Source organism: Salvelinus fontinalis, chromosome 2 (genome assembly GCF_029448725.1).
Source record: "Salvelinus fontinalis isolate EN_2023a chromosome 2, ASM2944872v1, whole genome shotgun sequence".
NCBI lineage: Eukaryota > Metazoa > Chordata > Actinopteri > Salmoniformes > Salmonidae > Salvelinus > Salvelinus fontinalis.
Window position 1 is genome coordinate 63590147 of NC_074666.1, and position 144179 is coordinate 63734325.

General features: G+C 42.7%; 1 protein-coding gene across 1 annotated transcript; it reads right to left on the reverse strand.

The window, feature by feature from the left end:
• Nucleotides 1-21448: 21448 nt before the first annotated feature.
• LOC129823185 (ATP-sensitive inward rectifier potassium channel 12-like) lies at nucleotides 21449-74328 on the reverse strand. Its single transcript, XM_055882013.1, has 2 exons — nucleotides 73509-74328; nucleotides 21449-28450 (listed from the first exon to the last, which is right to left on the reverse strand). The coding sequence occupies exon 2, from the start codon at nucleotides 28261-28263 to the stop codon at nucleotides 26962-26964; it is 1302 nt and encodes a 433-aa protein (XP_055737988.1). The 5' UTR covers nucleotides 28264-28450; nucleotides 73509-74328; the 3' UTR covers nucleotides 21449-26961.
• Between the last annotated feature and the right edge of the window lie 69851 nt (nucleotides 74329-144179).

Here is a 144179-nt window from a genome sequence, read left to right on the forward strand (position 1 = left end):
GGTACGACATCGCTAATGCACTTTCTAATGAACTCACTCACTGAATCAGCGTATTCGTCAATGTTGTTGTTGGACGCAATGCGGAACATATCCCAATCCACGTGATCGAAGCAGTCTTGAAGCGTGGAATCAGATTGGTCGGACCAGCGTTGAACAGACCTGAGCGCGGGAGCTTCCTGTTTTAGTTTCTGTCTGTAGGCTGGAAGCAACAAAATTGAGTCGTGGTCAGCTTTTCCCGAAAGGAGGGCGGGGGAGGGCCTTATATGCGTCGCAGAAGTTAGAATAACAATGATCCAGGGTTTTATCAGCCCTGGTTGCGCAATCGATATGCTGATAGAATTTAGGGAGTCGTGTTTTCAGATTAGCCTTGTTAAAATCCCCAGCTACAATGAATGCAGCCTCAGGATATGTGGTTTCCAGTGTACATAGAGTCAAATAAAGTTTGTTCAGGGCCATCGATGTGTTTGCTTGGGGGGGAATATATACGGCTGTGATTATAATCGAAGAGAATTCCCTTGGTAGATAATGCGGTCGACAATGGATTGTGAGGAATTCTAAGTCAGGTGAACAGAAGGACTTGAGTTCCTGTATGTTGTTATGATCACACCACGTCTCGTTAATCATAAGGCATACCCCCCCGCCCCTCTTCTTACCAGAAAGATGCTTGTTTCTGTCGGCGCGATGCGTGACAGAGTGGTGTGACAGGGTGCATCAATGTCTTTAGTTATATTAAATCCATGACACCCCTGGGATGCATCACAAATGGCACCCTTTTATAGTGCACTAATGTTGACGAGGGCTCTGGTCAAAAGTAGTGCATTATTTTATGTATTTATGTTTTTGACATTTTGCAGGCTGAAATCTCTTGAGATTGAAGAAGGTTAAACCAAGGCCTTATACCTTTTAAAGGGATAACAAATTATGTTATTATAAACTGCAAGGTCTCCTCTTCAGGAGGAGGTCTCTTCTTCAACCTGTTTTTGAGTGTTGTGACCTTCAGACACTATCAGAAGGCCTCTATGTTCAGACTCCTGTCTGGATCCCACCGTGGTTATCTGGTTTTCCGAGAACACAAGGCTGCCACAGACCTGATGAAACCAGCCACCTGCCAGAAGATGCTTATGCTCGTTCACATTGTTATGACTCTATACTTGTGATGATAGGTGAAGTTTTGGTCAAACCCACTTCTGAATTTTTACTTGCTGATAATATGGTTCCTGCTGTCAGGGGGAGGTTAGATTTATTAAAATGTTGTTGCTAGGGAAAGTTACGTAAGGGGGATTGGGGAGGCTATATAAGTTACAGAATGTCTTAGACATTTTGCAGAACTTGGGGAGAACTATCATATACTGTTATACTGTAGTCTGTATCAACTTCTGTCTACAATTGTATTACTAAAATGAGTATTTTAATACTTAAACAAAGAGTCTGTTTCCTTTCCATTACTAATGTATGTTTGATTATTATATAGACCTCATCATTTGTTGAAGAAATTGACCAACAAGATGCACCATCTAATTTTCAAGAGTGTCCCCAAAAAATACAAGTAATTATAATATGGCACTACTGCAGGGGCGTCAGTTGGGTATGGCAGACTAGCTCAAAAATGTAAAAGTAGGCTATAAAATGAGAGCAAAATCATTCCAATCCCGATTAAAATACAATGGCTGTTTAGCGTGTTGATCGGCTAGCTTAAGCACCATGCAGAACATTGCTCGGAGAGAAGCTGACAACCTGTGTGCCTTTCTCTCAGAAAAGAGCGCAGAGACAGTCCCAATCAGTTTGCTTTGCTGGTCAGCCATTTAGGCAGTGTGCCGGTTACTTTCACATTGATGTCGGCATAGGCGGTGCGTCCAATAGGGTAGGGGAAGATAAGCTTCCCCTAAAGTAAATTGAATTACATTTGCCAAAATTTGCTTTAGAATTGCTGATGCCTATACATAAATAGGCCACACGTTCCCGTGTGGCTCAGTTGGTAGAGCATGGCGCTTGCAACGCCAGGGTTGTGGGTTCGATTCCCACGGGGGACCAGTACAAAAAAAAGTATGAATGTATGTACTTGTAAGTCGCTCTGGATAAGAGCGTCTGCTAAATGACTTAAATCTAAATGTAGTAAATAAATGCAATATTTCAAAATACTACACCAGAGTGCATGATTTGGCTACAGATGATCATTAGCTTCTTTTAAAAATGAGCTGTGGACTGTTTTAAGCAGGCAATTTGGGCAGAGACGCGGAAAATAACCTACCAAATAGCTGAAAAGAGAAGACCAAGAAAAGATTCCAATCTGTTTTTAGTTATACAAATGATCAACTCCCAATTGAGCGAACGGTAGCTCACCGGTATCTTATTGGCACCAGCAGAGAGGATCTGCCATATCCCCAGGCGCATATTCACTGTCTTCATCATTCACATTTTTTGTTGGGGACAATAATTCTCCTCCAGGCTACATGGACGTCATATTGTACAATTTGTGTCTCCACTTTTCATAGGCCTAGATTAGATGATTGCATTCAAGTCAAGGTTATTTTTATTGATCTGTTTGTCTGTGTCAGCAGAGTAAGCTACTAATTTGTGTCATATAAAAAAATATGTTGCTTATGTCTCCAGTCATATAAAGTGTAGTAGAATTGCATGAAATGTGTTTATAAAAGGCACGCGCTCAGGCATGTATTGTTATGATCTGCTTGTTTTGCTGACAGAGATTGAGTTATATTATTAGCCTAAATTATAACTATGCAATATACTCATCACATTAGGAATATTAGATTACTCTGCAAATTTGATGATAGATGTATACAATCCTTTAATGTAAAGGTGGGATTTTAGGATGATAAAATACAGTAGCTTCCCCAAACGTGCCGCCTATGGATGTCAGCATTTGTGATTTGATAGCGTGTATTATGCATCTATTTCACGTTGCACTTTATACAACGGGTGGGTCTAATCCTGAATGCTGATTGGCTGAAACTGCATTCCTGCCGGTGTCTATTCCTAAAGTTGCCACCGGGCTAAATCTATGATGTTAAAATGCCTGTGTGCTCTGTTCCATTTGTTTGTGCAATCCATTGTCTCATCAGCCAAGCAACTTAAAAACTTGATCTCCACTATGAAAAGCATCTAGACATTATCTCACATTTCTTTTTGACTAACATTTTGTTTTCAACAAAATATTCTATATTATTCTATATTCAAAATATTCTAGAGCCAGTCTACCCAACGAGTCAGCACACCAACCCATTCAGCAACTCGCTCAGGTCAGTGATGCCCGTCTATCCTTCTCTGAGAAATATGACGGGACACCATCCATCCAAATGCCGTGGCTTCCTCGTTCAGTGCTTCCTCTATCAGTGCTCCCTCTATTTCACACATCAGATGGGAGCTTCCACCACCAAGAGGTCTAAGGTTGCCACAGTTATTTCTCTGCTGACTGGGCGGACCGTCTGGGAGAGGAGTCTTATGAGGGGTTCATGGCTCTGTTTAAGTGTATTTTCGATCATCCCATGGAGGGCAGAGAGGGAGGTGAGCGTCTGTTTTAGCTCCAGCAGGGGAATCAGACGGCTGCTGAGTATGTGCTTACCTTCCGGACAGTAGCACCTTCCAGTGGATGGAATGAGCCGGCGCTCAGCACATTATTTAGAAGAGGTCTGCGCGAGGAGGCCCAGACAGAACTGGCCTGCCGAGATGACAACGTCACCCTGGACGCACTCATTGCGATGGCCATCCATCTGAATAACCTCCTCCAGGAGGGTCGGCATTTCCATCGCTTCTCTCCCTCCGGCGAGTGTTCGGGATCAGAGCCTGAACCCATAGAGGTAGGGGTCACATGACTTCCCGTGGTGGAACGATGCAGACGGATACAGTTGGGGCTCTGTCTGTACTGTGGCCAGGGAGGGTACAAGCGCTAGTGGTGTCCGTTACTTCAGAATCCGGGATCCACTAGAGCGGAGGGAAGGTCACGTGATGTTACATCCCCTGGACCAGGAGTGAGTATTCCATCTACTGCTCTTCCTGTTAGACTCTTTTTAGTACCCATCACTCTGGCTGACTGTCCCTCATGTCCTGTGTCTACAGCTTTGGTGCATTCTGATGCCGCAGGGAACTTTATGGACCAGACCCTTGCCTTCTCTCTCAATATTACTACCTACCCGCTCTCCTCTCCTTTTCTGGTTTAAGGTCTTGACTGTCAGCCTCTAGGATCCGAAACCATCACACACATCAGCCAACCACTCATCCTCACAGTGGAGCCCAATCACCAGGGAAACATCCCCTTCTTCATCACCAGTGCATCAGTTCACAAGATCATCCTCTGCCTACTTTGGCTTCAGCGCCATAACCCTACCATCTCATGGTTGAGGACGAGAATCCTCGACTGGTCACCTGAATGCCGGAAGACCTGCTTTTCTGTCCCCTGTGGTTCCACGTCGGTTGAGAGTCCTGTGGTTGCGCTCCAGCCCAACATCCCGGAGGAATATCAGGATCTAAGGGAGGTATTCTCCAAGACCCGCACTACCTGTTTCCTTCCTCATCGCCCATGGGACTGTGCCATTGACCTGTTTTCTAATGCTACACCTCCGTGCAGACTGTCGGTGGCTGAGACCCAGGCCATGGAGGACTACATTCAAGAGGCTCTCCAACAGGGTTTCATCCGCAGGTCCATGTCCCCTGCATTGACTGGTTTCTTCTTCGTGGCCAAGAAGGAGGGAGGATTAAGCCCTTGTATCGATTACCGTGGACTCAATGACGTCTCCACGAAGTATCGGTAGACTCTCCTGCTGGTGCCGTCAGCCATCGAGCAGCTCTGCGGGGCCCGGTTCTTCACCAAACTGGACCTGCGGAGTGCCTACAATCGCATTCACATCCGGGAGGGGGGATGAGTGGAAAACGATGTTCAGCACGATGTCTGGTCACTACGAGTACTTGGTTATGCCCTTTGGCTTAGCCAATGCTCCATCAGTGTTCCAGGTATTCGTCAACAAGGTGTTCAGGGACATGCTCGGACGTCAGGGGATTGTGTACATCGATGACATCCTGATCTTCTCGACCAACCTGGAAGATCTTGGCTAACCACCTGTTCGTCAAGGCGGAGAAGTGCCAATTCCACCAGAGGGCTGTCTCCTTCTTGGGCTACCAAGTCAGCCCTCAGGGACTGAGGATGGAAGACAAGAAGGTAGATGCGGTAAGGTCATGGCCAGTCCCAACCACCATGAAGGGGTTACAACGTTTTTTGGGGTTTGCCAACTTTTACCGCCGCTTCATCAGGGACTTCAGCGCCATCGCCGCCCCTCTCACCTCCCTCCTCAAGGGTGGGCCTCGTAGGTTGGTTTGGTCTCCATGAGCCGACGAGGCCTTTCGTCTCCTCAAGGGGCGTTTCACCTCCGCCCCTTTGCTAATACACCAAGATCCCACACTACCTTTTGTGGTTGAGGTAGATGCATCGGAGGTGGCCCCCTAAAATTATATCATTGTGCTTTCTCCTCCAAGAAACTGTCACCCGCAGAGAGGAATTATGACGTTGGCGATTGGGAGCTCTTGGCGGTGAAGTTAGCATTAGAGGAGTGGAGACACTGGCTGGAGGGTGCCAAGGACCCATTCATCATCCTCACCAACCATCGGAACCTTGAGTACATATGGACAGCGAGGAAACTGAATCCGCGCCAAGCCAGCTCGGCCCTCTTCACCAGGTTCGACTTCACGCTGACCCATCGCCCAGGTTCTAAGAACATCAAGGCCAATGCCCTGTCCTGTATCTACGATTCGGGAGAGGCTCCTGTCCAGAGGGCACCCATAATCCCATCCTCCCGAGTCGTGGGTCCAGTGGTTTGGGATGTAGATGTGGACATCCGCCAGGCTCTAGTGAGGGCGCCCGCATCCTGGAATTGTCCTCCTGCACGCATCTATGTTCCCACAGGGATCGGCTGCTGACCTGGACACACACAGCTGTCGTCGCTGGGCATCCAAAACTCTCCAGGTCGCTGAGGCACTCTTCCAGCAGGTCTTCCAGCATTACAGCCTTCCGGAGGACATTGTCTCGGACCGTGGCCCCCAATTCACTTCCCGAGTATGGAGGACCTTCTTGGAGAAGCTTGGGGTCATGGTTAGCTTCACATCCGGGTATCGGCCTCAGTCTAATGGGCAGGTGGAGAGGATGAATCAGGATCTGGGGAGGTTCCTGAGGAGTTACTGTCAGGACCGGCAGGGTGAGTGGGGACCTTTTCCTTCCTTGAGCAGAGTACGCCCAGAACTCTTTACGTCACTCCTCCACTGGGTTGACCCTCCCTTCCAGTGTGTTTTGAGTTTCCAGCTGGCCCTGGCCCCTTGGACCCTGGGCCAGATCGTGGCTCCTGCAATAGATGAGTGGTTCCGGCGTGCGGAAGAGGTGTGGAACAATGCGCACATGAGACTCCAGCTCACTGTCCATCGTCAGAAGGAGCAGGCAGACCGTGACCGCAGCGAGACCCCAGAGTACCATCCTGGGGATCGCATCTGGCTCTCTACTAGGAACCCTCCCACTCCGCCTGCCCTGCAAGAAAGCCCCTGGTTTGTGAGGCCGTTCAAGGTTCTCCGGAAGGTCAATGAGGTGACGTACAGGTAACAATTACCCAGTCACTACCGTATCTCACCCTCTTTTTATCTCCCTTCTCAGACCGGTGGTTCCTGGTCCCCTAGCTGATGCTGTTCTCCACGACACACTACCACCCCCCTCCCCCTGGACATCGAGGGGAGTCCGGTGTAGATCCCGTCGCCGTGAGGGTCGGCTCCAGTATCTGGTGGACTGGGAGGGGTATGGCCCAGAGGAGCGGTGTTGGGTTCAGGTGGAGGACATCATGGACCCCAAAATCATCCGTGATTTCCACCTTCGCCGCCGGACCGACCCGCTCCTCGGGGTCGTCCCTCTGGTTGACGTCGTCCTGCGGCTGGAGCCAGATGTCGGGTTGGGGGGTGGGGGAGGTACTGTCACATCAGCTCCTCCCTCCGGCGTACGACATCGCCAGAGTATTAACCACCGGTCCTGGGATTCATTATTACGCACACCAGGCACTCATTACACGCAACTGTGAATCATTACTTTTTAAAATTTTATTTAACCTTTATTTAACCTCTCGAGGGTACGTGAGACGGTAGCGTCCCACCTCTTCAACAGCCAGTGAAACTGCAGGGTGCCAAATTCAAAACAACAGAAATCCCATAATTAAAATTCCTCAAACATACACGTATTTTACACCATTTTAAAGATACACTTGTGGGAAATCCAGCCACAGTGTCCGATTTCAAAAAGGCTTTACGACGAAAGCAAACCAAACGATTATGTTAGGTCAGTGCCTATTTACAGAATAACACAACCATTTTTCCAGCCAAAGAGAGGATTCACAAAAAGCAGAAATATAGATCAAATTAATCACTAACCTTTGATGATCTTCATCAGATGACACTCATAGGACTTCATGTTACACAATACATGTATGTTTTGTTTGGTAAAGTTCATATTTATATCCAAAAATCTGAGTTTACATTGGCGCCTTACGTTCAGAAGTTCCAAAACATCCTTTGATTTTGCAGAGAGCCACATCAATTTACAGGAATACTCATAATAAACATTGCTAAAAGATACAACTGTTATGCATGGAATTTTAGATGCACTTCTCCTTAATGCAACCGCTATGTCAGATTTCAAAAAAGCTTTACGGAAAAAGCAAACCATTCAATAATCTGAGTCAGCGCTCAGAGACCAATCAAGACACAAATATATCCACCTTATTATGCAGTCAACAGAAGTAACATTATAAACATTCACTTACCTTTGATCTTCCTCAGAATGCACTCCCAGGAATCCCAGTTCCACAATAAACGTTTGTTTTGTTCGATAATGTCCATCATTTATGTCCAAATTCCTCCTTGTTGTTCTAGCGTTCAGTACACTTTCCAAACACACGACGTGCGGGCAGGTCCAGCGGAAAGTACGGACGAAAAGTTAAAAAAGTTATATTACAGTCCGTAAAAACATGACAAACGAAGTATTGAATTTATCTTTAGGATGTTTTTAACATAATTCTTCAATAATGTTCCAACCGGAGTATTCCATTGTCTTCAGAAATGCGATGGAACAGAGCTCGCTCTCTGGTGAACGTGCAAGGTCAGGGCATGTTCCGGTCATGATATACCTGACTCATTCCTCTCTCCTTCGGCCCCACTTCACAGTAGAAGCATCAGACAAGGTTCTAAAGCCTCTTGACATCTAGTGGAAGCCTTAGGAAGTGCAACATTACTAATATCCCACTGTATCTTCAATAGGAGCTGAGTTCAACCAATCTAAGATTTCCCACTTCTTGGTTGGATTTTTTTCTCAGGTTTCTGCCTGCCATATGAGTTCTGTTATACTTACAGACATCATTCAAACAGTTTTAGAAACTTCAGAGTGTTTTCTATCCAAATCCATTAATAATATGCATATGCGTATTCATATTCTATATTCCTTTATGCCTTTGTAGCAGGCCGTTTACTCTGGGCATGCTTTTCATCCGGACGTGAAAATACTGCCCCCTACCCCAAAGAAGTTAACCAGGTAGGCCAGTTGAGAACAAATTCTCATTTACAACTGCGACCTGGCAAGGATAAAGCAAAGCAGTGTGACAAAAACCTGTTACACATAGGATAAACAAACGTACAGTCAATAACACAATAGAAAAAATCTATATACAGTGTGTGCAAATGTAGTAAGATTAGGGAGGTAAGGCAATAAATAGGCCATAGTGGCAAAATAATTACAACTTAGCATTAACACTGGAGTGATAGATGTGCAGATGATGATGTGCAAGTAGAGATACTGGGGTGCAAAGAGCAAAAATAAATAACAATATGGGGATAAGGTAGTTTGGTGGGCTATTTACAGATGGGCTGTGTAAAGGTGCAGTGATTGGTAAGCTGCTCTGACAGCTGATGCTTAAAGTTAGTGAGGGAGACATACGTCTCCAGCTTCAGTGATAAAAAAAAAAAAAAAAAAAAATTTGTTCCAGTCATTGGCAGCAGAGAACTGGAAGGAAAAGTGGCCAAAGAGGAGTTGGCTTTGAGGATGACCAGTGAAATATATTCCAGCTGGAGCACCTGCTACAGGTGGGTGTTGCTATGGTGACCAGTGAGCTGAGATAAGGCGGCGCTTTACCTAGAAAAGACTTATGGATGACCTGGAGCCAGTGGGTTTGGCGACGACTATGAAGTGAGGGCCAGCCAATGAGAGCATACAGGTCGCAGTGGTGGGTAGTATATGGGGCTTTCGTTACAAAACGGGTGGCACTGTGATAGACTACATCTAATTTTCTGAGTAAAGCGTTGGAGGCTATTTTGTGAATGACATCGCCAAAGTCAAGGATCGGTAGGATAGTCAGTTTTACGAGGGTATGTTTAGCAGCGTGAGTGAAGGAGGCTTTGTTGTGAAATAGGAAGCCGATTCTTGATTTAATTTTGAATTGGAGATGCTTAATGTGAGTCTGGAAGGAGAGTTTACAGTCTTACCAGACACCTAGGTATTTGTAGTTGTCCACGTATTTTAACTCCGAACCGTCCAGAGTAGTGACGCTAGTCGGGCGGGTGCGGGCAGCGATCGGTTGAAAATCATGCATTTCGTTTTACGAGCATTTAAGAGCAATTGGAGGCCACGGAAGGAGTGTTGTATGGCATTGAAGCTCATCTGGAGATTTATTAACACAGTGTCCAAAGAAGGGCCAGAAGTATACAGAATGGTGTTGTCTGCATAGAGGTTGATTAGAGAATCACCAGCAGCAAGAGCGACATCATTGATATATACAGAGAAAGGAGTCGGCCCGAGAATTGAACCCTGTGGCACCCCCATAGAGACTACCAGAGGTCCAGACAACAGGCCCTCCAATTTAACACACTGAACTCTATCTGAGAAGTAGTTGGTGAACCAGGCGAGGCAGTCATTTGAGAAACCAAGGCTGTTGAGTCTGCTGATAAGAATGCGGTGATTGACAGAGTCGAAAGCCTTGGCCAGGTCGCTGAAGACGGATGCACAGTACTCTCTTTTATCGATGGCGGTTATGATATCGTTTAGGACCTTGAGCGTGGCTTAGGTGCACCTGTAACCAGCTCGGGAAACCAGATTGCATAGCGGAGAAGGTATGGTGGGATTCGAAATGGTCGGTGATCTGTTTGTTAACTTGGCAGGGTGGATATAGGTTGATAACAGTTTTGGGTCTGGAGTGTCTCCCCCTTTGAAGAAGGCGATGACCGCGGCAGCTTTCCAATCTTTAGGGATCTCAGACGATATAAAAAAGGTTATTATTCACACCTAGACTCCAATACCTTCATAATTTCCTCCCCTTTATATGTCACTCTCCCATGTCATTCACCAGTTGGTATTGTTCTTGTGTGTCAGCCTTATGTTAATGTCGTGTTCTTGGTTTTGTTGCTTTATTAAAATGTTGCACCTGCTTCCGACTCACCGCCCCATCATTACAGATTTGTAGAAACCATGCTGTCTGTCTCTCCGACATTTGCAATGTTGTTTCAATATTCAAATTCGATCTCCTGCTGTTCCAAAAACATGTCGGGAGTCGGAACAAGGCAGAAAGGCAGGCAACGTTTCTCAGCCAGTCGAAATCATGAATCTGCTGGCATAATTTTTATGAATATATACAAAAAAATGACAATTCATAAAAGGTCAAACAAAACGCAGCTAATTTGCAGTCTTTCCAGCTTCAGTTTGAAGTGATTATGTTACTGTAGCTGTGTTGGCTAGCTCCTCTGAACAACAGTGTCCTGACGAGTGAGAACATTTTCTATGCCAGGCGAAATCGTGCCTCATTAGCTTATTGTTATGGATGTATTCAAATAAATGTCACCAGAAAACAGCTTATGCAAATGCAGCTACTTTGCTGTTATTCTGGCTACACTTTTTGACTTGACTAAGTTAGCCGTAGTTGGCTAGCTAGCAAGCAAGGGATAAGAATGTTGCCAGCAAGTATGGCAATGGAACATTTCGAACAAACAACTGGGTCACGTGCATAGATACAGAACAAAAAGACTGAATGACTGGTTCACATCCATCGATACAGAACAAAAAGACTGAATGACTGGGTTGCGTCTATAGATACAGAACAAGACTGAATGACTGGGTCGCATCTCTAGCAACTCTAGATTTGTGTCAGGACTATATCTGGTGGAAGGATGAAATTGTATGAATAAATTAATCCAAATAACGTTTTTAATGAAAATATGTCAATCATTATTTGAATTTATTGGTAACCCGTTGTTTAAAAGTGATAATGCCCTCGAAGCCGGTGTTTGGATGATATATTGGCATGGTTTACTTATGTTGAGGTTGAGTAGTGGTTGACATTGTATTGTATATGTCGATCGACAGACCCTTTAAACCTAATATTGTGGTAACATGGGGTCATTTTTGTTTGTTTTTGCTTTTCTCCAAATAGCATTTGAGTTTTTAAATTCTGTAAAAATGCAGTAAATGAGCTTCAACTTCCAAAAGATTCCTTGGAACCACCCACCCACAACCCACTTTGCCATACCCTAGGTTTAGCTGAACTGACATTACTGCACTGCTGTCTAATAATAATAAAAAAAATTACATTCATAGTATAAAAACTACTACTCGGCCTACAACTAATAAAAACGACTCTAAATTATTATGAAAGGGATAGGATTCCATTTGGGATACAGACCTAGCCTTCTCCATGTGGGGCAGTGAGATTTCTCTGTCTAGACTAGCTGGTCATATTAGAATGAGGACAGCTATTCAGATGTTGACAGAGATTGTTCAGGAGATGTCTGGAGAAGCCTGATGTTATTGGTGGATTCATTTTTTTCTTCCCCTTTCGAAATGTCAGAGAGAAGCAGAGATATCCGAGACTAGTATGAGGGCGCTCACCTGTGTGTCTGTGTATGTGTGTGTTTTGGGGTATGTGTGTGCGTGCCTCATTTTCTCAGGTGTGTGTTTGTCTGTCTGGTATGTGTTCGATGTGAAAAGATGTGTGTGAAGGTGTGTGTGTGTATGTGTGTGCTTGTGTGTGTGTGGCCCACAGGCCCCCGTCAGCACGTCTGGTAATTGAATTGGCCTGTTGGTGTAATTGAATATTTCTGCCGGGCTGGAGGCAGAGGAGGCTTTCATTACTGTATGAGTGATGTGCTCTACTTGGGCTCCATAAGCAAATCAGCCCAAACGAATACATGAATATAGATTAATGGACAAGGACAAGACAGGGTCAGCCTCCCTCAACAGTCTCGGTCACCTGCAGATAAAGTGCATTCGGAAAGTATTCAGACCCCTTGACTTTTTCCACATTTTGTTACGTTACAGCCTTAAATTGTTTTTTCCCTCATCAATCTACACACAATACCCCATAAATGAAAAAGCAAAAACAGGTGTTTATTTTTGGTGCAAATTGATTACGAATAAAAACAGAAATATCACATTTACATAAGTACTCAGACCCTTTACTCAGTACTTTTTTGAAGCACCTTTGGCAGCGATTACAGCCTCGAGTCTGCTTGGGTATGTCGCTGCAAGTTTGGCACACCTGTATTTGGGGTGTTACTTCCATTCTTCTCTGCAGATCCTCTCAAGTTCCCCCAGGTTGGATGGGGAGCGTCACTGGACAGCTATTTTCAGGTCTCTCCAGAGATGTTCGATTGGGTACAAGTCCGGGCTCTGGCTGGGCTACTCAAAGACATTCAGAGACTTGTTCCGAAGCCAATCCTTCGTTGTCTTGGCTGTGTGCTAGTCACTTGTGGTACAGTGGCTTGTGAAAGTATTCACCCCCTTGGCATTTTTCCTATTTTGTTGCCTTACAAACTGGAATTAAAATGCATTTTTTGGGGGGTTAGTATCATTTGATTTACACAACATGTCTACCACTTTGATGATGCAAAATATTTTTTCCTGTGAAACAAACAAGAAGACAAAAAAACTGAAAACTTGAGCGTGCATAACTATTCATCCCCCCAAAGTCAATACTTTGTAGAGCCACCTTTTGCAGCATTTACATCTGCAAGTCTTTTGGGGGTATGTCTCAATAAGCTTGGCACATTTAGCCACTAGGATTTTTGCCCATTCTTCAGGCAAAACTGCTCCAGCTCCTTCAAGTTGGATGGGTTCTGCTGGTATACAGCAATCTTTAAGTCATACCACAGATTCTCAATTGGATTGAGGTCTGGGCTTTGACTAGGCCATTCCAAGACATTTACATGTTTCCCCTTAAACCACTGGAGTGTTGCTTTAGCAGTATGCTTAGGGTCATTGTCCTGCTGGAAGGTGAACCTCCATCCCAGTCTCAAATCTCTGGTAGACTGAAACAGGTTTCCCTCAAGAATTTCCCTGTATTTAGCACCATCCATCATTCCTTCAATTCTGACCAGTTTCACAGTCCCTGCTGATGGAAAAACATGGGATGGTCTTCTCTGATCTGTTCTTCTCGACAACTTTGTCCCTGACATGTTTGGAGAGCTCCTTGGTCTACATGGTGCCGCTTGCTAGGTGGTGCCCCTTGCTTAGTGGTGTTGCAGTCTCTGGGGCCTTTCAGAACAGGTGTATATATACTGAGATCATGTGACACTTAGATTGTGCACAGGTGGACTTTATTTAACTAATTATGTAACTTATGAAGGTAATTGTTTGCACCAGATCTTATTTAGGGGCTTCATAGCAGTGAAATGTTTTACATTTCACTTCACCAATTTGGACTATTTTGGACTATTTTGTGTATGTCCAGACATCAAATCCAAATTAAAATCCATTTAAATGACAGGTTGCAATGCAACAAAATAGGAAAAATGCCAAGGGGGATGAATACTTTTGCAAGGCACTGTAATAGTCACACACACACACAGATTTTCCATTGTGTTCTAATAAACACACAAACCCAATATAGTGCATTACTTTTGACCAGAGTCCTATGAGTCCTGGTCAAAAGTAATGCACAAAATTGGGAATAGGGTGCTGTTTGAGACACACACAGTGTTCAAGTGGTTCTCTTTTGCTGTTTGTCATTATGTTTGGTTGTTTTCTGTTAGTCGTTATGTCACCTGTCGCCATGGGAACCCGGCACTGAGTGGAGTCAATCTGAATCTCTCGTTCTCCTCCCACTACCCTGTAGGAGTGTGTATGGTGTCTGGGATTTCATTATGGCGCGTGTGTGTGTGCGAGCAAGTGTGTGTGTGGGATGGCGTGTTTGTGTGTGGGAGAGATTGTATTCACTGTAGCTTGTCTTGTTTTTCTTCAGTAGCAAGTTGGACTCAAGCAATTATCAGTGTAGTTTAGCTGATGGGCATGTGAAAATCCTCGGTGTGTGTGTGTATGCGTGTGTGTGTGTGTGTGTGTAAGAGAGAGAGAGAGAGGAAAGAGAGAGAGAGAGCAACAGAGAGAGAGAGAAAGCACATGTGATGATATTAACACCATACAGTAAGCCAACCATCTATCATCTCATTCCTGCAGATGCATACATTCACCCACAGCTAAGCTACTGGTACCTTTGTGCAACCTCACAGAAATGTTTTTGGAGGTTAGCATGTCCACTTTTAGGAACCCAATTGAGTGGTTCAGTAATCACAGCCCTTACAGTGTGGTCAGAAGAGGGGGGGCCGAGAGGGAGAGAGGGAGTGAGAGAAAGAGAGAAAGAGGAGAAGGAGAAGAAGAAAAGGTGACTCCTCCTCACCAAAGAAACGTCACTTCTCCAAAGGGAATGAGAGAGGAAAGGGAAGGCTTTTAGCGTGGCGACATGCCCCTCCCCTCCATCCCTCCCTCGCCTCGTTCTTCTCTCCTCCCATACTGAGCCGCAGGCAAGGAGAACCGGTACAGAACAGAAGTACAGCAATTAAAGACGGAGTGTTCTAACAAACGACCGACCCACTCTCTGGCTGTGTCCCAAATGGCACATTATTCTCTACATAGTGCACTACTTTTGACTAGAGCCCTATGGGCCAAGTAGGGAATATTGTGCCATTTGGGACGTAGCTTCTCTCTACAGCAGGCAACGTTGACCTCCTCTGGTCCTTTGATCTCTGACCCCAAGGGAGGTAGGCGTCTGGGAACCGAAAATATCCAACTGCCTTTACTCTCACCCTCTACACATTTTGTATTTTTTCAAACGCTGTTGTATAGATAAACAATTACTGCTCACAATTGATAAGAGAGAGTATATTAGTGTGTCTGTTTGTCTCTCTCTGTGTGTGTGTCTGAGGCCTAGATTAAATCCGGACCACGGAAGATTCATGGTAAACACTGCATATTTCGGCTTAATCGGAAATGTAACATTTTTATCACATTATAACCAGATCTTCCACGGTCCGGATTGAATCTGGCCCTGAGTCAGTGTGTCTGTCTGTCTGCGCATATGTGTGTATGTATTTGTGTGTGTGCGCGTGCTTGCATCCATGTGTGTGTGTGTGTGTGTGTGTCAAGCCCTCTCTAAAATACACGTTTTATTGTGGCAGTGATTGGATGACCAAGTGGATAGCCACATGTCTGATGTGGTGTTAATGAACTCTTATTCACCCACCAATAGCAGTGATGTGACCTTCCAATTCAGACAGCCTGCTCTGCATCACAGGTAAACCCACAGCTATACACAAACACTCACACAGGCAGACACATGCCCACACACACTCAGGCACACACTTATAGACACAGGCACATAGAAACACGCATAGACACAGGGCAAACAGACAGCTATGCACACACACAGAGGCAAAAACAGACACTCACTCATAGAAACAGGCACACACACATATACACTGGATGTTGTCACTTCGTAAGGGTATGTATACACTTAAACACAAACATGTGGTTGAAAACACACTTCTGCACACATTCACACAATGCGATGTAATTATTCAGTTTTGTCTTTTTGATCTTGTACAAACTAGGGGAGTGAAAGCATCTTAGTGAGTCTGAGAGCTGATTTCCCCTGGCAGTAAATGCCGAGCAAACCTCTTGTGTAGAGAGCTGTTTAGTGTGTGTGTGTGTGTGTGTGTGTTTGTGTGTTTGTGTGTGTGTGTGTGTGTGTGTGTGTGTGTGTGTGTGTGTGTGTGTGTGTGTGTGTGTGTGTGTGTGTGTGTGTGTGTGTGTGCGTGTGCGTGTGCGTGTGCGTGTGCGTGTGTGTGTGTGTGTGTGTGTGTGTGTGTGTGTGTGTGTGAAGTGGTTTTTAGTCTGTGTGTGTGTGTGTGCACGCGTGCATGTGATTGAGGGGAAGGTGACCCTGGCAGATCTGGATGAGAGATGAAAAGGCTCTGCCAAAGTGGGATACCAGACACCGTCACTGAACCTCTTCAAAGTGTGTGTGTGTGTGTGTGCGTGTGTGTGTGTGTGTGTGTGTGCGCGTGTACGTATGTCTGCATCTATGCCTCAGTATGTACACTGAACAAAAATATAAACGCAACATGTGAAGTGTTGGTCCCATATCATGAGGTGAAATAAAAGATCCTAGAAATGTTCCATATGCACAAAAAGTTTATTTCTCTCAAATGTTATGCACAAATCTGTTTACATCCCTGTTAGTGAGCATTTCTCCTTTGTCAAGATAATCCATCCACCTAACAGGTGTGGCATATCAAGAAGCTGATTAAAAAGCATTATCTTTGCACAGGTGCACCTTGTGCTGGGGACAATAAAAGGCCACTCTAAAATGTGCAGTTTGGTTACACAACACAATGCCACAGATGCCTCAAGTTTTGAGTGAGCATGCAATTGGCATGCTGGCTGCAGGAATCTCCACCAGAGCTGTTGCCACACAACGGAATGTTCATTTCTCTACCATAAGCCGTCTCCAACGTCATTTTTTTATCGATGGCAATTTGCATTTTGGCAATATCAATGACAGAGATACCATGACAGGATTTTGAGGCCCATTGTCGTGCCATTCATCCACCGCCATTACCTCATGTTTCAGCATGATAAGGCACGGCCCCATGTCACAAGGATCTGTACACAATTCCTGGTAGCTGAAAATGTCACAGTTCTTCCATGGCCTGCACACTCACCAGACATGTCACCCACTGAGCATGTTTCGGATGCTCTGGATCAACATGTACGACTGCGTGTTCCAGTTTACGCCAATATCCAGAAACTTCACACAGTCATCGAATAGGAATGGGACAACATTCCACAGGCCACAATCAACAGCCTGATAAATTCTATGCGAAGGAGATATGTCGCGCTGCATGAGGTGGTCACACCAGACGCCAGACACTGGTTTTCTGATCCACGCCCCTACCTTTTCTTTAAGGTATCTGTGACAAACAGATGCATATCTGTATTCCCAGTCATGTGAAATCCATAAATTAGGGCCTAATGACTTATTCCACATTTTGTTGTGTAACAGCCTGAATTCAAAATGTATTCAATGGATTTTTTCTCTCTCACCTATCTACACACAATAACCAATGATCGTAAAGTGAAAACATGTTTTTCAAAATGTTAGCAAGTTTATTGAAAATGAAATACAGAAATATCTCATTCACATAAGTATTCATTCCCCTTTGCTATGACGCTCCAAATTGAGCTTGGGTGCATCCAATTTCCTTTGATCATCTTTGAGACGTCGGTATAACTTGATTGGAATCCACCTGTGACCAATTCAATTGTTTGGACATGATTAGAAAGAAACACACCTGTTTGTCTATTTAAGGTCCCACAGTTGGCAGTGCATGTCAGAGCAGAAACTATACCATGAAGTCCAAGGAACTGTCTGTAGATAGATCTCCTACAGTAGATGGAAATGTGATTAGGCATCTACTGTTTCTGGGGAAGGGTATAAAACAATTTCTAGAGTGTTGAAAGTTTCCAAGAGCACAGTGGTCTCCATTTGAAAATAGAAAAAATATGGAACTGCCAAGACTCTGCCTAGAGCTGGCCGTTCGACAAAACTGAGCAACCGGTCAAGAAGGTTCTTGATCAGGGAGGTGACCAAGAACCCAATGACCACTGACGGAACTACTGAGTTCCTTGGCTGAGATGGGAGAACCTGCCAAAGGAACAGAAGTCTCAACAGCACTTTACCAATCTGGGCTTTATGTGAGAGTGGCCGGACAGAAGCCACTCTTGAGATAGCACGCTTGGAGTTTGCCAAAAGGCATGTGAAAGACTCTGATATCATAAGACAAAAGATTCTGTGGTCTGATGAGACAAAAATGGAATGCTTTGGCGTGCTATGTCTGGAGAAAACTAGGCACAGCTCATCACCTGTCTAAACACCATCCCTACCATGAAGCACTGCAGTGACAGCATCATGTTATGGGGATGCTTTTCAGCGGCAGGGACTGGGAGACTAGTAGGGATAGAGGGAACAATAAAATGGAGCCAAATACAGGCAAATCCTTGATGAGTAAAAGGGCCTCCCTAGCTGTCTAAGGCACTGCATCACAGTGCTAGAGGCGTCAATACAGATACGGGTTCGATCCCGGATTGTGTCACAGCCGGCCGCGACCGGGAGACAATTGGCCCAGCATCGCCCGGGTTAGGGGAGGGTTTGGCCGGCCGGGATATCCTTGTCCCATCGCGGTCTAGTGACTCCTGTAGCGGGCCGGGCACATGCACGCCACATGGTCGCCAGTTGGGTGGTGTTTCCTTGGACAGGTTGGTGTGGTTGGCTTCTGGGTTAAGCGAGAAGTGTGTCAAGAAGCAGTGCGGCTTGGCAGGGTCGTGTTTCGGAGGATGCATGGCTCTCGACCTTTGCCTCTCCCGAGTTCGTACGGGAGTTGCAGCGATGGAACAAGACTGTAACTACCATTTGGATATCACGAAATTAGGGTGAAAAAAGTACAATTTTTTTTTTTAATCCTTGATGAGTGCAAATGACCTTCGACTGGGGTAAAGATTTACGATCCAACAGGACGTTGACCCCAAGCATACAGCCAAAGCAATGCTGGAATGGCTTCAGAACAAGAATGTGAAAGTCCTTGAGTGGCCCAGCCAAAGCCCAGACTTGAATCCCATTGGAAATCTGTGGAATGACTTGAAGATTGCTGTTCACCGCCGCATCCCATCTAATTTAACAGACCTTGAGAAAATCTGTGAGGAAGAATGGTAGAAAATCGTCAAATCCAGATGTGCAAAACTGATGCAGACATACCCAAGACGACCTGTAATCTCTGCCAAAAGTGCTTCTACAAATATTGACTCGGGTGTGAATACTTATGTAAATTAAATATTTCTGTATTACATCTTCAATAAATTTGCAAAAAATTCTGCCCCATAATGACAAAAAGTGATAACACGTTTTTAGAAATTGTGTAGATGGGTAAAAAAAAAAGTAACACAGCAAAAATATTGAATAAGTCAAAGGGTATGAATAGTTTATGAAGGCACTGTGTATGGCACTACTTTTGCCTTGATCAAAAGTAGTGGACTATAAAGTGAATAGGGGGACATTTGGGACACAGACATGGTGTCCGTCCTTTACCCGGATTACACAGTGCTGCCTGGTGCGCGACTGACAAATTAACTCTTATGTAGAATGCCTAGGTAGGAGGCCTGGGTTGACTCCCAAATTTCACCCTATTTCCTAAATAGTGCCTAGGCTCTTACGTTCAAAAGTAGTCACTATAAAGGGAATAGGGTGCCATTTGGGAAGCAAGGGCACACGACCCATTGACCTGTGATCTTGTCAGGGATTAATCGGCAGGATACACCAGCAGGTTTAGGCACCAGATTAGGCTTCACGCTGACCCATGGCACTGCTGCACTCTGGCTGTCATGGGAACTATGGAGGTGACATTACATCATCATCACTAATCTAATCTGATTGGTCTGAAGATGTTGTTTTTTTGAGAGAAGAATATTCCCATTGATCCTTCTGTACATGCTTGGATTTAACATACACATGTAACATGTTTACACACGCACACACACACGCACACATAGACACAGGCCAGGATTCAATCCCATCGCAGATTATAGGAATTTCAGCTTTTAAAGGCAATGTTCCCGCTTTTGCGGAGATCGCAATTCCAATAACTGAGATCGGATTGAATCCTGGCCACACACACAAAAATGGACCACATACAGTACCAGTCAAAAGTTTGGACACACCTACTCATTCAAGGGTTTTTCCTTATTTTTAAAAATGATTTTCTACATTGTAGAATAATAGTGAACACATCAAAACTATGAAATAGCACATATGGAATCATGTGGTAACCAAAAGAGTGTTCAACAATTCAAAATATATTTTATATTTGAGATTCTTCAAAGTAGCCATCCTTTGCCTTGATGACAATTTTGCACACTCTTCGCATTCTCTCAACCAGTTTCATGAGGTAGTCACCTGGAATGCATTTCAATTGACAGGTATGCCTTGTTAATTTGTGGAATTTCTTTCCTTCTTAATGCGTTTGAGCCAATCAGTTGTGTTGTGACAAGGTAGGGATGGTATACAGAAGATAGCCCTATTTGGTAAAAGACCAAGTCCATATTATGGCAAGAACAGCTCAAATAAGCAAAGATAAACAATAGTCCATCATTACTTTAAGACAGTCAATCCAGAACATTTCAATAACTTTTGACTGGTACTGTATTTCAACTGCTGTGTCTCTGTATGCGCGCACGCATGCACGCACGCACGCACGCACGCACGCAAACACGCACGCACGCACGCACGCACACACACACACACACAGTCAATGGTCAATCCACAGAGCTTTATGGAGAGGTGGTTATACTGGCAGCTGGTAACTGCCCACTGGACATACACTGGTTGAATGAATGAAATGACGTTGAACCAATGTGGAATAGATGTTGAATTGACATGTGCCCAATGCCAATAAGGGTCTGTTCAAATGTATGTACTATGTAGGGAGTAGGGTTCCATTTGGGATGTGACCGCTGTGTTATTTCTTTGTTGGCCCAGCTTTGGCATTTTTTTACCCCATATTTTCAGGCGTCAATACATAACCCTGATACATAGCCTTTTGAAAAATAAGAAATGTTTAATTTGTTGGCTATACACACACACACACACACACACACACACACACACACACACACACACACACACACACACACACACACACACACACACACACACACACACACACACACACACACACACACACACTATCCCATAGCAGATTACACTTTCCATTTATTACTCAAAGTCGATTAGTCCTGTAGGATCAGGGACCTTATAAGGACTTACACATCAATCTATACTGTAACTGTGGATCCTCTCCACTTGAAAGTGTGTGTGTTGTGTGTGAGTAGGAGTCTCTGACTCCGTACCCCAAATTGCCAATCATAAATCACACCTGTCTCTCTCTTTTCTCTCTCCCGCTCCCTTTTCTCTTCTCTCTCCATCCTTCTCTCTCTCTCTCTCACTCCTCTTCTCTTCCCTCTCTTCTCTCCTCTTAACTCCCACACTTCTTTCTCTTCAGTCACATCACAAATCATTATGTCAATGAGAAAAGAGACACAGTTAAAACGCAGTTACATCTTGTAATTATATATATTTTTTTGATGATTTATTAAAGTTTTCATCGTTTATTGTTCATTGAAATAAACCAAAAGGTAGGAGAAAAATATATCAATACAACCCAGTCAGTGTAATTCAGCATCTCGGGCTCGTTCAGAGAGTGGAAGACGTCCGATAGAGGTCAAAGCTCAACCAGTCCATCCAGTCGAGTCAGTTACCGAATCCCTTCTCCTTTCTGAAGATAAATAGCAATTAGTTTTAATCAGAGACTTAGTGAGCAGCTCGGACATCTCTTATATCTCCACAACTTTCTGGTTGGTATCATCTGATGGCTTATGTTATTGGTATTTTAAATCTAGATTTAGAGATTATAGATCAGTAGTTATGACGTGCTAAAAGCTCAGTTTGAACGCAGTTTCAGTTTGTATCTTCCCCCCCCAATTCCTTCTCCTCATCCCCAGGTTTTCAGTTTCAGTTTGTGCTCAAGTATCAACCTAACTCAACCCCTTTCCTCATCCTCCAAGCATATTCAGAGATATTAAGAAGAAAAAACAGCTCACCAAGATGGATATAAAAATAGAATAGTGTTGATTTATGAAAATAGTGAGCAAGTAAGATTCCACTGCACATAGACAGACTGCCCTATCTACGGACCCATATGGGAGTATTACTAAGAGTCATGGATAATTAAGTCTAAGTCACAAATGGCACCCTATTCCTTACATAGTGAAATACTTTTGACCAGGGCATAGGTAGTGCACTATATAGGGAATTGGGTATCAAAAGTGTTAATTCGGCTCATTAAATATCAATGGTCATCCACTACCCTATGATACCGTAGATAAAGCAGATGTTGATGATTTTTTGCATCTCTATGATCGCCCATTGCCATCATTATTACAGAGATGACACCTTGTACAGTAGTAGCAGCACGTTTCTGATGACCAGGTGGCGAATCGCATCTCTGCATGTCTGGCAGACATATCAGTGTGGATGACGGATCACCACCTCAAGCTGAACCTCGGCAAGACGGAGCTGCTCTTCCTCCCGGGGAAGGACTGCCCGTTCCATGATCTCGCCATCACGGTTGACAACTCCATTGTGTCCTCCTCCCAGAGCGCTAAGAACCTTGGCGTGATCCTGGACAACACCCTGTCGTTCTCAACTAACATCAAGGCGGTGGCCCGTTCCTGTAGGTTCATGCTCTACAACATCCGCAGAGTACGACCCTGCCTCACACAGGAAGCGGCGCAGGTCCTAATCCAGGCACTTGTCATCTCCCGTCTGGATTACTGCAACTCGCTGTTGGCTGGGCTCCCTGCCTGTGCCATCAAACCCCTACAACTCATCCAGAACGCCGCAGCCCGTCTGGTGTTCAACCTTCCCAAGTTCTCTCACGTCACCCCGCTCCTCCGCTCTCTCCACTGGCTTCCAGTTGAAGCTCGCATCCGCTACAAGACCATGGTGCTTGCCTACGGAGCTGTGAGGGGAACGGCACCTCAGTACCTTCAGGCTCTGATCAGGCCCTACACCCAAACAAGGGCACTGCGTTCATCCACCTCTGGCCTGCTCGCCTCCCTACCACTGAGGAAGTACAGTTCCCGCTCAGCCCAGTCAAAACTGTTCGCTGCTCTGGCACCCCAATGGTGGAACAAACTCCCTCACGACGCCAGGACAGCGGAGTCAATCACCACCTTCCGGAGACACCTGAAACCCCACCTCTTCAAGGAATACCTAGGATAGGATAAAGCAATCCTTCTGCCCCCCCCCCCCCTTAAAAGATTTAGATGCACTATTGTAAAGTGGCTGTTCCACTGGATGTCATTAGGTGAATGCACCAATTTGTAAGTCGCTCTGGATAAGAGCGTCTGCTAAATGACTTAAATGTTAAATGACTTAAATGTTTCCCTTCAAAGTGCACTACTTTTGACCAGGGCCCAAAGTTGTGCATGATTAAAGAAATATCGTGCCATTTGCACGCAACTAATCTTCCTTGCCATGTGTTAACCTTCCCAGAAAGCTAAATAATGTGATGCTGTAGTTCACCCGTGACACCAGTCAGGAGTCGACATATATCAATATCTGATATGACGTGGAAACTGGCCACTAGGTGCAACAGGGAGCGCTGTTACCTTCAAGTAGGTTTTGGTTTTGCTTAGACATTGTAGACAGGGATGGTGGGTAAGCATAGGCATCTGCTGTCAAAGGTTGCATGTTCAAATTCAGTGAAAGAAAGTTGTTTTTAAGTTTTTAACTCCACAAAATGTGGAGTTACTGCCTAAGTCCACAATTTGACGTTTCGAAGAACTTAGAAATTGGACGTTTGAGAGACATGGATGAACGTCTAATTCTGACGTGAGACTGTGAGAGCTAGTTTAGAATTACAATGTATTGATACTGTTCTCTCCATTCCACATTAATTATTATGAACAAAACGACATAGCCGCACAATTTAACAGATCAGATAGTGTGTGAATTACACAAAGTTCTGAAACAAAACAAAAAAATCATCAATTACTTTAATATTTCGTCAAACCACTACTCCTCCAAGTTCATTAGCCATCTGACTGGCATCCATCCAACATTGCTTTTCAAAAGGTGATGGCCATTCTATACAAGACATTTCTATGTCCCTAATGTCTACTCTATGAAAGATTGCCACAAAAACTATTATAGGTCATACAGGGCTATATAGTGAGTTATTTTATGCAGTAGGAGGGACAAGGAATTCTGGTACTCTACAAAAATATACTAGAAAACAGTAACCTGTTTGACCGGGCTGTGGATCCTCCATACAGTATCCTGGGGCTCTGTTGGGTTTGTAGGGAGGACTGAGGGTGCGCCCTTAATGGCACCTTATTCTCTATGTACTGTAGTACTCTATTTTACTTTGCTCTACCAGAGCAAGAGCACCATAGTAGACTATATAGGGAATAGAGTGCCATTTTGGATATCGCAACTTGACACATACAGTACATGGACGAGTATTGCTCAAGCTCATGCACTAAAACCAGCTTTATCTGGCTCTGACTACACAGTCCAGTACACAACTTTGGTTTAGGTTTCATTTGGGAAGAAGAGTCCCGACGGGTAGTTAGGGCTTGAAGCCAAAGTTTTGTGTTGCTTGAAAGTGTTGAAAGAAAAGAAGCATCAGGAGGTCTATTTTGGGCCTATCTTCTGTCTATCGCCAAGGGTTTGAATAATAAGAGTCAGTTGATTGGATCGGATACAACATGAGAGGTTCTGATACACGGCCACAAAAGCCAACAGCAAGCTTCACCTTGAGAATAATGCTCATCTGAATGGACCTTGATAGACAAGCCGTATTCTGGATAGCAGGACTGTACAACCCAGTTTTAATTGAACATAAACCACTGTAGTACTAGTCCCTACCACCATACACTTCTTGATTCCCGTTCAAAACTGGAGTAGCAGAAATTGGTGTAAGTTAAACAGTAGTAACCTAACCTAAGAGAGGGTCTGATCTACTACCATATTACTGACATATGTCCAAATCTGTCAGGTGTACACTTACTGTTGTGTTGAACCTAAATTAATGACCTGTCTTGACTCTATAGTATTGTTTTCATGTTGTTATTAATTTTCACTCTTCTTTTTAAAAAACTGTATCTAAGGTGCATAGTTCAGATATGAAAAGCAGAAAGAACAAGGATTGCATCACAAATGGCATCCTATTCCCTACACACCTATAGGGCTCTGGTCAAAAGCAGTGCACTATGTAGGGAATAAGTACTATGGGTTCTGGTCAAAAGTGGTGCACTATGTAGGGAATAGGTACCATTTGGCACTATTTCCTACCCAGAGTTTTTCTAATTCGCGGTGACAAGTTTTGCAGGCAATAATCTATTTCTACAACACATTTAATTTATTAAATTATGTTACATATTCCCCCCGTACTGTAATTAGACATGTTCATTTCTCCAAGTGCTGCCTGTCTGCAAAGAGCCCTTGTGGGAGAACAGGTCGCTAATGTAATCCTCTTTTGTCTCTCTCCATTATTCTATTTCTCACTATTTCCTCCTTTGGGTCTGTTTAGGGATGTCCAATGGTATCTCCTCTTTAAGCAACCTCATGGCCATGTTCATTAGGGCACACAACGTTTCAAAACATATGCAATAGTAAACAAAAATTTGCGGTTCCTGTTTTAATCTGTTTTTATTCCCTTTTGGTGCCTAATGAACATGACCCATGTCTTGATTGATGTCTCCTCAGCCAATGTGATGACTGGAAGGAGATGTAACAGTGCAAATTATATACCCATTTTTAGTACCGTACCATACTTTATTCCCACTTTTCACTTATTTCCTCTGTTTTAAGGTTTTTGGTAAGACTGTCTGTCAGTAGGTCAATTCTACAGTTCTATATTATCTGGTCTTTAACCTCAGTCACCCAGCCAACTCCCATTTTAGTATTATCAGCTGAAATGTAGCCTAATATACAGCTAAGGCTACCGCTCTTTTGTTAGCCAATCTTTTGCTTTTGTGCGGTGGCTAATGGGTTAATTTGTTTGATTTTCAAGTGTAGCCGAGTGTAGCCCCTTAATGCAGTGCTTTGTTCTATTTGTGCTAGATTTCGGTACGAGCTAACCTGTAACTGTGCTTTATCAATGCCTGGTCTGCCGTTCAGCTGTGTGCAATAACTGGAGCTGTCTAAATCAATCAGATTCCCTGTTCAAAACAAATAAAGTGGTGGGGTGCAATTGCTAGAGAGTGATTTAGACAGCAAAACAAAGTGTTTTGTTCACTTGATAGTAAATTGTGCCCACTAATTGTTTTCTATACAGATTCCCAGTAATATAACAAAATCTACTTTCATGCTATCAATTGTTCACTTTCTAAGGGATTCAAATTGTATAGAAATGCAAAATACACAACGCAAACGTATGCATTTATGCATTTTATCACTGTATTCTTCCAATTTGAAGTTTATATTTCATATTTATTTCAAATAGCTAATTAGCAGCAGGCAATGTTTATGGAAAGCACCTTTAAAACTACAGGTGTGCATATATAAAATGTTTAACTAAACAGCAGTAAGTATCCAGTGTTTCTATTTCCAGCACACTCTGCCTCTTTGACTCTGTAAACTACAATACAGGGCAGTTGTAAGAATCCCCCAAAATCCCCTCTTGATCTGTTGAAAATACTTCACACACTCAACTAAGAAATCAATATATATTTTTTTAGAGCTAAGATATTATTTCCTAATAGACAATGAATATTGCATTATATAAAGCTCCTACCTCAAACCATCTCATGACCAAAAGATTTAAAGTTTTCTTAAAGAGAGAGGGGTCTTTTTTATGACTGTTCCTGTTATTCCATGCTATGAGCAAGCATGGCTGTTTCAGAGTGATTTCCTCCTTCCTCATGGCTGTAGCGTGATGCGAACACATAAGTCATGGGTTTCATTTGGCACTTGCATTGCTCTGCATGTATTCACTTGGAAAACAACCCGCTAGAACTGAGTTACAAGAAAACTATTTTGAAAGGTCAAATGTCAAAGGTCATATCTCTGATTCTCTACGATATGACCTCTGGTCTAGGCTGACGGTGGCCTGCAGTCTCTCCAGCTCTGGCACCCTGTCCCCATCCTCCTCCCCCTCCTCATCCTCTTCCTCGTCCTGGCTGTTGAAAGCCAGCTCATTCTCATAGCAGAAAGTGTTGGCAGTAGGCGTAGGATCCTTGTTCTCATCCTCCATCTCCGCCATGTCCTTGGCACTGCACTGGGGGGTGGATGGCACCTCAAAGGTTTTGTGGAAGTGAGCGTAATCCACTTTGTACTGGCTCTTCTCCTCGAAGACGACAGGCTCGAAGCGGTGACCCCACAGAATCTCTGAGGACAGGTAGGAGCTGCGAGCTTGCGCTGTCATGGCTGTGGCTTCCACCATCCCTTCAAGTATCACCACTATCTCAAAGTCGGACAACTCCAGGTCCTGCTTGCTGATGCCAAACAGGGGGCTCTCCTCATCGATCTCATGCACAATGGTGAGCGGAGAGACCAGGAAGATGCGGTCAATGCCCGTGTCATACCCTACGTTGATGTCGATCTGGTCCAGGGGGATGTACTCACCCTCCTCTGTGATGCGGGGCTTGATGAGCTGGGCCCGGACATGGGCCTCCACCATGTGGCTCTTCCTCAGGTTACCCACCCTCCACATAAGGCTCAGCTTCCCATCCCGCATGGCGATCACTGCATTGTTGCTGAACAGTAGCGTCTCTGCACGCTTCTTAGGCCGCGCCATCTTGGCTAAGATGGCACCGATCATGAAGGAGTCGATGATGCAGCCGAAAATGGATTGGAAGACCACCATGAAAACGGCTGAGGGGCACTCCTCCGTCACGCAGCGGAAGCCATAACCAATGGTGGTCTGTGTCTCCACGGAGAACAGGAAGGCGGCCACAAAGCTGTTGACCTGCAGGACGCAGGGGGTGAAGTTATCATCTCCACCACCCGGGTTGTCCATATCTCCGTGAAGCAAAGCGATGACCCAGAAGGCCAGGCCGAATGCCAGCCAGGACACCACGAACACCAGTGTGAACATCAGGAACATCCAGCGCCAGCGGATGTCCACGCACGTGGTGAAGATGTCCGACATGTAGCGCTGCGACTTCTCGTCCATGTGCGAGAAGTGCACATTGCACTGGCCGTTCTTGTTCACGAAGCGGCTGCGGCACTTGCGGCGCGTCGTGTGGATCTTGCCGTTACCGAAGCCGTTGCCCATTGTGACGGAAGGCATGGCACCGAGACGCAGACCTTCTTCCTCCGAGGACACAATGCTGTAGCGGTGCGCCCCGACCACACTCATGACCAAGTCAGGCTCAGCCAGTGGAGCACCAGAGTGTCGCTGCTCCAACTCAACAGTCAGAGTGGTAGTCGAGATGCGGGAAATAGCACTGGGGATCACAGGAAATGGGCATAGGCAGTTCCCCCCTGATGCCAAAACAGATCTCTGTCCAAGTGGCCAAATGGGTCCTAGACACACCCTTCCTGACCTGAGGAGTGAAGAGAAGCCAGAGGTTAGTGTACTACACACAGGATCCTGATATTATCTACTGTTTGTATGATAAAACAATTAATAAATTAAATATCTAAAACATTGATGTGTATTCTATGTGCAACACTTCAATAAAAACTAAGCTATTACACGCAGGCCATGTTAAACAACACCCCTCCCATTCTGCCTCAAAGACTCTTCTACTCAGTGGCTTTTGGCTTTATTTTAAGCAGTGTTTTATCGCTACAAAGGTGTAGTGTGTAGTACTCCGTCACTTTGGTCTCCTTGCGCCTTAGCAGCAGATGTTGCTAATTAAACCAAGTTCACACTCTTTCTTGTGAAAATTGTAAGCAGCCATTCAGCTGGGATCCTGGTTTTTAGACTTATAATAGTCGTTTTTAAACTCCTCAGTAGACTAGGTTTGTCTCCCAAATGACACCCTATTCCCCTTCATAGTGTACTACTTTTGACCAGGCCCCATAGGGCTATAGTCAAAAGTAGTGCACTAAATAAGGAATATGGTGCCATTTGGGAAGCATCCTGATCTAAACAACAGATTCACTTGCTTCAGGGTTGGGGGTTCAATGCCATTTGAACTCAATCAATTCATCACCAATGTTTTTATTCAATTGGGAACTGGCAACAATTTTCACTATGTATGTTTTTATAGTCCTAAAATTGAATTGGAACTCATCTTCTGAATTGAACGATACAACCTTAGATTTGGGGTTATTATAGATAAAGTAAGACCCTTTGTACTGTAACTGTAGTAAGCTAATAAGGCATTTATAAGTGACATTCTTTAAGAAACAATTGGTATCTTGACCCATTAATGGACCTGATTTAGGAGTAACCTCCCACCACCACCCGTCATCAGCACCCCCTGGTCTGGCTCTGGCTGTACTGTAGTCTAGTGGCTGAGCAGTGTAATTTGTCTCTCTAATAATAGCTGCCAGTCACGTTGAGTCCCATTTTCCACAGCTCAGGCTCTGAGAGCTCACTGTGTTCTGAGTGCGTTTCTTTTCAACACAAGTACTGTACAGACCATTTTATTTCAATGCATCTCCAGCACAGTTCATGTCAACGCAACTAAGAAGCTAATTTCAATGAAACAATGTTTTGACTCTTAGGTGTTCATCAGGTGCTGAACATGAAGACAGAACTGATACCATATTGCAGTGAAATGTTTAGCGACACAAAAAGTAGGTTATGGCATATGGACCACATCTTTGTTGACTGACCTCCTAACTAACAGGCACCTCTCTCATAGTCTCTCTCTCTCGCTCGCTCTCTTTCTCTCTCAAGTCTTTCTCTCTCTCTAATATTGCCACATGGTGCGTTTGGCTCAGTGTAGCGACCAACCAGTAAACAGGAGTTGCCGAAAGGAAACCTGATTTGCTGAGGTATTGTGGGATGGCTCAATGTAAGAGAGTGGTAAAAGCCATCACCATGGAAACAAGTCACTGCACCGAGACTGAGGTCTGCTGAGATTGGGTGCGCGTCATACTGTATACCTACAGTAAGATGTGTTAACTTTGGGGGCTGGTTTGATCGCAGGTGTGAGGTGGTTTGTAATTTCCTAATGTTGGTGGATTGTTGTGGTCTCAGTACACAGGTAACTTAAAATCATCCAAGGGCAGTCTTTCCTTCCTGCCCTCTTCACTATCTCCTCCTCTCCCAGAATATAGCTGTAAATCCTTTTTTTTAAACAGGAATAACTGGCCTGGCCTGTCTTGGTGTCTTGCCACCCAAACTTAAGTATTTCTGGTTCACTCCAGGTGGCAAAACAGTCAGAATGTCATTTGGAACGCAACCCATGTACAGAGAAACCAGCCAACAGCGAGACGGATTGAGGAAGATTAGATGGAGAGGGCTAGTGATGGTGAGAGGGAAGTACTGTAATGGAACACAGAGAAACCAGAGAGAGAGAGAGAGAGTGAAGAGGTGAGAAGAAATGATTAAAAAAGGATAGAGGTCAGGGAAGACAGGGGAGGCACTGTGGAAGGACACAAGGAAGACGAAAGGGTAGAGAAGGAGGCAGAAAACAGGGGGGACCCTTAAGATTGTAGAACGGAGGGAGAGGGAGAAATGGATACTGGTCTAAATATAGCTTGTCTGTCTGTTTCGTCAAATGTCTGCCAAGAAATGACTCCGCTATCTCTCCGATAACCAAAGAAAAACCCTCTGATGCTGTCACCGTGGTTACTGCTCTCATCTTGTTCTGTACCTACCTGCCGATTAGACATTTCAGTATAATTTTACTTAATTTTACTGCAGTTGGCGAAATCAGGGTCACATAGAGTGTTTCTTGGTAGTCTTAAACAAATCTACTTTTAAACAAAAGTGTACACCTCACACACATGGTTATGGGCAAAATAAGAAGACAGCATGTCAGGTATAGAGTTGAAATGTATTCAATTTTGAGTTTGTATCCTAATATTACACTTTATATGCATCTCAGAAGATTGAAATAAAACAAAATTGTTTAAGATAGAAACACAGGATTTTCCGACACCCGCAATTTTTTTACTAAATTAATTCTGAAATTCTGAAAAATATTAATAAAATTTGACCCATGAGGCCACTAGGTCATTTTACTACAGGAAAGGGCTAGAGCCAACAGGTACAATGCATTATGATGCCAGAAGAGGCTGCCGTTTTACGGGCTCCTAACCAATTGTGCTATTTTGTGTGTTTTTTTCGCGTTGTTTGTAACTTATTTTGTGAGTAATGTTTCTGCCACCGTCTCTTATGACCGAAAAGGGCTTCTGGATATCAGAAAAGCGATTACTCACCTCGAACTGGAGAAAGATTTTTTCTTTAACAAGTCGAACGCAAAGGATTTACTTGAGATACTCGACCAGGCCCAAATACCCGTTATTCGCATGAAGAGAAGACGCCGATACAGGGGACGCAGGTCAGGGTGCCATGGGAGAATTCATCGGCGTGTGGGTAACGCGCCTCTACCATCCGTCCTATTGGACAACGTGCAATCATTGGAGAATAAACTGGATGAGCTCCGTTCAAGACTATCCTACCAACTGGACTTAAAAACTGTAATATCTTATGTTTCACCGAGTCGTGGCTGAACGACGACATGAATAATATACAGTTGGCTGGTTTTTACGTGCATCGGCAAGACAGAACAGCTGCCTCCGGTAATACAAGGGGTGGTGGTCTGTGTCTATTTGTTAATAACAGCTTGTGCTCGAAATCAAATATTAAGGAATTCTCTAGGTTTTGCTCACCTGAGCTTGACTATCTCATGATAAGCTGTAGACCACACTATTTACCAAGACTTTTCATCTGTATTTTTCATAGCTGTCTATTTACCACCACAAACCGATGCTGGCACTAAGACCGCACTCAACGAGCTGTATAAAGCCATGAGCAAACAAGAAAAAGCCCCTCCAGAGGCGGCACTCCTATTGGCCGGGGACTTTAATGCAAGGAAACTTAAAACCGTTTTACCAAATGTGCAACGAGGGAAAAAAAAACTCTAGACCAGCTTTACTCCACACACAGAGACGTGTACAAATCTCTCCCTCGCCCTCCATTTGGCAAATCTGACCATAATTCTATCCTCCTGATTCCTGCTTACAAGTAAAAACTAAAGCAGGAACTACCAGTGACTCGCTTAATACAGCAGTGGTTAGATGACACAGATACTAAGCTACAGGACTATTTTGCTAGCACAGCCTGGGATATGTTCCGGGACTCATCTGATGGCATTGAGGAGTATTCCACATCAGTCACCGGCTTCATCAATAAGTGCATCGATGACGTTGTCCCCACAGTGACCATACGCACATACCCCAACCAGAAGCCATGGATTACAGGCAACATCTGCACTGAGCTAATGGGTAGAGCAGCCAATTTCAAGGAGCGGGACTCTAACACGGACGCTTATAAGAAATACCGCTATGCCCTCAGACAAACCATCAAACAGGCAAAACGTAAATACAGAACTAAGATGGAATCCTACTAAACCGGCTCCAACGCTCATCGGATGTGTCAGGGCTTGCAAACTATTACAGATTACAATGGGAAGCCCAGCCGTGAGCTGCCCAGTGGCACAAGGCTACCAGAGAAGCTAAATAACTTCTGTACGCGCTTTGAGGCAAGCAACACTGAAGCATGCATGAGAGCACCAGCTGTTCCGGACGACTGTGTAATCACATACTCGATGTGAGCAAGACCTTTAAACAGGTCAACATTCACAAGGCCGCAGGGCCAGACGGATTACCAGGACGTGTACTGCGAGCATGCGCTGACGAACTGTCAAGTGTCGTCAATGACATTTTCAACCTGTCCCTGGCCGAGTCTGTAATACCTACATGTTTCAAGCAGACCACCATAGTCCCTGTGCCCAAGACCACCAAGGTAACCTATCTAAATGACTACCGACCAGTAGCACTCATTTCTGTAGCCATGAAGTGCTTTGAAAGACTGGTCATGGCTCACATCAACACCATCATCCCAGAAACCCTAGACCGACTCCAATTTGCATATCGTCCCAACAGATCCACAGATGACACAATCAATATTGCACTCAACACTGACCTTTCCCACCTGGACAAAATGAACACCTACGTGAGAATGCTGTTCATTGACTACAGCTCAGCGTTCAACACCATAATACCCTCAAAGCTCATCACTAAGCTAAGGACCCTGGGGGACTAAACATCTCCCTCTGCATTTGGATCCTGGACTTCCTGACGGGCCGCCCCCCAGGTGGTAAGGATAGGTAAGGGTAGGCAACAACACATCTGCCACGCTGATCCTCAACACAGGGCCCCCTCAGTGGTGTGTGCTTACTCCCCTCCTGTTATCCCTGTTCACCCATGACCAAGTGGCCAAGCACGACTTCAACACCATCATTAAGTTTGCCGACGACACAACAGAAGTAGGCCTGATCACCGACAATGATGAGACAACCTATATGGAGGTCAGAGACCCGGAAGTGTGGTGCCAGGACAACAACCACTCCCTCAACATGATCAAGACAAAGGAGATGATCGTGGACTACAGGAAAAGGAGGGCCGATCACACCCCCATTCTCATCGAAGGGGCTGTAGTGGAGCAGGTTGAGAGCTTAAGATCCTTGGTGTCCACAACACCTACAAACTAACATGGTCCAACCACACCAAGACAGTCGTGAAGAGGGCACGAGAATGCTTATTCCCCCTGAGAAGACTGAAAAGATTTGGCATGGGTCCTCAGATCCTCAAAAAGTTTTACAGCTTCACCATCAAGAGCATACTGACTGATTGCATCACCGCCTGGTATGGCAACTGCTCGATCTCAGACCGCAAGGCGCTACAGAGGGTAATGCGTACGGCCCAGTACATCACAGTGGCCAAGCTTCCTGCCATTCAAGACCTCTATACCAGGCGGTGTCAAAGACTCCAGCCACCCTGGTCATAGATTGTTCTCTCTGCTACCGCACGTCAAGAGGTACCAGAGTGCCAAGTCTAGGTCCAAAAGGCTTCTTAACAGCTGCTACCCCCAAGCCATAAGACTACTGAAGAGCTAATGAAATGGCTACTTGGACTATTTTGTATTGACCCCCGCCTTTTTTTACGCTGCTGCAACTCACTGTTTATTATCTATTATCAATGTATAGTCACTTTACCTCAATTACCTCGACTACCCTGTACCCCCGCACATTGACTCGATACCGGTACCCCCTGTATATAGGTCTTGTTATTGTTATTTTATTGTTGCTATTTTATTTTTTACCTTAGTTTATTTAGCAAATATTTTTCTTAACTCTTATTTTTCTTAAAACAGCATTGTTGGTTAAGAGCTTGTAAGTAAGCATTTCACGGGAAGGTCTACACCTGTTGTATTCGGCGCATGTGACAAATACAATTTTATTTGATTTTGATTTCGGTTATGATGTCTGTGTGATCCCTTGTAATGAATCATAAGAAACAAATTATGTTTTAGTTTTCATAGAAGACTTGGTAAACAAGTTATGTATTATAGCTTGAAAACATGCTTTAAAATAATGTAATGTTGCTCTCTACAGATATAAAATATAACTCAAGCGCTATCTGCATGAGAAAATAAGTATTTGTCAGAGGCCCACCCTGAAATGTAATGCATTACGCACATCTTACAGAGTGAGAATTTAAGTCCATTACACTGTCCCTGTGCAACACATAATGTTACCCAAAGTTAATATGCCTCTTCTTTGTCAGTGAAACCGTGAGATAATTGCCATCTGAACCTGATCAGCCATCTGAGATGGCAGAGTCACACAATATGCATAGGCTGCACTATTGCCAGATGACTCGCAGATCATATGAAAGTTTTAATGCCACGAATAGACACACGGCGGTGTTATATGTTACACAGTAGAGGGACAGGACAGGAGTTGGAACATCTTCAGAGGGGAAAAACATATATTAGTCTATGGCTGGCCATTGGAATATACTGTATATTAGTCTATGACTGAACATTGGAATATATATTAGTCTGTCTGGCCATTGAAACAAGGCTGGTTAGACTAGTTTAGATCAGGCCTTGTACATAATGTCACTTTTCTCTTTAATGCTTTTCAGATGAAGTGGGGCTGAATATTGTCTATAATGTACACTGAACATGTATTAATTAAACACTTTAAATTTCGTGTCATTATTGAAAGCCTGCTGGTTCCAATTGCAATGGAATTATCACAGAGTTAGTGGGAGAGGAATAAAATAAATGAGAGCTGAACAGAGGAACACACACACACTTTCAGAGCGCCTTATGGGCCCTGCTCACAATACGTGCTATTTGGGACACAGGCTAAGTGAGTCAGAGAGCACTGTAGAGAGAGACATGTACTGTGAGATGATTCAGCACATAGCCAATTGTAATCAGACCTTTATAGCTGATCCCCCACCCTCGACTTATGTGACCCACTGCCTGACTGGCTAACAAACACACTCCGAAGTCCGAACTCTCAAAACAACACAAACGTTCAAACACAGAGACAAAGACAGACAGAGAGACGAAAATACAGACAGACACAGAAATGTGTGTCCTTCCATGATTATCTCCTTGGTATTTATGACTATTATATTTCAAGAGGGTCTTAAAGTCCAATGAATGAAGTCCGTGCCAAGACGATCTCGTTGCTGTAGTTTGGTTTGACTGACATGTAGTTACAGACATTTAGGCTACCTGTTGGTTTGGTTCATGTCATCTGCTTTCTGAATATTCACAGCAAAGGTATAGGGTCAAGTGAATTTCATGATCTACAGAATTTACTATTATTTTTACTGCATCTTTTGAATGTACTGAGTTGAAATGAGAGGACCTCATAATTCCCAGCTTTGATCTATACTGAAATCAAACTCCCAGAGCTGTCAGCATGCAGACGGGACACCACAGGTGTGTGTGTGTGTGTGAGTGTTTCACAACGTTCGTAGTAGAGTATGTATGAATGCTCATCTGACATGGAACAGAATGCACAGACTACAGGATGGAATAACATGGCTATGTGAACGTTGTGTGGCTCTTTCTCATATTTGTCTCATACCACATTCATAGCCAATCCAAGTAAAATGCTTACAGTTAGAGATGAATTATCACACAATTTGGAAACTTGGAAACTATCAGAATTCTGTCTTCCCTAAACACAATTAAAAGTATTCGGGTGTTCTGTAAGATTTCAGTAACCCTTTACTTGACACCCAGCATCAGAACACGTTATGCCACCGTCATAACCATGTCATAATATGTCATAACAGCTGACATAACTTGTCATAACCTGCTATAACTGTCATGACACATATATTTAGACCTGTTGTGACATGTATTGCGTTATTTTATGGCTGGTTATCACATCTACATAAGAGTGTCAAAACCTACCACAAAACATTGGGCCATAACACCATTCCATTACACCATAGCCTACATGTCAAAGGTATGTGAATGTTAAATAATACTTTTTTTATTGACCATGTTAAATTGTCATTGTAATTGCGCACACATTGATGTCAGACATGCACCGTGTCATAATGTCTTATGACATTGGGTGTCAAGTAAAGTGTTACCAAGATTTCTAGAATATAGACTGATGTGAGTATAGTATTTGTTAAGCCATGTTATAAAAGTGGTTTATTTACTGTACACAAACAAACACATTCTCTCTCTCTCACACACACACACACACACACACACACACACACACACACACACACACACACACACACACACACACACACACACACACACACACACACACACACACACACACACACACACACACACACACACACACACAACTGTGCAAGAGAAAGAAAGGGGCGTACAAAGAAGTACGATTACAAAATAATTTTATTATAATAATAATACAGTGCTGATAGAATGTCTACACTCCCCTTTGGATTTATTCATATTTTATTGTGTTAAAAAGTGGAATCAAAATGGATTTAATTGACATTTTTTGTCAACGATCTACATTAAATAATGTCAAAGTGTGAAAAAAATTCTGAATTTGATTAAAAATGAATGAAAAATAAACACTATTATATTCATTGATTAGATAAGTATTCACCCCCGAGTAAATACATGTTAGAAACACCTTTGGCAGCGATTACAGCTGTGAGTCTTGGGTAAATCTCATAAGAGCTTGGCACACCTGTATTGTACAATATTTGTCGATTATTATTTAAAAAATTCTTCAAGCTCTGTCAAGGTGACATAGATTTATCAAGCAGATTTAAGTCAAAACTGTAACTTGGCCACTCAGGAACATTCACTGACTTCTTGGTAAGCAACTCCATTATAGATGTGGCTTTGTGTTGTAGGTTATTGTCCTGATGAAAGGTGAATTCCTCTCCTAGTGTCTGATGTAAAGCAGACTGAAGCAGGTTTTCCTCTAGGTTGTTGCCGGTGCTTAGCTACATCCCATTTTTTTCATCCTGAAAAACTCCCCAGTCTTTGCTGATGTCAAGCATACCCATATAGCCACCACCATGCTTGAAAATAAGGAGTCAGTTACTTAGTGATGTGTTGTGTTGGATTTGCCCCAAACACAAGGCTTTGCATTTTGGCCAAAAAGTGTATTCCTTTGCTGTGTGTTCTTGCAGTATTACTTTAGTGCCTTGTTGCATACTGTACATATGCAAAAAAACGGCTTCAGTCTGTATATTTGTATTCAGTTCAGAAGGACTACGGCATCTTTGTGTCTGGGTGATTTACTACATCATCCACAGCATAATTATGAACTTGACCATCCTTTAAGATATATTCAATGTCTGATTTGTTATTGTTACCCATCTACCAATCACTGCCCTTCTTTCTGAGGCTTTCGAAAAGCTCCCTGGTCTTTGTAGTTGAATCTGTTCTTGAAATGCAATACTTGACCGAGGGACCTTACATATTTTGAACTTATTATGTGATTTGTTCAGCCACATTTTACTCCTGAACTATATTTAATTTTAATTAGGGATCCAAGGCAGCAGCTACTCTTCCGTGGGTCCAAACACATCGGCACTTATATCACACATTAAACAAAAGATAAACACAGTACATCATACAACATTATTACACCACTACATATCCACAACATAAAATGTACAACACCACCATACAACAATATTACAATGTACGTATGTGTAGAGTGTGTGAGTGTGCATATCTGTATCTGTCTCTGTGTGTGTGTGTGTGTGTGTGTGTGTGTGTGTGTGTGTGTGTGTGTGTGTGTGTGTGTGTGTGTGTATATCTTCATGTCACACCCTGATCAGTTTCACCTGTCCTCGTTATTGTCTCCAACCCCTCCAGGTGTCGGTTGTTATCCCTGGTGTATATATCCCTGTGTTTCCTGTCTCTCTGTGCCAGTTCGTCTTGTACATTACAAGTCAACCAGCGTGTTTTTGCCCTGCTCCTGCCTTTTCCATTCTCTTTTACTAGTCCTCCCGGTTTTGACCCTTGCCTGTTTTCTGGACTCTGTCCATTCTTCCTTGCCCTGACCTAGAGCCTGCCTGCCACTCTGTACCTCCTGGACTATGAACTGGTTTTGAACTTTTGCCTGTCCACGACCATTCTCTTGCCTACTCCTTTTGGACTACTAAATATCAAAGACTCTAACCATCTGCCTCCCGTGTCTGCATCTGGGTCTCGCCTTGTGCCCTTATACTTCACATTCTCACATTCAAATACACATAAGGTGTATTTTTAGCAGTTTTTTAATCTGATTCTACTGCTTGCATCAGTTAACTGATGTGGAATAGAGTTCCGCACCTCCCATAGTCTGTTCTGGACCTGGGGATTGTGAAGAGACCTCTGGTGGCATGTCTTGTGGGTCATATCCTCAGTCTTGTGGGTCATATCCTCAGTGCATTCAGCATTCAACATGTCAACACTTCTTACAAAAACAAATAGTGATGAAGTCAATCTCTCCTCTACTTTGAGCCATGAGAGATTTACATGCATATTATTAATGTTAGCTCTCCATGTACATTTAACCTGTTGGGGATGGGGGCGCTGTTTAGACTATTTATGCTAATGTGGCTAATTTTTTAAACGGCTTCCCACAAAATCCTTGATCGTACAATATGCATATTATTATTATTATTGGATAGAAAACAGTCTATAGTTTCTATAGGAGTTGAAATTTTGTCTCTAAGTGGAACAGAGCCCATTCTACAGCAATTTCCCTGACATGGAGTCAGATTTGAGAAACGTTGGCCACTTTTCTGAAGTCATTTAAACGGGCACTGTCGTTGCTATGACTATACGGACACTTCTTACGTCTTCCCCTGGATGCCTTTACGTGATGACGATTCCAACGGGCTCGATTGCTCGTTCACAGGCCCTACAAATGAAAAAAACCTTTAGCTAGCAAGTCTTTTCTTGCTGCGTAACGCGCGTGGAAGACACCGACCCTCTCCTGTTCCAAGCGTTAGTTTAGCCTGTTATATTTCTCCGGTCATCTTTTCACTCGTTATAGGAGTTACAAACATCACAAAGTAGTTAATTTAAAGCGTTTTATAGCAATTTATATCCGTTTAGTGCGATTTTGGGACATTTATTTTTGCAACGATGTGAAAAGTTGGTCACGCTTTTCAGTTCATCCCGAACGTAGTTGACATTTCCACATGGCAAGAGGACAGCTTTCCACCAAAAGACGATTTCTCCCAAGAAAGGATCCTTTGCCCAAGATACTGATGGAAGAACAGCTCAAGGTAGGACATTTTTATTATGATAAATCGTGTTTCTGTCGAAACATTTTAGTGGCTTAGGACGCCATGTTTTTTGACGTAGCTTCGCTTGGCGCAAACTGTATTGAAAAGTAAGGATAAATTAAAAAATGTAATAACGCAATTGTATTAAGAATTAAATTGTCTATCAATCCCTGTCCACCCTATATTTTTTAGTCACGTTTATGAGTATTTATGTATAAGAGTAGATCACTGTCTAAGTGGCGCAAGGACGTTTTCTTTACCAGCTTGTCTACATTTCACATTGTCTAACCATGATTTTGGTGGCTAAATATAAACATTTTCGATCAAACTGTATATGCATGTTGTAATGTGATGTTACAGGAGTGTCATCGGAAGAATTCTGAGAAGGTTAGTGAAAAAATTAATATCTTTTGGCGATGTTGACTTTTATCGCTCACTTTGGCTAGAATCAATGCTGGGCTGCTAATTGCTATGTGCTAAGCTAATATAACGATTTATTGTGTTTTCGCTGTAAGACACTTAGAAAATCTGAAATATTGTCTGTATTCACAGGATCTGTGTCTTTCGATTCGTGTATGCTGTGTATTTTTACGAAATGTTTGATGATTAGTAGTTAGGTAAACACGTTGCTCATTGTAATTATTCTAGTCCATTTGTGATGGTGGGTGCAATTGTAAACTATGCCATATACCTGAAATATGCACTTTTTTCTAACAAAACCTATCCCATACCATAAATATGTTATCAGACTGTCATCTAATGAGTTTTTTTGTTGGTTAGGGGCTATAAATATCTTAGTTTAGCCGAATTGGTGATGGCTACTGGTGTTGGTGGACAAATAAAAGATGGTGGAATATGCTAATGTGTTTTTAGGTAATAGATGTACATCTTTACATATTGTGTCTTCCCTGTAAAACATTTTAAAAATCGGAAATGTTGACTGGATTCATAAGATCTGTGTCTTTCATTAGCTGTATTGGACTTTAATGTGTGAAAGTTAAATATTTTAAAAAAATATTTTTTTTGAATTTCGCGGCACTGGTTTTTCAGTGGGGGGGGGGGGGGAGTGCCGCTAGCGCCACGCTGATCCTAGACAGGTTTTAAGGGCCAGCCGTGCTGCCCTGTTCTGAGCCAATTATAATTTTCTAATGTCCCTCTTTGTGGCACCTGACCACACCACTGAATAGGTGTGACAAAACTAGGGCCTGTGGGACTTGCCTTGTTGATAGTGTTGTTAAAAGGCAGAGCAGTGATTTATTATGGACAGACTTCTCCCCATTTTAGCTACTGCTGCATCAACATGTTTTGACCATGACAGTTTACAATCCAGGGTTACTCCAAGCAGTTTAGTCACCTCAACTTGCTCAATTTCCGCATTATAACAATATTTAGTTGAAGTTTATGTTTTAGTGAACGATTTGTTCCAAACACAATGCTTTTAGTTTTTGAAATATTGAACGTATTACTTGCCACCCATTCTGAAACTAACCGCAGCTCTCTGTTAAGTGTTGCAGTGATTTCACTTGCTGTAATAGCTGACGTGTATAGTGTTGAGTCATCCAGATACATAGAAACACTGGCTTTACTCAAAGTCAGTGGCAATTCATTAGTAAAGATTGAAAAAAGTAATGGGCCTAGACAGCTGCCTTGGGGAATTCCTGAATTATGTTGGAGAGCACCCTCACCTTCTGAGCACCCTCTGAACACCCTCTGTGTTCTGTTACATAGGCAACTCTTTATCCACAATATAGCAGGGGGGTGTAAAGCCATAACCCATAAGCTTTTCCAGCAATATACTATGATCGCTAATGTCAAAAGCTGCACTGAAGTCTAACAAAACAGCTCTCACAATTTTTTATCATAAATTTCTCTCAGCCATTTATTTGTGTAAGTGCCGTGCTTGTTGAATGTCCTTCCCTATAAGCGTGCTGAAAGTCTGTTGTCAATTTGTTTACAATAAAATAGCATTGTATCTGGTCAAACAATGTTTTCCAAAAGTTTACTTAGGGTTGGTAACATGCTGATTGGTCGGCTATTTAAGGCAGTAAAGGGGCTTTACTATTCTTGGGTAGCGGAAATACCTTTGCTTCCCTCCAGGCTGAGGGCACACACTTTTAGTAGGCTTCCTTTGTTTTGTCTTTCTTTAGTTGGTCAGGACGTGAGCTGGGTGGGCATTCTATGTTATGTGTTTCTATGTTGGGTTCATGTTCAATTAGCCTGATATGGTTCTCAATCAGGGGCAGGTGTTTTACGTTTCCTCTGATTGAGAACCATATTAAGGTAGGCTGTTCTCACCGTTTGTTTGTGGGTGATTGTTTGCTGTGACTGTGTTTGTTCACCTCACGGTACTGTTTCGTTTCGTTCGTTCGTTCGTTTGTTCCTGTTCGTGCGTTCATTTGTTTTATGTGTTCTCATGTTCAGGTCTGTTAACCTGTTGAGGACAGAGGGCGCTGTTTTCACTTTGGGGGAAAATCGTGCCCAATTTAAACGGCCTCGTACTCAATTCTTACTCGTACAATATGCATATTATTATTACTATTGGATAGAAAACACTCTCTAGTTTCTAAAACCGTTTGAATTATATCTGTGAGTAAAACAGAACTCCTTTTGCAGCAAACTTCCTGACAGGATGTGGAGAATCTGAAATCGATGCTCTGTTCTAGGGCCTGCCTATTAATGTCCTTGATATTTATTAGTATAGATGCACTTCATACGTCTTCCACTAGATGTCGACAGGCAGTGAGAGAAGAAATGGAGTGTGTAACTTGATCTGGGGTCGAATAAAAGCTCTCGGCATGACGTGTCACCAGTTTCCTGTTTTCTGGAGAGCGCGTGAAGGAACCTGGTTTTGCCTTCTGTAAAGCTGTCGTTATGGACGACTAATATCTCCGGCTTTGATTTTATTTGATACATGTGACAATATCATCGTAAAGTATGTTTTTTCAATATAGTTTTATTAGATTATTGAAATTTATTCGGGACGTTAGGCGTGTTGCGTTGTGTGCCTTTGTTCAGGAAGGAGAGCTTCAGGCCACTTTGCTAGCTTTCCGTGCTAATTGACTGGAGAAGAGGACATTCTAAAACCAAACAACGATTGTTCCCGACAAAGGACCCCTGGTACAACATTCTGATGAAAGATCATCAAAAGTAGGACCCATTTTATGATGCTATTTCATATATCTGTTGAACATGTTGTACTAGTCGTTTGCGCCCAGATTTTGGGTACTCTCTCGCTATACCTAAGCTGGATGTCGTAATGAAGTTATTTTTAGAATTCTAACACGGCGATTGCATTAAGAACTAGTGTATCTATAATTTCCTATACAACATGTATTTTATAGTAACGTTTATGAATAGTTATTTGGTCAGAATAGTTGGAGTGTCATAAAAATATCCGCACATTCTGGGAAAAAGATGCTACGTTAGCACAATGTATAACCACTGATTTCAGCTCTAAATATGCACGTTTTTGAACAAAACATAAGTGTATGTATAACCTGATGTTATAGGACTGTCATCTGATGAAGGTTTATGAAGGTTAGTGAAAATTAATATCTTTTGCTGGTTTATTCGCTATCGCTAACGTGCCTATTGCTATCGCTAACGTGCCTTGATGAATGAATGCGGTAGTGTGGTAGGTTATTGTAGTAAGCTAATATAATGCTATATTGTGTTTTCGCTGTAAAACGCTTAAAAAAATCGGAAATATTGGCTGGATTCACAAGATGTTTGTCTTTAATTTGCTGTACACCATCGATTTTTCAGAAATATTTTATGATGAGTATTTAGGTATTTGACGTTGGTGTCTGTAATTACTCTGGCTGCTGCGGTTCTATTTCTGACGGTAGCTGTGATGGTAGCTGCAATGTAAAACTGATTTATACCTCAAATATGCACATTTTTCGAACAAAACATAGATTTATTGTATAACATGTTATAAGACTGTCATCTGATGAAGTTGTTTCTTGGTTAGTTTGGTTGGTTCTTGGTTAGTTAGGTTGGCTTTGTGCATGCTACCTGTGCTGTGAAAAATGTCTGTCCTTTTTTGTATTTGGTGGTGAGCTAACATAAATATATGTGGTGTTTTCGCTGTAAAACATTTTAAAAATCGGACATGTTGACTGGATTCACAAGATGTGTATCTTTCATTTGCTGTATTGAACTTGTTAATGTGTGAAAGTTAAATATTTCTAAAAAATATCTTTTGAATTTCGCGCTCTGCCTTTTCAGTGGAATGTGGGAGGAGTTCCGCTAGCGGAACGCTGGAGCCAGACAGGTTTTAACGTCGTTTATTATTTTGTAGTTTGTTCAAGTGTATTTTCGTCTTCGTTATTATTATTAAAATTATGATGGATTCAACCCACGCTGCATATTGGTCCGATCCTTGCTCCTCTTCAGACGAGGAAAACGACCGTTACACTTAGATCGAAGATATGGCCAAAAGGAGTGGCAATATCGTCCCCTATTATCCTGACTAATTTTCCATCCAAGTTGTCAGACCCCGGTGGCTTGTCATTATTGACATACAACAATAATTTTCCCCCTCTTCCACACTCACTTTACGGAATTTAAAATTACAATTGGTTGGTCTTGTTGGCAGCGATGGGCTCTGGTCAAAAGTGTACATTATGTAGGATGCCATACACCTATGGGGACAAACACCTACAGTACTGTAAGTACAGACAGTATGCTTCAGAGGCAACCTGTTCCATAACTCTGTGTGCAAATGAGGGTATTAGGGCTCCCTTGTGCTTTTGGTGTGTGAGTCATGAGTCACGAGTCATATGTATTCAAGTTATGCCTCTTAGTAATACTGAAATTATAATTAGTAGCATTTAAATTGCACTGATTCCTGGGTGTCCTATGAGTGTGAGAAATTGCTGTGTTCCAAATTGTCACGGTGGGTTTCCTTGGGGCTTAAAGATGTTCATGGTTGAATGATACCTTAGTGAAGCATTGGGTCAGTCAGGACAATGCGAATAAACCTGGTCCCAAGTGTTGAGAATGTGCTCATTCCCTGTCTGTTTAGTTGTGTGAAGTCTTTTGGATACAGGAAGGACTGTGCAGTTGCATCCCCTGGGACTTCTGTAGGAGACCCCTAGGGTACCTTGCTTGTCCCTTTCTCCTCTCCCCCTTCTTCTCACAGCACACACAGCCCATGGCCTAAATATCCACCTCTTCCTTCAAGCCTCACTTCCCTCTCCCCTCCCTGCACCACAGAATGCTCTGGATCTGGAATCCAGCTGCAGTGGAGGTGTTTTGTCAATAGGGAGAAAGACAACACGGAGGGAATAGAAATATAATTACAAGAATGTAGTGCTGAGCGATTAACATAAATGTTGGTTAAGGGAGCACCTCTATAGAGATGAGATGTTGACTTGGAATGAGATAATAGTCATCAAATAAAACAACTGTAATATACACAATAACTGAAATATTTTATTAAAGTAATGTGAATAAATGATGGTTAATAAGCGTAAAGGAATAATGGGCAGTCACTACCATTATGGGACTTTAATTCATTGTTTTATTCTGAGTTGTTACAGCATTCAACCCACATAATGCATAGTGCATTTAATGTTTAAAACAATTCTCCAAACCAAAATCGAAAACGGTGATTATTTAAAAAATACTCTAACCAAAACCTAACCGACCTCATTGCTCAGCACTATTAAATTGTTACCCGTTTAGACTTGAATGGGGATGTCTGTTCAAGTAATAGGAGCTAGGGTTAGGTTTATAGGGTTAGGGTTAAGGTTAGATTTTGGGTATGGGTAAGGTAATGGTTGGGATTAGGGGTTAGGGAAAAAAGGATTTTGAATGGGACTGAATTGTGTGTCCCCACAAGGTTAATTATATAAGACTGTGTGCGTGCGCATGTGTATTTGTGCACATGTGTACGTGTGTGTTTGAGCTGGGTGGATTGAGTCCGGATTAGGTTATTCCAGGCTTCAGTGATGTACGGTAGATAATCATCTGACTAGAGGAGCTTTAGTGTGCTGTTGTCATATTGCGGGGCTGTCTCTAGCTGGTCAGGACTTCACTCCTGTCCTTTGCGTCCTCTGCGCTTCCTGAATCAAACTACAAAGGTTGAATCTCAGTCTTTCCTCTGTCCTATCCTCAAATCCTCTCTCCCTTTCCTCTCTAGCCATTTAACTACTACTAGTTTCAGCCATTAAGTTAGTCAATCGAGATCTCCTCTTCCGTCCACAATAACATCAACAGCAGGGATGTAGACGTCAAAAAGGTGGGTAAACTCGAGGCAGATAAAATCTTATGACACATATAAGCCTAGGGGAGACAAAGACTGGCTGCACAGACCAATGAGACAGAGATCAGATAAAGGGATGAGATCAAGGACAGACTCATACAAATTACAGCCAGATAACCACAGACTGAACGTGGACATTCGCTCTGTATAAATGTCCTATTTCCATCTGCCCCTGTCCAGGTCTCCCACATAACAGAATGTTAATAATAAACAAATAAATAAATAATTACACGTCTCTTTGTCCTTCTTGGCATCCTTTCATCTCAGGTTTACCTGTGCCCAATCAGATGAGACAGCTGTCATCTTACTGTTCTCATATTCTGAAGCTACGTCCCCTACGGAACACTATTCCCTATATAGTGCATTACTTTCGACCAGGGCCCATTGTGCACTTTAGGAAAAAGGCTACCATTTGGGATGGAATCTGAATGTAAAACCTCCTGACAAACAACGCCGGAGGAGGATGACATCATGACACGTGCTGATCGGGGAAGGCATCCATATGCAAATGTAATGCTGAAGCAGGTGCAGGTGATACGTTTAATAAAACAACAAACATGGAACGAGACAACATAGCAGTGGCGTCTTCACATAAACACAGAAACAATACTGACTGGGGAAAGAACCAAAGGGAGTGCCAGATATAGAGGAGGTAATAAGTGAGGTAATGGAGGTCAGGTGTGCCTCATGATGAAGTGCAGGTGCGCATAATGATAGATGCCAGGACAGGTGGTTAGTATACCGGCGACGTCAAACGCCGGAGGGGGGGAGCGGGAGTAGACGTGACAGCAAAGGACGGCAGGTCCCTGACAGACCAGACTGTCGACATGCCCATCACCAAACCAGCTCCCATGAGACCCAGCGGCGCTCTCAAAGAATCACCACGGCAACAGGAGAACAGTCAGGGCTGCTTGTTTGCTTGGCTATTTGTCTGAACAGCAGAATGTTATACACAATTTTACACGGCCAATTTAAGACTTTAGGATCTCTTATCTGCTCTGCGAGATGGTCTGGAGAGAAATCTGCTCTAATATAACGCAGAGTTTTTTCATGTTTTATAAGACAGGATGGAAGTGGGGAGGGAGAACAGAGGGGGAGGGGCGAAGGAGCCAGAGGGGAGTGGAGTAGCTGGGCACACAATACCCATTTGTGCTCTTTCAGTCCCAGTGAGTCTGACAACTGAGGAAGAAATGTTCTACCACACTTTACTAGAAGGGGGTATGTAAGGATAGTGGCATCTCAACATCTCATAATGAAAATTAATGTTTCATTACACCTTTCCTTCAATTTATTTATTGTAATATGCCTGGAGAGAAGAAAATAAAAGCACCCCTTTCATTGCAGTAAAATAAAGATAGAATAAATGCATGTCCAAAAAGTACGGAGACACTTTTATTTTGACTAATGCTGCCAAGCTGTAATGTTAGGAATGACAATGATGTTGAATGAATGCGTCATCAACAAAGATGTGGCAACACTCACAGGTGCAATGAAAGGGGTTATCAATACCATCCTTTAAGTAAATAGTGTTAACTGAACATTACTCCTATGCATCCCTGCCTCCCATCCTACCCTCATTGTGTCAGTGGAACGGTATCTTTCCAGAGTTCTGATTTACATATCTACAGAGCCCACACTCTTATAATAAAGGGTTCCAAAAGAGTTCTTCAGCTGTCCCCATAGTAGAACCCTTTTTGGTTCCGGGTAGAACTATTTTGGGTTCAATGTAGAACCCTGTATGGAAAGGGTTCTACATGGAACTCAAAAAGGTTCTACCTGGAACCAAAGAGGATTCTTCAAAGGGTTCACCTATGGAGACAGCCGAAGAACCCGTTTAGGTTCTAGATAGCACTTTTTTTCTAAGAGTGTATATTAAGTCTACACCCCGTTTAACTTTTTTCACATTTTGTTGAGTTACAAAGTGTGATTGAAAAAGATGTTGTAATTGTTTGTTATTGTGCTACACAAAATACTACATAATGTCAAAGTGAAACAAAAAATTATACAAATGTTTACAAATAAAATTACAAAAATAGTCGTAGCATAAGTATTCATCTCATAAAGAAGGGCAGTTTTTGGTAAATTGGTAACAATAACAAATCAGACATTGCCTTCAGAAAGTATTCATACCTCACTTGACTTATTCCACATGTTGTTACCACCTGAATTTCGAATGGATTAAATAGATTGCTAGACAGACAAAGACTTTCAAGGCGATTTAAGTCAAAACTGTCTTGGTAAGCAACTCCAGTTTATATTTGACCTTGGATTTAGGTTATTGTCATATTGAGAGGTGAATTGGTCTCCCATTGTCTGTTGTAAAGCAGACTGAGCCAGGTTTTCCTCTCCTATTTTGCCTGTCCTTAGCTCTATTGCATTTATTTTTATCTTTGAAAACTCCCTAGTCCTTGCCGATGACAAAGATACCCATAACATGACGCAGCCACCACCGTGCTTGAAAATACAGTCCATTCAGAAAGTACTCAGACCCCTTGACTTTTTCCATATTTTGTTACGTTACAGCCTTAATCTAAAATTGATTAAATACTCCCCCCCCCCCCATCAATCTACACACAATACCCCATAATGTCAAAGAAAAGTTAACATTTTTTTAAATTTTATTTCACCTTTATTTAACCAGGTAGGCTAGTTGAGAACAAGTTCTCATTTGCAACTGCGACCTGGCCAAGATAAAGCATAGCAGTGTGAACAGACAACAACACAGAGTTACACACGGAGTAAACAATAAACAAGTCAATAACATGGTAGAAAAAAAGAGAATCTATATACAATGTGTGCAAAAGGCACGAGGAGGTAGGCAATAAATCGAATAATTACAATTTAGCAGATTAACACTGGAGTGATAAATCATCAGATGATTATGTGCAAGTAGAGATACTGGTGTGCAAAAGAGCAGAAAAGTAAATAAACAAAAGCAGTATGGGGGGTGAGGTAGGTAAATTAGGTGGGCTATATACCGATGGACTATGTACAGCTGCAGCGATCGGTTAGCTGCTCGGATAGCAGATGTTTAAAGTTGTTGAGGGAGATAAAAGTCTCCAACTTCAGAGATTTTTGCAATTCGTTCCAGTCGCAGGCAGCAGAGAACTGGAAGGAAAGGCGTCCAAATGAGGTTTTGGCTTTAGGGATGATCAGTGAGATACACCTGCTGGAGCGCGTGCTACGGGTGGGTGTAGCCATCGTGAGCAGTGAACTGAGATAAGGCGGCACTTTACCTAGCATAGCCTTGTAGATGACCTGGAGCCAGTGGGTCTGACGACGAACATGTAGCGATGTCATAATGTCAAAGTTTTTAGAAATGTGTGCTAATTAAAAATCAAAAAAACTGAATATTACATTTACATACAGTACAAGTCAAAAGTTTGGACACACCTACTCATTCTAGGGTTTTTCTTTATTTTTTAAAACTATTTTCTACATTGTAGAATAATAGTGAAGACATCAGAACTATAAAATAACACATATGAAATCATGTAGTAACCAAAAAAGTGTTAAACAAATCAATGTAGAAAAAATGTTAAATGAGAAAAAAACCTTGAATGAGTAGGTGTGTCCAAACTTTGATTGGTACTGTAAGTAATTCAGACTTTTTTGAAGCTCCCTTTCCAGCGATTACACCCTCAATTATTCTTGGGTATGAAGCTACAAGCTTGGCATACCTGTATTTGAGGAATTTCTCTGCAGATCCTCTCAAGCTTTGTCAGTTTGGATGGGGAGAGTCGCTGCACAGCTATTTTCAGGTCTATTTTCAAGTCCGAGCTCTGGCTGAGCAACTCAAGGACATTCAGAGACTTGTACCAAAGCCACTCCTGCGTTGTCTTGGCTGTGTGCTTAGGGTCATTGTCTTGTTGGAAGGTGAACCTTTGCCTCCAGTGTGAGGTCCTGAGCTCTCTGGAGCAGACTTTCATTAAGGATCTCTCTGTACTTTGCTCCATTCATCGTTCCCTCGATCCTGACTAGTCTCCCAGTCTCTGCCGCTTAAAAACATCCCCACAGCATGATGCTGCCACCACCATGCTTCAATGTAGGTACGGTGCCAGGTTTCCTCCAGATGTGATGCTTGACATTCAGGCCAAAGTGTTCAGTCTTGGTTTCATCAGACCAGAGAACCTTGTTTCTCATGGTCTGAGAGTCCTTTAGGTGCTTTTTGGTAAACTCCAAGCGGGCTGTCATGTGCCTTTTACTGAGGAGTGGCTTTCGTCTTGCTACTCTCACATAAAGGCCTGATTGGTGGAGTGCTGCAGAGATGGTTGTCATGTGCCTTTAGGTGCCTTTTGGCTAACTCCAAGCGGGCTGTCACGTGCCTTTTACTGAGGAGTATCTTTTGTATGGTCACTCTCACATAAAGGCCTGATTGGTTGAGTGATGCAGAGATGGTTGTCCTTCTGGAAGGTTCTCCCATCTCCAGAGAGGAACTCTGGAGCTCTGTCAGAGTGACCATCGGCTTCTTGGTCACCCCGCCAGCTCTAGGCTGTATCACATCCGGCTGTAATTGGGAGTCCCATAGGGCGGCACACAATTAGCCCAGCGTCATCGGGTTTGGCCAAGGTAGGCCGTCATTGTAAATAAACAACTATCTTGCCTAGTTAAAAATAGAAAAAGTCTTGGTGGTTCCAAACTTCATCCATTTCAGATTGATTTAGGCCACTTTGTTTTTGGGGACCTTCAAGGCTGCAAAAATGTTTTGTTACCTTTGCCCAGATCTGTGCCTCGACACAATCCTGTCTTGGTTCTCTATGGACAATTCCTTCGACCTCACGGCTTGGGTTTTGCTCTGACTTGCACTGTCCAAATCATGTCCAATCAATTGAATTTACAACAGGTGGGCTCCAATCAAGTTGTAGAAACATCTCAAGGATGTTCAGTGGAAACAGGACGAACCTGAGCTAAATTTCGAGTCTCATAGCAAAGTGTCTGAATAATTACGTAAATAAGGTATTTCTGTTTTTATTATTTTTTTTATACATTTGCAAAAATGTCTAAAAAAACGTTTTTTCTTTGTCATTATGGGTTATTGTATGTAGATTGATGATTAAAAAAACATACACTACCGTTCAAAAGTTTGGGGTCACTTAGAAAGAAAAGCAAATTTTTTGTCTATTAAAATAACATCAAATTGATCAGAAATACAGTGTAGACATTGTTAATGTTGTAAATGACTATTGTAGCTGGAAACAGCAGATATTTTATAGAATATCGACATAGGCGTACAGAGGCCCATCATCAGCAATCATCACTCCTGTGTTCCAGTGGCACGTTGTGTTAGCTAATCCAAGTTTTTCATTTTAAAAGGCTAATTGATAATTCGAAAACCCTTTTGCAATTATGTTAGCACAGCTGAAAACTGTTGTTCTGATTAAAGAAGCAATAAAATCGGCCTTCTTTAGACTAGTTGAGTATCTGGAGCATCAGCATTTACAGGCTCAAAATCGATTACAGGCTCAAAATGGCCAGAAACAAAGACGTTTCTTCTGAAACTCGTCAGTCTATTATTGTTCTGAGAAAGGAAGGCTATTCCATCTGAGAAATTGCCAAGAAACTGAAGATTGCGTACAACGCTGTGTACTACTCCCTTCACAGAACAGCACAAACTGTCTCTAACCAGAATAAAAAGAGGAGTGGGAGGCCCCGGTGCACAACTGAGCAAGAGGACAAGTACATTAAAGTATCTAGTTTCAGAAACAGACGCCCCACAAGTCCTCAACTGGCAGCTTCATTAAATAGTAGCCGCAAAACACCATTCTCAACGTCAACAGTGAAGAGGCGACTCCGAGATGCTGGCCTTCTAGACAGAGTTGCAAAGAAAAAGCCATATCTCAGACTAGCCAATAAAAATAAAAGATTAAGATGGGCAAAATAACACAGACACTGGACAGAGATTTGGCTTTTTCTTTGCAACTGTGCCTAGAAGGACAGCATCCCTGAGTCGCCTCTTCACTGTTGACGTTGAGACTGGTGTTTTGAGGGTAGTATTTAATGAAGCTGCCAGTTGAGGACTTGGTTGGTGTCTTGATGGATTTGTCCAAAATTGTGTGACATAAAATATTAGTTTTCTTTCGCTGCAGTTATGGCAGTTTAAGTTGTCATATCATATATTAAGCATTAATCAGTTAAATTAGACATGGAACTTGAACCCTGTAGTAATAAATGTGATTGCAAAATAGATGCTTCTAACCGAAAGAGTCAACATGCCTTGACACTTAAAACCTAAATTGATACCGTCATTACTGTGGTTCTTCAATAATTATGCATAATACTTGTTGGACGTGCATTTTGTGTACAGCTGATTAGTTATGCCGTGATATTTTCACACATCATCATCTGATCAAGGAAGGAATTTTCAGAATGACAATCAAATGATGAACAGCTGTTGTGATAGAGCAATGTAACAACAGCCTAAGTGCTGGAAAAAAGGTGTTCGTGAGGAATGTCCTGAACATTTTGGTGTCTCATTGCTTACACCTGTGAAGACTGCTGTTCCTGGATCCACGTTGGATCTAAAATATCCCTAGCGAATTGATATTGATCGTCGGTTGTTGTCTGCTTGATTTATAGCAGGGTCTCGTTAGATTTAACAGAGAAAGTAGGAGAAAGTTAACAGAGAAAGTAGGCCTCCCGGGTGACGCAGTGGTCTAGGGCACTGCATCGCAGTGCTAGCTGCGCCACCAGAGTCTCTGGGTTCGCGCCCAGGCTCTGTCGCAGCCGGCCGCAACCGGGAGGTCCATGGGGCGACGCACAATTGGCATAGCGTCGTCCGGGTTAGGGAGGGTTTGGCCGGTAGGGATATCCTTGTGAGACAATGTAAAAACAAATAAAACAAATTAAAAAAAGTAAAATAAAAAATGTAATAAAATGTATGCACTCTACTGTAAATCGCTCTGGATAAGAGCGTCTGCTAAATGTAAAGTATCAAGGTAATGTTTTTGTGCCTCGGATTGGACACCGAGTCTACTGTGCGCAATTGTTTAGGATATGCTATTGCGCAACACCCAACACTATTTCTATTCCTTATTCTGTAGATAATGACACAAAATTACATGGACTAGTGGGTTTATTCACAATATAATCTGGTAATGAAATAACATGACACGTACATTTTGTTTTCCATCTAGGTTGAATTTGGAGCTCCGAAATTCAAATACTGGAATAGGCCTATCACAGCCTTGTGATCTCCATAGACAAACAATGGCAGTAGAATGGCCCGTACTGAAGCGCTCAGTGACTTTCAACAAGGCACCGTCATAGGTTGCCACCTTTCCAACCACCTGCCCCAATGCATAGTGCTAACTGTAAAGTTTGGTGGAGGAGTAATAATGGTCTGGGGCTATTTTTCATGGTTCGGGCTAGGCCCTTTCGTTCCAGTGAAGGGAAATCTTAACACTACAGCATACAATTACATTCTAGACAATTCTGTGCTTCCAACTTTGTGACAACAGTTTGGGGAATGCTCTTTCCTGTTTCAGCATGACAATGCCCCTCTGCACAAAGCGAGGTCCATACAGAAATGGTTTGTCGAGATTGGTGTGGAATAACTTGACTGGCCTGCAAAGAGCCCTGACCTAAACTCCATTGAATACCGTTGTGATGAATTGGAACGCCAACTGCGAGCCAGGCCTAATCGCCCAACATCAGTGCCTGACCTTACTAAAGCTCTTGTGGCTGAATGGAGGCAAGTATTTGTGTTTGTATTTAATAGGGATCCCCATTAGCTGCTGCCAAGGCAGCTACTCTTCCTAGTGTCCAAACATATTTAAGCACTTACATTACATTTAAAACAAAAGATAAAACAGTACATCATATAACATTATTACACCACTACATATCTACAATACAACATGTTTAATACCACCATACAACAATATCACAATGTATGCGTATGCATGTGTCTGTACCTTTGTGTGTGTCTCTTCACAGTCCCCGTTGTTCCATAAGGTGTATTTTTACCAGTTTTTAAAATCTGATTCTACGTCTTGCATCAGTTACCTGATGTGGAATAGAGTTCCATGTAGTCATGGCTCTATGTAGTTCTGGACTTGGGGACTGTGAAGAGACCTCTGGTGGCATGTCTTGTGGGGTATGCATGGGTTTCCAAGCTGTGTGCAAGTAATTTAAACAGACAGCTTGGTACATTCAGCTTGTCAACACCTCTTACAAAAACAAGTAGTCATGAAGTCAGTCTCTCAAGTCCCAACAGCAAAGTTCCAACATCTAGTGAAAAGCCTTCCCAGAAGAGTGGAGGCTGTTATAGTAGCAGACCAACTCCATATTAATGCCCATGATTTTGGAATGAGATGTTCGACGAGCAGTTGTCCACATTTCTTTGGGTACAGAAAAATCGCCATGCATGTATCCATCCAATCTATTTAGTCAGGGGGGTTCTATACTAGGCACTATATGTACAATCATATGATATATTTAATTGTATAATATTGAGGAACTTGAAAATTACAATTAACTGCTTGAAAAAGTCCCTGAAAGTCCTTGAATTTGACTTGCCAAAGTTATTTCCAAAAGTTTACTAAGGGTTGGTAGCAGGCTGATTGGTCGGCTGTTTGAACCAGTAAAGGGTGCTCTGCTATTCTTGGGTACCGGAATGACTTACTTCCCTCCAGGCCTGAGAGCACACACTTTTCTGTAGGCTTAGATTGAAGAGATGGCAAATAGGAGTGGCAATATAGTCCGCTATCATCCTCAGTAATTTTCCTTTCATGTTGTCAGCCCAGGTGGCTTGTCATTGTTGACAGACAACAATATATATATTTTTATGCTTGTCTTTCATAATTTGGTCAGTTATGAATGCATATGTAGATTCAGAGTTTGTTGTTGGAATGTTATGCCTAAATTTGCTAATCTTGCCAGTGAAAAAATCATTAAAGTAATTGGCAATATCAGTGGTTTTGTGATGAATGAACCATCTGATTCAATTAAGGATGGAGCTGAGTTCGCCTTTTTGTCCATATTTTCATTTAATGTGCTCCAAAGCTTTTTACTATCATTCTTTCATAGTAGTTTGTTCTTATTTTTATTTAATTTAGTCACATGATTTCTCAATTGACAGTATGTTTGACGATTAACTGTGCAGCCAGACTTATTTGCCATTCCTTTTCCCTCATCCCACTCAACCATACCATTTTTCAATTCCTCATCGATCCACTGGGATTTAACCGTTTTTACAGTAATCTTCTTAATGGGTGCATGCTTATTAGTAACTGGAATAACTAATTTAATAAATGCATCAAGTGCAGTGTCTGGTTGCTTCTCATTACACACAACAGTCCAGCAAATATGCATTACATCTTCAACACAGGAATCACTACAAAACCTCTTCTATGATCTCATTTGTCTTAGCAACTTCCCACAAGAATAGGCTTTAGGTGAGGCAGGTGAACCTGAAGGATTCCACAGGATATCCTCTCTTACCTTAACATCATTTAGCAGACACTCTTATCCAGAGAAACTTGCAATAGTGAGTGAATACATTTTCATACATTTTTTTGTACTGGTCCCCCGTGGGTATTGAACCCACAACCCTGGCGTTGCAAGTGCTATGCTCTACCAACTGAGCTACACAGGACCACTTCACAAGAATATCACTCTGAATATAAACAGCAACACCACCCCCATTGGCATTCGTGTTCCTTCTGGAGATGTTGTAACCATGTATTGCTATCATCAAAGGTATTATCTAATTGCATTTCAGAGATGTTCAGTATATGAATGTTATCTGTTACCAGCAAGTTATCAATTTTATGAACCTTGTTTCTTAGGCTACATACAGTCAGGTCCATAAGTGTTTGGACATTGACCAAGTTATTATTATTTTAGCTGTCTACCACAGCATAATGGAGTTTAAATTAGGTGTGTGTGTGTATTATTACCTCATTTAGTTCATTTACAAGTAAGCAGACAAATGGTCTAGAGTTGATTTCTATTGTGGCATTTGCATTTGGAATCTGTTGCTGTTAACCGTCAATATGAAGTCCAAAGAGCTGTCACTGCCAGTGAAGCAAGCCATCATTAGGTTGTAAAATCTAAGCTAACCCATCAGAGAGATAGCAAAAACATTAGGTGTGGCCAAATCAAAACTATTTGGTACATTCTTAAAAAGAAAGAATGCACTGGTGAGCTCAGGAACACCAAAAGGTCCAGAAGACCACGGAATACAACGGTGGTGGATGACAGAATAATTATTTCCCTGGTGAAGAAAAACCACTTCACCGGTGGCCAGATCAAGAACACCCTCTAGGAGGTAGGCGTATCTGTGTCAAAGTCAACAATCAAGAGAAGATCAGAGTAAATACAGAGGGTTTACCACAATATGTAAACCATTGGTAAGCCTCAAAAACAACCAGATTAGAATTTTTGCCAAAAACATCTAAAAAAGGATGTACAGTTTTGGAACAACATCCTATGGACAGATGAGACTAAGATCAACTTGTACCTTAATAATGGGAAGAGAAGAGTATGGAGAAGGGAAGGAACTGGTCATGAAACGAAGCATACCACCTCATCTGTAAAGCATGGTGGAGGTATTGTTGTGGTATGGGCATATATGGCTGCAATGGTTCCCTTGTATTTATTGATGATGTGACTGCTGACAAACGCAGCTGGGTGAATTATCAAGTGTTTAGGGCTATATTATCTGCTCAGATTCAGCCAAATGCTTCAAAACTCGTTGGACGGCACTTCACAGTGCAGATGGACAATGACCCGACATATACTACGAAAGCAACCCAACCCCTAAGGCAATGAAGTGGATTGTTCTGCAATGGCCAAGTCATTCACCTGAGCTGAATCCAATTGAGCATGCATTTCACTTGCTGAAGATAAAAATGAAGTCAAAATGCCCCAAGACAGCTGCAGGAAAGGCCTGGCAGAACACCACCAGGGAAGAAACCCAGCATCTGGTGATGTCTATGGGTTCCAGGCTTCAGACAGTCATTGACAGCAAATTATTTCCTACCAAGTATTACAACTCACAATTTAATTTATGATTATGTTAGTTTGTCCAATTACTTTTGAGCCCCTAAAATTGTGGGTCTATGTATAAAAATGGTTGTAATTCCTACACGGTTCATACAATAATTTTGACAAAACCCGTAAATTAAAGATGAAAGTCTACACTTAAATCACATCTTGATTGTTTCCTTTCAAATCCATTGTGGTGGCGTACAGAGCCAAAATTATGGAAATTGTGTCACTGTCCAAATACTTATGGACCTGACAGTATGTTAATGTGGGCACTTTTCTGGTATTCTCAATAGTTTTTATTGCTTTTACTAGGAGGCTTAGCAAAGGTAGACATGACAGTAATATTTATGTTGGAGTGCAGGGTGAATTGCACGCAGTGGGCTTCCTACTAGGGAAACCGCCTCATTGCTTACAGTATAACTCAGGTTCATAGGCACATGATTACTGCTGACAATAGATGTTGCATTGACAGGCAATCTGGGGAGTTAGAGGATCATAAATTAGGTCACTTACATTATGACTTCACAACACCCCTGGGACAATGTACATTTGCAGCATACTACGACAACCCAGCGACACAATGGTAGGGATTAAGTGAGCAGGGATTGAGTCACTGATAAATAATTGTCTCAACGCAGCCTTGAAATACGGGGACAAGGTCCAGGCACCAAGATGACTTGGATGGAGTCTTTAAAAGTTATGCTAACAGAGCTACAGTAGTCTTTTAGCCAGATGTGTAATGCCAGTAGCCTCCTTAATCTTTCGCAGCCGCGGCCCAGCGATGGTACGGGGCCTGACATAATTGGCCAATTTTTGGAGTCTTTCAAAGCTAGAATCAGTTCTCTAAAATCCAGTTTCATTAGTTCCGAGCTAACATTCCTAATGTCATTTGACCCCACATGAACTATGACAGCGTCAGCCCCCGGCAGCTGTCGTAGAACGGTAGGAAGCAGCCTTGTAATGTAATCATCTTCTAGGAAAGCAAAGGGTTTTGGCCCCGGGAACCAACATATTTTTCACCATAGAGCTGCCAATGATGACAGCTGGTGAAATGGCAGAGGAGTTCCAGACATTTATTCGCCTCGAATGGTTTAGGAGGCCCCTCGAGTAGCCAGCCGTAGAGTCCATCATGGCTGATAAAGGGGCCAGAGCTCAGACACCCTCACAGTCTGATGAGGGGGGGGAGCTGGGAAGATCTTAAACTGAGGTAGGATCCCACCTCCAAGGCCACAGGGAGGTTGGATCCCTAATGTCTGGATTGGGCTTCGCAAAGCCAAAGAAGCCCCATTCACCATAGGCTTACAGCAACTGACATGTTTCCATTTATTTACTTAACTAGGCAAGTCGGTTAAGAACAAATTCTTATTTACAATGGCAGCCTATGAACAGTGGGTTAACATCAAATTGTTCCTTGTCAGCTCAGGGATTCGATCTAGCAACTTTTCGGTTACTGGCCCAACACTCTAACCACTAGCCGTCCCATTGCTGGAGAGTGGGATTGGAGCCTGTGGCCTGCACTAGATCCTCTAAAAGTGTCAGTCCTGTTCTATTTTCCACAGACAGGGGAGACTTCTCCTATGAGAGGTCCCTGTGAAGACTGGCCAGTCAGTCAAAGAGTGGTGACAGGGCGGTGATACTCTCACCATATCGAAACGACATCCAGCCTGAGGTGTAGAGAAGGAGAAGGTAGTCGGCCATGGTTTTCTCTGCAAGTTGTGCAACGCCGAGATTTGCTTGCTTAGGGTAGACAGCTCGGTTCTACAGTCCTCCTTAGTTCTTGCATTGAAAATCCGGTTGGTACACAGTGTCCCGGAAAAGATCATAGTAAACACAACTCCTACAAGGCAGGAAAGCGTTCGCCTCTTCCTCTGAATGGGGAGGCCTCCATGAGAAGAGGCAGTCCCAAATTGGGAAAATCAAAGCAGCTATCTTTGTTAGTTGATGGCTAGCAGCTTAGCTAGCAGCTTAGGTTAAGCAGGTTAGCAGCTGTCAAGCAGGTTTCAAATTGTCTGTTAAGTGGGACTCTGGGACAAGAAATAGCAGTCTTAGCTGTTAAGAGTTTACCACGGAGGCGCAGATTTTTTTTTATACTAATGCTACAGACGGCTATATTGGTCTGCTAATACAGGACTGGGAAAGACACAGTGAAGTACTTTTTTGAACAATTATATTTTTTCATGCATATATTTTTTTATTCAGATTTTTCAGGTGGTGCTGCAGCACCCTCAGCACCCCTACTTCCCGCTGCTAAGCCAGGGAGGTTTTCCAATGCCTTGCAAAGAACGGCACTGATTGGTAGGTGGATGTAGTAAATAAATAAAGCAGACTTTGAATATCCCTTTGAGCATGGTGAAGTTATTTAATTAAACTTTGGATGGTGTATCAATACTCCCAGTCACTACAAAGATACAGGTGTCCTTCCTAACTCTCAGGGATACCACAATGAGGCCAAAGGTGACTTTAAAACAGTTTCACAGTTTAATGGCTGTGATTGGAGTCAACTGAGGATGGATCAACAACATGGTAGTCACTCCACAATACTAACCTAAATGACAGAGTGAAAAGAAGGAAGCCTGTACGGAATAAACATTTTCCAAAACGTGCATCCTGTTTGTAATAAGGTACTAAATTAAATCTGTGAAAAATGTGGCAAATAAATTAACTTTATGTCCTGAATACAAGGCATTATGTTTGGGGCAAATTCAACACAACACATCACTGAGTACCACTTTTCATATTTTCAACCATGGTGGTGGCTGCATCATGTTCTGGGTAGGCTTGTCATCAGCAAGGATGAGGGAGGTTTTAAGGATAAAAATGTATGGAATTGAGCTAAGCACAGGCAAAATCCTCAAGTAAAATCTGGTTCATTCTGCTTTCCAATTGACACTGTGAGGCAAATTCACCTTTCAGCAGGACAATAACCCAAAACACAAGGCAAAATATTCCCTGGAGTTTTGTACCAAGATGACATTGAATGTTCCTGATTGGCTTACGTACAATATGTGGAATAAGTCAAGAGGTATGAATATTTTCTGAAGGCACTGGAGTTGCTTAACAATGAATGTTCCTAAGTGGTCTAGTTACAGTTTCGACTTAAATCGGCTTGAACATTTATGGCAAGACTTGAAAATGTCTGTCTGGCAATGACCAACTTGACAGAACTTAAAGAATTTTTTAAAGAATAATGGGTCCCGCTTAAAATTACATGCAGTTTATAGAGGCTTCATAAAGTCATCCTAAATGTGTTACAAATCATCTATAACCGTTTGCCATGATTTTTTATAAATGTTGCATAACTGTGCAACAATCACAAATGTCAAATGTGACAGAACCCACTCTGACAAATATGACATAAACTTGTGCATTATAAAGGGTGACAAAAGCACCACTTAATAAAGGCCCAATAAATCATATTAAATTGAAGCTTCACAAAGCATTCATAACCCTGTCATGCATCTTGGTAGAGCATTGCAATGCCAGGATATTGGGTTCGATTCATGGGACCACCCATATGTTAAAATGTATTTACGCATGACTGTAAGTAGCTTTGGATAAAAGTGTCTGCAAAACTGTATATATTATATTTCACAAAAATATTCCAAGGATAGCCCAACCTCTTTCCCTCTTGGGTGCATAGACAATATTGGACCTGACCTCAACTTCCCCAAAATGCGGTGCTGCAGGATGACACAAACTCTAAAGTGCAGTCCTGCACAGCAAAAAAAAGGTTGGTAGGGCCTTTTAAAATCTGCCTACTTCTTTTTCCCCCCAAATTCCATTTTCTTCTTCTTTCTTTTCTGGTTCACCCATTTTTTGACACTAATTTAATAGAAAAACAACAGCATTGGATTTATTTGTTCACAACAATGCTTAAACCACACCAGGGGATGACTTTTTAAGTCTAAAAAACTTTTGAGTGTAGTTTTTCTTTAATTCAGTGAGCATACCCAGCACTGTTGTTTGGTTAGCAGATTTTCTGTAGTGCAGCAAGCGCACATGTGATGTGATGCAACCGCCAGTGGAATGGGTGGAGTAAAAGGTCAGCAACACTGTATTATTCAGAGCCCCATGAAATGACACCATGTATACAGTCTACAGACCCTACTGAGTATTCCCATACTTTTACTGCTGCACCCAGAATACTTCCTGCTCTAAGCCAATATGCAGGGGCGCAACTTTGGTTTTAGAAGTGGGGGGGCATATTTGTATTTTTTTTTAGTTCTCCAGTAGGATAAACACTCCAAACAGCCTACCCGACCGCTTGGAGGCGTTCGCATGGTCCTAGCGACACCCGTGAGTCGTTTTGTATCACATTCCAATGATAAAACTTGAGGACAAGGGGACAAATATATATATATAATGTCACTTAAATTTGAATAAAATATAAACAAATAGAAATCATTGTTAATGCTTAGACAAGTTTTCATATATCATGAATGGTCATTGACACTTTTCTAATATTACGTGGGAGGCTTTCATTTTGAACATTTCCAAAATTCCTGACCCGGAAGTACTTTTTTAGTGTCGCTAACAAGAAGCTGATAATGTGACGAGTTTGCAAATCAAATGCCCTGTATTGTGCTGCCACTGGACAGCGAAAAACAGGTAAGTTAACCTTTATTTATTGTAATTTAAAATAGTTTGTAGTAGTTAAGTGTTGAGTTAGATTACTTTCTGTAGCTACCTCAATCGTTATTTCAAATAATTTCAGTGACTTCCCAGTAATTCCTATCTAGCTCAGCAAAATACAAATCCCCCTAGATACAGCCATGTCTCATAGTCACATCATGAGATTTGTAAATTAAAGAGGAATATAATAATACTAATTGAATGGAGTTTCCCAGCTTCCCATGTACTGTAGAGTTTCTGGCGCAGCACAGAAATGCCCTTATCCAGATGGTGTAACAAAGGCATTTCCTAACAGACCTGCTAACATTCTTTGTTGTTACTTTAAGAGAGGCAAGAACCATTCGTCCTCCAGCTCAGGGACAAGCTACATTATCCACAGCCCTGTGTAATGTTCCATGTACACTACATGACCAAAAGTATGTGCACACCTGCTCGTATGTGTGCACACCAATTATGTGCACACCACCTGAACACCTCATTCCAAAATCATTGGCATTAATATAGAGTTGGTCTCCCTTTTTCTGCTATAACAGGAACATTGCTGCGGGGACTTGCTTCCATTCAGCCACAAGAGCATTAGTGAGGTCGGGCACTGATGTTGGACGCATAGACCTGGCTCGCAGTTGGCGTTCCAATTCATCCCAAAGTTGTTCGATGGGGTTGATGTCAGGGCTCTGTGCAGGCCAGTCAAGTTCTTCCACAACGATCTCGCTTTGTGCACAGGGGCATTGTCATGCTGAAACAGGAAAGGGCCTTCCCCAAACTGTTCCACAAAGTTGGAAGCACAGAATTGTCTAAAATGTCATTGAATGCTGTAGCATTAAGATTCCCTTCACTGGAACTAAGGGGCCTAGCCCCAACCATGAAAAACAGCCCCAGACCATTATTCCTCCTCCCCCAAACTTTACAGTTGGCGCAATACATTTGGGCAGGTAGAGTTCTCTTGGCATCTTCCAAACCCAGATTCATCCGTCGGACTGCCAGATGGTGAAGCGTGATTCATCACTCCAGAGAACGCGTTTCCACTGCTCCAGAGTCCAATGGCGGTGAACTTTACACCACTCCAGTCGATGCTTGGCATTGCGCATGGAGATCTTAGGTTTGTGTGCGGCTGCTCGGCCATGGAAACCCATTTCATGACGCTCCCGACCAACAGTTCTTGTGCTGAAGTTGCTTCCAGAGGCAGTTTGGAACTCGGTAGTGAGTGTTGCAACCGAGAACAGGCAATTTTTATGCGTTACACACTCCAGCACTCGGCGGTCCCGTTCTGTGAGCTTGTGTGGCCAACCACTTTGCGGCTGAGATGTTGTTGCGCCTAGACGTTTCCACTTCACAATGACAGCACTTACAGCTGACCGGCAGCTGTAGCAGGGCAGAAATGTTAAGAACTGACTTGTTGGAAAGGTGGCATCCTATGACGGTGCCACGTTGAAAGTCACTGAGCTCTTCAGCAAGGCTATTCTACTTCAAATGTTTGTCTATGGAGATTGCATGGCTGTGTGCTCGATTTTATAGACCTTTCAGCAACCTTGTGTTTACATCATTACGCCTTTATGTATGTGTTATAAATGACCAAAGGTGTCTAACCTTATAGTAAGTATAATGTCATATGATACAAGGCATGTATGTACAGTTGAAGTTGGAAGTTTACATACACCTTAGCAATGTACATTTAAACTCAGTTTTTCACAATTCCTGTCATTTAATCCTAGTAAAAATTCCCTGTCTTAGGTCAGTTAGGATCACCACTTTATTTTAAGAATGCGAAATGTCAGAACAATAGTAGAGAGAATGATTTATTCCAGCTTTTATTTATTTCATCACATTCCCAGTGGATCAGAAGTTTACATACACTCAATTAGTATTTGATAGCATTGCCTTTAAATTGTTTAACTTGGGTCAAACGTTTCGGGTAGCCTTCCACAAGCTTCCCACAATAAGTTGGGTGAATTTTGGCCTATTCCTCCTGACAGAGCTGGTGTAACTGAGTCAAGTTCATAGGCCTCCTTGCTCACACATGCTTTTTCAGTTCTGCCCACAAATTTTCTATGGGATTGAGGTCAGGGCTTTGTGATGGCCACTCCAATACCTTGACTTTGTTGTCCTTAAGCCATTTTGCCACAACTTTGGAACTATGCTTGGGGTCATTGTCCATTTGGAAAATCCATTTGCGACCAAGCTTTAACTTCCTGACTGATGTCTTGAGATGTTGCTTCAATATATCCACATAATTGTCCTCTCTCATGATGCCATCTATTTTGTGAGGTGCACCAGTCCCTCCTGGAGCAAAACACCACCACAACATGATGCTGCCACCCCCATGCTTCACAGTTGGGATGGTGTTCTTCTGCTTGTAAGCCACCCCCTTTTTCCTCCAAACATAACAATGGTCATTATGACCAAACAGCTCTATTTTTGTTTCATCAGACCAGAGGACATTTCTCCAAAAAGTATGATCTTTGTCCCCATGTGCAGTTGCAAACCATAGTCTGGCTTTTTTATTGCGGTTTTGGAGCAGTGGCTTCTTCCTTGCTGAGCGGCCTTTCAGGTTATGTTGATAGAGGACTCGTTTTACTGTGGATATAGACACTTTTGCACCTGTTTCCTCCAACATCTTCACAAGGTCCTTTGCTGTTGTTCTGGGATTGATTTTCACACCAAAGTATGTTCTTCTCTTGGAGACAGTACGCATCTCCTTCCTGAGCGGTATGACGGCTGCATGGCCCCAGGGTGTTTATACTTGCGTACTATTGTTTGTACAGATGAACGTGGTACCTTAAGGCATTTGTAAATTGCTCCCAAGGATGAAGCAGACTTGTGGAGGTCTACAGTCTTGGCTGATTTCTTTTGATTTTCCCATGATGTGTAGCAAAGAGGCACTGAGTTTGAAGGTAGGCCTCGAAATACATCCACAGGTACACCTCCAATTGACTTAAATGATGTCAATTAGCCTATCATGAACTTCTAAAGCCCTGACATAATTTTCTGGAATTTACATAACTTTTATAAGCTAAACGTATTTTAAAGCGGGACGAATAGGGTCCAAATATTATGGAATCCAGGTGTGCAAAGCTCTTAGACTTACCCAGATAGACTCACAGCTTTAATTGCTGCCAAAAATGTATTGACTCACGGTGTTGAATACTTATCAAATTAAGATATATTAGGGTTTTACTTTTCTTAATTTCTTTACTAATGTTAAAATTGTTCTACTTTGTCACGGCCGTTTAAAGGAGTGGACCAAGGCGCAGCGTGATTAGAATCCATTCCTCTATTTATTTAAACAAAGAACACTTTAACAAACTCACAAAACAACAAAACGCACCATGAAGCCAACGTAGTGCTCACAGGCAACTAAAACAAGGACAACTACCCACAAAACCAACTTGGAAGATGGCAACCTAAATAGGCTCCCCAATCAGAGACAACTATAAACAGCTGTCTGATTGGGAACCCATCCAGGCCACCATCAACCTAATTACCTCTAGACAATACAAAATCCCCATAGATAACAAAAACCCTAGACAAGACAAAAACCCATGGACAATACAAAAACTAAATAAACCACCCTTGTCACACCCTGACCTAACCAAATAATAAAGAAACCAAATATAACTAAAGTCAGGGCGTGACAGTACCCCCCCAAAGGTGCGGACTCCCGGCCGCAAACCTAAACCTATATGGGAGGGTCTGGGTGGGCATCTCCCCGCGGTGGCGGCTCTGGTGAGGGACGCAGACCCCACTTCACCTCTGGCTTTACCCACTTTGGTGGCGCCTCTAGAGCGGGGACCCTCGCCGCGGGCCCCGGGCAGGAGGGAGACTCTGGCAGCTCCGGGCAGGAGGGAGACTCTGGCAGCTCCGGGCAGGAGGGAGACTCTGGCAGCTCCGGGCAGGAGGGAGATTCTGGCAGCTCCGGGCAGGAGGGAGACTCTGGCAGCTCCTGGCAGGAGGGAGACTCTGGCAGCTCCTGGCAGGAGGGAGACTCTGGCAGCTCCGGGCAGGAGGGAGACTCTGGCAGCTCCGGGCAGGAGGGAGACTCTGGCAGCTCCGGGCAGGAGGGAGACTCTGGCAGCTCCGGGCAGGAGGGCGGCTCTGGCAGCTCCGGGCAGGAGGGCGGCTCTGGCAGCTCCGGGCAGGAGGGCGGCTCTGGCAGCTCCGGGCAGGAGGGCGGCTCTGGCAGCTCCTGACTGGCGGGCGGCTCTGGCAGGTCCTGACTGGCGGGCGGCTCTGGCATCTCCTGACTGGCGGGCGGCTCTGGCAGCTCCTGACTGGCGGGCGGCTCTGGCAGCTCCTGACTGACGGGCGGCTCTGGCAGCTCCTGACTGACGGGCGGCTCTGGCAGCTCCTGACTGACGGGCGGCTCCGGCAGCTCCTGACTGGCGGGCGGCTCCGGCAGCTCCTGACTGACGGGCGGCTCTGGCAGCTCAGGACAGACGGACGAACCTGGAGGGAGGAGACAGAGAGACAGCCTGGTGCGTGGGGCTGCCACCGGAGGCCTGGTACGTGGAGGAGGTACCGGATAGACCGGACCGTGGAGGCGCACTGGAGGTCTCGAGCACCGAGCCTGCACAACCTTTCCTGGCTGGATACGCCCCGTAGCCCGGCCAGTGCGGCAAGGTGGAACAGACTGCACTGGGCTGTGCTGGCAAACCGGGGACACAGTGCATAGGGCTGGTGCCATATACCCCGGGCCGAGGAGACGCACTGGAGACCAGATGCGCTGAGCCGGCTTCATAGCACCTGGCTCGATGCCCACTCTAGCCTGGCCGATACGAGGCGCTGCGATGTAACGCACCGGGCTATGCCTGCGCACCGGGGACACTGTGCGCCTCACGGCATAACACGGTGCCTTCCCGGTCCACCTCTCTCCACGGTAAGCACAGGGAGTTGGCTCAGGTCTCCTACCTGACTTAGCCACACTCCCCGTGTGCCACCCCCCCAATAAATTTTTGGGGCTGACTCTCGTCCCAGCCACGTTTCCGTGCTGCCTCCTCATAACACCGCCTCTCGGCTTTGGCTGCCTCCAGCTCTTCCCGGGGGCAGTGATATTCCCCAACCTGTGTCCAGGGTCCTTCTCCGTCTAGAATCTCCTCCCATGTCCATGAGTCCAGATTGCACTGCTCCTGGTTCCCATGCTGCTTGGTCCTTTTTTGGTGGGTAGTTCTGTCATGGCCGTTTAAAGGAGTGGACCAAGGCGCAGCGTGATTAGAATCCATTCCTCTATTTATTTAAACAATGAATACTTTAACAAACTCACAAAACAACAAAACGAACCGTGATGCCAACGTAGTGCTCACAGGCAACTAAAACAAGGACAACTACCCACAAACCAACTTGGAAAATGGCAACCTAAATAGGCTCCCCAATCAGAGACAACGATAAACAGCTGTCTCTGATTGGGAACCCATCCAGGCCACCATCAACCTAAATACCCCTAGACAATATAAAATCCCCATAGATAACAAAAACCCTAGACAAGACAAAAACGCATTGACGATACAAAAACTAAACAAACCACCCTTGTCACACCCTGACCTAACCAAATAATAAAGAAACCAAATATAACTAAAGTCAGGGCGTGACATTTTTGGACATTATTTTGTGTAGGTCGCTGACAAAAAATGACTTTTAAATCCGTTTTAATCCCACTTTGTAACACAACAACATGTGACAAAAAGTCAAGGGGTGTGAATACTTTCTGAAGGTACTGTATGTTCCAAAGTAAGATTGATAAGTGATGAGACACTCGTCATGCTTTGTCAACACAAATGGCACCCTATTCCCTATTTAGTGCACTATTTTAGGGAATAGGGTGCTATTTGTCATCACACCCCACCACTAGCCAGATGCTCTTTACACGTAGTTCATAGCTTGGAAGCATCATCATCTACATGATTGGGTTTCCCACCGCCGTGCACCGAAACCTGATTGATTCGTTAGGAAGGCGCTTGTGACTCCGATACAGCCAGCTGGTGTTGGAAGCTGGCAGGTTTGGGGCAGAAACAAACTGTGAAACGGGAGGGAGGGAGAGGTGGGAGGGCGGAAGGGGGTATACATGTGTGTCCTGCTATTGCTGTAGACTAAGAGGGAAAGAGAGCACAGAACTGGTCTTGGTATGGTGTCGGATGGTGGTGGTGATGACAGACAACAACAGAACACACACTAATTTAACTGTCCAAACAACTGTCCAAAAATACACCTACTGTACACGTTCTATTAAACATGGTGAAATATGAAGTGGCACACTCATTAAAAGGTCTCAGAAATATTTTGAAGCTGTATGTAATGAATTCCACTTACGTTTGTATCTGAAAAACCTGTCAAGTAAATACTTGTCTATTCGAACTAGAAATCATTATGTACAGTAATTTGTTATTGGTTGACATTGTCTTTCATTTACAGTGGCAGTTGCAATCAGAACAGCTCATGAGGTAAGTTTTTCCCTGAATCAGATAGACTCCAAATACACCACCTTGTTGATCTCAAGCTATACAGGGATTCAGTAATCACACATTTTTTTTACCAGCTGATCAACTAAAACTACAAAGTACAATAAATTACTAAATGTAAGCATGGCTGTTTCTGTTGATCCATTGATTTTAACTGAATCCACATTCAGACCAGCTGACACCTAGGAATAGAGAAAGGTTTATATATTTTTTATTTATCCTTTATTTAACTAGGTATGTTAGTTAAGAACAAATTCTTATTTACAATGATGGCCTACCCCAGCCAAACCCTAACCCGGACGACGGTGGGGCAATTGTGCACTGCTCTATGGGACTCCCAATCATGGTCGGTTGTGATACAGCCTGGAACAGCCTCGAACCAGAGTCTGTGGTGACACCTCTAGCAGTTAGATGCAGTGCCTTAGACCACTGCGCCACTCAGGAGCCCCAATATGATTGGACCTGAACACGTGTGTATTACAGGACACATATAGTGCTGGTACATGGCATTTTCAGGTACTCATTTCAACTTCTAATGTAACTAACAACCATTTGCTTATTTCAGTGATCAAACAAAACAGTTGTGAGTGAGTAATAAGAATATTTGGTAAAGAAATACTGTATATTGTAAAATATCCATAAATACCAAGTGAGTAGGCTATCATTCTGCTTTTAATTGGGGGAAAAATGCATGATACATCAACTTTATTTTGATTATTCATCTTTCAACGAGGTAAACAAAAAAAAGTATGTATTGTTATTTACTCAAAACATTTGGATCTGCCAAAGGAGTGGTTAAAACACGCTAATAATGGTCCTCTGAGTATGTCAAAAAAAGTTTGGTATACCTCCACTGGTATGTCATCCAGCCCTGGAGTTTTCCCAGACTTAAAGGCTTTAATTGCATCAAGAAGTTCCTCCTCTATAATTTGGCCTTCACATGAGTCTTTCTGTACAGATGTTAATTTTACATTATTAATATAAATAAAATCCATACAATTAGCTTCGGTTAGTGGAGATGGAGGAGACTGAAATGAAAAGTACTTTACTTCCTCTTTCAAAATATTGTTTGGTGAATCATGAGTGACTCCATCATTTGTAAGAAGTTTCAGTAAAAAGAAAATTGGCAGCATTTCTATGTTGAAGATTGAAAAATAATTTGGTGCCTTTTCCCCCATATTCCATCCAGTTCGCTTTATTTTTTATAATGCACTGCTCAAAAAAATAAAGGGAACACTTAAACAACACAATATAACTCCAAGTCAATCACACTTCTGTGAAATCAAACTGTCCACTTAGGAAGCAACACTGATTGACAAAAAATTTCACATGCTGTTGTGCAAATGGAATAGACAAAAGGTGGAAATTATAGGCAATTAGCAAGACACCCCCAAAAAAGGAGTGATTCTGCAGTTGGTGACCACAGACCACTTCTCAGTTCCTATGCTTCCTGGCTGATGTTTTGGTCACTTTTGAATGCTGGCGGTGCTCTCACTTTAGTGGTAGCATGAGACGGAGTCTACAACCCACACAAGTGGCTCAGGTAGTGCAGTTCATCCAGGATGGCACATCAATGCGAGCTGTGGCAAAAAGATTTGCTGTGTCTGTCAGCGTAGTGTCCAGAGCATGGAGGCGCTACCAGGAGACAGGCCAGTACATCAGGAGACGTGGAGGAGGCCGTAGGAGGGCAACAACCCAGCAGCAGGACCGCTACCTCCGCCTTTGTGCAAGGAGGTGCACTGCCAGAGCCCCGCAAAAGCACCTCCAGCAGGCCACAAATGTGCATCTAAAATTGTTGAATGAGTTTCCTGTAAACAATAGATAATATATTCTGTCTCTTTTATCCAGGTAAATACTGATCGTCTTTTCTTATTATCTGCTAAGCCATTACAATTATAACTGGCTATACTTATTTCACCAATTACAATAATGAGACACAAGTTTCAATTCTATTTATCTTAATATATGTTTGTAATCGTACAATTAAAAAGTACCATGATGATTGAGTGTCTATATAGCTGTACCATGATATTTGCATTGCCACTAAATAAACTCCAATTGGTCCCCACTATTCCACCCGCTAAAACCCCTCCCTATCCCAAGTTGGGTTGTCATCACAATGTCCGGCAGACCACACCCAACCACCCGGAACCCATGGTCCCGGAGAGACCAGGACCCATCCTTCGAAAAGAGCACACAGTGCCACCCACAGAACAGAAGCAGATCAACCGCCAAAAGCATTTCCATCGGCCTCACCTCGATTTGTATTACATATAGCTATTAAGAAATAAATATATTGAAAAGAAATCCTGTTTATCTTTATTTCCATAATTATCTATTCATATTTGTAGTAATCTAGGCAGTTTATGCAAAGGACCTTCGCTGGAGAACCCGTGCTAGGGACCGTCGCTGGAGACCCCGGGCCGGGGACCGTCGCTGGAGACCCCGGGTCGGGGACCGTCGCTGGAGACCCCGGGCCGGGACACCTCGCTGGAGACCCCGGACTGGGGATCGTCGTTGGAGGTTCCGGACTGTGGCCCGTCGTTGGAGGTTCCGGACTGTGGCCCGTTGTTGGAGGTTCCGGACTGTGGCCCGTCGTTGGAAGCTCTGGACTGGGTACTGTCACCGGAAGCTCTGGAATGGGTACTGTCGCCAGAAGCTCTGGACTGGGTACTGTCGCCGGAAGCTCTGGACTGGGTACTGTCGCCGGAAGCTCTGGACTGGGTACTGTCGCCGGAAGCTCTGGACTGGGTACTGTCGCCGGAAGCTCTGGACTATGGAAGCGCACTGGAAGCCTGATGCGTGGTGCCGGAACTGGTGGTACCGGGCTGAGGACACGCAACTCAGGGCGAGTGCGGGGAAGAGGCACAGGCCGTACTGGACTGTGGAAGCACACTGGAGGCCTGATGCGTGGTGCCGGAACTAGTGGTACCGGGCTGAGGCCACGCACCTCAGGGCGAGTGCGAGGAGCAGGAACAGGCCGTTGGAGGTCATTTTGCAGGGCTCTGGCAGTGCACCTCCTTGCACTAAGGCGGAGGTAGCGGTCCTGCTGCTGGGTTGTTGCCCTCCTACGGCCTCCTCCATGTCTCCTGATGTGCTGGCCTATCTCCTGGTAGCGCCTGCATGCTCTGGACACTACGCTGACAGATACAGCAAACCTTTTTGCCACAGTTCGCATTGATGTGCCATTCTGGATGAACTGCACTACCTGAGCCACTTGTGTGGGTTGTAGACTCCGTCTCATGCTACCACTAGAGTGAGAGCACCGCCAGCATTCAAAAGTGACCAAAACATCAGCCAGGAAGCATAGGAACTGAGAAGTGGTCTGTGGTCACCCCCTGCAGAATCACTCCTGTTTTGGTGGGTGTCTTGCTAATTGCCTATAATTTCCACCTTTTGTCTATTCCATTTGCACAACAGCATGTGCAATTTATTGTCAATCAGTGTTGCTTCCTAAGTGGACAGTTTGATTTCACAGAAGTGTGATTGACTTGGAGTTACATTGTGTTGTTTAAGTGTTCCCTTTATTTTTTTGAGCAGTGTATATGGAAAATAGAAATCAAAGTGGATGGACATCAGAAACAGAGGAAGGCCAGGACTAAAAACAAACCAAATATAACTATTGTAAAATATATTGTGTCTGTAAAATGTGTATAGTATGTATAAGCTGGAAATAGAAGCCTAAGTGTTATTGTTTATTAGTTTACTCCAATTGGGGGAGCGGTGGTAGGGTTTGTGGGAATAATAAAGGATGGTATATTCTAAAAAAAAAGTGTGTGTGTGTATATATGTATATATATGTGTATATGTATGAATGTTTATTTATATGAATGAAAGAATGACGAATGAATGAATGAACAAATTAAATTCTATTTTCGTGTCAAATTGCCAATTGGCAACCCATCCCTTATGGGATTAATTGACACATAAACAAGCTCTTCTAGGCAGAGTTCCTCTGTCCAGTGTCTGTGTTCTTTTGCCCATCTTAATATTTTCTTCTTATTGGCCAGTCTGACATATGGCTTTTTTGCAACTCTGCCTAGAAGGCCAGAATCCCGGAGTCGCCTCTTCATTGTTGACGTTGAGACTGGTGTTTTGCCGGTACTATTTAATGAATTCGTAATGTCTTTTCCTCTTCCATTTCACAACAATACTGACCTGTTTCAATACGCAGAGGCAATATCCCTGATCTTACCTGTACATAGCGATCTCTTGCTAGGTAGGTTATACATAATATATGTCTCACACACAAATTCACCCTTAATCAAACAAAAGGCTATCAATTTGGGTTTATGATTAATCTCCTCCGCCAATTTATTTTCATATTGCATCAACAGTTTATTTGTAATCATATCTATGTCTCCCTTTATTTGGTTTTCATACAGATATTCACAGTCAGACTGTTGAAAAAGGTCAGACATTTCAGTTGCCCACTATGGATAGATCCCATTGAAAAACTTTACTAGTATATATATATATATATACTAGTAAAGTTTTTTTAAAATATATATATATATATATATATTTACCCCAAAAAGATATGGGGGATTGGAAATGATGCAGACAATTACATTGATGGAAGCAACAATCTATCTGTAATATTAAAGCTGATCTACCCCTACGTAATTTTTTTTTTATATATATATATATATAGATGTATAAAAAATGTAAAATATATAAATACAGATCCAAAACCGTGAGAACTATTCAATAATGTTGTTCCTGGGAAAAATTATTATTTTGAAAACGTTATAATGTTCAATTGATATATATATCGTGTGGCAGGTAGCCTAGTGGTTAGAGTGTTGGACTAGTAACCGAAACGTTGAAAGATTGAATCCCTGAGCTGACAAGGTAAAAATCTGTCATTCTGCCCCTGAACAAGGCAGTTAACCCACTGTTCCTAGGCTGTCATTGAAAATAAGAATTTGTTCATAACTGACTTGCCTAGTTAAATAAAGGTAAAATGTATATATTACTTGGCTAGATTTTGAAACATTGATTCCTGGTGCAATTGTCTACACTGTTTAGTGAGAGGAGAATGACTCTCTTTACTAATAGCCTAGTTAACTGTACCTATATTTGACTATGAATTCTCATCAGTGTGTGTGTTCCCATTAGACCCATGCAGGTTCAGAACAGTTTTAGAACAGCTTAAGCATTAACATGTTGCCCAGGTTCCATTCGTTATGTCCCAGATGTACAGCAGGTTGGGAGCAGGTAGAAAACGTAATCTGTGCCAGCTGGTGTGCTTCACACTGTAGCTGCTCAATACAGTTTCTAAGATGCCAGCGGCGAACCATACCAGAGATTTTAAGATCCATACCGTTCTCTTAGACTCCTCTCTGACCCTTTCCGGCCCTCAGAACAATATGTATGCTTATCATAACATGATTATAAACGTGTATTTCTGTACAACAACTGTTATTTTAACAGAGACTGTAGGCTACATCCAAAATGTCAGTTGTCAGATTTTCAGGGTAATGAATCTGCACTAGACAGCTGTTGAAGAAAGAGGTGGTGAATTACCTTGTGATGTGATGATCCCTATTTGTTCAAGTTAAAGTTCCCTTTCTCCAACTGCTCTAAAACAGAGGTACAGAGATTTCCACAGAGGTTTTCCAGTTCCCCTTCTGCTCGCTAAGGTTCTTTAGCCAAACTGTAGCATGTTCTCTGCTGGGTTCTGGCTAATTCTCTTCAGATCCTTTATGGGTAGAACCACTCCATCCGAGTGAGGCAGAACCGGAAAAAGCCGCTGAGCTTCTTCATCTCGATCGGTCCTGGTCGTCAATAGTCTCTTTCTCCGTTCAGGAAAAGTGTCTGCACAACACAACGCAGTGACAGGATAGGGACTGTACCGCTACACAACACCTGTTCCAGCAAGACACACTCGATAGGTGCTCTGGGTTCTGTGTGCTCTCGTTTTCAGAAATAGATAGATGAGAAAATTGGGAAGGAAAGTAGCCCTTCACAAATGACAAGAACCCCCAAAGGTAACCTCTCTAGGTAACAATTTTCTGGGAAAAGCAGCATGATATTTCAGTCCGAATGATCTTTGGGGATCTCTCTCTCTCTCTCTGGAGGGGTCCACTTGTTTAACGTTTCCCCCAACCTTGTCCAATCCATACAGTCACCCTCTCTTCTTTCTCTGTCTCTCGCTCTTTCTCTCTATCTCTGCTATCTGATCCAGGTCTGCTGCAGTTCTATCTCTCGCTCACTCACTGTTGATCACTGCCCCCTCTCTCTCTACCTCCCTCTTTCTGTTTCTTTCTCTCCCTTTCCGTCTGTGTCACTGTAGTTGGCATTTTTAGACTATGCGCTTGTCCGCTCCCGAAGAACTGCGTTGGCACTGAGATGCAGTCTGATGCTCAGTGTACACACAATCAACTGAACACACATTAGGTAACACACATTTTCAACAACCTTGACACCATACATAAACATATTAATTATAAAACATACACAAGTTTTTACACATAAAATACACAATCCATATACCTGCACTACCTGTTGGTGTAGTCATGAATGTGTTGGTTGATTTCTTGTTGCCAGTTTAAACTTACATAGATTGCTGATGTTTATTTGTGTGAGTGTGTGTGCATGCGTATGTGTGCATGCGTGTGCGTGCGTATATGCCTTTGTGTTACGCCGCCGCCTTGAAAACTGTCTTGGGGTTAAGGTGGTGTGGTCTTGTTCTTTTAATACTTACAGTAATCAAACACGAGGGGTTGCGCCATAATTCTCAGTGCTGTATGAGAGTGAGTGGGTGAGTGTGTGTGGATGGGTGTGTGTCAACCCCCCCCCCCCGTGTCCTCTGTCCACCCCCACCGCCTTCCTCTCCACCCCCTGTCCGGGCGATCCCTGTGGATGATCTGGCCTTTCTGGCTCATTGGGGAGTGTTTGGGAGGTGAGGCTCTATCCCAAATAAAAATGTATCCACAATTGTTACACAACCCCCCTTACATAAGAGTGAGTTGAAATGCTGGAGAGCACAACACCAGCTAGAATACAGTAAGGTTTCACTTACAATATTGGACCTGAAAAAGTGTGGCAGTAAACAGCATTGTAATTACAATTCTTGTGTCAGCTAACATTATGAGAGAGTCAAGTGAATTGTACTATTGAAATCAAAAGAATTGGCAAGGCTATTACATTTACGAATTCACTGGAGAATGTAGAGCATTTATGAAATGCGCATCATGGATGATAAACCATCAAGCATGTTTTGAGATTTGATGGGGGCAAGACAGAGATGTTTTCCGAAATTTTAAATACGGTTTAAGTGGGGGCACAGATTTGTCTTAGTCATTAACAAACACACACACACACACACACACACACAGAAAACCCACTTGTGCTCTCACTCCCTTCGCTGTGCAGGGTTAGACTAGTGAATGTGATTTGGTGGTTACACTGAGAGAGCATATGCCACTCAGCAAGGCATGCTGGTCACAGCTCAATCTACGGTCCTCCTATGTCCTTCATCACTCAGTGGTGCCTAGGTCATTCTCAGATTGTTGCTAGGACGGGGTACACCTATGCTGCTGGGAAAAGTAGGACACGGGATGCTTCCACAATGGCACCCTATTTCATATGTAGTGCACTATTTTGACCAGGGCCCATAAGATCAAATTACATTTTATATATGTCACATGCTTCGTAAACAACAGGTTTACTAAGCGTGAAATGCTTAGTTACGTCCTCTTCCCAACAATGCAGAGAGAATTTTTTTTAAATTATAGAAAGATAACAACACAAGGAATAAATACACAATTCCTGATGCACCAGGAAATTCAAATGAGACTCACGAGCGGCTGAAAATGAGCTGTTCTATTTCTCTCCATGAGGGGGCAGATTCATTGGTATCAGGGTTTACCATCAAAATTATGTTCTCTCACTCGCTCAAACGCTAGGCCTAGATCCTATTACTGCAACATTAAAATGTACAAAAATCTATCTGAAATGAAGACATACAAATCAAATTGTATTTGTTACGTGCCGAATACAACAGGTGGAGACTTTACCGTGAAATGCTTATTTACAAGTCCTTTCCCAACAATGTGGAGTAAAAAAATTAAAGGGAACTAGTACATTTCTCTACCATAAGCCGCCTCCAACGTCGTTTTAAAAGATTGTTGTACACATTTGCATCTTATCGATGCTAGAGATACCGTGATGAGATTAAGAGGCCCTTTGTCGTGCCATTCATCTGCCGCCATCACCTCATGTTTCAGCATGAAAATGCACGGCCCCATGTCGCAAGGATCTGTACACAATTACTGCAAGCTGAAAATGTTCCACTTCTTCAATGGCCTGCAAACTTACCAGACATGTCACCCATTGAGCATGTTTGGGATGCTCTGGATCGACGTGTACGAGAGTTTGTTCCAGTTCCCTCCAATATCCAGCAATTTCGCAAAGCCATTGAAGAGGAGTGGGACAACATTCCACAGGCCACAATCAACAGCCTGATCAACTCTATTTGAAGGAGATGTGTCACGCTGCATGAGGCAAATGGTGGTCACACCAAATACTGACTGGTTTTCTGATCCACAGACTTTTTTTTTGTTGTATCTGTGACCAACAGATGCATATCTGTATTCGTAGTCATGTGAAATCCATAGATTCGAGTGTAGTTTATTTATTTCAATTGACTGATTTCCTTGTGTGAACTGTAACTCAGTAAAATCTTAGAAATTGTTAAATGTTGCATTTAAATTTGTATTCAGTATGCATGTAGGTAGGGGTAAACGTGACTAGGCAATCAAGATAGATAATAACAGAGTAGCAGCAGTGCATGTGAAGAGTTTAAAAGTGTGAGTGTGTGCGTGTGGCCACAATATTCATGTGTGTGTGAGCGTGTGTGTGTAAGCGTGTGTGTGTGTATGTATGTGTTGGAGTGTCAGTGTAGTATTTCTGAGTGTGTGGGTAGAGTCCAGTGAGTGTGCATGGAGCCGATGCAAGAGAGTCAGTGCAACAAAAAAGTGTGTCAATGCAAATAGTCACTGTAGCCATTTGAATAACTGTTTCTGCAGTCTTGTGGCTTGAGGGTAGAAGAGGTTTCGGGAGCCTTTTGGTCCCAAAATTGGCGCTCCAGTACCGCTTGCCGCGCGATAGCCGAGAGAACAGTCTATGACTTGGGTGGCTGGAGTCTTTGAACATTTTTAGGGCCTTCGACTGAAACTGTCTGATACAGAGGTCCTGGATGGCAGTGATGTACTACATCTGTAGCGCCTTACAGTCGGATGCCAAAGTGATGCAGCCAGTCAAGATGCTCTCAATTGTGCAGTGGTACAACTTTTTGAGGATCTGAGGGCACATGCCAAATATTTTCAGCCTCCTGAGGGGAAAGAGGAGTTGTTGTGCCTCTTCACGACTATGTTGGTGTGTTTAGACCATGATAGGTCCTTAGTGATGTGGACACCGATTAACTTGAAGCTCTCGACCTGCTCCACTACAGCCCCACAATGTGAATAGGGGTGTGCTTGGCCCGCCGTTTCCTGTAGTCCACGATCAGCTCCTTTGTCTTTCTGACGTTGAGGGAGTGGTTGTTGTCCTGGCACCACACGGTCTCATCATCGTCGGTGATCAGGCTTACCACCGTTGTGTCTTTGGCAAACTTAATGGTGGTGTTGGAGTCGTGCTTCGCCACACAGTCGTTGGTTAACAGGGAGTACAGGAGGTGACTAAGCATGCACCCCTGAGGGGGCCCTGCGTTGAGGATCAGTGTGGCAGATGTTATGTTGCATACCGTCAACACTTGGGGGTGGCACATCAGAAAATCCATGATCCAGTTGCACTATGGTGTTGAACGATGAACTGTAGTCAATGAACAGCTTCTCATATAGGTATTTCTTTTGTCCAGGTGGGAAAGGGCAATGTGGAGTGCACAGATTGCATCATCTGTGGATCTGTTGAGGCTGTATGCAAATTGGAGTGAGTCCAGGGTGTCTGGGATGATGGTGTTGATGTGAGCCATGATCAACCTTTCAAAGCTTTTCATGGCTACAGATGGGAGTGCTGCGGGTCGGTGATATTCAGGTTACCATGTCGTTCTTGGGCACAAAGACTATGGTGGTCTGTAATACCTTGGTATTACAGACAGGGTCAGGGAGAGGTTGACAATGTCAGTGAAAACACTTGCCATCTGATCACTGCATGCTCTGAGTACGCATCCTGGCAATCCGTCTGGCCCCGCGGCCTTGCGAATGTTAGCCTGTTTAACTTCTTATGGCTGCAGCCCGACGCCGGTACACTTATGACAACAGCCACTTCAAGTGCAGGGCGCGAAATTCAAAAGATATATTTTTTTAAATATTTAACTTTCACACATTAACAAGTCCAATACAGCAAATGAAAGGTACACATCTTGTGATACCAGCCAACATGTCCGATTTTTAAAATGTTTTACAGCGAAAACAGCACGTATATTTATGTTAGCTCACCACCAAATACAAAAAAGGACAGACATTTTTCACAGCACAGGTAGCATGCACAAAGCCAACCTAACTAACCAAGAACCAACCAAACTAACCAACAAACAACTTCATCAGATGACAGTCTTATAACATGTTATTCAATAAATCTATGTTTTGTTCAAAAAATGTGCATATTTCAGGTATAAATCATAGTTTACATTGCAGCTACAATCAGAAATTGCACCGAAAGCAGCCAGAATAATTACAGACACCAACGTCAAATACCTAATTACTCATCATAAAACATTTCTGAAAAATACATAGTGTACAGCAAATGAAAGACAGGTATCTTGTGATTCCAGCCAATATTTCCGATTTATTAAGTGTTTTACAGCGAAAACACAATATAGCTTTATATTAGCTTACCAGAATAGCCAGAAACACATGCCATTTCCCAGTAGCAAAAGGTTAGCGATCGTAACAAACCAGTAAAAGATATATAATTTTTGACTAACCTTGATATTCTTCATCAGATGACAGTCCTATAACATCAGGTTATACATACACTTATGTTTTGTTCGAAGGTGTGCATATTTAGAGCTGAAATCAGTGGTTATACATGCTGCTATCTTAGCTACTTTTTCCACAACGTCTAAACAGCAACAATATTTTTCTGACACTTTTTATGACACACATATTCTGACCAAATAGCTATTCATAAACATAACTAAAAAATACATGTTGTATAGGAAATGATAGATCCATTAGTTCTTAATGAAATCGCAGTGTTAGAATTCTAAAAAATAACTTCATTACGACATCCAGCTTCGGTATAGCTGAGTACTCAAACGTTGGGCGCCGACGACTAGTTCACATGCAGGACAGATATATGAAATAGCATCATAAAACGTTTCTTACTTTTGCTGATCTTTCATCAGAATGTTGGACAAGTTGTCCTTTGTCCAGAACAGTCGTTGTTTGGATTTAGAACGGCCACTTTCCCTCTCGATTTAGCAAGCGCACTAGCCAAGTGGCACGAATCGCTCCATCGTCAACAAAGTCAGAGAACGGAACACGGCAAAACTCCCGAAAAAATTTCAATAATCTGATTAAACTATATTGAAAAAACATACTTTACGATGATATGGTCACATGTATCAAATAAAATCAAAGCCGGAGATAGTAGTCGCCTATAACGGCAGCTAAACAGAAGGCAAATCCAGGTACCGCCTCGCGCTCTCCAGAAAACCGGAAATGGGGGACACGTCATACAAAGAGCTTGTATTCCACTTCAGACCAAGATAAACACTAAATTCCTTCTCTCACCGCCTCTTGACATCCAGGGGGTGTATGACGTGCATGTATACTCATACGTATCATGCCCATTTATAGGCAGGAAGTAGAACAGAGCATCGATTTCAGACTTTCCACTTCCTGGTCAGGAAGTTTGTGCCAAATGAGTTCTGTTTGACTTACAGATATAATTCAAACGGTTTTAGAAACTAGAGAGTGTTTTCTATCCAATAGTAATAATAATATGCATATTGTAGGAGCAAGAATTGAGTACGAGGCCGTTTGAAATGGGCACCTTTTATCTGGCTACTCAATACTGCCCCTGCAGCCCAAACAGGTTAAAGGTCTTACATCAGCTACGGAGTGCGAGATCACACAGATCACACAGAGTTGGTGCTCTCATGCCTCGAAGTGAGCGTTGAAGGCACTTAGCTCGTATGGCAGGCTCTCATCACTGGGCAGTTCGCAGCTGGGTTTCCCTTTGTAATCCTTAATAGTTTGCAAACCCTGCCACATCCAACGAGCATCAGTAGGACTCGATCTTAGTCCTGTATTGATGTTTTGCCAGTTTGATGGCTCGTAGGAGGTCGTAGCGAGATTTCTTATAAGCATCCGGATTAGTGTCCTGCTCCTTGAAAGCGGCAGCTCTAGCTTTTAACTCAGTGCGGATGTTGCCTGTAATCCGAGGTTTCTGGTTGTGGTATGTACGGTCACTGTGGGGATGACGTCATCAATGCGCATATTAATGAAGCCGTTGACTGATGTGCTGAACTCCTCATTGTTTTGAATGAATCCCGGGACATATTCTAGTCTGTGCTAGTGAAACAGTCCTGTAGCATCCACTTCATCGGACCATTTCCATATTGAGCGTGTGACTGGTACTTCCTTTTTAAGGTTTTGCTTGTAAGCAGGAAAAAGGAGGATAGAGTTATGGTCAGATTTGCCAAAGGGAAGGCGAGGGAGAGCCTTGTATGCATTTCTGTGTGTGGAGTAAAGGGGGTCAAGAGTTTTGTCGCCTTTAGTTTCACAGGTGACATGCTGGTTAAAATTAGGTAAAAAAATATTTGTTTCCCTGCACACAAGCAGCAATGCCTCTGGATGTGCATTCTTGTTTGCTTATGGTCCTATAAAGCTCATTGAGTCTGGTCTTAGTGCCAGCATCAGTTTGTGGTGGTATATAGACAAGCTATGAAAAATATAGATAAACTCTCTTTGTAAATAGTTTGGTCAGTAGCTTATCATTAGTTATTCTAACTGAGGCGAGCAAAAACTCGTAACTTACTTAACATTAGAGATCGCACACCAGCTGCTGTTAACAAAGAAACACACCTAAGGCTGCTGTCTGATCTAGACAATGCATGGAGAATCCCGTAAGATATTGTATATATTATCCCTGTTCTTGTTCAGTCAAGACTCAAGTCCAGTTGATAGAATTGTCTCAAGCAGAGGTCATCCAGTTTGTTCTCCAGTGACTGCACATTCGCCAACAGAACAGTGAGCAATGGCGGTCTATTTGTTTGCCGACGTAATCTCGTTAGGAGGCCGCCTCACATGCCTATTTTTCACCGTCGCTTCCTCTTTCGAGTCCCGGGAATTAGGGCCTGGTCTGAAGTAAGCCGAATGTTTAGAGCTTCCAACTCCAACTCCAATCGAGGTTAGTGATCGCTGCTCTGATGTCTAGAAGCCATTTTCGGTCATAGGAAATGATGGCGGACACATTTTGTACCAAGAAAGTTAAGACCAGCATAAAAAAACACACAAAATAGCATAATTGGTCAGGAGCACTTAACACAGCAGCTATCCTCTGTAGCGCCATTCTTGACATCAGAGCCATAGGTTTTTGGTCAAGGCTCTGGTCAACAGTAGTCCACTATGTAAGGAATATGGTACCTTTGGTTCCTCTGTCCTTGTTTCCTCAATTCCTCTCAAAGCTCATAGGAGAAGAGGTCTTAAGGAGGGACCTTGAATCCTCACCTCTAATGTTCTTTGAGAAAACAAGGACAAAGGAGGCAATGACTTGACAGCTAGTAACGTTTTCAGATACAGCCCAAGTCTCAGTGAGGAACAACTAGTGGCACCTGTGCTCACGTGATTCTCCCACTGGTCTGATCTTCTGACTTCGGTAATGTCATTGTTGTAAGTGAAACAACAGTGAAACAGTGAAGACCCACCCTATAGCGGGATTGAAATTTAAAAGCAACATTCCTGCGTTTGCAGAGACGGAAAATCGGAAATTCGGAAATTCCCTTAAAGCTTCTTGTCAATAGGGGGGCGCTATTTTCACTTTGGAAAAAATCGTGTCCAAATTAAACTGCCTTGTACTCTATTCTAGATCATACAATATGCATATTATTATTACTATTGGATAGAAAACATTCTCAAGTTTCTAAAACTGTTTGAATTATATCGGTGAGTAAAACAGAACTCATTTTGCAGCAAACTTCCATACAGGAAGTGAAAAATCTGAAAACGTGTCTCTGTTCCAGGGCCTTCCTATTCATTTGCTTGAAATCTATGGATATACATGCACTTCATACGCCTTCCACTAGATGTCAACAGGCAGTGGGAGGTGGAATGGGGTGTCTAGCTTGATCTGAGGTCGAACAAGAGCTCTTGGAATGACGTGACCACTATTTCATTGTCTTCGAAGGCGCGGGAAGGACATCAGCATTGGCTTCTGAAAAGCGTTCGGTATAGACGGCTAATATCTCCGGATTTGATTTTATTTGATACATGTGATAATAACATCGTAAAGCAGGTTTTTTAAACCGAGTTCTATCAGTTTATTCAACGTTTATTTGGACTTTTGGGGATTTCCGTTCTTTGCTTCGAGAGAATATGGGAACGTTATCAACCTTGGCTAGCCTTGTGGAGCGAATTCGACAGAAGAAAATGACATTCTAAAACCAAACAACAATTTATTCTGGACCTAGGACTCCTTGTACAAGATTCTGATGGAAGCTCAGCAAAAGTAAGAACAATTTATGATGTTATTTTGTATTTCTGTGGAAAATGTTATTTCTATTTTCTGCCGTTTTGGCGGGCGCTGTCTCGCAATAACGCAAGCTGTTTGTTATGGTAAAGTTATTTTTAAAAATCTAACACGGCGGTTGCATTAAGAACCAGTGTATATTTCATTTGCTGTCCAACATGTATTTTTTAGTAAAGTTTATGATGAGTTCTTTGGTCAGATTAGGTGTCCAAAATATCTCCTGACATTCTGGGGAAATGTTGCTACATTTTCACAATGTATAACCACGGTTTGCAGCTCTAAATATGCACATTTTCGAACAAAACATAAGTGTATTGTATAACCTGATGTTATAAGACGGTCATCTGATGAAGCTGTCCAAGGTTAGTGATTAATTTTATATCTTTTGCTGGTTTTTGCGATAGCTACCTTTTGCTGCTAATAAATGCATTTTTGTGTTTGGCTATTGTGGTAAGCTAATATAATGCTATATTGTGTTTTCTCTGTAAAACACTTAAAAAAATCGGAAATATTGGCTGGATTCACAAGATGTTTATCTTTCATTTGCTGTACACCGAGTATTTTTCATAAATGTTTTATGATGAGTATTTAGGTATTTCACGTTGCTCTCTCTAATTATTCTGGCTACTTTGGTGATATTTTTGATGGTAGCTGCAATGTAAAACTATGATTTATACCTCAAATATGCACGTTTTCGAACAAAACATACATTTATTGTATAACATGTTATAAGACTGTCATCTGATGAAGTTGTTTCTTGGTTAGTGACTAATTATATCTATATTTGGTCGGTTTTGTGATAGCTACCTATGCGGTAGAAACATGGTGAGTCTTTGGCTATTGTGGTTAGCTAATAGAAATACATATTGTGTTTTCGCTGTAAAACATTTTAAAAATCGGAAATGATGGCTGGATTCACAAGATGTTTATCTTTCATTTGCTGTATTGGACTTGTGATTTCATGATATTTATATGCTATTATTTACTTGTGGCGCTATGCTAGGCTATGCTAGTCAGCTTTTACTGATGAGGATGCTCCCGGATCTGGGATGGGTGTTAAGTAAAGGTTAAAGAGCTGCTTCATGTGCTTTGCCCTCCTATGTTGAACATAATAAACGGCTCTCTATCCACCGGACGTGTACCAAACTCACTAAAAGTGGCAGTAATAAAGCCCCTCTTGAAAAAGCCAAACCTTGACCCAGAAAATATAAAAAAAACTATCGGCCTATATCGAATCTTCCATTCCTCTAAAAAAAAAATTAAAAGCTGTTGCGCAGCAACTCACTGCCTTCCTGAAGATAAACAATGTATACGAAATGCTTCAGTCTGGTTTTAGACCCCATCATAGCACTGAGACTGCACTTGTGAAGGTGGTAAATGACCTTTTAATGGCGTCAGACCGAGGCTCTGCATCTGTCCTCGTGCTACTAGACCTTAGTGCTGCCTTTGATACCATCGATCACCACATTCTTTTGGAGAGATTGGTAACCCAAATTGGTCTACACGGACAAGTTCTGGCCTGGTTTAGATCTTATCTGTCGGAAAGATATCAGTTTGTCTCTGTGAATGGTTTGTCCTCTGACAAATCAACTGTACATTTCGGTGTTCCTCAAGGGTCGGTTTTGGGACCACTATTGTTTTCACTATATATTTTACCTCTTGGGGATGTCATTCAAAAACATAATGTTAACTTTCACTGCTATGAATGACACACTGTGATGACACACAGCTGTACATTTCAATGAAACATGGTGAAGCCCCAAAATTGCCCTCGCTAGAAGCCTGTGTTTCAGACATAAGGAAGTGGATGGCTGAAAACGTTCTACTTTTAAACTCGGACAAAACAGAGATGCTTGTTCTAGGTCCCAAGAAACAAAGAGATCTTCTGTTGAATCTGACAATTAATCTTGATGGTTGTAAAGTCGTCTCAAATAAAACTGAAGGACCTCGGCGTTACTCTGGACCCTGATCTCTCTTTTGACGAACATATCAAGACTGTTTCAAGGACAGCTTTTTTCCATCTACGTAACATTGAAAAAAATTGGTCCATGATTTTGTTACTTCTAGGTTGGACTACTGCAATGCTCTACTTTCCGGCTACCCAGATAAAGCACTAAATAAACTTCAGTTAGTGCTAAATACGGCTGCTAGAATCCTGACTAGAACCAAAAAATGTGATCATATTACTCCAGTGCTAGCTTCCCTACTACACTGGCTTCCTGTTAAGGCAAGGGCTGATTTCAAGGTTTTACTGTTAACCTACAAAGTGTTACATGGGCTTGCTCCTACATATCTTTCCGAGGTGGTCCTGCCGTACATTCCTACACGTACGCTACGGTCACAAGACGCAGGCCTCCTAATTGTCCCTAGAATTTCTAAGCAAACAGCTGGAGGCAGGGCTTTCTCCTATAGAGTTCAATTTTTATGGAATGGTCTGTCCATGTGAGAGACGCAGACTCGGTCTCAACCTTTAAGTCTTTACTGAAGACTCATCTCTTCAGTGAGTCATATGATTGAGTGTAGTCTGTCCCAGGAGTGTGAAGGTGAACGGAAAGGCTCTGGAGCAACGAACCGCCCTTGCTGTCTCTGCCTGGCTGGTTCCCCTCTCTCCACTGGGATTCTCTGCCTCTAACCCTATTACAGGGGCTGAGTCACTGGCTTACTGGTGCTCTTTCATGCCGTCCCTAGGAGGGGTGCGTCACTTGAGTGGGTTGAGTTACTGACGTGATCTTCCTGTCTGGGTTGGCGCCTCCCCCCTTGGTTTGTGCTGTGGTGGAGATCTTTGTGGGCTATACTCGGCCTTGTCTCAGGATTGTAAGTTGGTGGTTGAAGATATCCCTCTAGTGGTGCGGGGGCTGTGCTTTGGCAAAGTGGGTGGGGTTATATCCTTCCTGTTTGGCCCTGTCCGGGGGTATCATCGGATGGGGCCACAGTGTCTCCTGACCTCTCCTGTCTCAGCCTCCAGTATTTATGCTGCAGTAGTTTATGTGTCGGGGGGCTAGGGTCAGTTGGTTATACCTGGAGTACTTCTCCTGTCTTATCCGGTGTCCTGTGTGAATTTAAGTATGCTCTCTCTAATTCTCTCTTTCTTTCTCTCTCTCGGAGGACCTGAGCCCTAGGACCATGCCTCAGGACGACCTGGCATGATGACTCCTTGCTGTCCCCAGTCCACCTGGCTGTGCTTTTGCTCCAGTTTCAACTGTTCTGCCTGCGGCTATGGAACCCTGACCTGTTCACCGGACGTGCTACCTGTCCCAGACCTGCTGTTTTCAACTCTCTAGAGACCGCAGGAGCGATAGAGATACTCTTAATAATCGGCTATGAAAAGCTACCTGACATTTACTCCTGAGGTGCTGACTTGCAGCACTCTCAACAACTACTGTGATTATTATTATTTGACCATGCTGGTCATTTATGAACATTTGAACATCTTGGCTATGTTCTGTTATAATCTCCACCCGGCACAGCCAGAAGAGGAAGTGGCCACCCCTCATAGCCTGGTTCTTCTCTAGGTTTCTTCCTAGGTTTTGGCCTTTCTAGGGAGTTTTTCCTAGCCACCGTGCTTCTACACCTGCATTGCTTGCTGTTTGGGGTTTTAGGCTGGGTTTCTGTACCGCACTTTGAGATATCAGCTGATGTACGAAGGGCTATATAAATATATTTGATTTGATTACTCTTTATTTGAGCTGTTCTTACTATAATATGGACTTGGTCTTTCACCAAATAGGGCTATCTTCTGTGTATCACCCCTACCTCGTCACAACACAACTGATTGGCTCAAATGCATTAAAAAGGAAGAAGTTCCACAAATTAACTTTTAAGAAGGCACACCTGTTAATTGGGGCGGCAGGGGCGGCAGGGTAGCCAAGCGATTAGAGCGTTGGGCCAGTAACCGAAAGGTTGCAAGTTCAAATCCCCGAGCTGACAAGGTACAAATCTGTCGTTCTGCCCCTGAACAGGCAGTTAACCCACTGTTCCTAGGCCGTCATTGAAAATAAGAATTTGTTTTTAATTGACTTGCCTAGTTAAATAAAGTAAAAATAAATTAAATAAAAAAATTGGTGGTTGAGAGAATGCCAAGAGTGTGCAAAGCTGTCATCAAGGTGGCTACTTTGAAGAATCTCAAATCTCAAATATATTTTGATTTGTAACACTTTTTTGGTTACTACATGATTACATATATGTTAATTCATAGTTTTGATGTCTTCCCAAAAAGTCTACAATGTAGAAAATATTAAACATAAAGAGAAATCCTTGAATGAGTTGGTGTGTCCAAACTTTTGACTGGTACTGTATATTTATTTACGTATTTATTTACTTATTCTCCGGACTTAGACATTGCTCATCCTAATATTTCTATATTTCTTAATTCCATTATTTTACTTTTAGATTTGTTAGTATTGTTGTGTGTTGTTAGTTAGTACTTCACTGTCAGAGCTTTGAACACAAGAATTTCGCTACACCCGCAATAACATCTGCTAAATATGTGTATGTGACCAATAAAATTAGATTTGGATTTATATAGCTCCTGTGAGTTTGTTGTGTGGGTCTTTTGACTCACCTTATTGTTATCCAGAAGGGCTACTGTACTTTGGCTAAACGTTGTTAATATACTAGCTGAGGAACATGGGCATGCTAGAGTGATCGCTAATAAACCAGAGTCCTTTATAAAGAACAAAGTCTCATTCTTCCAACACAGCACAGAAGTCCTGGGTTCGAGCCGCGTGAGATGAAGTGGTACTCACTAAGCAGGCAGAGTCACGTCCTTTACACTAGCATTGGTAATCCAAAAGTAGTGATGCCCTCTGACTTTACAAACGACTATACACTATGGAAATTCTCTATTAAATTTGCTTTTAGTCCAGGTATAGGCTTAATGTGTGTCTGGGAAATCGACCCTGTATGTGCTGTCACGATATAGCTAAGCTACTGCTCCCAGCTATTTTAAAGTGGTCCCACCTGATTCTGTAGCTGACCGGAATTCTGCCTCTCCTCCTGGCCCACTTCCGCTACCCCCCTACTCCCACCCTCTCTGACTCCCACTGCTTGACATTTAAAACACAGAACTCCACAGGTAGGCATTGGAATGTCACTTCCCCTACTCCCCTCTCTCTCTATATCCCTCTCTCAATTTCAATTTAATTTTAAGGGCAGGGTCGTTGAAGTGGTAAATATTACCTCCTATTATCAAGGCATTATTATCCTTCCCACTCTCTTTCGCCTCCTCCTCTCTCCTGAGCTTCCATTTCATTTAGTGAGACTCGGATCAAAGAGAGGGAAAGAAGAGCCTCTCCTTTCAGGTGGAGGGGGAGAAGGGGAAGGGAGAAGGGGGTGACAGTAGGAGGTAATTGGTCGTCAGAATCCCACAGGGCTTAATTCAATCACCAGTCACACAACAGTTTCCCTTCTGCCTGGAAGGAAGTATTCCTGAACATGCACACATACTTTTTCCCCTCTGGCTCTTGCTCTCTCTCATACCCCCCTTCACATACATACACTCTTTCTCTCTCACACACACACACACACACACACACACACACTGGGAGCATGTGAGAAACTGCTGGGGACACTCAGAGCCCATTATCTACGTAATGATGTCTTATTCATGCTGCAGGAATAGAAGTGTAATTATACTGATCTCTCTCCCTGCGTGCATTTCTTTCTCTCTCCTCTTTCAGTCTCTACTCTACAGAGTGCTGTTGAGGCTACAGTAGACCTTCATTGCAAAACAGTGTTTTAATAAATTATTTGGTTACTTGAATATATATTTAGTATATTTATATCTAAAAATTATAACTTTTTTTCTATTTCACTATTTAAGTTTTTCTGAAATTCACTGAGACTTATCCACCCCTTCCTCCTCCGAGGAGCCTCCACTGTCACAGAGCTAATGTGAATAGTCAATTTAGTAATACTTTAGTTTTAATTTATGAATGATGAGCATGCACACACATACAACTCTACCGAACAGTGTCACACTACTCTGGTACTGTGGTACTGTGTTCCTGGATCTTGGACCCACCACTTGGGAAGGGACTAGGATTAGTTTGCGTTTTACACACTTAGCACTGATCAGGGTACCAAACGCCCCAGGATCCCGATCGTACAAGGATAGACTCCATTTACACTTGGTATTAAAGACCTGTATCCAGTTTAGAGAACCAGATAACAAAAGCGAATGTGATCTGATTGTGATCATATCTGGCTGACCACCTCCGGAGGTGGACGGACTCACATTGTATCTGGATCTCTACTGTATCAGGCTACTGAAAGTGCATACAGAGCTTTCGAAAGGAAAGCACATATAGCACAGCGAAAGGAAATCAGGACACATTCAGGACACATGTGAAGGCCTTAATTCCACTTTCCCTCTCTTGGCCATGCGGTGGTCAGCCCAGCCATCAGGGTATGATCAAACACTGCGGTATGACTCGTTTATATAGTGTCAAAAGACACAGGTGTCTGTAATCATGGCCAAGTGTGGCCTAATATCATTGGTTAATTATCAAATATTAAAATGGCATACAAAGAACAGCATACAAAAAAACAAATGGATAGCATACCATCATAGATTCATTTTAGACTACACAAGCTTACAAACAATTACAATGGCAAAGTCACAATAATCACAAGAATGGCTTCAGATCAAAGTCTACGATCTTTAAATTAAAGATCCAGGCAGCCTCTCGTTTTAACAATAAATTATCAAGGTCACCCCCTCTCCTAGGGAGGGTGGCATGTTCGATGCCAATATAACGCAGAGACGAAACCGAGTGGTTTGCTTCCAAAAAGTGGGCCGCATCTGGGTAAGTCAAGTTTTTGCACGACGCTCTGAGATACGTACTTTTAATTCGCGACCCAGCCAGCCAACAGGTAAACAGAGCTACCATGACACCAGTACCACTACATTAGTAATAGTGCTTATAAATGAGATGCCTTATTCATGGGTATTACTGAATGTATTCAATATTCATGATAAGCTTACTATTTCAGACACAGGTTAAGCCTCGTCCTGGACTGAACAGCACTTTCAATTGAGATTCTCCATTGAGTTTGCTTTTTAATCCCGGACCAGGTTTAATCTGTGCCCAGGAAACCAACCCTGCATGTATTTACACGTTAGTAAAGCATTTCCATGTTATGCACAACTGCACTTCGATTCAAGTCGGTCAACTCAGGTTCTCTATCTCCCCAACCCTTCTCCTCTCTAAGCGGATCATTAGAGTTCATTACAATGCATTAAACCAGGCAAGGGGGAATGAAAGGGGTGTGTTTAGAGATTCATGACTTTAATTCTAGGTGACTGGCGTGGCTATACAGGCAATAGATTGAAGAGCTGTCTAGGTTCTCTCTGACCAGTGTGCCCTTTTGCGGTATATTTGCATTATTATGTCTCCGTTCCTATAATAGTTAGAGCATTAGTCAATGCCTGCATCCAAAATGGGTCATTATTCCCTTTCTAGTGCACTACTTTTGACCTGGGCCCAAGGGCGGGTGCTGTTATAGAGTGTTATACAGGCCGACTTCAGGGAATTTGTAAACAATTTACAAAGTTCGATTTTTGGTGGCCCATTAAGTGTATAGAGACAAAAAACAGGGGGGAAAGTACAACGTTACTTGTGCAGGTCTTAGTCTAGCTGACTGAATATAAATATTTATCTCTCTCCCCTTCAGTACTTCAACTTTCTCTCTGACATTTATTGATGAAATCACAGGAATAACTTTGACCCCTTTCTTCTTTTCAAGATCAAACAAATGAGGCTCAGAAGGTTGATTGATCTGTGTGATTAAATTGGAAAATTTAAATTGACCTCTCAACATTATTGTTCTTTAAAAGGTTTTTCCAACAGTAAGATAGCACTAATATCGGCGTGACTGTCTGCAGGTCAGGTATACAATATTTCACTGACTTCTGACCGGACCCTGTACAAACACTTGAGAAACTGTCCCGTCAAAATCCGTACAGTTTCTTAAAGAAGAATATTACAATAACTCAAACTTGTTCTGGTAGCTCTGTCTCCAAAGTCCACCCACCATTGTGCCTGCACAATATTGTCCAGTTTTGCAAAATCTGAAATCTGGCAACCCTAGTAGGATACTTTATAAGTGACATAATTTGTTATGGGCCAGTGTGCTGACTGTCTGATGGGCAGCTAAGGTGGTGTCTGCAACTTTCTGTCCAGCAGCTCCCTGGCAGCCCAGGCACAGATGAATAACCCCAGCCAGACAGAGGAACTGTGCCCTCAGTCAGGGTGTCAAGTTACGTACCCGATATACATCCTATCTCTGTGTGTGTGCATTAGAGGATTGCATTTTTAGAATACAGACGTAGGATGTTAATTTGATCACTTTTGTTGCTGAAAATGCTAACTTGAAGTGTATTCATGGTTTAAAAATGTTTCTAAATCTTGTAATTTCCACATTAAAATGCCACTTCATTTTTCCTAACGACAAATGCATCAACCACTACACAATTCACATTTCCCATTGCTGCAAGTTTTTTTCCTGCTGTAGCAAATTGGCTCAAATTAAGATCCTACATCTGTATACAGGTAAGTGTCTTTGGAACCCAGAACCAAATTTACAATGCACTATACTAGGTACAGTGGTTCTTCCTTTAAAAGTTGTGGCGTACTCCAGCACAGCTTGCGGGGTGCCGCATAATTCTATGGCACGTTATTTAATTGTCAGCCATTGTTGCCAGAATGATGCAATTTACCACAATCTGCCACCATCTACCACAAACGGTCGCGGCATAAGCTAAACATTTTTAAAGGAAGAACCACTGTAGTTAATTCTATTTACAGACAGTCTTCAGGCATTTCAACAGAATCAACACCTTGAGAACAATGTTCCCTCAAATTTTTTCGGCACTTGAACTTGAATGTTGTGAAATTATGTGCATCTTCCAGCGTGCGTTTACTGTGAACCCCGAGGCTGTATCGGCTTTAAGTTACAGTATTAACAGTGGCCATGTACGCTACTGTGGCTATTTGATCATAATGTATGCCTACCAGAATGGACTACCATCAAAAACAATGGACAAAATGCATCCCATAATACACTGCTCAAAAAAATAAAGGGAACACTTAAACAACACAATGTAACTCCAAGTCAATCACACTTCTGTGAAATCAAACTGTCCACTTAGAAAGCAACACTGATTGACAATAAATTTCACATGCTGTTGTGCAAATGGAATAAACAAAAGGTGGAAATTATATGCAATTAGTAAGACACCCCCAAAAAAGGAATGGTTCTACAGGTGGTGAACACACACCACTTCTCAGTTCCTATGCTTCCTGGCTGATGTTTTGGTCACTTTTGAATGCTGGCGGTGCTTTCACTCTAGTGGTAGCATGAGACGGAGTCTACAACCCACACAAGTGGCTCAGGTAGTGCAGCTCATCCAGGATGGCACATCAATGCGAGCTGTGGCAAAAAGGTTTGCTGTGTCTGTCAGCGTAGTGTCCAGAGCATGGAGGCGCTACCAGGAGACAGGCCAGTACATCAGGAGACGTGGAGGAGGCCGTAGGAGGGCAACAACCCAGCAGCAGGACCGCTACCTCCGCCTTTGTGCAAGGAGGTGCACTGCCAGCGCCCTGCAAAATGACCTACAGCACCTACAGCAGCAGCCAATGTGTGGTGTTCAGCATAGCCATCATTGCATGAGACTTTTGAAAAAACACTCAGGGCTTGACATTAACCTGTTTATCCACTTGTCCTTCAGACAAGGAGGTGACTGAAAATGTTGTTGTGTTTGACACAAGAAACCACTTTACAAAATGAATTATTATTCCCATACCATTATTACAGAGAATCAGACAAATTACGCTACCCTCTGCCTATTAGCTACTTAGCTTATTCAAGCCTGTCTCAAAATACACTGTTGCCACTTTAAGACAAAAACAAGCTCTTCACCTGACTTGCTTGTCAAAGATATCTAGAAATGTAAATGTTTTGTGCTCTTGTAGGAAGAAATCATTCCCCTATTGCTGACTACAAAGCATCTATAACTGGGCATCTAGCAACAACAAAAAAAGTCCAGTTCAAAGTAAATGGCACAGATCCATATATGGCAATGGTCTTTTGGTGTAGGCCTACTGCACCTCTGATTGGTTATGCCACACCGGTCTGTGTAGAGTACAGGCTGAGTCATCCATAATAGAGTCATACTCTGATGCGTTATGCTTACAACATCTCTTGCATAAGATTGTTTTGTTTCGGTATGTGTCATTGAAAGTGGCTAATATTGCGTTGATTCGATCACAACTGCCACAGTAAAGGGAAACGTTGATAGTGTTTTAAGCTACATATGTTAATGTGGTCTATTTTGAGCACTTTTCTTCTGGGATGCTTACTTGCTTGTATTGATTTACTGGAAAGCAGCAGTAAATGTGCTCATGTTCTTTATGTTAGTGCAGGGTGAGCTGCACACAGTGGAATTCCTCCTAGGGCACAGTGGCTTAGTGCTAACAATATAAATCTGGTTCATAGGCACATGATTATTGAATACAATAGCTGTAGGATCAGTAGAGGCATTTAGGGCAGTTAAAGGGACATCAATTAGGTTACTTAAATTAGTAGTGATTTCTTTGCAGCAATTCGACCATGAAGGCCTGATTCGCACAGTCTCCTCTGAACAGTTAATGTTGAGATGTGTCTGTTACTTGAACTCTGAAACATTTATTTGGGCTGCAATTTCTGAGGCTGGTAACTCTAATGAACTTATCCTCTGCAGCAGAGGTAACTGTGGGTCTTCCTTTCCTGTGTCGGTCCTCATGAGAGCCAGTTTCATCATAGCGCTTGATGGTTTTTGCGACTGCACTTTTTTTCTGCATCGACTGACCTTCATGTCTTAAAGTAATGATGGACTGTCGTTTCTCTTCGCTTATTTGAGCTGTTCTTGCCATAATATGGACTGGGTCTTTCACCAAATAGGGCTATCTGCTGTATACCACCCCTACCTTGTCATAGAACAACTGATTGGCTCGGACGCAATGAGAAGGAAAGACATTCCACAAATGTACTTTTTAAAAAGGCACACCTGTTAATTGAAATGCATTCCAGGTGACTACCTCATGAATCTGGTTGAGAGAATGCCATTAGTGTGCAAAGCTGTCATCAAGGCAAATGGTCGCTTCTTTAAAGAATCTCAAATATATTTTGATGACATGATTCCATATAAGTTATTTCATAGCTTAAAAATAGTAAAAATAAAGAAAAACCCATGAATGAATAGGTGTCCAAACTTTTGACTGGTACTGTAGTTAGATAACACAACTTGCCTGGTTAGAATATCCTGTCTAAGATTCAATATTTGGTATTTTTGGTATTTTATTAGGATCCCCATTAGCTGTTGAAAAAGCAACAGCTACTCTTCCTGGGGTCCACACAAAACATAAAACATAATACAGAATGACATAATACAGAATATCAATAGACAAGAACAGCTCAAGGACAGAACTACATAAAAAGGCACACATAGCCTATATATCAATGCATACACAAACTATCTAGGTCAACTAGGGGAGAGGCGTTGTGCCGCGAGGTGTTGCTTTATCTGTTTTTGACACCACGTTTGCTGTTCATTTGAGAAATATGAGATGGAAGGAAGTTTCATGCAATAAGGGCTCTATATAATACTGTACACATTCTTGAATTTGTTCTGGATTTGGGGACTGTGAAAAGATCCTTGCTGGCATGTCTAGTGGGATAAGTGTGTGTGTCAGAGTTGTGAGTAAGTTGACTATGCAAACATTTTGGGATTTTCAACACATTAATGTTTCTTATTAAAAGAACAAATGATGCAGTCAGTCTCTCCTCAACTCTTAGCCAAGAGAGACTGGCATGCATAGTATTTATATCAGCCCTCTTATCACAATCAAGAGCAAAACGTGACTTTGTTCTGGGCCAGCTGCAGCTTAACTAGGTCTTTCCTTGCAGCACTGGACCACACGACTGGACAATAATCAAGATTAGACAAAACTAAAGCCTACAGAACTTGCTTTTTGGAGTGTGGTGTCAAAAACAGAGCATCTTTTTATTACGGCCAGGCCTCTCCCCATCTTTCCACCCATTGAATCTATATGTTTTGACCATGATAATTTACAATCTAAGGTAACGCGAAGTAATTTAGTCGCCTCAACTTGTTCAACAGCCTTTTAAATTATAAACTTGGATTAGCTAACACAACGTGCCATTGGAACACAGGAGTGATGGTTGCTGATAATGTGCCTCTGTAGGCCTATGTAGATATTGCATTAAAAATCAGCCATTTCCAGCTACAATAGTCATTTACAACGTTAACAATGTCTACACTGTATTTCTGATCAATTTTATGTTATTTTAATGGACAAAGATAAAGTGCTTTTCTATCAAAAACAAGGACATTTCAAAGTGACCCCAAACTTTTGAACGGCAGTGTGTGTATATATATACACACACACACACACACCACTTCACCTGCGACCCGTGATAAGACTATGCAATTTGTATGTTGACAAAGTCTAAATTAAATATCTGACTCCATTTAACATTATTGTCACGTTCCTGACCTATTTTCTGTTGTTTGGTATGTGTTTAATTGGTCAGGGCGTGAGTTTTGGGTGGGTAGTCTATGTTATGTGTTTTCTATGTTGGTTTAATAGGGTGACCTGATATGGCTCTCAATTAGAGGCAGGTGTTTGGCGTTTCCTCTAATTGAGAGTCATATTAAGGTAGGTTGTTTCACATTGTTTGTTGTGGGTGGTTGTCTTCCGTGTCTGTGTATGTTGCACCACATGGGACTGTTTCGGTATGTTTGTTCGTTCGGTTTTTGTGTAGTCTGTTTTCCCTGTTCGTGCGTTCTTCGTGTTACATGTAAGTTCTTAAGTTTAGGTCTGTTTAGTTCGTTTTGTTAGTTTGTAATCCTTCCAAGTGTTTGTTTTCGTGTTTCGTCGTTTGCTTTTTTAATAAATCATTATGTATTCACAACCGCTGCATTTTGGTCTTCCGATCCCTCTCCTCCTTGTCCGAGGAGGAGGAAGAATATTATTAAGACAAACGTTACAATTATAGAAAAACCATGTGCAATCAAGTATTATGTGTCTAGCTGACTAAGATCAAGGAATGGTCATGAGAAGTGAATATCAAAGGAAATATTATTTAATAACTTTGTAAAATGAATGGATTCACATACAATACATAAAGCGTAATTCTAGGCATTTAGACACCAAAAGTTAACTTCGAAGACAAAGCATGAACAATTAGATGCTTACTAGGCCTGGAAGCCTAGGAAATTAGAAAATATCATACAGCAGTTCTCCAAAGTGACAGGATATAGGATGAGAGAGAACAACAGACCTTCATTCCATTTATACCAGATGTGACTTGTTTGTATTCAAAATCAATTGTTGACCAATACACAGACAAAACCAAAAGGTAGTTAAACTAAGATATCCAATCAGATCAAATCAAACAGCATCATCAAGGAAGGGAGTCGCATCTACATGTGATGACCTGATGGGGAGGGCTCGGTAGGACAATTGCATACAGTGAAAGGGGATACCTAGTCAGTTGCACAACTGAATGTAGTAAACAGAAATGTGTCTTCCACATTGAACCCAACTCCTCTAAATCAGAGAATTGGGGGGGGGGCTGCCTTAATCGACATCATCGGCACCTGGAGAGCAGTTGTTGGGGGTTAATTGCCTTGCTCAAGGGCAGTACAGCAGATTTTTCCACCTTGCCGGCGCAGGGATTCAAACCAGCTACCTTTCGTTTACTGGCCCAACACTCTTAACTGCTTAGGCAAACTACCGCCTGGTCGTCAAAGTTCACTCTGAACAACTACAAGTAACCACAGAGATCATACGTCCATACTCAGTAGATCGCTTCAGAGTTCTATTCAGAGGACAAGTTTTAGATAGATACCAGACAAGGCTGCTGTAGGATTATTCTATCACACATTCCAGTAATAAGTCCTCTGGATACCGTGGAGAGATATACATTTTGGCCCCTCAGAGGGCGGAAGTGCATACTGGCCCTTGGGCATTGTATTGAGCCATTTGCCATGTGGCTGGTGGTGACAGAGAGCACATAAATTAGGGCCGAACCTACAGCTGCGTCTCAAATTGCATCATATTCTGTAACGGTGTTCCTCTTCATCCGAAGAGGAGGAGCAGGGATTGAACCAAAACGCAGCGTCGTGATAAGACATGATATTTATTTAAACAAGACACAAAACTAACTATACTTGATTAACTAACAAAATAACAAAACGAATGTAGACTGACCTGAACGTAAGAACTTACATACAACAAAGAACGCACGAACAGGAAAAATGACTACATAAAACGAACGAACAAACAAAACCGAAACAGTCCCATGTGGCGTAACATACACAGACACTGACACAGGAGACAACCACCCACAACAAACAATGTGAAAACACCTACCTTAATATGGCTCTCAATCAGAGGAAATGAAAACCACCTGCCTCTAATTGAGAGCCATATCAGGTCACCCTATTAAACCAACATAGAAACACAAAACATAGACTGCCCACCCAAACTCACGTCCTGACCAACTAACACATACAAAGCTAACAGAAAACAGGTCAGGAACGTGACATATTCCTTATTTAGTGCACTACTTTTTTTTTAAGATTTTAAGATGAGGCACTTGTGATGGAGAACAGGAGGGAAAAGTTTTGAGCAATTACCAAAATAAGACTGACAAACATGTCGACCAAAGCCAAGGACAACAGCGGTGGGTATCACTTTATAATATCACCACGTAATAAAGCAGTTATAATGACTTCGTAAATAGTTTATTCATCATTTATTAATCATTACACCAGTCGTAAGCCGTTTAATATAGGTCCTTATAAAGCATTTACTAATCATTAGTTAAAGTCTTTGTGTGGCCTCATTTAAAGTGTGGGCTATTTATACTTTATAAATGTTTTGAAATGACTAGTGTAATTTCTCACAAAAAGATGGACATGCCATTGGTAGACATTCCAGCAGACATTCCAGAGCAAGTCTGTTCTTGCTTAGCCTTTACATTTATTGAATTCAATATACTTCAGCCATCTCTAAATTGATCTTCAGTGTGTTATACCTTTTTTGGATAAGCACCCTAGCTCACATACAGCTGTATCTCCATTTTTAGCTTGGTGCAGGGACTCCTGACCTCAATTGCACTTATGCAGTATTACCAAATTGAACCAGGATGAAAGCTTAGCATATGGCTGTGGTTAGCGAGGCCTAGGTTGAGGCACATATTGAACTTACTAAGATTTGTAAGTCAGTCCGAGAAAGCGTGTGAGAACTGCAATTGCAAAAAAAAGTCTGCAAGTTATAAATTACATGTAGGTTATAATAACATGAGAAAAGTAATAAACACTAACATTAGCTCAGTGATAAGTTGAAAACACCTGCGAAGTACAGAGAAGTTCACTTAGTGATACTGTTTGTTTAACAATATTTCTGGTTAGATGGGCTTAAGTGAGTGAGATAGGCTAACATTAGTGACAAGTCAGAGAGCTCTGAACTGAGAGCTGTATGTACTCTGGCTGTGCATCCCTCAGGGAAGCAGCCTTTAATATAAAGTGACACCACATTCGGGAAGAGGGAGCAAGTTAAAAACAAAGAATTGTGATGCAGGATGAATTAAAACAGTGACCTCTGCTCGTTTGAAGAGCGAAAAGCAAGTTAGAGTGAGAGAAGTTTATGTAGAAGGAGAGGATAGAGTGTGCACTTCACATACATGACAACCCAGTTGCAAAGTTCCTTCTATTGGGACATGACCCTGACACCTTTGGGACTGGTCAAAACTATGCATTTTGGATCACAGTAAAAACCCTTTCAGGTTCCATGTAGAACTCTTTCCATAGAGGGTTCTACATTGAACACAAAATGGTTGTACCTGGAACTAAAAAGGTTTATCTTATGGGGACACCCACAGAACTCTTTTTTCTAAGAGTGAAGTGTAGGGCTGCCCCCGAAGTGACTCTTATATGTAAGGATGTAAGGTATGTAGGGATTCCTTTGTGTTGTCTCAGGAATTCAGCATTTTCTGTGTTATTCTCCAACCCCCATAATGTCTCACCTCTGAGAAGGTCAGCAACTCAGATTTTGAATCCAAACAAATCATCAGGTGCTCTCTCTCTCTCTGGCTTTGTAACTTAAGCTTTATGCCTTGTATGTGAATACATTCATTGTACAATGTTAATGAAATATCTGCCTGTGATATAGACAATAATCAGACCAATTCTTGCTTGTCAGCTAATTGCCTAATGCTTGCTCGTATAAGGGCACAAGGCGAGACCCAGATGGCAGATGGTTAGAGTCCAAGACGTTTATTAACAATCCAAAAGGGGTAGGCATGAGAATGGTCATGGACAGGCAAAAGGTCAAAACCAGTAAAGAGTTCCAGAGGTAGAGAGTGGCAGGCAGGCTCGAGGTCAGGGCAGGCAGAATGGTCAGGCAGGCGGGAATGGAGTCCAGAAAAACAGGCAAAGGTCAAAACCGGGAGGACTAGTAAAAGAGAATAGAAAAGCAGGAGCACCTGAAAAACGCGCTGGTTGACTTGAACATACAAAACAAACTGGCACAGTGAGACAGGAAACAGTGATAAATACACCCGGGAAAATAAGCGACACCTGGAGGGGGTGGAGACAATCACAAGGACAGGTGATACAGATCAGGACATGATAGCTTGCATATTTTAATAATCTTTATGGAGTCAGATAAACATTTTTAATAGGCTAATTGCATGGTCTTATTATGGGTCCAATGTGAGGTGTGTATAAAATAGGATAAATATTACCCCACTACACTAACTTTTCAAAATGAAAATAGCGCTAACCCTAGGCCTATTTAACCATAACACTATCTTACTGCAGTGAGTTTTAATGTACTGCAGTGAGTTTAATGGAGTCAAAAGCAAAAAATATTGTTGGTCCAACCTCATTGCTAGACTAATAAATACAGTGGCTTGCGAAAGTAATCACCCCCCTAAAAAAGATTTTTAGGGGGGTTGTATCAATTGATTTACACAACATGCCTACCACTTTGAAGACGCAAAATATTTTTATTGTGAAACAAACATGAAATAAGACCAAAAAACTTGAGCGTGCAAAAGTCAATACTTTGTAGAGCCACCTTTTGTAGAAATTACAGCTGCAAGTCTCTATAAGCTTGGCACGTCAAGCCACTAGGATTTTTGCCCATTCTTCGAGGCAAAACTGCTCCAGCTCCTTCAAGTTGGATGGGTACCACTGGTGTACAGCAATCTTTAAGTCATACCACAGATTCTCAATTCGATTAAGGTCTTGGCTTTGACTAGGAATTTCCTTAGACATTTAAATGTTTCCCCTTAAACCACTCGAGTGTTTCTTTAGCAGTATGCTTAGGGTCATTGTCCTGCTGGAAGGTGAACCTCCGTCCCAGTCTCAAATCTCTGGAAGACTGAAACAGGTTTCCCTCAAGAATTTCCCTGTATATAGCACCATCCATCATTCCTTCAAGTCTGACAAGTTTACCAGTCCCTACCGATGAAAAACATCCCCACAGCATGATGCTGCCACCACCATGCTTCACTGTGGGAATGGTGTTCTTGGGGTGATGAGAGGTGTTGGGTTTGTGCCAGACATAGCATTTTTTTCCCTTGATGGTCAAAAAGCTACATTTTAGTCTCATCTGACCAGAGTACTTTCTTCCATATGTTTGGGGAGTCTCCCACATGCCTTTTGGCGAACACCAAACGTGTTTGCATATATTTTTTTTTAAGCAATGGCTTTTTTTCTGGCCACTCTTCCATAAAGCCCAGCTCTGTGGAGTGTACGGCTTAAAGTGATCCTATGGACAGATACCCCAATTGTCACATCCTGACCTTAGAGAGCCTTTCTATTCTCTATTTTGGTTAGGTCAGGGTGTGACTAGGGTGGGTATTCAATTTTTTTGTATTTCTATGTTGGCCTGGTACGGTTCCCAATCAGAGGCAGCTGTCTATCGTTGTCTCTGATTGGGGATCATATTTAGGAAGCCTTTTCCCACCTGTTGTTTGTGGGATCTTGTTTTTGTATTGTTCCTTTTGAGCCCTACAAGGCTGTACGTTTCGTTGGTTTCTCTTTCTTGTTTTGTTGCTGGTTATCATTAATAAATATGATTAACCTACCCCACGCTGCATCTTGGTCCGACCATTCTTACAATGACGAACGTTACACTAATCTCCGCTGTGGAGCTTTGCAGCTCCTTCAGGGTTATCTTTGGTCTCTTTGTTGCCGCTCTGATTAATGCCCTCCTTGCCTGGTCCGTGAGTTTTGGTGGGTGGCCCTCTCTTGGTAGGTTTGTTGTGGTGCCATATTCTTTCCATTTTTTGATAATGGATTTAATGGTGTGCCGTGGGATGTTCAAAGTTTCAGATATTTTTTTATAACCCAACCCTGATCTGTACTTCTCCAAAACTTTTTCCCTTACCTGTTTGGAGCTCTCCTTGGTCGTCATGGTGCCGCTTGCTTGGTGGTGCCCCTTGCTTAGTGCGGTTGCAAACTCTGGGGCCTTTCAGAACAGGTGTGTATATATACACTGATATCATGTGACAGATCATGTGACACTTAGAATGCACCCAGGTGGAATTTATTTAACTAATTATGTGACTTCTGAAGGTAATTGGTTGCATCAGATTGTATTTAGGGGCTTCATAGCAAAGGGCGTGAATACATACGCACAGACCACTTTTCCGGGGGGGGGGGGGGGGGGGTAAACAAGTAATTTTTTTAATTTCACTTCACTAATTTGGACTACTTTGTATGTCCATTACATGAAATCCAAATAAAAATCTATTTAAATTACAGGTTGTAATGCAACAAAATAGGAAAAACGCCAAGGTGGATGAATACTTTGCAAGGCACTGTAAGGGGCTTTTATATAATTATAATGCAGGGTTAATAATAATAATAATCGCTTTGTGAATAAGTATGCATTATGAAAGGAAAATGACATGCGCAAGAGACGGTGGTAAATACATTTTTATTTATTACAATTTTATTGAATCAATTTTGGTCTTTAATGCATGTAAGTTCCTTAATTATTTTTTTCAACGGAAATTGTAACCAACTTTCTATGGCTTGTTTAAAAAATAACAATATTTTGGAGATGATTTTGTTTCAAATATCTGAAATTGAGCGATTATAATCGGAATAAAGGGGAAAAGGCCATTCTTGAACATGGGGTGAGACATTGTTACTAATTTGTAAACAAAGCCAATTTGTTATTTAGAATTATTTATTTCTGTTTCTAGAGGGAGAGAAACCAAAAGCCCACCGTGCAAATTTTTGGGAAAATCATCAGTCTATATGTAAAGTGAAATTCCCCCATTGTATTTCCCCAAACTCCAGGACCACCGACAGTTTTTGTTGTTGTTGCCTGATGCAGGACTCTAGTGCCAGAGGAGAGACTCTCAGACTGAAAACGCCTCCATTAGTAGCCACAGTTTAGACTACCGATAGATCAGCGTTCTATCTCCCCCTTGTGATAGTGTGGTGCAATGACAGAATGCCACCTTCTACCACTAACGGTCGCAGTATAAACTCGTAACTTTTAAAGGAAGAACCACTGTACAGGCCTGTTTTGCAAACACAGACTGGAATATGCTCTGTGGTTTCCTCCGATGGCATTGAGGAGTACACCACATCAGTCACTGGCTTCATCAATAAGTGCATTGATGACGTCTTCCCACAGTGACCGTACATACCTCAACCAAAAGCCATGGATTACAGGCAACATCGGCAATGAGCTAAATGGTAGAGCTGCCACATTCAAAGAGCGGGACTCTAACCCGGAAGCTTATAAGAAATCCCGCCATGCCCTCAGACGAACCCTCAAACAGACAAAGCGTCAATACAGGACTAAGATTGAAACCTACTACGCCAGCTCCGACACTCATCGGATGTAGCAGGGCTTGCAAACTATTACGGACTACAAAGAGAAGCACAGCCGCGAGCTGCCCAGTGACACGAGCCTACCAGATGAGCTAAATTACTTCTGCGCACGATTCAAGGCAAGGTACCAGCTGTTCGGGATGACTGTGTGATCACACGCTCCGCAGCCGATGTGGGTAAGACCTTTAACTTCTTGCGGATCGTCCCATCTGGCCAACATCCGGTGAAATTGCAGAGCGCGAAATTCAAATGAAATTACTGTAAATATTTAACTTTCATTAAATCACAAGTGCAATACATCAAAATAAAGCTTAACTTGTTGTTAATCCAGCCGCCGTGTCAGATTTCAAAAAGGCTTTACGGCAAAAGCAAACCATGTGATTATCTGAGGACAGCTCCCAGCACACAAATGCATAACAAATCATTTTAAACCAGGGAGTTGCGACACGAAAGTCAGAAATAGCGATATAATAAATGCCTTACCTTTGAAGATCTTCTTCTGTTGGCACTCCAAAAGGTCCCAGTTACATTACAAATGGTCCTTTTGTTCGATAAAGTCCTTCTTTATATCCATAAAAATTCAGATTAGCTGGCGCGCTTCAGTCAATAATCCACTCAGTTTCCCTCCTTCAAAATGTCAATATCAATCCCAAACGTTATCAATAAACTTATCCAAACAAGTCAATCAACGTTTATAATCAAACCTTAGGTACCCTAATACGCAAATAAACGAGGCTATACATTTATTTATAGCCTCGTTACAGTTATTTTATTGTTGCTCTTTAATTGTTTTATTTTTCTTCTATTTTCTTCTTTCATTTTAAAAATGTGTATTTATTTATAAGTTTATTTAAGTTTATTTAGTAAATACTTTAATACTTTTTTCTTAACTGCATTGCTGATTAAGGTCTACAACTACACCTGTTGTATTCGGGGCATGTGACAAATAAAATTTGATTTGATTTTGATTTGATTTAATGTACTAAGCTAAGGTGCCATTGTTTTAAAAACTAAGGTGTCATTGTACGCTGATGATTCATGTTTTCTTTTAAAACCACAATTAGAAACTCTCCACGGCCTCATAGAGGATCTAGATACTTTTGCTATCTCTCTGGATTAAAACCAAATTATGATAAATGTACTATATTACGTATTGGATCACTAAAAATGCTAATTTTACATTACCGTGTAGTTTACCAATTAAATGGTCTGACGGGGATGTGGACATACTTGGTATACAAATCCCAAAAGAAAGAAATGATCTCACTCCAATACATTTTTATAGAAAGTTAGCAAAAATAGATAAGCTCTTACTACCATGGAAAGGAAAATACCGGTCTATTTGTGGAAAAATCACCCTGATTTAACTTTAGTCATATCACAGTTTACCTATTTGCTTATGGTTTTGCCTACACCTAGTGACCTGCTTTTTAAATGATATGAACAAAAAATATTCAATTTTATTTGGAATGGCAAACCAGACAAAATTAAAAGGGCCTATTTATATAACGAACATGAATTCGGACGGCAGAAATTATTAAATATTAAAGCATTAGACCTCTCACTAAAGGCATCAGTGTAACGGCTTTCCTCCTCCTCTTCATCCGAAGAGGAGGAGCAGGGATTTGACCAAAACGCAGCGAGGTATGATGACATGATTTTAATGAAACAAGACGAAAAAACACGAAACGAAAACACTTGAATAATTAACAAAATAACAAAACGGAGTAGACAGACCTGGACATGGAACTTACATAAATACACAAAGAACTCACGAACAGGAGCAGACTACATAAACCGAGACAGTCCCGTGTGGCGCGACAAACACTGACACAGGAGACAACCACCCACAAACAAACAGTGTGAAAACACCTACCTTAATATGACTCTCAATCAGAGGAAATTAAAACCACCTGCCTCTAATTGAGAGCCATATCAGGTCACCCTTATACAAACATAGAAACACATAACATAGACTACCCACCCAAACTCACGCCCTGACCGTCAAACACATACAAAATAACAGAAAACCGGTCAGGAACGTGACAATCAGTCATACAAAAGTTATACTTAAATCCAAACTGGTTCTCTAGTAAGTTGGTAGGAGTCTCATCCTATATTCAAGAATGGCCTTTTTCCCTTTATTCAGATTATACCTGCTCACTTTCGGTTGTTTGAAAAGGAAATATTCTCCAAAATATCATTATTTTTTAAACAAGCCTTAGAAAGTTGGTTGTAATTTCAGTTCAATCTTGAAAAGACAGAACAAATAATACAACAAATATTGTGGTTAAACTCAAATATACTAATTGATTAAAAAAAAGTATTTTTCTAAGAAATGTTTAAAAAAGTTATAATTTTTTGAATGATATCATAAATAGGACTGGTGGAGTTATGTCACACATGCAGCTAACACAGACATATGGAAATGTCTGCTCTATCCAAATTACAACCAACTAATTGCTGTCACGGTTCATGAATCCACTGCCTCTCTCTCTCTCTCTCTCTCTCCTGTGTTTGTGTGGGCGTGGTTTCCAATCTTGGCCTGATTGTCTGCGCCAGCTGGAATTAATTATCTTCCCCTTTATATGTTCTGTAACCTGTGTTTCTTGTTGTCAGATCGTTGTTTCTTCCCTGAGGTTGTGTCGTGTGTCAGTGCTCTTTCTCTCGCAGTCCTTGTGGGGATTATCTGCTGTGCTCCTTCCTACCCAGCCGGACTCACTCCCTTGGATTTCTCAGCACGCTATCATCAGAGGATGTGCCCTAGGCCCTGGGTTGGATTCTGTCTGAGTATATTCTGTCTGTCCTGTTGATGCTGTAAACTATTTAATTAAACCATCGTTGCTTGCATCTTGCATCCGCCTCTGTATTGTGACAATTGCAGCATAAACACAAAAATGGAAGAGGCAAATAGAAGGGGGAAAAAGTAAGGAACTTGTATGTCGGCCCTGTATTAAAGAACATAAATGGTTAAATAAAAGTGTACCAATTTAAAAATAAAACATATACCAATTTCATTTAAGGACCAAAAAACTGACAGCTGTGCCATATAAATTGCAAAATAGTTGGGAAGAGATTTTTGATGTACCCATTCCATGGTACATGGATTCAAAACTTCGAAATCTTCAATTTAAATTACTATACAAAATTCTTGCAACCAATAGAACAAGTATTTGATACACTGCCGATTTTGCAGGTTTTCCTACTTACAAAGCATGTTAGAGGTCTGTAATTTTTGTCATAGGATCTCAAGGATCTCACATCATAGCATCTCAAGGTCCTGGAGTGGCCTAGCCAGTCTCCAGACCTGAACCCAATAAAAAATCTTTGGAGGGAGCTGAAAGTCCATATTGCCCAGCGACAGCCCCGAAACCTGAAGGATCTGGAGAAGGTCTGTATGGAGGAGTGGGCCAAAATCCCTGCTGCAGTGTGTGCAAACCTGGTCAAGAACTACAGGAAACGTATGATCTCTGTAATTGCAGGCAAAGGTTTCTGTACCAAATATTAAGTTCTGCTTTTCTGATGTATCAAATACTTATGTCATGCAATAAAATGCTAATTAATTAATTAAAAATCATACAATGTGATTTTCTGGATTTTTGTTTTAGATTCCGTCTCTCACAGTTGAAGTGTACCTAAGATAAAAATTAAAGACCTCAAAATGCTTTGTAAGTAGGAAAACCTGCAAAATCGGCAGTGTGTCAAATACTTGTTCTCCCCAAGGTATATGGGGGATACAATCCCAGCTCTGCAGATTTTGCTGTGAGGAGGCAGAGTCATTATATAATTTATTTTGGTATTGTCCGTACGTAGCTCATTTTTGGTCACAGTTCTAGGAATGGCTAAAGAATTGCAACATTTGCCTAGAACTAACACTGCAGATAGCAATACTGGGTGATTTGAAAAGCCATAGTCAATCAATCAATAGTATGATAATTATTTTAGCAAAAATATATATTTTTAAATTACAATCTGTAGAAGCTATGAGAATAGAAAGGTTCAAAAATGGATGGTGTTGAGAGATTAGATGGGAGGGGTTGAATGAAGCTGAAGGGTGGGACTAATAACAAGATAACCAATGTAAAACATACAGGGTCTGTAAAATGTATATAGGTTCAGAAATTTTGTGAAATAGCACAGTTACAAATAGAAATCAAACTGGATGGATATCAGAAATAGAGGAAGGACTAAAAACAAACAAAATATAACTATTGTAAAATAGATTGTGTCTGTAAAATGTAAAATGTGTATAAGATGTATTTACTGAAGGTAGAAGCCTAAGTCTTATTGTTTATTAGTTTACTCCAATTGGGGGAAGGGTGGTAGGGTTTGCGGGGAATAATAAAGGTATTTTCTAAAAAAAGTATGTATGTCTATATAGGTATGTACACTGCTCAGAAAAATAAAGGGAATACTTAAACAACACAATGTAACACCAAGTCAATCACACTTCTGTGAAATCCACTTAGGAAGCAACACTGATTGACAATAAATTGCACATGCTGTTGTGCAAATGGAATAGACAACAGGTGGAAATTATAGGCAATTAGCAAGACACCCCCAATAAAGGAGTGGTTCTGCAGGTGGTGACCACAGATCACTTCTCAGTTCCTATGCTTCCTGGCTGATGTTTTGGTCACTTTTGAATGCTGGCGGTGCTGTCACTCTAGTGGTAGCATTAGACGGAGTCTACAACCCACACAAGTGGCTCAGGTAGTGCAGCTCATCCAGGATGGCACATCAATGCGAGCTGTGGCAAGAAGGTTGGCTGTGTCTGTCAGCGTAGTGTCCAGAGCATGGAGGCTCTCTACCAGGAGCCAGGCCAGTACATCAGGAGATGTGGAAGAGGCCGTAGGAGGGCAACAACCCAGCAGCAGGACCGCTACCTCCGCCTTTGTGCAAGGAGGATGAGGAGGAGCACTGCCAGAGCCCTGCAAAATGACCTCCAGCAGGCCACAAATGTGCATGTGTCTGCTCAAACGGTCAGAAACAGACTCCATGAAGGTGGTATGAGGGCCCGACGTCCACAGGTGGGGGTTGTGCTTACAGCCCAACACCGTGCAGGACGTTTGGCATTTGCCAGAGAACACCAAGATTGGCAAATTCGCCACTGGCGCCCTGTGCTCTTCACAGATGAAAGCAGGTTCACACTGAACAAGCGACAGATGTGACAGAGTCTGGAGACGCCGTGGAGAACGTTCTGCTGCCTGCAACATCCTCCAGCATGACCGGTTTGGCGGTGGGTCAGTCATGGTGTGGGGTGGCATTTCTTTGTGGGGCCGCACAGCCCTCCATGTGCTCGCCAGAGGTAGCCTGACTGCCATTAGGTACCGAGATGAGATCCTCAGACCCCTTGTGAGACCATATGCTGTTGCGGTTGGCCCTGGGTTCCTCCTAATGCAAGACAATGCTAGACCTCATGTGGCTGGAGTGTGTCAGCAGTTCCTGCAAGAGGAAGGCATTGATGCTATGGCCTGGCCCGCCCGTTCCCCAGACCTGAATCCAATTGAGCACATCTGGGACATCATGTCTCGCTCCATCCACCTAAGCCACGTTGCACCACAGACTGTCCAGGAGTTGGCGGATGCTTTAGTCAAGGTCTGGGAGGAGATCCCTCAGGAGACCATCCGCCACCTCATCAGGAGCATGCCCAGGCGTTGTAGGGAGGTCATACAGGCAAGTGGAGGCCACACACACTACTGAGCCTCATTTTGACTTGTTTTAAGGACATTACATCAAAGTTGGATCAGCCTGTAGTGTGGTTTTCCACTTTAATTTTGAGTGTGACTCCAAATCCAGACCTCCATGGGTTGATAAATTTGATTTCCATTGATCATTTTTGTGTGATTTTGTTGTCAGCACATTCAACTATGTAAAGAAAAAAGTATTTAATACGAATATTTCATTCATTCAGATCTAGGATGTGTTATTTTAGTGTTCCCTTTATTTTTTTGAGCAGTGTATATATCTGTATATGTAAATGTTTATGCATATGTGTATATATATGGATATATATATTTACAAAAATATATATATGTGGGATTGGAAATGATGCAGACAATTACATTGATGGAAGCAACAATCTTTCCACAATATTAAGCTGATCCAAAAATGTACTGGTTTTCAATGGTTTCTGACAGTGGTAGGTTTAGTCGGGCTTGTGAAGTTGAGGAGGATGGATGCAAATTCTGTAAGCTAGCTAACGTTAGAGTTTACCTTAAATTTGATGTAGCCAAGTTAGTTTAGCTAGCTAGCTATGTTTCCAACATTTCTTTATTTCTATACTTAAATGTCTACATGTCAAAAACTAAAGATACGCTGAATGAGTGGAACCTGGCCTTTTTGATTCCAAAGATTTAGGGTAAGAATGAGAAATTCCTTTTTGAGAGTGAAGACACAGATTTTCATTAACCCTGTGTAAAACAGCATATACAGTTGAAGTCAGAAGTTTACATACACTTATGTTGGAGTCATTCAAACTCGTTTTTCGACCACTTCACAAATTTCTTGTTAACAAACTATAGTTTTGGCAAGTCGGTTAGGACATCTACTTTGTGAATGACAAAAGTAGTTTTTTCGACAATTGTTAACAGACAGATTATTTCACTTATAATTCACAGTATCACAATTCCAGTGGGTCAGAAGTTTACATACACTAAATTGACTGTGCCTTTAAACAGCGTGGAAAATTCCAGAAAATTGTCATGGCTTTATACGCTTCTGATAGGCTAATGGACATCATTTGAGTCAATTGAAAGTGTACCTGTGGATCTATTTCAAGGCATACTACTGTCAAACTCAGTACCTCTTTGCTTGACATCATAGGAAAATCAAAAGAAATCAGCCAAGACCTCAGAAAAAAATTGTAGACCTCCACAAGTCTGGTTCATCCTTGGAATAAGTATTTGTCCTTAACTGACTTGCCTAGTTAAATAGAAAAGCACACAACAGCTGTAGGTAGTACTGTATACAGAGATACTGTAGCTGGTAACCCTGACAGATCACTCCCTGCAGATTTTCGAATATCGGGCTTCCTTTCTAACCTCGAAGCTACTACCGCCCCTAATAATTTATCTTTCCTTGTCTTTGTTCAACCATTTGACTTTTTCAACCCTTTCCTCAAAGTATTTAGAAATGTGGGTGAAACCTCTCTGGTATAAGTGGGACGGTAGCGTCCCACCTCGTCAACACCCAGTGAAATTCAAAACAACAGAAATCCCATAATTAAAATTCCTCAAACATACACTGCTCAAAAAAATAAAGGGAACACTTAAACAACACAATGTAACTCCAAGTCAATCACACTTCTGTGAAATCAAACTGCCCACTTAGGAAGCAACACTGATTGACAATAAATTTCACATGCTGTTGTGCAAATGGAATAGACAAAAGGTGGAAATTATAGGCAATTTGCAAGACACCCTCCAAAACAGGAGTGATTCTGCAGGTGGTGACCACAGACCACTTCTCAGTTCCTATGCTTCCTGGCTGATGTTTTGGTCACTTTTGAATGCTGGCGGTGCTCTCACTCTAGTGGTAGCATGAGACGGAGTCTACAACCCACACAAGTGGCTCAGGTAGTGCAGTTCATCCAGGATGGCACATCAATGAGAACTGTGGCAAAAAGGTTTGCTGTGTCTGTCAGCGTAGTGTCCAGAGCATGCAGGCGCTACCAGGAGACAGGCCAGTACATCAGGAGACGTGGAGGAGGCCGGAGGAGGGCAACAACCCAGCAGCAGGACCGCTACCTCCGCCTTTGTGCAAGGAGGATGAGGAGGAGCACTGCCAGAGCCCTGCAAAATGACCTCCAGCAGGCCACAAATGTGCATGTGTCTGCTCAAACGGTCAGAAACAGACTCCATGAGGGTGGTATGAGGGCCCGACGTCCACAGTTGGGGGTTGTGCTTACAGCCCAACACCGTGCAGAACGTTTGGCATTTGCCAGAGAACACCAAGATTGGCAAATTCGCCACTGGCGCCCTGTGCTCTTCACAGATGAAAGCAGGTTCACACTGAGCACATGAGCACATGTGACAGACGTGACAGAGTCTGGAGACGCCGTGGAGAACGTTCTGCTGCCTGCAACATCCTCCAGCATGACCGGTTTGGCGATGGGTCAGTCATGGTGTGGGGTGGCATTTCTTTGTGGGGCCGCACAGCCCTCCATGTGCTCGCCAGAGGTAGCCTGACTGCCATTAGGTACCGAGATGAGATCCTCAGACCCCTTGTGAGACCATATGCTGACACATGCACATTTGTGGCCTGCTGGAGGTCATTTTGCAGGGCTCTGGCAGTGCACCTCCTTGCACTAAGGCGGAGGTACTGGTCCTGCTGCTGGGTTGTTGCCCTCCTACGGCCTCCTCCACATCTCCTGATGTACTGGCCTGTCTCCTGGTAGGGCCTCCATGCTCTGGACACTACGCTGACAGACACAGCAAACCTTTTTGCCACAGTTCGCATTGATGTGCCATCCTGGATGAACTGCACTACCTGAGCCACTTGTGTGGGTTGTAGACTCCGTCTAATGCTACCACTAGAGTGAGAGCACCGCCAACATTCAAAAGTGACCAAAACATCAGCCAGGAAGCATAGGAACTGAGAAGTGGTCTGTGGTCACCACCTGCAGAATCACTCCTGTTTTGGGGGGTGTCTTGCTCATTGCCTATAATTTCCACCTTTTGTCTATTCCATTTGCACAACAGCATGTGAAATTTATTGTCAATCAGTGTTGCTTCCTAAGTGGACAGTTTGATTTCACAGAAGTGTGATTGACTTGGAGTTACATTGTGTTGTTTAAGTGTTCCCTTTATTTTTTTGAGCAGTGTACAAGTATTTTACACCATTTAAAAGCTACACTTGTTGTAAATCCAGCCAAAGTGTCCGATTTCAAAAAGGTTTTACGACGAAAGCACACCAAACGATTATGTTAGGTATGAGCCAAGTCACAGAAAAAGACAGCCATTTTTTCAGCTAAAGAGAGCAGTAACAAAAAGCAGAAATAGAGATAAAATTAATCACTAACCTTTGATCATCTTCATCAGATGATACTCATAGGACTACATGTTACACAATACATGTATTTTTTGTTGGGTAAAGTTCATATTTATATCCAAAAATCTGAGTTTCGGCAAGACGCTACTGTATCACTTGGCAAAAAGCCTGAGAAAATGCAGAGCGCCAAATTAAAATTAATTACTATGAAAATTACTATAAAATCAAACTTTCATTAAATCACACATGAAAGATACCAAATTAAAGCTACACTGGTTGTGAATCCAGCCAACATGTCAGAATTCAAATAGGCTTTTCAGCGAAAGCAAACAATGCTATTATCTGAGCATAGCACCATAGTAAGCAAAAGAGAGAAAACATTTCAACCCTGCAGGCGCGACACGAAACGCAGAAATAAAAATATAATTCATGCCTTACCTTTGACGAGCTTCGGTTGTTGGCACTCCAATATGTCCCATAAGCATCACAAATGGTCCTTTTGTTCGATTAATTCCGTTGATATATATCCAAAATGTTAATTTATTTGGCGCGTTTGATCCAGAAAAACACCGGTTCCAACTTGCTCAAACGTGACAACAAAATATCTCAAAGGTTACCTGTAAACTTTGCCAAAAAATGTCAAACTACATTTTTAATACAACTTTAGGTATTTTTTTACGTTAATAATCGATCAAATTGAAGACGGGATGATATGTGTTTCCCAATGAAACCTCATTGAAAAGACAGTGACCTCAAAAAAAAAATATCTGAATGGTTTGTCCTCTGGGTTTCGCCTGCTAAATAAGTTCTGTTATACTCACAGACATGATTCAAACAGTTTTAGAAACTTCAGAGTGTTTTCTGTCCAAATCTAATAATAATATGCATATCGTATCTCCTGGGGATGAGTAACTGGCAGTTGAATTTGGGTTTGCTTTTGTGAAAATGCTGCCCCCTACCCTAGAGAAGTTAACTTGGCTTTCAAAGACCTTAGAAAGGCAGGGTAGAATAGATATAGGTCTGTAGCAGTTTGGGTCTAGAGTGTCTCCCCCTTTGAAGAGGGGGATGACCTTGGCAGCTTTCCAATCTATGGGAATCTCAGACGATACGAAAGAGAGGTTGAACAGGCTAGTAATAGGGGTTGCAATAATTTCGGCAGATAATTGAAGAAAGAGAGGGTCCAGATTGTCTAGCCTGGCTGATTTGTAGGGGTCCAGATTTTGCAGTTCTTTCAGAACATCAGCTATCTGGATTTGGGTGAAGGAGAAGTGGGGGAGGTTTGGGCGAGTTGCTGTGGGGAGTGCAGGGCTGTTGAGTCCAGGTGTCCAGGAGTCCAGGTGGAAAGCATGGCCAGCCGTAGAAAAATGCTTATTGAAATTCTTAATTATTGTGGATTTATCGGTAGTGACAGTGTTTCCTAGCCTCAGTGCAGTGAGCAGCTGGGAGGAGGTGCTCTTATTCTCCATGGACTTTACAGTGTCCCAGAACTTTTTTGAGTTCATACTATAGGATGCCAATTTCTGTTTGAAAAAGCTAGCCTTAGCATTCCTAACTGCCTGTGTATATTGGTTCCTAACTTCCCTGAAAAGTTGCATATCACGGGGGCTATTCGATGCTAATGCAGAACACCACAGGATGTTTTTGTGTTGGTCAAGGGCTGACAGGTTTGGAGTGAACCAAGGGCTAGACTTATCTCTTCAGTAGGTCATATGATTGAGTGTAGTCTGGGCCAGGAGTGTGAAGGTGAACGAAAAGGCTCTGAAGCAACGAACCGCCCTTGCTGTCTCTGCCTGGCCGGTTCCCCTCTCTCCACTGGGATTCTCTGCCTCTAACCCTATTACAGGGGCTGAGTCACTGGCTTACTGGTGCTCTTTCATGCCGTCCCTAGGAGGGGTGCGTCACTTGAGTGGGTTGAGTTACTGACGTGATCTTCCTGTCTGGGTTGGCGCCCCCCCTTGGTTTGTGCTGTGGTGGAGATCTTTGTGGGCTATACTCGGCCTTGTCTCAGGATGGTAAGTTGGTGGTTGAAGCTATCCCTCTAGTGGTGTGGGGGCTGTGCTTTGGCAAAGTGGGTGGGGTTATAGACTTCCTGTTTGGCCCTGTCCGGGGGTATCATCGGATGGGGCCACAGTGTCTCCTGACCCCTCCTGTCTCAGCCTCCAGTATTTATGCTGCAGTAGTTTATGTGTCGGGAGGCTAGGGTCAGTTGGTTATATCTGGAGTACTTCTCCTGTCTTATCCAGTGTCCTGTGTGAATTTAAGTATGCTCTCTCTAATTCTCTCCTTCTCTCTTTCTTTCTCTCTCTCGGAGAACCTGAGCCCTAGGACCATACGTCAGGACTACCGGGCATGATGACTCCTTGCTGTCCCCAGTCCACCTGGCCTTGCTGCTGTTCCAGTTTCAACTGTTCTGCCTGCGGTTATGGAACCCCTACCTGTCCCAGACCCTCTGCTTTCAACTCTTAATGATCGGCTATGAAAAGCCAACTGACATTTATTCCTGATTATTATTTGACCATGCTTGTCACTTATGAACATTTTGAACATCTTGGCCATGTTCTGTTATAATCTCCACCCGGCACAGCCAGAAGAGGACTGGCCACCCCTCATAGGCTGGTTCCTCTCTAGGTTTCTTCCTAGGTTTTGGCCTTTTTAGGGAGTTTTTCCTAGCCACCGTGCTTCTACACCTGCATTGCTTGCTGTTTTGGGTTTTAGGCTGGGTTTCTGTACAGCACTTCGAGATATTAGCTGATGTACGAAGGGCTATATAAAATAAACTTGATTTGATTTGATATCTATTCCTGGTTCTACATTTTTTTAATGGAGCATGCTTATTTAAGATGGTGAGGAAGGCACTTTTAAAGAATAACCAGACATCCTCTACTGACGGGAATGACAATGTCATTCCAGGATACCCCGGCCATGTAGATTAGAAAGGCCTGTTCGCTGAAGTGTTTTAGAGAGCGTTTGACAGTTATGAGGGGTGGTTGTTTGACCGCAGACCCATTACGGATGCAGGCAATGAGACAGTGATCGCTGAGATCTTGGTTGAAAACAGCAGTGTATTTGGAGGGCAAGTTAGTTAGGATGATATCTATGAGGGTGCCCGTGTTTACGGTTTTGGGGTTGTACCTGGTAGGTTCATAGATAATTTGTGTGAGATTGAGGGCATCAAGCTTAGATTGTAGGATGGCCGGGGTGTTAAGCATATCCCAGTTTAGGTCACCTAGCAGCACGAGCTCAGAAGATAGATGGGGAGCAATCAATTCACATATGGTGTCCAGGGCACAGCTGGGGGCAGAGGGTGGTCTATAGCAAGCGGCAATGGTGAGAGACTTGTTTCTGGAAAGGGGAATTTTTAGAAGTAGAAGCTCAAATTGTTTTGATACAGACCTGGATAGTAAAATAGAACTCTGCAGGCTATGTCTGCAGTAGATTGCAACACTGCCCCTGTTGATCCGTGGTGTGTAATAAGTATTCGCAAAACACCAATCTCAACTTCACCAGTGAAGAGGCGACTACGGGATGCTGGCCATCTAGGCAGAGTTGCAAAGAAAAAGTCATATCTCAGACTGGCCAATAAAAAGAAAATATTAAGATGGGCAAAAGAACACAGACACTGGACAGAGGAATTATAGAGCAGAACTAAGGCTGACTAGGGGACTCCAACATGGAAACATCAGTGGAACAGAAGGTTTGAGTGCTAGAGGGCCCCCTTTATTTCAGACCTCCATCTCAATTTCTCTCTTTCTATTTTCCACTCATCTTTCTTTCATGGTCCTTATGGAGCTCAGTGCATAATTGACATTGGATCAACTGTAGATGCTACCATGGTGATTTAGAACTGGATCTGGAACTGGTTATCATGCTGATACAGGTTTCAAGGAAAGGGTGAACTGTGTGGAGACTGTTACCAAGGTCAAATCAAATTGTATTAGTCACATGCTCCGAATAAAACAGGTGTAGACCTTAGTTAAATGTATACTTACGAGCCCCTAACCAACAATGCAGTTTTAATAGAATGGATAAGAATAAAAAAATAAAAGTAACAAGTAATTAAAAGCAGCGTGAGACTATATACAGGGGGGTACCGGTACAGAGTCAATGTGCAGGGGCACCGGTTAGTTGAGGTAATATGTACATGAAGGTAGAGTTATTAATGTGACTATGCATAGATGATAACTATCACGGCACAAGGCGAGACCCAAATGCAGACACAGGAGGCAGATGGTTGGAGTCTTACAATGTTTATTAATCCAAAGGGGTAGGCAAGAGAATGGTTTTGGACAGGCAAAAAGGTCAAAACCAGATCAGAGTCCAGGAGGTACAGAGTGGCAGACAGGCTCGTGTTCAAGGCAGGCAGAATTGTCAGGCAGGCGGGTACAAAGTCCAGAAGCAGGCAAGGGTCAAAACCGGGAGGACTAGAAAAATGAGAATGCAAAAAGCAGGAGAACGGGAAGAATGCTGATTGACTTGGAAACATACAAGACAAACTGACACAGAGACAGGAAACACAGGGATAAATACACTGGGGAAAACAAGCGACACCTGGAGGGGGTGGAGAAAATAACGAGGACAGGTGAAACTGATCAGGGTGTAACAATAACAACAGAGAGTAGCAGTGGTGAAAAAGAGAGGGAGAGAGGGGGGGGCAATGCAAATAGTCTGGGTAGCCATTTGATTAGGTGTTCAGAAATCTTATGGCTTGGGGGTAGAAGCTGTTTAGAAGCCTCTTGGACCTGGACTTGGTGCTCCGGTACCTCTTGCCGTGCGACAGCAGAGAGAACAGTCTATGACTAGGGTGGCTGGAGTCTTTCACAATTTTAGGGCCTCCCTCTGACACCGCCTGCTATAGAGGTCCTGGATGGCAGGAAGCTTGGCCCCAGTAATGTACTGGGCCGTTCACACTACACTCTGTAGTGCCTTGCGGTCAGAGGCCGAGCAGTTGCCATACAACCAGTCAGGATGCTCTTGATTGTGCAGCTGTAGAACCTTTTGAGAATCTGAGGACCCATGCCAAATCTTTTCAGTTTCCTGAGATGGAATAGGTTTTGTCGTGCCCTCTTTACGGCTGTCTTGGTGTGCTTGGACCATTTTAGTTTGTTGGTGATGTGGAACATGAGGCTCTCAACCTGCTCCACTGCAGCCCCATCGATGAGAATGGGGACGTGCTCGGTCCTCTTTTCCTGTAGTCCACAACAATCTCCTTTGTCTTGATCACGTTGAGGGAGAGGAAGTTGTCCTGGCACCACACGGCCAGGTCTCTGACCTCCTCCCTATAGGCTGTCTCATCGTTCTCGGTGATCAGACCTACCACTGTTGTGTCATCAGCAAACTTAATGATGGTATTGGAGTTGTGCCTGGCCATGCAGTGAACAGAGAGTACAGGAGGGGACTGAGCACGCACCCCTGAGGGACCCCTGTGTTGAGGATCAGCGTGGTGGATGTGTTACCTACCCTTACCACCTGGGTGTGGCCCGTCAGGAAGTTAAGGACCCAGTTGCAGAGGTAAGTGTTTATCCCCAGGGTCCTTAGCTTATTGATGAGCTTTGAGGGCACTATGGTGTTGAACGCTGAGCTGTAGTAAATGAATAGCATTCTCACATAGGTGTTATTTTTGTCCCTGTGGGAAAGGGCAGTGTGGAGTGCAATAGAGATTGCATCATCTGTGGAACTGCTGGGGTGGTATGCAAATTGGAGTGGGTCTAGGGTTTCTGGGATAATGTTGTTGATGTGAGCCATGACCATCCATTCAAAAGCACTTCCTGGCTACAGAAGTGAGTGATACGGGTCAGTAGTAATTTAGGCAGGTTACCTTAGTGTTCTTGGGCACAGGCACTATGGTGGGGGCCATTCGTGAATGAAACTGATCTTGATGTCTATCTCTCTCCCAACAGGTGAATCAGAGGTGATCTGCCATGCAGGGAAAACAAAGACATAGGGCAGAGAGCGACCCATCAGTGAGTGTTAGAAAGAGACCCTGCTCGCCACTCCTCACAGTCCGGGCTGTCATCACACAGGTCACACACACCAACCGAAGATGCTACGCAGAGCGCTGACACACAGTCTCTATCCCGTCCTCTCCAACACACTCCTCACAACCACTCTGTCTGATGGGCTGCTGCTGAGAGGAGGATATTAGAACGGCCAAAAGCCACTGTGGATCTGAATAAGAAACGAGCACAAACACACACAAATTCACACACACTATCGAATATGCACACACATACACACACTCACACACATTTTTGTCAAGCTGATTATTTTAATGATATATGATATTTTGAACAGACAGTAGTTTTGCTCTGTCTTGTCTGACACTCTCAGTGTCAAGTTGCACTCTCTTTCTTGTCCTGGTCGAGAACATGGCCCTGAGGTAAACGCCTCATGAAAAGCTGAGTTTCTAGGTGAAATCGGATCTGAAATTTGAAGTGCAGGGTTGTGGGTGGGAATTTCCCATGCGATATGTAGACTACCGCGCATTCCCAAACACTTTCGTGATATGGGAATTTCTGGTATAGTAAATTCACAACTATGCATTAACAAGTTTCTGGAAATTTCCGGACTGCACTTCACGTGAACTCTCAACGGCTGCAGGCGCGTGCCTCTCTACTTCATGTGTTGGAAGAGAAGCCTAGTGAAAAGAAGCCAACTCTCCATGTCTCCTTATTTATCCTGTTTCATGTTTGTAAGATTTATAAGCATGGTTTTGTTGTCAAAATCTAGAGAGAACATATTTTTCTAAACTGTGATGAGTTTTCTGGACATTTAGGTAACAAAAATGTTCACATTCATTTGAGTGTAGCCAATCTAAGCGGACTAACTTTGTATGTAACTTCATTGAGAACAAGACGGCATCTTGGTAACATCTTGCTAGCCGCTAATATTAGCTAGCTCAGTGCTAGGTGCTAGCTAACCTAACATTTCACCCTACTAGCTCATTACTTCTAGCGTATATTGTTGTTAGCTAGCTGTTCATGGGTTTTTGTTACCTTTAATACACAGGCCTCTTTGCTTGTACAATTAGCACTGTATAAGTAGAGTGAATGTCTGTTGTTGCCCAGACAATGCATTGGTGTCAGTGGAGGCTCCTCAGAGAAGAAATGAGAGGACCATCGTCCTCAGTGAATTTCAGAAAAATGTAAATAGTGAAACATTCAAAAAGTTATCCTTTTAGATACAACTATACTAATTATATCCACGTCACCAAATAAATGATTAAAACACACTGTTTTGCAATGAAGGTCTACAGTAGCCTTAACAGCACTCTGTAGGGTAGCACCGTGGTGTAGTTTACATCCTCCCCCGGCTACATTAACTTCCAAAACAAAACCTGGCTCATGGTTCTCACCCGCTTCCATAGACTTAGAGTAATTATGGCAACTTCCGGAGGATGTCCTCCAACCTATCAGAGCTCTTGCAGCATGAACTGACATGTTATCCACCCAATCAAAGGATCATAAAATGTACTGAAAGCATAAGCTACAGCTAGCTAGCACTGTGGTGCATACAGTGGTTGCTCCACTAAAAGTTTTTGCGATTATGCTGAGTGATTTAGAGGTAATTTGTGGTTTAGTACGGTACCCTGCGTCACTACTTCATTGCTCCAGACCAGCGCAAGGGGGAGTTAGAGCACTTATTATGCTTTTGGGCCCCAAAGCGCTACTGTGTCTCTGTAGTACTGTAGCCTACTCCCCACCAGTTATGTTACCCGTGCCGGCCTCGACTGGGAGAATCATGAGATGACTGTAAGGTTTTGATTTCTTACCCTCTAAAACAGAGAAAAATTATTCTAAATAACAAACTGGCTTTATTTACAAATTTGTAACAATGTCTCACCCCATGTTCAAGAATGGCCTATTTCTTGCTCATTTTAATTATTTGAAAACGAAATCTCCAAAATATTGTTATTTTTTTAAACAAAGTGATTATTATTATTATTATTAATTTAGAATGATATAAAAGCCCCTTGGATACTCTCACAGATATATTATTAACCCTGTTATTAGCAGGACAATTTAAATTGGTCATATTGGTAATGAGTGGCGCACAATGGGATTGCCTTGCAGTTCTCCAGCTGTAGCCACTGAAATAGCGGTGGGTGCGCGAGGATCAAGGCACGAGGGCAGGGGGCACGGGATGGGCCACAGAGCGCACACAGAAGACCAACATAGCCCATAGGTGAAGGGAGGAGGAGGAAGGGGGGTGGACCCCCACCCCACCCCACTGGATAACACAGAGCAACACTTTAAGGGGCATTGCACTAATAATGGCGCCGACTAGGAAAACGTTCCCGCTGTTCTTACTGCCAGTCTGCACATTCAAACTAAAACATTCTAAAGAATGTAAACAAGATGTAAACAGATCACTGACCATTTTGAATCCCACCGTACCTTCTCCGCTGATCAATCTGGTTTCTGAGCTGGTCACGGGTGGACCTCAGCCACGCTCAAGGTACTAAACGATATCATAAATACCATCGATAAAAGACAGTACTGTACAGCCGTCTTCATCAACCTGGCCAAGGCGTTCGACTCTCTCAATCACCATATTCTTATCGGCAGATTCAACAGACTTGATTTCTCAAATGACTGCCTCGCCTGGTTCAGCAACTACTTCTCAGATAGATTTCAGTGTGTCAAATCGGAGGGCCTGTTGTCCAAACCTCTGGCAGTCTCTATGGGGGTACCACAGGATTCAATTCTCGGGCCGACTTTTTTCTCTGTATATATCAATGATGTCGCTCTTGCTGTGGGCGATTTCTTGATCCACCTCTACGAAGACGACACCATTCTGTATACATCTGGTCCTTCGTTGGAAACTGTGTTAACAAACCTCCAAACAAGCTTCAATGCCATACAACACTCCTTCCGTGGCCTCCAACTGCTCTTAAACGCTAGTAAAACTAAACGCATGCTCTTCAACCAATCGCTGTCCGCACCGGCCCGCCCGACTAGCATCACTACTGGACGGTTCTGACTTAGAATATGTGGACAACTACAAATACCTAGGTGTCTGGTTAGACTGTAAACTCTGCTTCCAGACTCATTTTATGCATCTCCAATTCAAAATTAAATCTAGAATCGTCTTCCTATTTCACAACAAGCCTTCTTCACTCATGCTGCCAAACATACCCTCGTAAAACTGACTTTCCTACCGATCCTCGACTTTGGCGATGTCATTTACAAAATAGCTTCCAACACTCTACTCAGCAAACTGGATGGAGTCTATCACAGTGCCATCCGTTTTGTCACCAAAGCCCCATATACCACCCACCACTGCGACCTGTATGCTCTCGTCGGCTGGCCCTTGCTACATATTCGTCGCCAGACCCACTGGCTCCAGGTCATCTATAAGTCTTTGCTTGGTAAAGTTCAGCATTATCTCAGCTCACTGGTCACCATAACAACACCCACCCGTAGCACACACTCCAGCAGGTATATCACACTGGTCATCCCCAAAGCCAACATGTCCTTTGGCCGCCTTTCCTTCCAGTTCTCTGCTGCCATTGACTGGAACGAATTGCAAAAATCTCTGAAGTTGGAGACTTATATCTCCCTCACTAGCTTTAAGCATCAGCTATCTGAGCAGCTTACCAATCACTGCAGCTGTACACAGCCCATCTGTACATAGCCCATCCAACTACCTACCTCATCCCCATATTGTTTTTATTTACTTTTTTTGCTCTTTTGCACACCAGTATTTCTACTTGCACATCCTCATCTGTACATCTATTACTCCAGTGTTAAGTTGCTAAATTGTATTACTTCACTACTATTGGCCTATTTATTGCCTTACCTCCTTACTCCATTTGCACACACTGTATATAGATTTTTCTATTGTGTTATTGACTGTACTTTTGTTTATCCCCTGTGTAACTCTGTGTTGTTGTTTTTTGTCGCACTGCTTTGCTTTATCTTGGCCAGGTCGCAGTTATAAATGAGAACTTGTTCTCATCTGACCTACCTGGTTAAATAAAGGTGAAATAAATAAATAAATTTTTAAAAAACAAGATGCTGTTTTTTTATTTACAGTAATGATGGACAGCTGGTGGCATTTTGAAAACAGATTTTCAAACACCTGTAGCCAGATTAGCAGGACAATAGACTCTTTACAGCCCACCACAGTAGGTGTGAAAGTCACACCTTTCCAGTACTCCTCACTCCGCCCTAAACTCCACACTTAACACAGTTACCATTCAAAAACAAGCTGTTTATCTAAATAAAATGACAATGTGACCAAAGAGAACAGACAAAATGGACATCGTTTTTATCAAGCCAGCTTCTTTCTATGGTGCTACCCGTTCCAGTGGACTTGAAAATGAGAAGGAGCTGAGAGGATCACCAAAACGAAAGGTATTTTGGTTTCAGTTCATTTTCCTTAAAAAAAAATGTATATAGCCTATCAATGTGTAGGCATACTGTGTAATAAAACCGATAATTAAATAAAGGTTAAATAAAAATACAAAAAATTCAAATGATTGTGTACTAAAAACGTGAATGTGTTTTTGCAGAACACACAACCATGCCGACAACCATCCGTGGAGATCAGTGGATAAAGGGCTGGACAACGGGCCGCACCGAAAAAACACATGGTTGCCCAGAAAGTGGCTAGTTTTGCTAGATTCTTAAAATGTGTATGCAGCATTTGTGTGTTGGAGTCACTTTTAATTCTTAATTGATCTACCATTTCTATCATAGGCCACTGTAATCGGTGGAGATTCAGGGCGGTACCATTCTGCTCATCTGATGAAGGTGCACTCGGATCAGATTCAAACTTTGAAGACCGAGATTGAGTCATTGAAGGCAGACCAGCAGAAAGAGAAACATTATCTGAGGGCAGAGATACGGGCAACAGCTGATGCATTGGTCCAGAGCCAGGCGGCATTGGTAGAGAGTCAGGTGGAGAATGACGCATTGAAGAGGGCGAGGAACAAGATGGAGTCAAAATCCATGCCAGGCACACCTGTGAGCTCTGGAACTCCACCTCAGACAGGCAGAGTCAATATACCTGGCGGGTTCTTCAGGTCGTCGGTTCACCCTGACATTTCCATTTCTCTTCTGACAACAGAACTTGACCAATTGCTCACCAGGCACAGCAAGGGCCGACCGGACTGTTATGCTGTTCTGCTATAGCCTAATAAACAAATGCAGGTGGCTTATATCTTCAAAATGCTTTAAATGCTTTATTATCCAAATGTAACAGCATATACTGTACAGTACTGTCTTTCTTTATCAGCTTCTTTAGGCTATGGTGAATAAAATAATTCTAAAAATACTCTTTAAAAAATGCAGATGTTTATTTAGTTATGATCCAAAACAAATTACTATGGGAATAAATATCACTGAATTACAGAAATATTGGAACAAAGTTGTCTAATGAAGGTAAACAAATTGTTGCTTAATAGAAAATACTCTTTCAAACACACACGGTCACATTGTACAGCGCCATTATGGCTATTAGCAGGTAGCTGGACAATAGACTTGCCTAGAAGGAGGGTAGGGGGAGAATTCTATCGTCAAATGTATTTCTTAGTTAGGTTGACTGTATCACAACCGGCCATGATTGGCTGCAATTTCCTTTTAATCCACCAGAAAAGACAAAACAAATAATACTACAAAAAGTATTATTATTATGTATCACATCCGACGTGATTGGGAGTAAATGTTTTGGCTTTTACAAATATTATTTTGGCCTTTATTCAGATTACAAATCGCTCACTTTCATTTTTTGAAAACTAAATAACCGGTGATGTCTGGTGAGGACCTGCCTTACAACACGCCTACAATCCCTCAGTCCAGCCTCTTTCAGGCTATTGTGGACAGTCTGAGTACTGATGGAGGGATTGTGCGTTCCTGGTGTAACTCGGGCAGTTGTTGATGCCATCCTGTACCTGTACCTGTCCCGCAGGTGTGATGTTCGGATGTACCAATCCTGTGCAGGTGTTCTGCCACTGCGAGGACGTCCTCTCTCCCTGTAGCGCTGTCTTAGGCGTTTCACAGTACGGACATTGCAATTTATTGCCCTGGCCACATCTGCAGTCCTCATGCCTCCTTGCAGCATGCCTAAGGCACGTTCACGCAGATGAGCATGGACCCTGGGCATCTATATTTTTGTGTTTTTCAGAGTCAGTAGAAAGGCCTTTTAGTGTCCTAAGTTTTCATAACTGTAACCTTAATTGCCTACCGTCTGTAAGCTGTTAGTGTCTTAACGACTGTTCCACAGGTGCATGTTCCTTAATTGTTTATGGTTCATTGAACAAGCATGGGAAACAGTGTTTAAACCCTTTACAATGAAGATCTTTGAAGTTGTTTGGATTTTTACGAATTATCTTTGAAAGACAGGGTCCTGAAAAAGGAAAAAATTTTTGCTGAGTTTTAGATGCATGGTCGAAAGTGCTTGCAGAGGATGAGAGATACATTTGGACAGAAGTAATTGTTGACCTGATAAGCGATAAAGTGGATGGCCTGCAAAACGGAAAAACAGTGTGGTTCGCCATAGCAGCACCAACCCGTAGCACACGCTCCAGCAGGTATATCTCGCTGGTCACCCCAAAGCCAATTCTTCCTTTGGCCGCCTTTCCTTCCAGTTCTCTGCTGCCAATGACTGGAACGAACTGCAAAAATCACTTAAGCTGGGGACTCATATCTCCCTCACTAGCTTTAAGCACCAGCTGTCAGAGCAGCTCACAGATCACTGCACCTGTATATAGCCTTTCTGTAAATAGCCCATCCAACTACCTCATCCCCATACTGTATTTATTAATTTATCTTGCTCCTTTGCACCCCAGTATCTCTACTTGCACATTTATATATATACATACATATATATTCTGCACATCTACCATTCCAGTGTTAAATTGCTATATTGTAATCACTTCGCCTCCATGGCCTATTTATTGCCTTACCTCCCTTATCCTACCTCATTTGCACGTACTGTATATAGACTTTTTCTACTGTATTATTTACTGTATGTTTGTTTATTCCATGTGTAACTCTGCGTTGTTGTATGTGTCGAACTGCTTTGCTTTATCTTGGCCAGGTCGCAGTTGTCACGATCGTCGTCCTCCTCATCTGAGGAGTAGTAAGAAGGATAGGAGGACAAAAATGCAGCGCGATAATTATCCATTTTAATTAGAAAACCTGAAAACAAAGAACAAAACAATAAACGGACAAACGAACGAAAACGCAACAGTCCCATATGGTGACATACAACAAGACACAGAAACAGGAAAATCACCCACAACCCACAATACAAAACAGGCTACCTAAATATGGTTCCCAATCAGAGACAACGACCCAATCAATAGACAAACTAGACATACAACATAATAGAATGCCCACTCAGATCACACCCTGACCAAACAAAACATAGAAACATACAAAGCAAACTATGGTCAGGGCATGACAGTACGCCCCCCCCCGCCAAGGTGCGGACTCCGGCCGCAAAACCTAAACCCATGGGGGAGGGTCTGGGTGGGCATTTGTCGTGGACCCCACTTCACCATAGACGTAGACCCCACTCCACCATAGTCATTACCCGCTTCAGTAACCTCTTTGGAGCGGCAACCCTCGCCGCCGACCTTGGACTGGGAACCCTAATAAAGGGCCCCACTGGACTGAGGAGCACCTCTGGACTGAGGGGCAGCTCCGGACTGAGGGGCAGCTTCGGACTGAAGGGCGGCTCCGGACTGAAGGGCGGCTCCGGACTGAAGGGCGGCTCCGGACTGAAGGGCGGCTCTGGCGGCTCAGGACTGACGGGCGGCTTTGGCGTCTCCTGACTGGCGGGCGGCTCTGGCGGCTCCTGACTGACGGGCGGCTCTGGTGGCTCCTGACTGACGGGCGGCGCTGGCGGCTCAGGAAAGACGGGCGGCTCTGGCGGCTCAGGACAGACGGACGGCTCAGGCGGCGCTGGACAGATGGATGGCTCAGGCGGCGCTGGACAGACGGACGGCTCAGGCGGCGCTGGACAGACGGGCGGCTCAGGCGGTGCTGGACAGACGGACGGCTCAGGCGGCGCTGGACAGGAGGGAGACTCAGGCGGTGCTGGACTGGAGGGAGACTCAGGCGGCGCTGGACTGGAGGGAGACTCAGGCGGCGCTGGACAGGAGGAAGACTCTGGCAGCGCTGAGCAGGCGGGAGCACCATTCTGGGATTAGGGAGTTTTCGCTTGTCAACATAAACAAACATGGCTGCCATCATAAAGAATTTAGCTGACACGCATCTCTTTTATAAACAATATTACATTTCTCCGTTGTGCTGACCAGAGATGTGGTATATTGTAAACAAGTCTAGCTGTTTGGTTGCTAACTTGTGTTTTGTTCTGTTGTCAGCGCAACCTGTTATTTAGACTGGTTTATGGAATGAGTTTGGCTGTGGATGTGTTCTGTGTGATGCTTTTACAATAAAAGGGGAAATTGAGGAATAAGGTTTTGAAAACCTTTATTTCCCATCAGTACGAAACATTGTTTAGATGCTTTTCAGACAACAATGCTGTTTAGATGTGTTTGTTTCATCATACGTTCTGTTGCTACTGTTCCAATCACATATTTGCGATGGTACGCTGCAGGGACCAATTAACAATGATCACAAATATGTGATTGTGTGCGTCAAAGGTTTAAAAACAACACAGTCTGAACTGTCTGTACCCTTACTGTCCATCTACCTGTCAGGACTGATCCATGATCCAGAGAAATGACCATTCAGTCTCAGGAGAGAAGGGAGCAACAGAGAGAACACTTTAAGACAGAAATGGTTTTGTGAGACCCGAGCTTTAGCTGGATATTTAAAATTCAAAATGCACTCGCATCTGAGCTTTCTTTGTTGCAGGTGCATGGTACCAGTTGAATGAAATGAGAAAAAAGGAGAAACCTGCACACTGAGGTGACGAAGGCCTTGAGGCCGATACGTAAAGCTTAATAAAGAGCAGTGATACTAGCAAGAGCACTGTGCGGGTTTCACCTTTTTTCTCATACCTGGATATGTAAACACACGAACCGACACAAACAAAAACACTTGTGTAGACACGCACACAGACACTAATGTACAGTATTTTCTTGTTATTTTCTCTTGTCTTTTTTTCTATAAAGTACGTTGAGACCTATGTGAAATTATATTAACTTAAAATAGTTAGATAGATTTAATGTATTTCAATTCCTTCTTCAGTATAGCCAGGATTAGAGTGTTTAGGAGAGTGAGGTGAGTTCAGGTCAGATACATCAACACCAGCAGTTCTGCATTAACCAAATCAGCACTGTAGGACAGGAGTGGACCTGCTATTCATAGATAATCTAATAATCATGTTTATAAAAGCACAGGTGTGCATGCACAAACACACACCCTAACGGGAGCCTGAGGAGGATTCTCTGTACTTGTACATAGTCTGGGTCCCTTTTCAGTGGGTGGATGGCTAACCGGACACCCCAGGGCCAGCTGGGGTCCTCGACAGTCCTGGGTCCTAGTTAGAGAGATCAGGCACATGCATGGGCTACCATGTCATGAGGAGGCCAGCCCAGCGGAACGTTACGTAACAGGACTTTATCCTGAGGGAGCAACCCCTGAGGGCCGGTCACAGCAAGAGAGAGAGATGGAGAAAGATAGAGGGAGAGTTTTTTTGTATAGAACGTTTTGTGTTTTATATTTGTCACCTTTTACTATTTTATTTGTTAAGCACCTTGAAATGCATTTGTTGTAAGAAATGTGTTATATAAATAAAGTTTGATTTGAGAGAGAGAGAGAGAGAGAGAGAGAGAGAGAGAGAGAGAGAGAGAGAGAGAGAGAGAGAGAGAGAGAGAGAGAGAGAGAGAGAGAGAGAGAGAGAGAGAGAGAGAGAGAGAGAGAGACAGGCAGTCCTCATAATAAGTGTGGCTGGGCTGACTGAAGTGCTGCTTCAAACACAACCGGGCTGCCGAGGCTTCAAATCACCTTAGATTCTCTCTGTAGGGCCCCAGGTCGGAGGAGAGAAATATTGACACTACATTTTCCATCAGTGAGTGTAAGTTGTGTGTGTAGACATGTTTAACTATACTTGTGAATAGTAACAAGGAATTAAAGGTTTAGGGTTAGGGTTTAGGTAAGGTTTTGGGGTTAAGGTTAGGTTTAGGGTTAGGGTTAGGGAAAATAGGATTTTGAATGGGAATCAATTGTGTGTGTGTGAATGAGGAAATGAGAGAGTTAGTGAGTGATATGTTATTCTTATGTCATGTGTAAGAGTGAGTTAATGGTCATGCATATGTACAGTACCAGTCAAAAGTTTGGACACACCAACTCATTCAAGGGTTTTTCTTTATTTTAACTTTTTCTACGTTTTAGAATAATAGTGTAGGCATCAGAACTATGAAATAACACATATGGAATCATGTAGTAACCAAAAAAGTGTTAAACAAATAAAAAATATATTTTATATTTGAGATTCTTGAAAGTAGCCACCCTTTGCCTTGATGACCGCATTGCACACTCCTGGCATTCTCTCAACCAGCTTCATGAGGAATGCTTTTCCAACAGTCTTGAATGAGTTCCCACATATGCTAATTACTTGCTGGCTGCTTTTCCTTCACTCTGTGTTCCAACTCATATCAAACATATCAAACATAACAAATCTCAATTGGGTTGAGGTCGGGTGATTGTGGAGGCCAGGTCATCTGATGCAGCACCATCACTCTCCTGCTTGGTCAAATAGCCCTTACACAGCCTGGAGGTGTGTTCTGGGTCATTGTCCTGTTGAAAAACAAATGATAGTCCCACTAAGCGCAAACCAGATGGGCTGGCATATCGCTGCAGAATGTTGTGGTAGCCATGCTGGTTAACTGTGCCTTGAATTCTAAATAAACCACTGACAGTGTCACCAGCAAAGAACCCCCACACCATCACACCTCCTCCTCCATGCTTCACGCTGGGAACCACACATGCGGAGATCATCAGTTCACCTACTCTGCGTCTCACAAAGACACGGTGGTTGGAACCAAAAATCTCACATTTGGACCAAAGGACCGGTCTAATGTCCATTGCTCATGTTTCTTGGCCCAATCAAGTCTCTGCTTCTTGTTGGTGTCCTTTCTTTGCAGCAATTCAACCATGAAGGCCTGATTCACGCAGTCTCCTCTGAACAGTTGATGTTGAGATGTGTCTGTGTCTTAAACTCTGTAAAGCATTTATTTGGGATGCAATTTCTGAGACTAGTAATTCTAATGAACTTCTCCTCTGCAGCAGAGGTAAATCTGGCTCTTCCTTTCCTTTAGCGGCCTTCACGAGAGCCAGTTTCATCATAGAGCTTGATTGTTTTTGCGACTGCACTTGAAAAAACGTTCCAAATTCTTGAAATGTTCGACATTGAAAGACGTCTTAAATGTAAAAATGGACTGTCATTTCTCTTTGCTTATTTGAGCTATTCTTGCCATAATATAGACTTGGTCTTTTTCCAAATCGGGCTATCTTCTGTATACCAGCCCTACCTTGTCACAACACAACTGATTGGCTCAAACGCGTTAAGAAGGAAATAAATTCCGCAAATTAACTTTTAACAAGGCACACCTGTTAATTGAAATGCATTCCAGGTGACTAACTCATGAAGCTGGTTGAGAGAATGACAAGAGCATGCAAAGCTGTCATCAAGGCAAAGGGTGGCTACTTTGAAGAATTTCAAATCTAAAAAATAGTTTGATTTGTTGAACACTTTTTGGTTAATTCATGATTTCATGTGTGTTATTTCACAGTTCTGATGTCTTCACTATTATTCTACAATGTAGAAAATAGTAAAAATAAAGAAAAACCCTTTAATAAGTAGGTGTGTCCTGACCTTTGACTGGTACTGTATGTACAATGTTTCTCTGTGTGTGTGTGTGTGTGTGTGTGTGTGTGTGTGTGTGTGTGTGTGTGTGTGTGTGTGTGTGTGTGTGTGTGTGTGTGTGTGTGTGTGTGTGTGTGTGTGTGTGTGTGATCTGACCTCAATGATACATCAGCTCTGTAAAGTGGGTTATGGAATGGCAGGGTGGACCGGGGTAGAAAGTGTGCCATCAGGACAAACAGAGCCGAGCCGAGAGCTGGTCTGGTACTGCACACACAGCCTGCGTTCCAAATGGTACCGTATTCCCTACTTAATGCAGTACTTATGACCAGAGCCCTATGGGCCCTGGTCAAAAGTAGTGTACTATATAGGGAGTAGGGTGCAATTTGGGACAAGGCCACACATCCCAGGAAGATATTTATAGGGCTTCCGTCCTCCCCAATGCACCATGCAGGCTAAATGGACCAGGCAGGACCAAGCCCAGAAGACAGAGAGAGAGTCACACTACCCAACTTTTTTCATCAGGGCTTACTGTTTCTAATGCATATAGGACATATTATTCAGTAGAAAAGAATGGTAAGAAAGGTACTTTCTGATACATATTTCAAAGTATGTTTTGAGAAAGTGGGAAGTGGGTATTTCAGTAAAGGGAAGCCTTCTTTACATGGTGGTCAGAAATGTTTGGGGAAACGAAGAAACTGTTTATAATTTAAAGCCTACTTTTTTCAATCCATACAAGGGAGAACTTTCTCAAGGGATATTGTATTAATCATCAAGAGAAGTTTCCTTTCTGCGGACTGTTGACTTCCAAGAATCAAAGGACTTCTTATACTGTATATTTGGGGGGTTTACTGTGGACTATTTTCCTATGGATTATTACACAGACTGACAAGTGAACTGGTAGCGATGGAATTTAGGCTTATGAGTGTTTTAACGATGCGTCGTTTCTCCAAAGGCCGAAGATGTATCATGCGTTTCCCAAAACACAAAGCATGTGTCGATACTGATTGGGTAGAAAAAAAGGCAGCGCTCAGATCAGCTTTCTCCATTCAAATCTTACCTTAACATCAGAATTATTTCACAACACTGACAAAGGATCAGCTCCTAGAGATATAACCTGTGGCTGCAAATATTGAGGTGGCTTAACCTAGCCTATTCAAATACTTACCCAATATTTCTGCACTAAATAGCATATACTGTATGGTACATCATTGTGCTGATGTTACACATTGTGCAATATATTGAGGAAAACATTAGGCTACAATTAGCTAAATATAGTTTGATTGATTGAACATGAAATTCATTTCAATATGATTTAAATATATAGGCCTATGTAGCCTATACTGTAGTCTATTTATATTTTAATGCATTCATCGCAGTTTTTTATTTGAAGCATTCTTCGCTTGTTTGTAACAATTGCAAAAACACTGGTAACTTTGTATTTGTAGTCAACTTCGTTCTGAAGTATTGTCACGCCCTGACCTTAGTTATCTATGTTTTCTTTATTATTTTGGTTAGGTCAGGGTGTGACTAGGGTGGGTATGCTAGTTTTGTCTTGTCCAGGGCTTTTGTATATCTAGGGTTTTTTGTAGGTCTAGGTATATATATGTCTATGGTGGCCTGATATGGTTCCCAATCAGAGGCAGCTGTTTAACGTTGTCTCTGATTGGGGACCATATTTAGGAAGACATTTTCCCTTGGGTATTGGTGGGTTCTTGTCTATGTGTAGGTGCCTGTCAGTACTCTTTTGTATAGCGTCACGGTTAATTTTTTTGTATTTTCTTCAGTGTTCATTCTTATAATAAAGAAGAATGTACGCATACCACGCTACGCCTTGGTCTCCTCCTTTTGACGGCCGTGACAAGTATACACACCCCTTGACTTTTTTGTTGTGTTACAGCCTGAATTTAAAATGGATTTAATTGAACTGTCCTACAGACAATACCCCATAATGTAAAAGTGGAATTATGTATTTATACATTTTTACAAATGCTGAAATGTCTTGAGATATTAACTATTCAATCAATTTGTTATTATGGCAAGCCTAAATAAATTCAGGAGTAACAATTTGCTTAAGTCACATAAGTTGCAATAATACTGTTTAACATCCTTTTTGAATGACTTCCTCATCTCTGGAACCCACGCATACAATTATCTGTAAGGTCCCTCAATCGAGCAGGGAATTTCCAACACAGATTCAACCACGAAGACCAGGGAGGTTTTCCAATGCCTCGCAAAGAAGGGCCCCAATTGGTAGATGGATAAAAAAAAAAGCTGACATTGAATATCCCTTTGAGCATAGTGAAGTTATTAATGACACTTTGATTAGTGTATCAATACACCCAGTCACTACAAAGATACAGGCATCCTTCCTAATGGAGAGGATGGAAACCGCTCAGGGATTTCACCCAGGCCAATGGTGACTTTAAAATGGTTACAGCGTTTAATGAATGTGAAAGGCGAAAACAACAACAATACTAACATAAATGAGTGAAAAGAAGGAAGCTTGTACAGAATAAAAACATTTAAAAACATGCATTCTGCTTGCAATAAGGCACTAAAGTAAAACTGCAAAGAAAATTGGCAAAGAAATGTCCTGAATACAAAGAAAGCAAATCCAAAACAACACATCACTGTGTGCCACTCTTTATGTTTTCAAGCATGGTGGTGGCTGCATCATGTTATGGGTATGCTTATGAGTGTTTTCTGAAGGCTGTAAACTTCTTGATTCTATGTTTAGCGGAGATCTTCTGTGTATGAAGTGACGAGGAAGGGGAAAAAAGCATCTGATGACTCACTTAGCCGTTCTGATAAATAACAAGCATTTTCAAGTACAGTAACAATGGTTTTGGGAAAAAGCTCAGAGATTTAACAATGCTCCTACCAAGGTTCTAACGATGAACTTAGCCTTAAGATGCTTTTGGGAAACCGGGCCCTGATAAGATCTATCCTTATTTCATTGTCTTGCTGCTGGATCATTTGGATTTTTGCTTTATATTTTGGATTTCTTGCTTTTGGAACAAACCATGTACTTTAATTGACAAAGACATTTGCTCGACTAAAACAAAAACTTGATTTAGCATTTTCATTTGTGATTCAGAGGCTGATCCTATACATTTGAGTTGATTTTGGGGGTATTTTGGTTTGCTTAGATTCTGTATGTCAGCTGATCCAATTGTGAATACACATAATTGTTTCTACTGTGTATCACAACACAGATGGGGCCATGTATATGCGATTTTCCTGGTATATCCTACCAATGTTGTGAGAACATCACAATATGCACAGTAGCCTTAATGTTTAATATTGCCAGCCCTCCCTATTTTAGACTTTACCTGTGGTCTCCTTGTGTGAGGCAAATTTAGAAATAACTGACTGCCACTGGCACCTGTACACAATCAGAGAGAAGGAGACAAGGATCCACAGCAGTGTAGAGGGACCAAGAAATAGTGGTGACTGAAAAATAATAGAATAGTGGCTACAGAGAATGAATGGAATAGTGGCAGTAGAGAATGAATGGAAAAGGGAGAGAGCAAGAAAGAGAGAGCGTGTGATGCTACTGGCTGAATTCTCCCCTATCTGGAACATGGTCACCCATGGCTGACTGTAGGTTAGTTGGGCCCATTCCATGGTTAGGCTGCCTCTGGCTAGGGAGCATATGTCCGCACTGGGCTACCAGGTGTCCATTTGGAAACCTTGTTAAATTATTACTAATTATAACAACAACTCTTCTGTTTCACCACGTTAGTTCACCACAGGCCAACATAGCAGTCATTTTATCGTTAAAGCTATTGTGGAGAGTATTGCATTTTTTCTTCATGCCATTATGCCTATTTACTTTTATTTTGTGTCATGACATAGCAAACCTTACCATTATCTTTTAATCGGTCTTGTCTGATCTCCCCTAACATTTATTTCATGACCCAACACACACACACACACACACGCACACACACCTACACACACAGTACAAACAAACATTGTACACACACACTCTTGTTAGCGTCCCTCCCTCAGCAGCCCATTAGGTGATTAGGTAACATCAAGGCCTCCCACGCGGATGGCAGTAATGAACCACAAATTTGGATCTAGACGATCCGGACGCGCTGAGAGGCCGTCTCATTGGGTGTCTCACACTTACTCCATGTTCCAAACCCTACAGCTCAGGTTCCAAACCCTACAACAGCCCCCTGTTACCCCTCTGAATTGGGGCCTTAGAGAGGGGGAGGAAGAAGAGGTGGGAGGGGGTATCTAATATCCTTCCACAGATCAACCAACCGGACGTTTTAGTTCTTTCAATTTCCAGCTTCATGCTGTTAGTTAGACCAGACAGGAAGCAGCTCCCAATGGATGTGGGTGTCTGGGCTACAAAAGGTGGTAAAATAAAACAAATATTGAAAATGGTCAGAGGACAAAGTTTGTGTTACCGATATGTGAGCTTAACAAGTGATACTGGCAGTGGCAAGTACAGTGTAGGATTTTATTATCTCTAAAGTTACATTAGAGCAGACTAACAGGAAGGAAAGAGGAGGCTACGCTGCCCTTTCTACACACCTGTGCCCCTGGTTCAACATCAGTAACTTGATAACTCATGGGAGACCAAGCAGTGTGTACTGTGTACTATTTCCTGATAGCTTCGATGCGATGGTAGCTATTTCCTTGACAGCACATGGTATCTATTGTTTAGATATTACTCACACAGAGTTGGCTCTGAGGCCAACAGAGAGAATAAGAATACATCTGACGAGTGGAAGAGATGTGAGATGTGATGAAGCATGTAAGTCCCACACAAGTATGGACTGACTGTTAATGTCTCTGGCAGCACTATCGTTGACAGTGAGGATGATAAGTAGCCTGGAATCCAAACTGATTTAGGGCTAGATTCAATCCGTAACACAGAAGATCCGCTTTGTATCGCGATAAACATTTTAAATTGAGTTCCTCAGTTAGGTGGTTAACTGATTTTTGTCCTCTGACGTCCTTGGGTAGGCAGAAGGAGTCTGGAAGGGCATCAAGGAATCTTTGTGTTGTCTGAGAATTTATAGCACGACTTTTGATGCTCCTTGGTTGGGGTCTGAGCAGATTATTTGTTGCGATTGCAAACGTAATAAAATGGTGGTCCGATAGTCCAGGGTTATGAGGAAAAACATTAAGATCTACAACATTTATTTCATATGACAAAACTAGGTCCACAGTATGACTGTGGCAGTGAGTAGGTCCAGAGACATGTTGGACAAAACCCACTGAGTCGATGATGGCTCCGAAAGCCTTTTGGAGTGGATCTGTGGACTTTTCCATGTGAATATTAAAATCACCAAAAATTTGAATATTATCTGCTATGACTACAAGGTCCGATAGGAATTCAGGGAACTCAGTAGGGAACGCTGTATATGGCCCAGGAGGCCTGTAAACAGTAGCTATAAAAAGGGATTGAGTAGGCTGCATAGATTTCATGACTAGAAGCTCAAAAGACGAAAACGTAATTTTTTTTTTGTAAATTGAAATTTGCTATTGTAAATGTTAGCAACATCTCCGCCTTTGCAGGATGCACGGGGCATATGATCACTAGTGTAACCAGGAGGTGAGGCCTCATTTAACACAGTAAATTCATCAGGCTTAAGCCATGTTTCAGCAGGCCAATCACATCAAGATTATGATCAGTGATTAGTTCATTGACTATAACTGCCTTTGAAGTGAGGGATCTAACATTAAGTAGACCTATTTTTAGATGTGAGGTATCACAATCTCTTTCAATAATGGCAGGAATGGAGGAGGTCTTTATCCTAATGAGATTGCTAAGGCGAATACTGCCATGTTTAGTTTTGCCCAACCTAGGTCGAGGCACAGACACAGTTTCAATGGGATAGCTGAGCTGACCACACTGACTATGCTAGTGGCAGACTCCACTAAGCTGGCAGGCTGGCTAACAGCCTGCTGCCTGGCCTGCACCCTATTTCATTGTGGAGCTAGAGGAGTTAGAGCCCTGTCTATGTTGGTAGATAAGATGAGAGCACCCCTCCAGCTAGGATGGAGTCCGTCACTCCTCAGTAGGCCCGGCTTGGCCCTCTTTCTGGGGCTACTGTAGTCCCAGAAAGAGGGACAATTATCTACAAATTCTATCTTTAGGGAGGGGCAGAAAACCATTTTCAACCAGCGATTGTGTTGTGAGACTCTGCTGTAGAGCTCATCACTCCCCCTAACCTGGAGGGGGCCAGAGACAATTACTCGATGCCGACACATCTTTCTAGCTGATTTACACGCTGAAGTTATGTTGCGCTTGGTGACCTCTGACTGTTTCATCCTAACATCATTGGTGCCGACGTGGATAACAATATCTCTATACTCTCTACACTCGCCAGTTTTAGTTTTAGCCAGCACCATCTTCAGATTAGCCTTAACGGCGGTAGCCCTGTAAACAGTGTATGATCGCTGGATGATTCGTTTTAAGTCTAATACTGCGGGTAATGGAATTGCCAATGACTAGGGTTTTCAATTTGTCAGAGCTAATGGTGGGAAGCTTCGGCGTCTCAGACCCCGTAACAGGAGGAGTAGAGACAAGAGAAGGCTCGGCCTCAGACTCCGTCTTGCCGCTTAATGGGGAAAACCGGTTGAAAGTTTCTGTCGGCTGAATGAGCGACACCGGTTGAGCATTCCTACAGCATTTCCCTCCAGACGCCATGAGAAAGTTGTCCGGCTGCGGGGACTGTGCGAGGGGATTTATACTACTATCTGTACTTACTGGTGGCACAGACGCTGTTTCATCCTTTCCTACACTGAAATTACCCTTGCCTAACGATTGCGGCTGAAGCTGGGCTAGCAGCACAGCTATCCTCGCCGTAAGGCAATTATTCTCCTGTATATTATGAGTACAGCGACTGCAATTAGAAGGCATCATGATAATGTTACTACTTAGCTTCGGCTGTTGAAGGTGCTGACGAACCATGTCCAGATAAAGCGTCCGGAGTGAAAAAGTTGAATGAAAAAAAAAAAGTTGGGAGGATAAAACAAAAAATATAAACGGTAATTAAAAAGTAAAGTTGTCAGGTAGCAAAGTAAGGTTGGCAACAAAATGCACAGCAACACGTCTGCAAGTTGCAAGTTCAAATGACAGTCCATCATTACTTTAAGACACGCAGGTCAATCAATCCGGGAAAATATAAAGTGCAGTCGCAAAAACCATCAAGCGCTATGATGAAACTGGCTCTCATGAGGACCGCCACAGGAAAGGAAGACCCAGAGTTACCTCTGCTGCAGAGGACAAGTTCATTAGAGTTTTCTGCACCTCAGATTGCAGCCCAAATAAATTCTTCACGGAGTTCAAGTAACAGACACATCTCAACATCAAATGTTGAGAAGAGACTGCGTGAATCAGGCCTACACGGTCTAATTGCTGCAAAGAAACCACTACGAAAGGACACCAATGAGAAGAAACTTGCTTGGGCCAATAAACACGAGCAATGGACATTAGACCAGTGGAAATCTGTTCTTTGGTCTGATGAGTCAAATTGTTTGGTTCCAACCGCCCTGTCTTTGTGAGACACAGAATAGGTGAACAGATGATCTCTGCATGTGGAGGAAGAGGTGTGATGGTGGGGGTGGGAAGGTGCTTTGCTGGTGACACTGTCAGTGATTTATTTAGAATTCAAGGCACACTTAACAGGCATGGCTACCACAACATTCTGCCATGATACGCCATCCCATCTCGTTTGTGCTTAGTGGGACTATCATTTGTTTTTCAACAGGACAATGACCCAACACACCTCCAGGCTGTAAAAGGCTATTTGACCAAGAAGGAGAGTGATGGAGTGCTGCATCAGATGACAGGGCCTCCACAATCTATAAGGGCACAAGGCGATACCCATATGCAGACACAGGAGGCAGATGGTTGAGCGCCGATATTTATTACAAAAGGGGTAGGCAAAAAGCAGGTTGGGGACAGGCGAGAGTTCATAAACCAGGTCAGAGTCCAAACAGTATCAAGGGATAGACAGGTTTGAGGTCAGGACAGGCAGGGGTTCAGTGAACAGGTCCGAGTCCAAACAGTACAAGGGGATAGGCTGGGATAGGCATAGAGGGGATAGGCATAGAGTGGTCAGGCAGGCGGATTCGGCATCAGGACAGTCAAGGGTCAAAACCAGGAGGGTTAGTAAAAAACAGACTGGGAAAAATAGGAGCTAGGAGAAATGCTGGTTGACTTGGCAAAACAAGATGAACTGGCACAGAGAGACAGGAAACACAGGAATAAATACACCGGGGACTAATAGGGAAAACAGGAGACACCTGGAGGTGGGTGGAGTCAATCACCAAGACAGGTGAAACAGATCAGGGCGTGACACATTCACACGACCTCAACCCAATTGAGATGGTATGGGATGAGTTTTACCGCAGAGGAAAGGAATGCAGCCAACAAGTGCTCAGCATATGTGGGAGCTCCTTAAAGACTTTTGGAAAAGCATTCCAGGTGAAGCTAGTTGAGAGAATGCCAAGCATGTGCAAAGCTGTCATCAAGACAAAGGGTGGCTACTTTCAAGAATCCAAAATATAAAATATATTGATTTGTTTAACACATTTTTGGTTACTACATGATTCCATGTGTGTTATTTCATAGTTTTGATGCCTTCACTATTATTCTACAATGTAGAAAATAGTAAAATAAAGAAAAACCCTTGAATGAGTAGGTGTGTCCAAAACCTTTGACTGCTACTGTATATATAATGTAAACATGACTAAAGTGGCCAGTGTTCCATTATTAACCTGTCTAGGACTAGGGTGCCGCTAGCGGCACACCCCCCCCACCCCCACTGAAAAGGCAGAGCCGCGAAATTCAAAAAAAAAAATTTTTTTAAATATTTAACTTTCACACATTAAAGTCCAATACAGCTAATGAAAGACACAGATCTTGTGAATCCAGCCAACATGTCCGATTTTTAAAATGTTTTACAGGGAAGACACAATATGTAAAGATGTAAATCTATTACCTAAAAACACATTAGCATAATCCACCATCTTTTATTTGTCCACCAACACCAGTAGCTATCACCAATTTGGCTAAACTAAGATATTTATAGCCCCTAACCAAGAAAAAAACTCATCAGATGACAGTCTGATAACATATTTATGGTATGGGATAGGTTTTGTTAGAAAAATGTGCATATTTCAGGTAGATGGCCTAGTTTACAATTGCACCCACCGTCACAAATGGACTAGAATAATTACAATGAGCAACGTGTTTACCTAACTACTAATCATCAAACATTTCGTAAAAATACACAGCATACACTAATCGAAAGACACAGATCCTGTGAATACAGACAATATTTCAGATTTTCTAAGTGTCTTACAGCGAAAACACAATAAATCGTTATATTAGCATAGCACATGTGCAAACATTACCCCAGCATTGATTCTAGCCAAAGAGAGCGATAACGTAAACATCGCCAAAATATATTATTTTTTTCACTAACCTTCTCAGAATTCTTCAGATGACACCCCTGTAACATCACATTACAACATACATATACAGTTTGTTCGAAAATGTGCATATTTAGCCACCAAAATCATGGTTACACAATGACAAATGTAGCCCAGCTGGTGAGAAAATGTCCGTGCGCCATATTAGACAGTGATCTACTCGTATACATAAATACTCATAAACGTGACTAAAAAATATAGGGTGGACAGCGATTGATAGACAATTTAATTCTTAATACAATCGCAGAATTACATTTTTTAAATTATCCTTACTTTTCAATACAGTTTTCGCCAAGCGAAGCTACGTCAAAAAACATGGCGTCCTAAGCCACTAACATTTTTCGACAGAAACACGATTTATCATAATAAAAATGTCCTACTTTGAGCTGTTCTTCCATCAGTATCTTGGGCAAAGGATCCTTTCTTGGGTCTAATCGTCTTTTGGTGGAAAGCTGTCCTCTTGCCATGTGGAAATGCCAACTGCGTTCGGGATGAACTGGAAGCGTGCCCAGCGATTCACAGCGTTTCAGAAATAAATGTCCCAAAATCGCACTAAACGGATATAAATTGCTATAAAACGCTTTAAATTAACTACCTTATGATGTTTTTAACTCCTATAACGAGTAAAAACATGACCGGAGAAATATAACAGGCTAAACTAACGCTTGGAAAAATAGCAGGTCGATGTCCTCCACGCGCATGACGCAGCTGGAAAGGAGCTCCTACCTACAGGGTTTTTTAATTTATAGTGCCTGTGATTGCGCAATCGACCCCATTCAAATCGTCATCACGTAAAGGCATCCAGGGGAAGACGTAAGCAGTGTCCGTATACTCATAGGAATAACATTGGCCTTAAAACTGACTCCAGAACAGTGGCCAAAATTTCTGAAATCTGACTCCATGTCAGGGAAATTGCTGTAGAATGGGTTCTGTTCCACTTAGAGACAAAATTTCAACTCCTATAGAAACTATAGACTGTTTTCTATCCAATAATAATAATAATATGCATATTGTACGATCAAGAATTTTGTAGGAAGCCGTTTTAAAAATTACACGATTACCATAAATAGTGACAACAGCGCCCCCAGCCTTAACAGGTTTTAAAGTGGTCAGTGTTCCATGTCAATGTACATAGGGCAGCAGTCTCTAAGATGCAGGTTTGAGTAACTGGGTGGTAGCCGGCTAGTGATGGCTGTTTAACAGTCTAATGGCCTTGAAATAGAAGCTGTTTTCAGTCTTTCGGTTCCAGCTTTGATGCACCTGTACTGACCTTTTGGATGATAGTGGGGTGGCTGAGGTCTTTCATGATCTTCTTGGCCTTCCTGTGAAACCAGGTGCTGTCCTGGAGGGCAGGCAGTGTGCCCCTGGTGATGTGTTGGGCAGACCCGAAATTATGTGTTGGTGATACAACCCGAAAGGATGCTCTGAATGGTGCATATGTGAAGGTTTGTGAGGCTCTTAGGGGCCAAGACAAATTTCTTCAGCCTCCTAAAGTTGAAGAGGCAGTTGCGCCTTCTTCACCACACTGTCTGTGTGGGTGGACAATTTCAGATTGTCAGTGATTTGTACGTAGAGGAACACTGTCCCGTCGATGTGGATGGGGACGTGCTCTCTCATTTAGCTCCTTCATTTTGTTGACGTTGAGGGAGAGATTACTTTCCTGGCACCACTCGGCCAGGGCCCTCACCTTCTCCCTGTAGGCTGTCTTGCCATTGTTGTTAATCAGGCCTATCACTGTTGTCGTCTGCTAACTTGATGATTGCGTTGGAGGTGTGCGTGGCCACGCAGTCATGGGTCAACAGGGAGTACAGGAGGGGGCTTAGCTCTTACCAATGTAGGACCCCTGTGTTGAGGATCAGAGTATTGGAGGTGTTGTTGCCTACCTTCAACAACTGGGGGCGGCCTGTCAGGAAGTCCAGGACCAAGTTGCAGTGTGAGGTTCAGACTCAGGGCCCTGAGCTTAATGATGAGCTTGGAGGGTACTATAGTGTTGAAAGCTGAGCTGTAGTCAATGAACAGCATTCTTACATACACGACATGAACAAAAGTATGTGGACATACAGCAGAGTTCAGTGGTCTTGATCCATAGGCGATAACTCGCTCACCACCATCAATCTCTTGTGTCAAAACAGTCCGATGTCACAGGCATCCGTTTGTACTTTGAAGGGTAGGTAGAAGTCAGGGGAGAGGAGCACTGGCGCTTTGGTTAGGGCCTCCTTCAAGTCCTCGAAAGCCCTCTGGCATTCTGATGTCCAAGCCCAAGACAAATCCTTCTTCTTCAGAGCATTGAGGGGAGCAGAGCAGTCTGCGTAGTGAGGGATGAAGCGATTATACCATCCTGCCATACCTAGAAACCTCTCCATGTCATTGACAGCCCGAGGTGTTGGAATAGACTGGACAGCCTCAACTTTTTGGCCTGTGTCACGATGCCTACGTGTCCTAAGAAGGAAATGCTCCTCTGGAACAGGTTACACTTCTTCAAGTTCACTGTGAGTCCAGCTTTGTGCAACCTGCTGAACACAGCTCTCAGGTCTTCCAGGTGTGGGAATACACCACAATGTCATCCTTGTACACAAAGTAACACTTCCCCTTGACATCTTCAAGGGCTATTTCCATGAGACTTTGGAACAATGCTCCAGCATTTTTCAAAACTCAAATAAGCCACCTGGAGTAACAAATGCCATCTTCTGAATGCTGGCAGGGTCCACGCCCACTTGTCAGTATCCACTCTTGAAGCCGATAGTGCTGATTACTGTTGGCCATGTAAGGACTCCAGTATTTCCTGAATTTGAGGCACAGGGTAGGCGTCAAGAGGGGTCTTCGCATTGATGCCTCTGTAATCAACACAGACCCTTGTTCCTTTTTCTTCCCAAGCACTATAGGTGAGGCCCAGGGGGATGTAGATTGTCTGACCTTGTCATCGCTCAACATGTTCTTGACCTGTCCGTCTATGAACTCCTATAAAAGACACTTGGTAGGCCTTCTTTATGGGGACCTCATCAGTTGTTATGATGAAGTGTGAGAGACAAGAGTAGTGCGTCCAACAGAATGTGTGCAAACTGTGGGCCACTCATGCAACAGGCTGTCAAGCTGCGCACAAAGCTGTGGGCTGGTGTCCACCCCATTAACCAGCTGCTGTATTAGGGCTACAGATTCCTCACAGTGTGACATGGAGACATTTGCCTCCTTCTCTGGATCCCCTAAGAGAGCCTTATCTGAGCTACTCAGTGGAGTTGGGATGACCAGATATATATGTATGGTCTGTGGGCTGTCGGATGTTGACCCCTGCTGGTAGAAAGGTAAATAAGATCATGCTGTGACTACTGATAGACCATAACATGGGTTCTTGAAGTCAAGACTGAGGCCAGTCATCGTCAGAAAGTCAAGGCCAACAATAACTGGAAAGGCCAGGTGATCATCCCTCATGACATAGACATCAAGAGTCCATTGCTGTACATGGAGAGAACAGTCCATCTCTGCATGCCCCATGGCTTTGTTGGCTTGGCCATTCGCTAACACAAAAGAACAGTCAAAGCCTGGTTTGAATTCCTCTTTGGGCCTGTCTTGTCATAAAAATTCGAACCAAACAATCATCTTCATTTAATAAGAATTGCAATAATGGAGCGATTAACAAATCACATGGAATGCAGTTATAAGAGTCCATCAAACAAGAGTCGGGTCTCAGCCTTTATAGGAAAATACAACCTCACTGTGGCAGTCTAGCAAGTGTGTGAGATCATAAACAAACAAATGATAACGGCAGTGTTACTTCTTTCTGCTGATAGAAATGTCATTGCTGCTCAAGCTAGCCTCTGTTCTCTTCATATCTCCACACAGCTGTGCCCTTGAAAGATACGGAAAGAACAGTATGGACCAAAAAACTGTGGTCACTCTCAGAGGCTCTTTGTTTTTGGCCGCGTGACTCACAAGTTACTCAGAAACATGAGAGGAAAAACACTGACTTCTTCTTACATGCGAGAAACAGACAGTGGAAATGTACAGGTTTAAGGCTTACACAGCACGTGTATAACAGAGTTTGTAATTTTGCCACAATATTCCTCCCTTTTGAGATTAATCTCAACCTAATATAAAATTCCAAGTAAGCATGTAAGTAATAATTCAGAATATAGCTAATTATGCCATAATTACAAAATGATTTAGCCTGAGCTGACAGATGGGGTGGTAGTTTAGCACTTTCTAAGGTAGTGGCAGCTGTAGTTAATGCATAAGCCACTAATGGTTCGCCTTGAGGTGATTTGAGCGGAACCATCAACAAATAGTTCCAAATCAGCATTCATTAAAGGCACATCAGATAAATCAGGGCGCGGCTTACAAACCTGGTCAACTAGGACAACACAATCATGGGGCTCACCATCATAGTCAGTTGGTAAAGAGTGGCAGGGTTGAGGACGGTACAGTGCTTTAGTGTGACATGAGACATTGTTAACAGCACATTCTGGCATTGGAGCAGCCTTGCTGGGGTGAGGTGAGCAGTACGTGCCTGTGAAATGAGAGCATGAACAGTGTGAGGAACTTTAAGGGTTAAAGGGGCATATTGACACGATGTCAACACAGGCGAACAATGCCTCTGTAGAAGCTGCTTCACCTCTGAGGCAACACACCAACCCTCTCACCACACTGTCAAGTATCTTAGTATGTAACAGGCCACTGCTTCCCACTGTGGTCCTGTAAAAGGTCAGATGACATAAAACAAGTAAGCATGTAAGTAATATTCAGAAAATAGCTAATTATGCCATAATCTAAGCAAAACTTCAACCTAGCAAAATGTAAAGCATTTTGGGGGGGCTTTCTTACAGTAGTACATTATCTGTGTAAATGGCTTCTGTTGTGCCACTGAGGTTTTTACCTGCACATGGTCCAAAACATTCTTGAGGGAATCATTAAACAATTAAACAGTTATACAGAAGTACACTCTTCATCTGTACAATGATCACATTATGCATCGATCTCCGTCTTCTTAAACACTGGGGTGGCTATTGTTTGCTGGACTCCCATCCTGGGCCTGCCGTTGGCTCGAGCTGGAGACGCTGTTATTGAAGTTCCGCTGTGGGACTATGCTGCTGTTGTATACTTCAGTTACATTGTGGCCACTTCTCCCAGGGTCCCTAAAACAGCTGCAATGAGAAGACTGACCACAAAAGCAACAAACATGATGTGTTGAGTCCGGTCCTGGTTCTCCCATGGCCCCTGGGGTCGCCTATGACGATTCATCGGCTGATACATCTTCGTCTGGGTTGTGGGGCACCTTCCTGCAGTGGCTGGCGTGAACCCACGTCGACCTCTCTGCAACCGTCAGGAGCACC

Excerpts from the sequence above, each read along its gene's own strand:
- LOC129823185 (XM_055882013.1), bottom strand. The coding sequence starts at position 28,263 with ATGAGTGTGGTCGGGGCGCACCGCTACAGCATTGTGTCCTCGGAGGAA.